The 102,523-nt window shown below is 32.6% G+C and overlaps 5 protein-coding genes across 21 annotated transcripts; 1 reads left to right on the top strand and 4 right to left on the bottom strand.

Moving 5' to 3' along the window:
• Window positions 1-1,743: 1,743 nt before the first annotated feature.
• Window positions 1,744-16,754, bottom strand: LOC148598930 (uncharacterized). 3 transcript variants are annotated; one of them, XM_088561604.1, is made up of 10 exons: window positions 16,647-16,754; window positions 15,964-16,134; window positions 15,615-15,709; window positions 11,612-11,723; window positions 10,807-10,920; window positions 8,230-8,409; window positions 7,307-7,429; window positions 4,512-4,883; window positions 3,649-3,721; window positions 1,744-2,321 (listed from the first exon to the last, which is right to left on the bottom strand). In XM_088561604.1, the coding sequence occupies exons 1-10, from the start codon at window positions 16,726-16,728 to the stop codon at window positions 1,901-1,903; spliced, it is 1,743 nt and encodes a 580-aa protein (XP_088417730.1). In that variant the 5' UTR covers window positions 16,729-16,754; the 3' UTR covers window positions 1,744-1,900. The 3 variants fall into 3 exon arrangements, with proteins under 3 accessions (XP_088417730.1, XP_088417732.1, XP_088417731.1); XM_088561606.1 differs by lacking the exon at window positions 4,512-4,883; XM_088561605.1 differs by lacking the exon at window positions 15,964-16,134 and having other exon boundaries at window positions 16,647-16,736.
• A 12,298-nt stretch (window positions 16,755-29,052) lies between these two features.
• LOC148598929 (uncharacterized) lies at window positions 29,053-44,102 on the bottom strand. 3 transcript variants are annotated; one of them, XM_088561430.1, is made up of 10 exons: window positions 43,944-44,102; window positions 41,637-41,801; window positions 40,807-40,904; window positions 40,410-40,509; window positions 38,721-38,771; window positions 36,869-37,018; window positions 32,689-32,835; window positions 31,675-31,944; window positions 31,399-31,471; window positions 29,053-29,544 (listed from the first exon to the last, which is right to left on the bottom strand). In XM_088561430.1, exons 1-10 carry the CDS (start codon window positions 44,023-44,025, stop codon window positions 29,109-29,111), a joined length of 1,572 nt encoding a protein of 523 aa, XP_088417556.1. In that variant the 5' UTR covers window positions 44,026-44,102; the 3' UTR covers window positions 29,053-29,108. The 3 variants fall into 3 exon arrangements, with proteins under 3 accessions (XP_088417556.1, XP_088417554.1, XP_088417555.1); XM_088561428.1 differs by having other exon boundaries at window positions 38,643-38,771; window positions 43,944-44,101; XM_088561429.1 differs by having other exon boundaries at window positions 38,643-38,771; window positions 41,637-41,830; window positions 43,944-44,072.
• A 3,219-nt stretch (window positions 44,103-47,321) lies between these two features.
• Window positions 47,322-68,431, bottom strand: LOC148598928 (uncharacterized). Of its 5 annotated transcripts, XR_015918577.1 has the most exons (11): window positions 68,299-68,431; window positions 65,847-66,020; window positions 65,231-65,328; window positions 63,161-63,272; window positions 62,189-62,305; window positions 50,929-51,108; window positions 50,517-50,654; window positions 49,243-49,293; window positions 48,846-48,980; window positions 48,411-48,489; window positions 48,124-48,180 (listed from the first exon to the last, which is right to left on the bottom strand). XR_015918577.1 is itself a non-coding variant. In XM_088561517.1 (10 exons), exons 1-10 carry the CDS (start codon window positions 68,363-68,365, stop codon window positions 47,754-47,756), a joined length of 1,443 nt encoding a protein of 480 aa, XP_088417643.1. In that variant the 5' UTR covers window positions 68,366-68,430; the 3' UTR covers window positions 47,322-47,753. The 5 variants fall into 5 exon arrangements, 4 of the variants coding, with proteins under 4 accessions (XP_088417643.1, XP_088417641.1, XP_088417645.1 ...); XM_088561517.1 differs by lacking the exon at window positions 48,846-48,980 and having other exon boundaries at window positions 47,322-48,180; window positions 68,299-68,430; XM_088561515.1 differs by lacking the exon at window positions 48,846-48,980 and having other exon boundaries at window positions 47,322-48,180; window positions 49,177-49,293; window positions 68,299-68,429.
• Window positions 68,432-68,991: 560 nt separating this feature from the next.
• Window positions 68,992-89,853, top strand: LOC148598927 (uncharacterized). 8 transcript variants are annotated; one of them, XM_088561524.1, is made up of 10 exons: window positions 68,992-69,153; window positions 82,552-82,731; window positions 83,841-83,938; window positions 84,289-84,412; window positions 85,226-85,351; window positions 85,913-86,089; window positions 86,978-87,103; window positions 87,650-87,796; window positions 88,505-88,574; window positions 88,865-89,853. In XM_088561524.1, the coding sequence occupies exons 6-10, from the start codon at window positions 85,924-85,926 to the stop codon at window positions 89,073-89,075; spliced, it is 720 nt and encodes a 239-aa protein (XP_088417650.1). In that variant the 5' UTR covers window positions 68,992-69,153; window positions 82,552-82,731; window positions 83,841-83,938; window positions 84,289-84,412; window positions 85,226-85,351; window positions 85,913-85,923; the 3' UTR covers window positions 89,076-89,853. The 8 variants fall into 8 exon arrangements, with proteins under 8 accessions (XP_088417650.1, XP_088417646.1, XP_088417649.1 ...); XM_088561520.1 differs by lacking the exon at window positions 68,992-69,153 and adding an exon at window positions 80,749-81,325; XM_088561523.1 differs by lacking the exon at window positions 68,992-69,153 and adding an exon at window positions 80,749-81,325 and having other exon boundaries at window positions 85,214-85,351.
• LOC148598926 (uncharacterized) lies at window positions 89,352-96,933 on the bottom strand. Of its 2 annotated transcripts, none has more exons than XM_088561530.1 (8): window positions 96,784-96,933; window positions 96,343-96,403; window positions 95,827-95,936; window positions 92,805-92,913; window positions 92,187-92,366; window positions 91,623-91,691; window positions 91,294-91,353; window positions 89,352-90,035 (listed from the first exon to the last, which is right to left on the bottom strand). In XM_088561530.1, exons 1-8 carry the CDS (start codon window positions 96,796-96,798, stop codon window positions 89,980-89,982), a joined length of 660 nt encoding a protein of 219 aa, XP_088417656.1. In that variant the 5' UTR covers window positions 96,799-96,933; the 3' UTR covers window positions 89,352-89,979. The 2 variants fall into 2 exon arrangements, with proteins under 2 accessions (XP_088417656.1, XP_088417655.1); XM_088561529.1 differs by having other exon boundaries at window positions 91,294-91,371; window positions 96,784-96,929.
• Between the last annotated feature and the right edge of the window lie 5,590 nt (window positions 96,934-102,523).

Raw genomic sequence — 102,523 nt, 5'->3', positions numbered from 1 at the left:
TGCTCTTTGTTACTTGGTTTGTATGACTTAAGTTGATTTATGTTCTTTGTTGTGTACGGCTCTTTTCCATGTCTGGTCTTTGTCCCTGGATTACATTATTTTGATTACCGCTATAACCTTGGTTCCCTTGATTACTCTTATATATAACAGAAAATGATAATGTCTATTATGCTGATGTTTTTGTTAGCTTACACTAGTCTTTGCAGTTGACATCCAGCTGATATGAAGTCAATCTGATTGGATGATAGACCAAATCATGACTAGTTTAAATTGACTGTAAGTAAAATAAATAAGTATAGAATGTTACTGTACACTTTTGTACTTTGGAATATGATAAATGTAGTTTGTAAAGATTGTCATTTCCATGTGTTAAAATTGATTTTTTTATGTTTTAATATCTTAATTTAGGCAGCGATTACAGAGACATGGAGGATGATACTTGGACGTGAGATATTACCATGTGAAGCACGAGGTAGTACTTTATACTATCATGGACTTTATATTAATCACTTTTTTCTTAAAAATGTATGATTTGTAACTTCCTTACAAAAAAACAAGGCTTCAATTTATTCAATGTATAGTAATATGCCATTTTTGTTCTGTTTTAACAAACCATATATTATGTGAATGCATCATGTGTGTACTGGTAGGGTAAGCGTCCTCTGTTTTTTATTGTTTTTAGAAACATCCGCCGAATTGCTCATAACAAATAGACGAAAGATGAAATAGAATTTATTACATGTTAGACAAATCAGTTATCATACTGCAGATGGATACACCGTAACGATCCACAAGTTAATGACGACCATAAAAAATTTTGTTGTGAAGACTTTAATATGGTAGCAACTTTACTCTATTCCAGAAGCTTAATTGTAAAAAGTATAGCGCGATGCAAAAAGTATGCGTAGTTACGGTAAGCTCTGGCATAACGTTTCAGTTGTGATTTGAACACTCCATACGCAGGTGCTGAAGGGATGTTGGCACAGATGAAAGGGAAGTTGACAATACGGAATGAAAAGGAAGTCGAGCACAGCACGAAAGGTCCACGTTGTTTTGGCAAGCTTCGCCACACCGTATTAATTGTGAAATGTTAACTCCATTGTCATTTGAATTGAACAAAAGATAATAAAAAAGAATACTAGTGTTGACGAAGTTAGACAATTGAGATTTATTTCATTTAAAAAAAAGTCTGTTTTTGTGAAAAAAAAGTGCAAATAATAAAAAAGCTCATTATTTAAAGAAATTTTATATTTTACTTGGATGCAATAACCCTTGTTATTTCTAAAAATCCAAAAGTATATGTTTTTTTACCGAAAACTCTCACTTCTTCTACATTGTACATCTTGAATACTTTTTCTGTTTCGAAAACAGCAAAGGAGGCAATTTTAAAATACCCTGTTTTAATTAGTTTTCGTTATTCAAGCGTCTATGTTAACCTCTTTACTTCCCTGTAATTCCAGCTAATTTCAATGTTCATATCACAGGGAAGATTGAAGTTCATCCGTTAAAGGGCAGCATAAGATCAACATAAACTTGAAACAAATATATTATCAACATATATACTGTGTAAGTGGATGTAATCATTTCCGTTTTCCCTAAAGATCCATAAGTTTATTATTTTAATTGAACAAATGTCAATATTTCATAATACATGGGTCATTGTAAACATATTTGTAGAATTAAAGGCGGTTGTAAAGTGGATACTTGCTCAAAATAAGTAACAAACAATCTTCATTTAAGGCATTTAATATTTAAGGTATGATAACTTTTACTTTAAATCAACAACAGTGTACACTATAATATAATTTGTAATGAGTTGATGAATAATAAAAAAATTGACCATATGATTATCGATTAGTGTCAGTTTTAAATCGAACAGTAGACATTTCAAACGAAAATTTTATTTTTCGATATTAAAGGCATCATATTTGTTCCCATGCATCGCCGTATTATATGTAGGATCATCATACCCTCTCAAACCTAACATTGTATCATACATATTTGTATTTGTTGTCTCTGGCGTCATCCTAATTACGCGATCAATTCTGTGATAATTGTCTTCCTCTGCCTCTTCCTCCCCTTCCTCATATATTTGAGTAGGATTGTCTCGTTCATAATTTTTAATAACAACGGCATACTCCTGTCCGGAAGTTTCGAAGTCATCTGGTTCAAAACTAGTTTCATCTTTGTATTTTTTTTCTATTCCTAAATTAAGGTCACAGTTACCATTACCTTCACCTAATTCATGTTGACCTGTCATCTTAGATCTATATTTGTTGTTAGTTTTGGCACGTTTAAAGTAGTTGAGTGGAATCTTCCTTCTAAAGTTAAATAAAAAATATAAATTTATACATATTTCGAATTTACGAATATATGTGTATATTAATATAAGGATGAAGGTACATAAAACTCTGTAGCGCCTACTAGAAGAAACAAAATTATCTCCCTTTAGTAAACTAATTTTTTTTCAATTTTTTAAATTTAAAAACAATTTGTCTTCCTTATCTTCCTTTTTAACAGATTAATAAAAAATATTTTCGTTTACAAACAAAATACATAAAGCTATATGCGTATTGAATCAGTATACGTTGAATTATGTACAAAAAAAGCAATTACACCTTGGTATTTTATTTGACACTACTAATTTAAGTAATATATTAACCATTTGTAGGGGTCTGGAGTATAAAACCTAGTCGGGGACATTTTTTCCCCTTCTGTTTAAGGTAGATCTGTTGAATGTTTTTTTTTTGTAATATAAATCAAGCTTTTGGTCAGTGCCGGACGTGAATAGGAAAAAACATGTTGGGTAGACATGATTGGGTGCAGTCACGTATTTATATCTGTAAAGAACCTTAACTTTTATTTACGCATTAAAAACCTATAAGCAACCAATAATTTCTGTTTCCCGTTTCGCAAAGAAGTATTCCCATGTTTATAAAACGTTTATATAAAATTCGGTGATCATCGAGAGTGTTCCACTGAAATCGGAATCAACAGAGAAGAGACAAACATACAAATCATGTGTTATCAATTTCCTCCTCAACTACATGGTAGCACTGCATCAGAGACTATATCCTCAATATAAACAGTTAAAAGTCACTGATGTTTCTTGTGTGTAACTACAGACAGATTCCTGCTGCAGTGTGTTTAATATTCTCTCTATCAGTACGGTAGGTAAAACACAATAAGGTCGTATATGTATAATTCATTGCTGATAAACTTATCATTATTTTTAGCAAAAACTAATGCATATACAATTTACGAAATTTTAAGATATATAAATTACAAAAATAACAAATGACACTTTTTCAATGAAAACTTATGATTGCAAATTGTACTAAATTCATGTAAGAAAGTTTGAATTAAGTGCATCTGTATAAAGCTGTTAACTGTCCCGTCATCAGCGGGAGACATTCGGTATTCCATCAAGCATTCCGTAATATCCTACTGTCTTGTCCGTTTTGGAGCTTAAAACCATGATGCTTGCGATTTTCTGTAATCATCGGTCACACGATGGGGAGAAAAAAATGATGTCATGAAGCTCAAAAGTGATACTCTTCAATTTTGGATCAAAAATACAGTGTTTAGTTCTAAATAACAATTTATAAAGCATACAAAATCTTCATTTAAATATCTTAGAACATTTACCTTACAAGTAATATAACCACAACAATAGAAACGCCCAAACCGACGACTGCTACTGTTACACCAGTTATTAACACTATAAAATTGAAACAAAAGACTCAATTTTTTTTTTCACAATACATCATTTTATATATAGACTATTTTATATGGCAAAATCTTAATCATATGCTGTATTATCCCGAAATTCCAAATATCGGTCAGTTGGTCGAGGGTGACACGGAATGTGGAACAAATTTTTCCCTCTTTTGTCAATATAATATAACAGCTATGTAGTGTACACTGTGTCATTCGTTTGAATTAGCAATCATCAGTGATATTTTGATAACTATTCATTTGGTCTATTTTTTATACTAAAGAACACTTTTATTTCATTTTAACAATTTTGATTTTAATTGTTGAATTTGTATTTTGTATTGATTTTATCTTTGCTTACATCATAACGGTCTGTTATTCGTAAAAAACCCGAAAAACGCCGAGTAAATTAGGAAAATCTGATAAAGTTGTGATAGAGGGGTTGCGAAAAAGGTTACATATGAAAAAAAGGTAGTGCAATAAAGATTGTACCTGAAACTGATGAAACAGCAAATGCTGTATCAGACATTCAAAACAACTGTATTAAGTATATATCAAATATATGATACAGATTTATGAGGCAATTGATAGTAAGCATTTTAGTGCGCGAACTAATTTGGTTAATGTATTCATTGCATCAACAAAGGTTCTAAGTGGCTAAACTTGAATTAATCAATCCCCCTTTTTAATGTTTTGCGGGACAAAAAATCACTTGATAGCTGTGTTAACTACTTTTTTTATAACTTAAATGGAAAAAAAACATAGTCATATTGCGTGAATTAGAAATTTGAAACCTTTTGTATTGATCGTCTGTGCTGATTTTTCCGGATATGTCGTGTCAACTCTAGTGGTTACATGGGATAGCGTCACAAATTTGTTCATTAATGTCATTCTTTTGGTAAGTTGACCATTGTTAAACTGACTTCCAGTGTTTTTTTCTAACATGTGTCTGTTACTTTGCTCAGTAACGAATTTTTGAAAAGTTAACGGTTGACTTATTTCGTAAGATGCTTGGAAAGATATGGAGGATGATCTCTGAAAAATTGGCAGTAAGCTTGGTTTATAAGTCCGTCCTTTTCCCACTTTAGTGGTTATGGCAGGGGTTATTGAAGTTTCTGCTAGTTCAGTTGTCACTGAATTATTATCAAGAACAATTGCAGGCTTTTCTACAAAAAAGGAAAACAAATAGGTATAAAATTCTAGAACTGTAATCAGACAACACAGTGTGAATTAACTGGAAAAAAAGGACTAGAAACAGGTTGATGTGTCGATGAAACAACAAATCTAAAAAACAGTAAAAAAAACAACCAAAATATATTCAGTTGCCGATCAGCTCTTTCGAATGTCCCTTAAATAAAAAAAACCATTCAACAACAAAAATGCCGGTGTAGCGAAATATTAATAGCACTCAAACTCGTTCTATTATGTTATGTAAATATACAATTAAAGCAAGTTTTCCGTATATTGTATACACTTCAACAGTGACGCAAAAGTTTTACTTAAGAAATATCTAATAGAAAAATCATTAATTATTCCATTTGCTGTTTACTCGATAATTTATACTTAATGAATAATTTTTGTTTGTTTGTTGGGGTTTAACGTCCGAGCAGCAATATTTCAGCTATATTCAGACGATGAACATGAAATTGATGATAAAAATGAACATGAAATGATGATGAAATGAAAAAGGGATGGGACACAAGGACAATGGGGTCGACAAATTTGGATTGCCACTGGAAATAGGGAGAGGTGGGTAGGGTCGGGCAATTCAGCCTCTTGTGGCAGAGCCCTATCGTTCCTACTCCGGGAGAATACCACAGTAGGGTTCCTTAACGTGCGAGGAATTTGGCATCTTTCCCAACACGGTTCACCACTATGGTTTGCGGTCAGATTTTCTGTATTATAGCCTGATAACCCCAGCATGTAACACGCCAGGGGTACCCCATTCCACCACCTGGGGCACACATTCCAGTTGCTTTGTGGGCAGAGCGCCCTAGCTCCCGGCTAGGGTTCTGAGCACTATTAAGTCGCCTTTTACGACAAGCTTAGCGCTGCTGCAGGCCTATTCTTTTAACACCCGGACCTGCACCCAAAATGTAATAAATGGGAAAAAATTCGATTGAATTTATAAACAGAAATTAATGAGTGAAGACCCCAAAAAAGTGCAAAAATGTTGGCTTGGTGGTATTATGAGAGTGCTCATGATAACTAAGGGTATTTTAGTATCTGCTGTTGTGTTATTCTGAATGATGTTTGAATGCTGTTGTTTCATTTTCATTTATATGATATTTATATTCGTAGAATTCGTGGTCAAACTGGAACCACGAAATAAAGATTTCATCGAAAACTTATCTCCATGGTTGAAATTCAGCTCAGATAGAAAGACTTGAAATGTTTTAAATTTTTATATGGTACACGTGTCATGAAGGAAGAAGCCACGTCGAGCTATCGACATCCTGTAATCCCTCTATTGTCTGATTGAATGGCTTATCAATGGATAGAAGCGCTTATTTGCAATGTGGCGAGCGGAATTAAAAATAAGTGTTAATCATCTATATCGTTTGAGTTTTGCTCAGTATTCTCGGATGTTCCCGTTTGTTCATCAGTATATCCAGGCGATGAGCATGAAGGAAAAGATAAAATAAACATGGATTGATGATGTGAAGAATGGGATGAGACACATGGAAAAAGTGTCGGCGAATTTGGATTGCCAATGGAAATAAGTAGAGTTTGATAGGGTCGGGCAATGTGGCCTTCTGCGGCAGAGCAACAGCATACAACAGCAGGGTTCCTAAACGTGCCAGGAACGTTGCACCGACAGGGTGTGCGGGCAGGTTTTCCATATTATGGCCTGTCGACCCCAGCATGTAGCTTTCCAGGGTAACCACTACCTGGGGGCACACAACCCAGTTGCTTTGTGGTCAGAGCGCCCTAGCCCCCGGTCATAGTTCTGATTGCTATTAATTAACCTTCAACGACAAGATTACGCTGCTTGGGGGCTATTATTCTGACACCCGGATCTGCACGAGGCGATTCAAAGTGGGAGTAATACATGTAATAATTTCCTTTCATAAACGCTATTTACATTCGTAATAACAATTACTTCGTTTTATTAGCCAGTGTTGTAAAACAAGTATTCGCAAAAATAAACGCCTTTAAAATGAATTTAAGGATTTTCAGCAGAAAAAGCTTCACTTACGTCCTTAAAGTATTTGAAATACCGTCAAATTTTGTCGTATTGACACACTAGCCACCAATTCAAGTATCCAATGAAATGTACCTATAGTCCAGTGGTTGTCGTTGTTTTTTATGTTCAATGTTATTCGTTTGATATTTTGTCTATAGATTAGGTCGATTTTCGTATTTTATGAATAGTTTCACTTTAGGGGGCATTTCACAGCTTGCTTTATGCTATGGGCTTTTCGTGAACTGCAGAAATTGCTTGGCTTTTTAATGGATCACTGTCTCATTGGCAATCATACCATATCTTCCAATTTTTTATACAAGTACAGATTAATTTTAACTTTAATACTTTATATTTATATTGTCATACTTGTTAAAGAAATCCTTAAAAAGGAGCACTAAATACCTGTAGTTTTACATGCATAGCCACCAATAACCGTATCGCAACTTCCATAGAAACTTTCTAATTTATGCTGACTTGAACAAGTACCATACAAACATTTGAGCGTATATGTCGAACTGTGAACGGCTACAAACCCAAAGGTTTTGTATTAATGCACACTATTTTATCGTGATCAATATATGTTTTAACTGTGTTCTGATATGTCTCCGAAAAATAAAAGAGAGAAATTACAAGTTATACTTAATATATTCTGACATTATATATATTGTTCGGGTATGATGCTCTTGCTTTGAGGCAGAGAATATAGTTTTGCACATTGCGGATAATAATTCTGGAATGCACATTGTACTTTATTTAGTATTTAATTAGTTCCCTGATAACAAATTGTGCATTAAAACTCTCATGTATAAAGGTTCATATTATAAAAGTTGATTTATATAGTGTTATGTTCATGCAGTGGAACAAAAGGCCTGGACCAACTTTCCCGGTATTTTGTTCATTGAAACGTACTAATAATTAAATGATGTATTGAGGCATTTCAATTTACACTACCAACCATCTTGTGCTTACATAAAATGAGTTTTTCTTAGAACACTACGCAACAAAAATAATGCACTGTTTGTCGTTGCAGGTGTTCTCCTATCGGAATTCTCGACTGAAAGTTTTCTATTTATACCAAAAATTGTCTAAAATGCATTTTTTCTTGCAAATGTTTTTATTTTCAGCCATCCATATTTTCACAAATTTGTAATTTGGGACCAATAAAGACCAATTAAAATTCGGGATATGTGGATACTTTTTAAAATGGGTCATACTGAGGGTCAGAATCCTCGGAAAAATGGCTCAGGTCTTTACGAGAATTCAAATCTGCTTAAGGAAAACGTAATCTAATAACACAGTGCTTATCAAAAGATAATAACTCTAACCTTGCTTGTGTACTTTTTGATTCTTCCGGTGACGTTTTATACCAGTCCAAAAGTATTCGTTGGCATTATTTCCAAAGGAGCAAAGCCCGTCCTTATCTGAGTTAACAAACGATGTTTTGCTTGTGCATTTACTTTCAATGTCATCATATGGACCATAAAGTACAGTAGATTCGTCGTTTACTGAGAAATATAACCATTTCAGTAAGATATGTAGTGTTTCACAATTCTTCTTTCCATGTGCTTGCTCCATTACGTAATTATAAATGTCGTCTCATTTTGAATTTTCTTAAAGGTTTTAGCGTAAACAAATTTCATTTTATCAGAAATCCGTCATTTTATTTTCTTCGGAGAAAATTTGAGCTAAATACACCATTAGAACAGCGGTACGAAAAAAAAATATATGTAGGTGAATAAATATTCATATAAGTCTAACGGAATGTTATCGATAAATATGTTTTAAGTGTGTAGAGTCGTTACTATCGTGAATACGTAAGTATGTGGGCTGAGATAACCCTGTGCACTCACCCTCATCAACCAAAATATAATTTTCAGGTACTCTTATACCTCCCATTTACGAATCTTTTTGTCGCCGAAAAAAGGGAAACATGTTTTGACAATAGTCATGGTTAATTCTGCTGTTTTAATTATCGATGTACATGTATCCAACATATTTTCTCATTTCAGGCGAGTTATGTTCAGTGTCAATGTGACAATAATGTGTTTTTCACAAAAAGGGGACCACAATTCATCTCATCATCAAGTGAATTCTTGGGACGTATTAAAACTATTATTGACAGTAAACAAGAGTAACAAACAAATTACAGAACACTAACCCGATCTATATTAAAAGTGTAATCAAAGGAACCAAGGTTATAGCGGTAATCGAAAGAATGTAATCCAGGGACAAAGACCAGACATGAAAAACAGACATACACAACAAAGAACATAAAGTAACTAAAATCATACATACAAAGTAACAAAAAACAAATGAGCAACTCGAACTCCACTAAAAACTGGGAGCATGGACCAGGTGCACCGATAGGGTATGCATCCTCTGCTTATGTAGAAACATCCGCCGAATTGCTCATAAAAAGTCAAGTCCGGGGTAGACAAACGAGGAAAGGAAAACTATGACCCGTTGAATAAATCAGGTTTCATGGTGCAGATGGATACACCATAACGATCCACGAGTTCATGATGACGACCATAAAACTTCTGTAGTGATGACTTCAATTCATCACGTTTATCGTAAAGTTTGGTCAATAGTTTTTTTATTTCCATTAAAATCTGGCAAAATAGATATTCTGGCACTGCCAGTAACCCAATGGTCCAGAGTTAGTACAGGCATTTCAAATTAAATGGTATGTGAAATGTAGATTCTACAGCGCGCAAAACATTTATTTTCCAATACGACTTGAATATACCGTTGGTGATCAAATAGTATTTGCATCAACGGTCACTTAAGCTCAAAGGAGACTTTACAAAAAATGACTGATATCTAAAAAAAAATATGAGACATTATTAGACGAGTTTCCTCATATCTCTGATTCAGGAATCTGCAACGCAGATATTTATTGCATTCAAGTTAACCGGAGAAGTTACACTGGAGTGGTGTAGCGAATCAATTGTGAAATATGAAAACCAAATGCAGGAAATATAGTATATTGCGGCCAATTACAATTTATAATATTAAAGTTAAAATCGTCTCATTTATCATAAATCTTATGCTGATATAAAAAATTAAAACATAAATTTGAGATGATCTTGAACTTTGTGAGAAATTTATCCAGACACACACAAACACTTTAAAGAAGTAAACTATACAAGCATGGGTGAACTTAATAGTTTTTGTTTATTACGTTTGCCGGTAAGACACGGAGTTCTATTTATTCAAAACACTTCCTGTGTGAATAGCTCCAGATCGTGTTCTGTTCCACGATTATGATTTACACTTTGTTGAAATGTTCGAGATCATGGTTTTGTTATCTGAAATGACTTATTTAAAGTAAGGGCTTCTTGTTAGGTCGCTCCTGTGTCCATTCAAACGTTTGTGAAAAAGGTTGTTTGGGTTCGCAAAGATATTGGAAATCATAGGAGGGACAGCAAAGTAAATAAATCATATTGCACTCTTGCAGTGCCCATTATATAATATTTGCATCATTTCCCCGTGAATGTGCTAGTAAATGTTCAGCTACCGCGGAGGGAACGACTAATAATTTGCATCGCAATTCGACAGTTCTAATATCGTTGGAAATTTGTCAGACCTTTCTATAGGTTTACATCTTTCATGTATCAATTTGATCTGAAAGAGCAGTGTTATATATATAAATGAATACACAGAAATATTGTTTTAGCATTTATTTCATGTAATCAACATGCACTTTGACATTTAATTTGTAAAGTTTTAAAGCGTAAAGTGTTAATAATATTCATTCGTTTTTTATTTATTTCGAATATGTAAATTATGAAAATAATACTTCATTACTAAGACAGATTGTGATAGTGAATATTGATTGCATGACATGTTTGTTACCTACAATTTATAATTTATTGTTTGCTGAAGAAAGGAGAACTTACCACATGATCCATTCAGACTAATATTGCAAAGTTCTGTCCTAAAAAAAGAATTGCCGCTTGAATTTCCACAACTCCTAACTACACAATCTGTATTTCCCTCATTAGATTTTAAATCTGGAAATATCATGGATTTTGCTAGTTCACGATTTACTTAAAACATTAAAAGCTCAAATTTATGACTAGTATACTACATAACATTGATGCTGACTTCATGTAGATTTATAGTTTAGATAAAGGGTTTGAAAAAGGTCAGCCAGGACTTTAACATGCACACATATGTAATTCGTAGTCCGAGTTGCTCATTTACTTTTGTTACTTTGTATGTATGATTTTAGTTACTTTATGTTCTTTGTAGTGTATGTCTGTTTTCCATGTCGGGTCTTTGGCCCTGGATTATATTCCTTTGATTACCGCTATAATCTTGGTTCCTTTGATTACTCTTTGAATCTACAATTTGAATGCGGTTGCATGTGTTTAAATCAAAAAGTACAAAATGCAAGTCAAGTATGACATTGGTATACATAAATGACTGTTTCGATTTCGATTATATAAAAAAGAGGCGCCGATCTAATAAGAAGATTGAGGATTACTGAGCTGATTCTTAGATAGAAGCTTGTGGTATATTATGTTACCAATTTATAACGGTTATCATTCCAAAAGTTATACAATAGTCACCCGACTAGCTAATTTGACTCAAATTTGACTGATGTTTTCACTACAACAAATGATCTTAACCTGTAAAGGAATGTTTTTTCCTCTTTTATTCTTCCATATGTAATTCGTCGCATTTTGACATCAAAATTACCTGAAAACGTCAACACTTCAAAACTTTTTATGTTGACATTATCATCAGAAATACATGAACTGTAGGATTCTTGTTGTGTAGGAGCATTTTTGAAACAAATGCATCTGGTATTCTACAATGATACATGTATGCAAAAAACAACAATCATAAATTTTGATTTGAGAGAAAAAAAAAATTGGCCTAATTGTTATTTCGTTTGTTCACGTCAACCTGAGATATAAAACTACACTAAACATGTTATTTGTTATCAAATGATACCAGTATTATTTTTTCTGCAATAAATATTTTTACAAACCATAGGACCTTCAATATTCTTATTTGGTTCATGTAACCTTTCATTTACAGCCAAATCAAATGTCAAAGAATGCAAAATGAAAATAAATTCACACTTATTTCTCCAAACTATATATTAAGAACACGAAAAGAGGTAAATGGTTACTTGGAGCATTGTATAAAGTACCCTATTGATGAGCTCTACTCTACAGTGAAAAATTGAAAGCAATTCCGAGCTAGCAACAATACCACCTAGACTCGTTGTAGCATAAATCTTATGTGGATAATGAAAAAAAAATCTGAAGATTAACTCATTTGCTTTTGTTACTTTGTATGTATGATTTTATGTTTTTTGTTGTTTATGTCTGTTTCCATGTCTGGTCTTTGTCCCTGGATTACATTCTTTTGATTACCCCATAACCTTGCTTCCCTTGATTACTCTTTAAAATACTAAAATACAATAGTTGTTCGGAAACTAGTTCTCTTCAAAATTTTGACTCGCAACTGCATGCTGCCACTACTTTGCCACGTGATAAATCAAAATCTCGTGTAAAAGGACTTATTCGTAAAGATTTTGCTGATTCAAGTTATTATGTTATTCCGGGTTACAAATCCACACATTGTTCTCAAACATTTCAGGAAGGTGCTACACAGAAAAGCAGGTTTGCGGCATGTTTGCACTTATTTGTCACATTATGAGGAGTTTTTTTTCAGCAAAATGTTGGTATTCCAATGGGCACCTATTGTACTCCTCTACTAACCGGCTATTTTTGTATTCCTAAGAGACTGAATTTCCCCAGAATCTGGTAAAGAATAACTTTATGAAAAATGCTAAATCCTTGAGTTTCACATACAGATATATGGATGATATTTTGTAAATCAACAATACTTCTTTTGGTAAATGGTTAGAGTTCGAGATAAGGAGACTACACAAACAGTTATTAGAGATCAGCATATTTTGTGTCAACAAACATCTTGAATTCGGCAACAGTGGCCATATCAGTAATTAGATTTGTGATTAAAGGGATGATTATAAATTATCCATTCATGCACACCATTATACCTTCATCCCCTGCATATGATTTCAAACTTAATTCATCTATAACAAGTACTAACTACTCTGATTTACTTGAAAGTCGTTAAAATAAATACATAACAGACTCCCGATTCAGGGGTATGAGATAGAGCGTCTCAACAGGTATCTTATGATTTTTTTTTCTAATATCAGTCTTTGGTTGAAAACTAGTAAATTTCGTTTTAAACAATGAGTAATGATTGCTTTTTATAAATTATTCTTTGTGATGATCTGACCACTGATCAACCAATTATGAAACTAAAACATGCAAATGCTAGGTAATCCCTACAGGGAATTGAATAGGAAGGTTTAGCGTGGTAAAACCTAGATTTAATCAACCATTTCGTTTGAAATGCATGTACCAGGACTATTACCGTATCAGCTACTTCGATGGTGTAAGATATATTTTGTCAGATAAAATTTGGACTTTCACTATGAATCGGAAAATGTTCGGAAATTAAGATGTTACCGTTTTTTTTTTTTTAGTTTTTGTTTTTTTGTTTTTTTGTTTTTGTTGTTTTTTGTTCAGGTTTGTACTCATTGTCCGAGTAATATTGTGCGTTAACAGTTTTGACAATTTAATCATTTTAAAAGTAATTTGATGACATTGTTCTGATCATATGGCCTTGAATGTTTTGCCCTTTTGAAAAACCTAGTGACCCTGGGTTGCATTGTGGTAGTCACAAGTCCGTAAGATTTAAAGTATGTGACGGGTTTAATATGTGTTTGAGCCATACCTGGAACAGTGGTGAGAAAATACAACAAAAGAAAACGAACTATGAAAATCCGTCGATTTGGATGTAACTCTTGAGATCGCTACAGAATACAAACATCGTTACTTACCAAATAGGACAAAAAACAAAAAAACAAATACAAAGAAAAAAAGAAACAAGCTGTACCCACTTCGAAAGCTTACTCGCTTTTTCAGTCAGCTACTTCAAAACCCAAAAGGAACAGATGGGCACACCCAGTTTACTTAGTACACCAAAACCAAAGACCAATATTAAGCAAAATGAACATAGTTCATAATTATAGTATAAATATTAGTTTTGGAAGTTTACAAGTTTCCATTTATAGATTTGTAATTGAAAAATTTCAACTTCGTCAAATGTGGCCGTATGGTATAATTGGGAAAGTCGTAATATGAACACTTAAAAAATAGTTTTAAACATGGTATTTCAAAGTTGAAATGGGTAAGGGTCATTAAAAGCAAATCAAAAATTCTGAATGGATGGATATAAAACGAAGGATATTCAAGCTTACATCAATAATATAAAAGTTTTATTCCCTAAAAATGGATTGATTTGGGTCAATGACTGCAAACAATTAAATACATAAAAAAAACTATCAAATTTATAATACAAATAAATACATATTCAAAGAGTAATTCAGGGAAACAAGATTCAAACGATTCGAAAAGAACGGAACAAATATTGTTGAAGATACACATTACCCTTTCTTAACATGAAATTTTAATTCTATCCATTTTGTGGATGAGGTATACCAAAATTATAGAAAAATGGGGCAATTTTAAGCTATTTGCTTATATATATATATTTTTTTTTTTTGCAAAATATCCATGACTCAATTATCGTACAAAATTGACATTATACGGACTATTCATATGCAAATCAATTGACAAATTTTCAGAAAAGTTCTCCGTAAAGCTTTTACATATATTTTAATTATTGTAGGGTAAAGCATTGACATATTTTTTTCTTAAATAATAAATAATCATGGTTAAACCATGTTAATTTTCATTAAGGTTACCAAATATCAAATCATGATAACTTATACTGATGAAAGAGCATTGCCGGGCACAGCTTGGGTCAACTACTGTTGCAAATTTATGTCACACACATATTCATACTTATGCACAAGGACAAAAACGCAAATGCTAAGCATAGTTAAATGCTGGATAGAGTCGTATGGTGAACAAAACAAGAAAATGAAAACAGAAAGCTTAGAACATTATAAGGAAGTAAAACAAAAACAATATGTTTTTAACTCTAAAATGTTAAGGAGTTTTAACACTGACAAGGTTATTAATTTGCTGTACTGTTTTATGACAGAGATTATTTTAATATTTTAATTTCAATATTGTTTCTAAAGGGATCGTGGTTGTTAATAAAAGGCATCATTTCAAACATGTTTCCACCTTGTAAAAATATATTCCTCAATGTACCTATTTGAAACATTTTACCAATACTTCAAAAGAACAGAGTTACTAGGGGCTGGTATCTTTGTTCTAAAGTTAAAGCCTTTCTTTGAGGTGTTTCCATTTAACATTAATATCACTTTGAGGCTTGCATATTAGGAGTCATTCAAACACTCTCGTCATTTAAAGTTATTCATTTGGATTACCTCTCTTAGCCCAGATCTACCACCTTAACTTAGATATTGTCCGATCTTTATAACAACACAGCTTGTGTTGATTTTTTTGTGTTTGAATACATGCGACTTTGTGCTTATACTTCGAATGATATGAATCTTAAACGTATGAGTATTAGATGTACTTTATTTTCACGGTGTATAGAAAATACTTACATGAACAATCTCTAGAAGTATTAAAATGAAGCTGATCAGTAGTTCAAAATATTTAATCAAAATTAGAGGCTGTTATTCTAATATTTGTAGCTAAAAACATCATCTTACGTGGTAGCCAATATAGTCGGTGTCACAATTTTGGAGACAATCTGATAGGTTGTTGGCATTAGATAATTTGGTGGCGTTTTGGGTTGAAAAACACCCTGTAATATGTATATACATGTATATATATGTCATATGTCAATTAGGCATATCGAGTAAAATATGATGAAAACGGTACAAAAGAAAAAGAGAAAAAGAACATAGCATGTAACTGCAAAATTCAAAATTTTAACATCATTATTTCTGTAATCCTCAAATGTATTGATGCGATATTTTCTGATAAGAACAAAGCTACATAAAAGTATTCAAAATAAATTAGAAAATTTACTGAAGACATTGGTGAAAATGTTAATACCTATTGGTTTCAACCAAGTATACGTTTGAAATCCATCAAGCCAAATCGACGTAAATGCAGATGACTGTCTACAGACTACATCGTCGGGGCTTGCCAGTGAATTTCTGTTAGAAAAGCACTTCTCGTGAGCCTGATTCCAAGTAACGTTTTCTTGGTTGATTAAAATTGATCCTAGAAATTGTATATCTAGGTGTGAACTGTACAGAAATTATTAACAAATATAAAATAGCAATATGTTATCTTGGTATTAGACATGAAGTCGATCTGGAAACTGTGATATATTAACAAGTGACAAATGTGCCCTCTTTGAAAAATGTAAACTATTTTATTTAATCTTAACAAAAAATACTTTAAAATTATACTTTAAAATTGTGAAGTGTTGAATGATTTTGTTTTATCTTTTTCAGCAGATTTTCGGTTTATTCAGATTCAGGATTCATTTTAACCACGTCTATTGGCCTTCTGCTGCAATACTTATGTAAACTATTCCAAAAGGATAAATGAAAGAATGCTTCTCGCAAGCAAAGTTTCTAATGTTGAGTTTGATTAATACAAACCAAAAAAAAAAACCGTTTACTGAAAATATAGGGTTATTTATTTTCTTTAATGTATTACGGTTTGCATTCATTTTAGATTTTTAAACTTACCTTATAAAAACAGAGACAAAAACATGTTGTACATACCGTTTACTTGATGAAGAAAACAGTGGTAAGAAGAAAGTATACCATAAGTAACAGCTAAAAATGAATTGATATCACACACCATTTTGTTAAACTTCCTGTTTTGTTTTATCAAATTTTGATGTAAACTGGTTTTATATTCAATACATTTTATTGATTATGTAAGATATTCAGTCTTATGGCCACTAACCTGTATTGTTTGTACTATTATTGATGAAAAAATGAATTTAGCATACTTATTCTTTACATTTTAGCACAGTGTTGTTATTATCAGAGAAGAGGGTAATTATCAATCTGTTTACACAGATGTGGGATCTATTAGGACGATAATGTTTGTAAATCTTTAAATTGTGGTTTGTGCTCTTCTTAAAATTATATTCAATCTCGATACTTTGATAAAAACGAAACGTGTACATCTGCAGTATAGTAAATCTCTACATACAGGTATGACCCATGGAAATCCCTAACCAAATTTAAAAAACATATCCGCAGATGTTGTCTTGTCGTGCCAATTATTCTTTGAAATACAGTATGTAAATACGTAAGTTTATCAGCTTTCCCACGCCGCGCTAGGGACAGGACCGGGAGACTTTTCTGGGTCCAATCGGAACTACTCGGCCATTTTCACTACACTGAAGAATTACCTCGAATGCATACAGGAGAATTTCTTCCTGGCAAATTTGCTGGAATCGTAGTTTTATGCGAATCCAAGTAGTTCTAAAGATTTTGGTTGGATAACATTAGAAATAAAGAACGACAACTCTCCCAAGAATTTTGACGCGAAGCGAGACAAAAAGTTTGGGTACATGTAAAGAAACAACCAGTTTAACTATAATTTCAGATCGGTGAAATAATCATTATTCAAAATCTACAATTTATTCATCTTTGGTAATAGGGGTCATTTCTCCTCTGTGGGCAAACATAGACTGTTTATATGTTTAGTTGATATATGTAAAGAGACATATTCTGACGGGCAATTTGAACTCAATAGTAGATGATACATACAAGTAAAAAAAACCTTCCGAATGGGTGACGGGAAGTTTCGATAAAAAAAAAACAATATTTGGAAAAGACATGCATATGAACGCGTAGCAAGTTTACCTTTACATATGTGTACGTATTTCATGTAAATTTGCACATGTTCAAGTTTGCTCACGTATGTAAACTACAAATAAGTTTGTATCATCTTAACTGCATAACTTTTGTCCTTATTAAACACATCCATATAATAATTCATATCTGAACATTTCATATATTTTAAAACAAAATGCAGAACTCTTCATTGTGCATTTTGGATTTATCACCTCTACAAATTGATCATATATTCAATATATCTCTGTGTATGTATGTGCAGCTTATAACGTAAAAGTGTTAAACATTCTGAATTCATAATGATTACTCTAACTACAGCATTAATTGATTTATTATGTCTGGCTGGAAAAAAAAGTTTGCCTGAACATTATTTGGAAATGTAGAAGAGCTTTAATCATTACATTGCATTTAATATATTTAAGAGTTACGAAGCAGAGTATTCAAATATAATAATGAATTATAATTTGAGGTAAAAAGTGTTTAATCAACTGTAAATTCCACTTTTTTTTTGTTGCAGGCTGTTTTACCTTAAAAGACTTTGAACTGCAATGTGTACCTCTCATACTGTTATCATTTAACCTGCATAACCTTCGCGTACAAATCCTATTTTCCTAACTGTTTGTTTTGCATGTAATCTGTTTTGTTTAAGTGATGCAGGAATGGAGGAAGCTTTTTTTATAAACTATTATCAACTTTAATGATTGTAGTAATCATAACAGACTTTTAGCCACTGTATAATTTGTTTCGCGCAGTTAAATTACTGTTTTTTTAACTTTATTTCGTTTTTAAGCAGCAATTATACCTTAAACGTTTCATAAAAATCTTATTGTTATCTTAATATTGAAGAGACATGATGTATACACTTAAAAAACTGTGATACTGCATTTTGAAAATGGGGGTAGCCAGGGGGATGCTAAGACATTATTTGCAATTTTCTGTCAATTTTGCACATGACAATGACAAATTTTCCTGTAAAGGGGCGGTGTGAGTATCAATCTCATGTACCCCTTCCTCTCCTGGATCCAACACAGCGCTATCCATTTAACTTTAAGAAATAGCATTATAATAAGCATTTTCATTTCATATTGAGGTCTTCAATCCCTGATAGTTTACGTATATTTCTTGCAGCACGCATCAAAATTTAGGGAGTGATAAAGGCAATGTCAATTGTGTAAAATTCATCTATATCTGTTTAAATTAAATGTGAACATTATTGGAGTGATAAATGCGTTCAGTAATTAGGTTGTAGGAGAAAATGGAATTTCAGACTGTTGTATTCTTAGGAGTTTTGCAGGTTTTTATTGATACAATCGGTATGAACAAAAGTTACGTAATATTTTAAATCGATGAATAAGTCTATTGGCAATATGTATAATAATAGTATTCGACATGTGTATGGGCATAATTAAGATATGTAAACGACTACATACAGACATAATGAAACAAATGTAGATTTTTTGTTTAAATAAATGACATCCTATTTCTTTAAGCCGTTCTCATTATAACTTTCGGTTTTTGTTTCTTTTTTATCATTATGCAAAGACGACGTATGCCAAAAGAATATTTGTTAACGATTTTCTTCATGTGCCTTAACTGTTCTATTGATTCAACTGAAAAAGTGACAACTTAAGACCGTGCTTTTCGTGGTACATGCCAATTTTGTAAAATAAATGTTTATCCATTAAATAATTAAAGACAGAAAGTCATGCTTCCTAAGAAATCAATGTTACTTTGTAATTTATTAAATTTATAAGAATGTTATAATCACATTTTACAGTAATTTCTAGCTGTCAAACTGTTCCACTTACTATATACACTACGTGCAATTTGTAGATTAAAAGTCTTGACTATTTTGTGGGACGGAAATCGACGGTACTCTGTCCTGATCAAAATACTTTTGGTATCATGTGCTTTTATCTTCGGGTAATTATCGTGTTGTACAATAATATTTAGACTGGTTCAAAGCTAGACAAAATGTATAGGTATGGGCTGTACACTAGTTTCTGATTTCAGTGACATAACGTGCAAACACTCACACATCCGACGGCATTACGATTAACAGGCCATTTAGTGGCTACATGGGTCAAATCCGAAGGTAAAAAATATGTCTAAGCACGCGAATAAATGTATTATAACCTTCAATTTGTTTTTAATTTTAAGTCATAACTTCTCTTTGTACACTGATCAATGTATCTAAATTTAAATGGATTGATGAGTGTATCAATGGACTTGAACGCCATGAATATCTGCGTAACAGAATCCTGAATCAGGGGTATGAGAAAATGCGTCTTAAAAGGTCTCTTACAATGTTCTTTTTAAGATATCAATCCATGTTAAAAAATACTCAGTTTCTTCTACAATAATGAGTAATGATTGTTTTTGTAATTGTTTTGTGCTGATGTGACCGATGATTTACGGATTATGACAATAGTATGCAAATGCTATCTAATCACCACTAAGATGTCACGCCACAATGGAAGAGTGGGATTTAGCGCTCTGTAAAACCTAAAAAATGCCTGTTTCAAGAAATGACCATTGCGGGACCAGCTGCTCCGGTGATACAATATCTATTTTGCCAGATTTTTTTTTGCCTTAACTTGATTATGAATCTGATTAGTTTTCGATTATTTTTTGTTATCCTTATTCAATGATTTATTGATTTAATAGAGCTCAATCTCGTTTTCTTAAAAAAAAAATAATATTTCGTGGTGTTTATTTAGAGACTGCACATTTGTTTGCTCTGGTGTTAAAATAGAACTGAGTTTTTATTAAAAAAAAGACAAATGTACAAACATATTAATCATTCGACAATTTTCTTAACGTGAGGAATAATACAAATAACAGTCATACGGTACTAAGAACTAAGTAAATTCAAAATTATGTGTGCATTTTATTTCAGGATGTTTTCATCTGAATAGCACGAAAACGTCAAGGCAGGTATCTCTTGGAAGATGTTTGACATTCCGCAAAACAAAGTAAGTAGGGTTCAGCGAAAACGCACATGTAAGTGTTGCATAGTACATATGAATATAAAAACAAAATATAGTAAAACGATTGCAATATGCACAAGAGCTGCAACATCACTCTAACCGAGTTGTAGATAAATGTTACGAAACCCTAGGTCTAAAGTGAGGTGAAACCTAAACCATCGTTGTCGTTGTGCGATTTACTCATTATATGGATATATACTGGTAAAACGTTCGGATATAAACACAAATTCTGATGTCAAAAGTAATATAAAATACAAAGTCTTGTGGATGAAAGGATCATCGATTTTTAACATGATTAAGTCATCGGTGTAAGTACATATAAGTACAACTTTCCCTTGTACGGCGGAGTCTAAAACATTCTTGTCTACATTGCACACTAAAATTATCTACATAGAATGCATGAATTTCCTGTCAATATGTTTTCTTGCATCGAAGACAAAATGATAAAAATATTTTTGAAAGAAGTGTGATAGTAGCATTTAATCTGCAATACAATTCGTAAGATTGTAAATGAATACAGTTTGAATTATCGTCTTAGAATAACAAAACTTGAAAGAAGATATTTTAGCAAATAACTTGTTACTATCAAGATGTTTACTATTCTCTTTTTCACATTGAAAGTCATTATTGTAAGAGTCTTCGGTTAATCCAAATAAATATTATCAATATTGTGTCAATAGACTGCTTTTTGTCACTGCCTAGCGACAAAACATGCTATCAAAGTATTGGACAATCTCTGTAGATTGCACGTTTTTGCACCTGTTTTTGCAGTTCAATCAGAAGGTAAATTAATTATTTATATGATTATTAATCTGTTAAATTCAGAAGATCAAAATGCAACACTAGTATTTTTTTTTAAATATACCTAAGACGTCGAATATTTGATTTAACTAAGGACGTATCAAGTGAGACATTATACTGCTAAGTTTCGCAACTGAAAACTCTGTTTGTTATTTCAATATGAAAATCTGTACTTTTAAGTGTTAACAAGTTCCAACATTTTTTAGCATATTTGCCAAATGCCAAAATTGTTAATTAAATTTGAAAAAAAAAAAACAAATAAAAAAATACACAGTTCCTTTATTGGTAACACTTTCTTCCAAAACAAGAAAACGGCAAAAAATAACATCTGACAATAGATAATGGAGCACGGGAAATCGATATATAATTGGCACACTTTGCTGAAACGTTTTACTGTCACATAAACTTCACTATCAATGTATTGTCTCTTGAAAAAAAAAGATAAAATGATAAATAATATTATGTATAACGCAATGAACTACGAATAAATAACGGGACATGGGACATGAGGAAAGAGAAACAAGGAATTACGAAAGTAATAAAAGTCTTAATTCACTTTTAAAAAAAAGACATGTTTATGATACTAATAAAAAATAAAAGGTAAACATACTATAATAATTATAATTATAACGATTTTTATTATTATAGATGTTTTTGAAAATCAACACTTTCTACACTCAAATTGTCTTGGCGTAGTTGCATTCTGCACTTTAATGAAAGCAAATTCCATACCAACAAACTGTCTTTCTAACCATACAATTGTATGCAGTGAGTGATTGTTTACATTGTGTGAACTTATAATTCCACACTTTTTCATGGAGGTATATTAGCCTAGAACTACGTTTTTAAACCCTCTTCTTAATCATCTGAGTCTACGTATATAATTAGATGGAATTACGTACAACATTGAACGCAATGGTTATAATATTTCAATTTTTCAAAATTAAAAGACATGTCACGCAATCGGACTTTGACTTAGGAATGTCAAAGGTAAACTGAGACTTGTCTGATCCCTAATTACATCATGTTTTACTTGTCATACTTAACAAAGTTAGTAGTATTGCACTTTTCAAAAAATCTAAAACACAGACCTTTCATTCCCTGTATTTCACATGGTAGACCCTCTCGATATTGGATAAGTCTTCCTAGTTTGGTAGTTTTGGTTTTGAGTACTTGTATGCAATTAATTCTAAAATTAAGATTTTCCTGTTAATTTGATTATAGTACTGCTGATTAGAGATTACTCCTTGAAACACTTATATACCATATCAAAATTTGCTATGTATATTATTGATATGTTAATATATTGGCAACATAGGAGGCTATATTTGCACCTCTTATCTAACTAACACGGTGATGAGCTATCGGATCCAGTACAAAACATTTCTTTGAAAACAAGTGTATCCAAGTAGATATGGTATTTCCAGTGCCAGCGAGTGGAAGAATAATCAAGGGAACCAAGGTTATAGCGGTAATCAAAAGAATGCAATCCAGGGACAAAGTCCAGACCTGGAAAACAGAAATACATGACAAAGAACATTAAATAACTAAAATCATACATACAAAGTAACAAAAGCAACTCAGACTCCACTAAAAAACTGGAAGCATGGACCGGGTGCACCGGTAGGGTAGAATTATTACTTTATGATTTCGATTAAATTTCCATTCAGTATGGTGCTCTTACACAGAGGTATTGTTCTTTCAATCCTATGCATTGGTAATGGCAAGGGAGATTTTTTTCAACCTCTCCGTCATATCTGATTTAAGAGTACATCTAGGTTGAACTCGAAATATATGAGTTACAATGTGATGACGTAATCGAAATTATAATTCTATCCATGACTAGATCTTCGTTGTATTGCCGAGATTTTACAGGACTTATCTGCAGACAAAACGATCTATTCTATGACAAATTGAATATACCCAATTGAATAAAGTTGAATTGAATTTATTCACATATTTTGAGACGACCTTCAAATTTTTACCTGTCTTGGTTCACAGTCAGCAGTCGGAGATCAATTGTGTGAAATGACAAAAAACTACTTTCAAAAGTCTTTTATCCATGAACGAAATATGGCTAGTAAGGAGAAAAACTATTATTTCTGTGTAATATGCTTTCTAGAAACTAAAATTAATCGGGTGAGAGTTTTCTTAATTACTCATAATTTAAGAGTATTCAAGGGAACCAAGGTTATAGCAGTAATCAAAAGAATGTAATCCAGGGACAAAGACCAGACATGGAAAACAGACATACACAACAAAGAACATAAAGTAACTAAAATCATACATACAAAGTAACAAAAGTAAATGAGCAACTCGGACTTCACTAAAAACTGGGAGCATGGAGCAGGTGCACCGGAAGGGTGAGCGTCCTCTGCTTTTCTAGAAACACACGCCGAGGTGCTCATAAAAAGTCAAGTCCGGGGTAGACAAACGAGGAAAGGTGAACTATGACCCGTTGAATAAATCAGTTTTCATGGTGCTGATGGATACACCATAACGATCCACGAGTTCATGATGACGACAATAAAACTTCTCCAGTGATGACTTCAATCTTGTAGCAACATAATTCTGTTCCAGAAGCCTATTTGTTAGAGTTCTAGCGCGATACAAAAAGTCTGCGTAGTTTCGGCAAGCTCTGGCATAACGTATGAGTTGTGATAAGAACACTCCATACGCAGGAGCCGAAGGGATGTTGCCACAGATGAAAGGAAAGTTTACAATTCTTAATGAAAAGTCATCACGTTTGTCGTAAAGTTTGATCAATAGTTTTCCTTTACCATCGATTTCTAATTGTAGGTCAAGATATGAGGCTGACTTCACAGTGTCTGTAGTATCCTTTATCTCAAGTTCTTTTGGGTAGCTGCGATGTATGAAATCCCCGAAATTAGGATTGTTTAAAGATAATACGTCATCTATATAGCGGAAACTGAGATTGAAGGATCTAGCCAAACGATATTCTTTCTTTTTTATCAAATCAGCTATAAAGTCAGCCTCATAAGAGTGAAGAAATAGATCAGCAAGTAAAGGAGCACAATTTGTTCCCATTGGACTGCCGATCGTTTGTTGAAAACCACGTCCACCACACTGGACAAATATGTTGTCGATTAAAAATTCCAGCATTTTGTAAACATCTTCCTCTGTATATTTGGCAGATGATTTGGAATTATTTCTCACAAAGTTTGAGGAATCTCTACCAAGAACTATATATTTGAATCTAGGTGTACTATTGTTTTTGGAAAAAAACAACTTCGCGACTTTAACTGAGTATGGGGAATAGAAGTATACAGTGGAACAATCATAGGTTTTAATGCTATTATATTCGAATTTTTCAGTATCCACATTGACTTGATACCACTACGGTAGTAACAAGTGTTGTGGTCGGACTGCAGACCCTCTTTGACAGTTGTGAGTATAGACGTTAAACGTTTTGAAAGAGGTTTGGTGGTTCAATTTGCAGATCCAGCTATAAAACATTGTTTGTATGGATTCTTGTGGAGGTTAGGAATCCAGTACATAGACGGTAAATCACAATCATCGTCTTTGGTAGAGAGGCCAAAAGAGGAAAGCACAGATTTGTGATTTTCCACATAGAAGTAGATTTATTCCACCATTTCGTTTAAAATGCCTGTACTTAGTCCAGATCATTACGGTACCAGCTGCAACGGTGGTGTAATATTTTTTTGCCAAATTTATTTTGGATTGACTTCATTATGGATTGGATTAGTGTTCGATAATTTTGTTGTTGCCTTTATTTTAATTGCAGTGTTTAAATAGACCTTTTGAAAAATAAACATCATACCCAATACCGTAATTACTTCCACTGATCAATTAAATACACATCGACTGTATGTAGAAGGTCGAACACTGTGGATCGAGTCAAAACAAAAGCATCTAGTTTCCTGCAAAAACGACATCATTTGCAGGATAACTTTATTTCTAGCACAAAAATGTACCTTAAAACGAATATACAATATTGAATTATCAAACTTATCAATATACAAATTTGAAACGTGAAATTATTAGAATTATTATTTTATAATGTGGCGGATTAAATAATTCATTAATTCAATAAAATCTTCTCACCACCTAAATGATCTAGCACTTGTAATAAAAGAAGACTCGACTGAAAAAAATCCAACATTATTCATTTTCACAACGCTTATCATGTAAATACTTTGTTCATTCTAACAAAGATTTAAATATGACGCAACAAAACTCCGTATGCATCGTACATGTAGCCAGTAAAATAACTTTAATCGCTTTAGTGAAGAAGTGTTGTAACTTGATAATCAAATGTATAATATTCGTAACTCGAAACATGAGTACAATAGTCTTCGCATTAATTCTGTCCTTTTATAAATCAGAATAAACAGTCTCATGAAAATATTTATTTATCGTCTACTTAACGTTTTAGGGGTCGATTCAGGCCGGGTTGATAAATTCATTCGTCTTGTCTAAATGTTACAAATAAGAGTAAATTACTATCACTTAAGTATAAGACTCAAAATAAAACTCATGTATTTTATCAGCCACTGGATTTATCAACAACACATCCGTCAATGAACAATCTAAGGTACTACAAATGCTAAGGTACCTAGGTTTGCTGAGAATAATAAAAGAATATCCATTGTTTACATGATGATAAGCTTGTCAAGAACACAAGTATGAAATATTTTATTCCTATAGGAGATTATCTAATAATGTAACAATTCTAACAATCATTTGTTTTAAATCTTAACAAGGTTTGAATCTTAAAACAATGTGCAACAACTTTCTATTTTAATAAAGCATAAATTAAGATCGTTTAATGGAGTAATAAACTTTTTTCTGCATGACAAATATTGGGTAAAACGCGGAGGAGTAAAGGTAAATAAAATACAATATTTTTCAGTTTTATTTTTATCCCAGTTTTGCAAATGGTATAGTTTGTTACTTTGTCACACACGATTAAAAAAAGAGGAGGAGTTGCAGACAACCTATGAGACCAATTTTTGTTCTTAAAATGCCTTTGCCAAACAACCACCATTTCTACAACTTTGGCTCATACATAAAGTCCTGTAAGAATGCATATTCCAATATGGTAATTAGTTACTCAAGAAAGTTCCATTACAATCCTTCTTCAAGTTAATGAGAAGGGGATGAGGACAACGCATCAGACCAAGTTATGCCGACAAACGCTTAGGTCCAAGAGCCGTCATTTCTATATTTTTTTCCTAAACAGAAATTCCTGATAGTATGCTTATCCCTAAACTTCATCAAGTTTCATAACAATCCTACAAGTAGTTGAGAAGGAGTTGCAGACAACGCATCACATCAAGATTTGCTGAAAATGCCTAAGCCAAACAGCCGTCATTTCTACAACTTTAGCCTAAACTTATATTCCTGACAGTATGGTCATCCAAATATGGGAATTTCAAACACCACCAAAGATTCAGGTCATTGTGGAGGAGCGACAACCCACGAGGCCAAACTTTGCTGAATAAAAACTGATAAGTCTATTATTTGTCAATTCTAAAATTTCCGCACAAACATAAATTTCTACAATATGCACATCTTCATGTGGTAATATAACATGCCACAAATTTCATAACTTTGCTGTTTAGAAAATAGATCGATCAGACGGACCAACATTTGAGTGGATTATCGATCGTAAGATTCCAGAGTGAAAAAAGGAAGGATCATTCCCAGCCAAGCATCTTCAAAAATAGGCAACCAAATACATTGCCTTGACTGTGTCTTGAAAGCAAGTTTTTATACCCCTACAAATACCCTAGAGTATTCATATGGAATCTATCAAGCGGAATCTGTATTATATAATTAAGGGTCAGGGGTATTTGATATATAAAGTCTTTATTGGTTACTTGCAAAAATGTATCCTTAAGGTAGAGTATTCATATGGAATCTACCAAGCGGAACCTGTATTATATAATTCAGGTTCAGGGTCATTTGATTAAATGTCTTAAAGTTCATACAAGATAAATAATAAATCATTAAGATGGAAAATTAATTGGACATCTATCTGCAAAGCGGAACCTGTTTTATATAATTCAGGTTTCGGGGTATTCAACCAAGTCTTTATTCTTATATTGAATAGTTTTCTACAAGCAAAAACACGTAGAGTATTCATATGAAATCTAACAAGTGGAACGTGTATTATATTGTTCAGGTTCCTGAGTATTTATTATTGAGCTGCCAGTTGCTATAGCACTTGGAAAACTTCGTAAGAACAAATGTAATATGTTGGTCTGCCGAGTTTTCCGCCAATATAACGGTATCATCTGCATACAAGAACTTGATAAAACATTCTAGTAGTTGTTCGATTTCTAGCTGTTTCACTTGTCAATCTATGCTGATTTTATAAGACAAGAGAAATCTTCTTAAATATTTACCAGAAACATGGGAGAATAAATTTTCATTGACCCTTGTCTAATGTCTGATTGATACGTGCACGGGAATATTTAGACCTACCCGTATGAAATAAACGAATTAATGTTTTGAAATAATCGTACATACTTTATATCATGAATATTACCATTTTGATTGGAAAAAGGCATTTTAAACCATAGAGAATCCCTAGACACTGTGTCGAAAAAACTTGTTGTCAAATTTGTCTTCAAAATTAAAGTACGATACAGTCTTTTTTTCCCCTTTTTTTCTAACTTTTCAAAATCTTGAAGAATACAGAGTGAACATTCAATCCAAAATTGAGTAACATTTTCGGAAGCCAAACTAGTTTTCTTTTATGCAAGGAGCTAATTTATTCTCAAAATGAAATAAGATATTTTACTAAAACAACTCACTATTGTAAAGGATCGGTTGTTGTCTTGTGCACTTTTTTTTTTATTTTTTCGATGTGGATGCTTTTTCCCAAAAATTTTTAGTTTGTGATACTTTATTTCTTAAATTTCTACATTTGTTTCCTCTGAACGTTTTCTATGCTTTATTCATTGTCTTTGTTTTTGTTTTTTTGGTTTATTATTATTATTCTTTTTAACCTTTTACCTTCATTTCGGCTTTTCTTTCCAGGAAAATTAGAATTAGTTTGCAAGCTATAATTACATTTTCTGAATATTATTTGCTAATGTTTACATTCAGTGTCATTTATCCAAAGATTCGTAAAAACAATAAAAAAAAGTTGTTTTTGTTTTTGTTTTTTTTTTGTTTTTGTTTTTGTTTTTGTTTTATTTTTTTTTGGGGGGGGTGGATATAATATTGTGCTGCTTTCGTTTTTGTGTGCGTGACGTATTGTTTCTTTTATCTTCAGTTTTTACGTGTAATCTTTTGGTATCGATTCACTACATTGTGTATGTAGTTTGTCTGCGTGGTCATGTTTAGATTATGTGATTCGATTTTGACGTATTTGAAAAATTCCAGCGCTGACCTTTCGTTTGTTTTTGTTTTTTGGAAATGAATATTTACAATGATATATGTTAAATATCGAGCTACCTGTACGTTAATATATCCAAATTGCTCGCAGTAATTACTCTGTACAAAAATTGCAAAGGTACAATTATGTATAACAATGAAATTTAAATTGCTTTAAGTATGCACCAATAATTGAATGACATAATTTCTTTAATTATGACATGTTGTTCATTTCATATGTATCGGCATGCACTTTCTTTTTACACTCATTGAGTGCTGCAATACTGTAAGTCGAATCATTATCTTTCCTTACACCCAACATTGTATCATATACTTTTATGTCAGAACTTCTATTCTTAGTCTCAAAAACTTGGTTAAGTGTGTTATATTCATCGTCGTCAGCTGCACAAACACAGATGTCATTGTCTATGTTGCTTGTCTCTTCATGTTTATGTTTCTTATTCACAATAGCATACTGTTGTAAAGACGAATGTACATCTTTCTCTAAAGCATACCTTTCATCTTCAACACTGTCTGATATCCCATACGTTCCATTGTGTTTTTGATTCATTGAGTTGATGCCTGTGTTATTGTATGTGTACTCGATATTTTGACATGGTCTCTTGATATTTTTGGCAACCATTTTCCGTCTACAATTTAATTCCTTTATCAATAAAACGCATATCATTTTAGTTGCAAAAAACTGTTATAATATATCATGTAAAAAATTATTTGCCAGTGAAATTTTTCAAGATGATTTTTCAATCAAAGGCAGCAATGTACTTTATAGCTGCTTTGCAATATACTCCTGAAACCTACAACGTTCCCAATCCTACGCACACGAAGCGCACGAAATAAAATACACGATCTCACAAAACACGGAACACGATCCCACGAACCTCGCACACGATACACGAAACACGTTGCACGAAGCACGATAAACTAATGATCGTCGCCTCCGTAAGTTTTCTTCTTTTGTAATTTTAAAGTAATTTGTATATTTCGAAATCAAACTTACAAGACGAAACTTATAATAATGAATGATATACAGTGAACGTTTTCGTCGTATTTTTGTTGATTGTTAACATCTTACATGTAATTGTACATTAATGCGAATTATGCTTTAATAAACACATTCGATATACACGATTTTTAATTGTATATAAATGTTTTGATATCAAATCACGTTAATTTTCGTTATACATCGTACATTGCGAATACATTGTCATAGGTCTGGAAGTATGAAAATATAAAAGTTCTTAAAATTGAAGAAAAATTCTAAAAAAAATTAGTTGATAAAGTTGAACACATTGTCCTTGTCCCAGGAGAATAAAGATATCAAAATTTCATGAAGTATTGGTAAAAAGCACTTTTTTGAAATAATTCAGCTATTTTAACTAATGGGATACCATCTTATTTGTCTAAAAAAGAAAATATTACAATATTGATATGAAAAGTGTCTATTTTTATTATATATGGTACATTGCAAAAACATTTGGACTAGACTGGGAGTATGAACATATTAAAATTTCATTAAATTGGGATAATATACACTCAATTCGTAGATGATACAGTATTTTTTCACTCACTCATGCAATACCATCTTATTGCTCTGAATATGAAAAAAAAATATTTATATGAAACAATGTGAAAAATATCCATATTTGTAATATGTGGTTCATTGGGAACAAATTTTCTTTTGTCCAAGGAGAATAAAACTACCAAAATTTCATTAAGTATTGGTAAAAAGTGCTGTATTTTGCTTGAAATAATTTAGCTTTTTTAACTAATGCGATACCATCTTATTTTTCTAAAAGAGAACCTATTCAATTACTGATATGAAAAATGCCCATTTATTATAAATGGTACATTGTGAGATCCTTTTCACTGGTCTGAGAGTATGAACATATTGAATTTTCATAAAACTGGGGTAAAAATACTCAATTGTATTCTCAAATGAGAAACAAAAAGCTATTATAATTTGAGAAACTTTTCCCCGACCATTTCGGAAGGCCCTTCAAATTTTGGCAATATTCCATTATATGTACAAATAATGTACGATTGTTTGAAACCGATTATTTCCTACATGACATTGATTCCTGAATATTTTTTTTTCCATTAAAAAGGAACGTTACAGTGATTTTGGCAAAGAAAACGAAATTACCACGATATTCCATAAAATTGATCTACCGTAGGAGCTAATTTTATCATCCAATCAGAATACAGAACCGTTGCACGAAGAACGTTGCACAATACACAAAGAATGAAGCACGAAGTGCGCACACGAAAGGCACACGCATACGAAGCACTCGAAGCACGCTGAAAAGGGAATGTTACACGTTTCAGGAGGTGTACGTCAGTTGGTCTTTGTCCCTGGATTACATTCTTGTGATTACCGCTATAACCTTGGTTCCCTTGATTACTCTTTAAAACAAATATGAATTAGCTTTCACTTCAAGGTATACATATATATACAAAGAACAAGCGATATTAAAGACATTTACCTTAGAAAAACTATAACTCCACAAATAATAATGCAGATACATATCATCGTTATAGAAATACCTGCAATAAATCCTGAAACAAAAGAATATTTATTTTAATTAAAAGCGAATATCAGCTGATTGCCTGTGATGCTTGTGCAGAACGAATAATTGAAACGTGTACGATTCGTTTGAACGTGTGTTTGTTAACATTTGGCGTCTTTTATGATCAAATTGAGTATTGAATAAAAAATCATATACTCTGATTGAAGTATTAAAAATAGTCCGTTAAATTACCTTTGTTATCGTTTTGATAGTCTCTAAATATGGTTGAAGTTGTTCTACTTGTTACAGAATGCGTAGTTTTTGTTGCAATCGATACATAGGACGATAACCGATTTCTCGTCGTACTTATTATGTCACTTGTGATACTCCATGTTTTTGTAGAAGAAATCAATGGCGATACACGTTTAACTGTCGTTTGAAAACTACTCGTGGATTTCCAAACATGAACTGTCACCTTTCGTGTCGTTGAACGTGTTTTTGTTGAGTATGATTTCATAATTTCTGTAATACAAATATATATCTTATTAATTAATTAACCAGCATCATTAATATTTTAAAATGAAGACTCATTTAGAAGAAGAAAATACGCTATTGCACTTGACACATATAAATCATGTACAGTTATTTCATTGTTCGAATGTTTTTGGAAAGTCATTGATATATCTTACAATAACTTCTAGTGCAACCATGCGTTTTTTAGTATGAAAATATTAGTTATCATATTCTGCCTATTATTTAAATCATGTTTTTGTGTTCTCGATATAAATTTCATTTCGACAAAACTGTTTAAATATGTTAATATCCATATATGTGTGAAACATGGAAAAAGATAAATTGCTTTTTTTTTAATGTCTTTATGTTTCTCTTAATAAATCGAAGTTAAATTACGTTTGTTAACATAGTTTATAAATTTTCCTTCTTAATTAAAAACAAACCATGTTCAATAAAATTTGCATTTGTAAAGAATATTTAAAAACTGTAGGATCTGGTTTATTGTTGTAATTCATTCCACGTTGGGTTTATGTTCATAAACAATGCATACCTTAAATAAGACTTTTTTTTAACAATTCCAAGTTCAAAATCTACTTCTGCAGTTTTAAAGGATTTATATATATATATATATATATATATATATATATATATATATATATATATATATATATATATATATATATATATATATATTGTCCGTTGTTGGTTGACAGCATTCCTCTGTACTATTCCTTACAATACGTTTAAACATACCAACTTTATTCACATCAACTGAAGGTAATGTACATGCATATCCATCAAAATGTTCATCACAGTTTCTTGATATAAGTTTTGTCTTTACATCGTTATAACTACACTGAACATATGAACAGTTTATTACTGCAGATGCAATAATCTGATCTGAAAACAAACATAAAAAGCACATGGTAAAATCCTTTAATTCGTTTATTTCAGCTAAATGTTATAACACAGAAACAGTGAAAATAGTGGTTGCTTTCTTTTGTTTAATGCTTTAGGCTCTTAAAACCGTCAATCAAACTAAAATATGTCAACAATAATATACTATGTACCTTTAGTTGGTTTCCACAAGTAAATATACTTACTAAGGGAATACACATGTAGTTACGACGGTAAACTGTAAGCTCAATTAAGCTTGTAAATATTTTATTGTTTCTACCACTGATTTTACCCCTATATTTCTATTTAAACAGCTTCTAGGTAATATTGTCCTACTTTTTGTCCTTCAGAATCGGCCAGTTTAATATACATTAAGACATCAACAAAGTTACATACATTATTCATAGATATTTAAATACCGTAGGTTGCGTCCTTTTACTGTTACTTTTGATGTAAATAATATGTTATGTGAAAGTTTGTTTAGAAGGAAATACGTTATTTCAAAAGTATTATATATATTTTGAGTTTTTTACAATTTTCGGTATCAATTGAATTCAGTCATATCTATTTGTCAGTTTTTCATTTGGTTATACACTTATCACTAGAACAATAGCAGATATAATTTCTGTTACATTCAGAACAGTCTTGCCGTATTCAATAGAAATGATAATTAAAAGAACCAAAATTCTAGGGAAATTAAAAGAAAGTAATCCAAGGAAAAAGACCAGACATGGACAACAGATATACACAACAAGGAACATAAAATAAAGGGACAAAAATATATATGCAATGCGTACTCTACTAAAAACTGGGATTATTTACCAGGTATACCGATAGAGTAAGCGTCCTCTGCTTTTCTAGGAACATCCACCGAAGTCATTAAATGAAATAAAGTACGGCGTAGACGGAATATGAAAGGAAAGCTATAACACGTTCTATAACACGTTCAAAAGTCGGTTCTCATTGTGCAAATGGATTTTGTTTGCAGTACTTGTTCAAAATGCGTTCATTCATTAAAACAGATCATACCTTTTCTATTGCAATATTAATCAGAACAAAAGTTGAAAACGAGGAAAATTTGAAGAAGCATTACCCTTCCTGTTAATTATACATGTATGTGTAAACTATGAACTACAAAACGGACTTTTAAGTATGTACATAGCCATATTATATAGAGAATAGCATTGAATTAATGCATGAAAATACATGTACATGTATCAACACTTAGACCAAGCATATTTAAACAAATATACATGTAGTGATGTACCGACATATATAAAGCTGAATAAAGTTTGTAACAGTCCCTGAACCTATCCACGCAACGGTTTGACGGATCGATGACCGTTGACTGATTGATCACTGACAGATCGATAACCGATGACCGGTGACCGATCTGATCGCAGTTTTGTTATGTAAAATAACGAATTATTTGTTAAAAATGAAACAAATGTAATATAAAAGTATTAATTAATGTTCAAATTTATTTCATTATGTAAATATTTGTAAAAGTGACAAAGAAACAGCGGAAACCGTAAAATATATTGACCGCTCTGTGGTCAGGTGAGGCGATTACCGGTTTTATAGATTGGTTGGACGAATTGATGACTGATCGGAAAGTAATCGGTGATCGAATGACCGATCGCAATTTGTGTTGCACGGATCGGTTCAGGTTCTGTATGTACACTTTTAAAGTAACTGTTATATACATATATTCCTTGAATGATGATACTTAATTCGCCAGTATGGTGAAGTGTATTTGCATATGTGAGTGGGGGGGAGGGGGGCCTATGTCAAAATCACTATCATTAAAATATTGTATTTATGTATGGAGCAAAAACACCACCGTGTTGTCTCGTCTTATTTGGTATAGATTTTTCATCAATTTTAAGTATCTATGATGATACCTCATGTTCCTTATAAAACAAATACTTTAGAGAGTTCAAATTGTACATATACACTCTTGCTATGTCTTAAAGATATCACATTTACACCAAATAGTAAGCCGCTACATTCTTGGTTATTTTACAAACTTTCTGTATTTATTTATGTAGATTACGGAGTTTGACAAGTCATACAGTCCTTGAACCGATCCATTCAACGATTTGGCGGATCGATGACCGTTGACTGATTGATCGCTGACGGATCGATGACCGATGACCGGTGACCGATATGATCGCAGTTTTGTTATGTAAGATGACTTAAGATTTGTTTTAAATAAAAGAAATGTAAAGTAAAAGTATAAAGTGATGTTAAAACATATAACATTAAAAAAATATGTGTAAAAACAACAAAAACCGTAAAATACATTGACCGCTCTGTGGTCACGTGGTGCGATCACCAGTGAAATGGATCGGTTTGACGGATCGATGGCTGACCGGAAACTGATCGATGATCAGTGACCAATCGCATTTTTTGTTGCACGGATCGGTTTAGATACTGTACCAAATTTCTGATGTAAAGAAATATTGCGACGAAATTGTTGGATATGGTATATTTTCTACGATACTATACAAAAGGGGGAGGGTAACCATGTTTTGTTAAGCAGGAAAAGGAGACATCTTAAACATAATTATCAACTTTTCTGCAAGTTATATTATAAATCGTAGTCTGCGTTGGCAACTAAATCGGTTGTTCACACGTATCCCTTACATGTCAACGTATCTGAGGTCACTGGTTCCTTTGTTTCAAAGTTCAAGTTCTATGTGAAAAACGGTATGGTTTAGAAAATGCAAAAGTGCAGTGCATGCGCTATGTCGATTTACCTGATTTACAATTCATTTCAAAGAGCGTATTTCATTTTACCAGAAAACTGCTGCGGAAAGTTAACTATCGGTAGCGTTTTGTTTTAATATTCGTTAAAATACAAGAAATCGCCAAAATATCTCATCTCATGCAAGATACGAGCCATTTTTTAACTTCCATGTAGATTTTTCAGACTTCCCGCAACACTTTTTTGAAAAGGATACCTATTCATTGACCTACCATTAAAATTTGGATATATAAATTTGTCATCTTCCCACTGCACTTTTGACATTTATGTGGTCCGACCCAGTCTTGATTAACCGACCACGTGACTCATTTTTATTGCACATTTTGACATTTTGTTGATCTTTTTGTCTTTTGGAAAGTTTCATTTTATGCACTTGTATACTTCAAATATAAACATCGACGAAATTTCACGTATTAACATGAGTTTAAAAGTCGCTCCTTTACGTTGATGAAAATATGACAATGTATGACTTTTCTCCTTAACACACCTGCGTGGAAAACAGACATACACAACAAAGAACATGAAGTAACTAAAATCATAAATACAAGGTAACAAAAGAAAATGAGCAACTCGGACTCAACTAAACACTGGGAGCATGGACCAGGTGCACCGGTAGGGTAAGCATCCTCTGCTTTTCTAGAAACACCAACCGAGGTTTCATGAAAAGTCCGGGGTAGACGAAAGAGGAAAGGAAAACTATGAGAAGGTGAACAAATCAGTTTTTATGGCGCAAAATGTTTTACGATCCACGAGTTCATGATGACGACCATAAAAATCTTGTAGCAATATAACCCTGTTTCAGGAGCCTACTTGTTAGAATTATAGCCCGATACAAAAGTCTGCGTAGTTTCGGCAAGCTCAGGCATAACGTATGAGTTGCGATATGAATACTCCATACGCATGTGCTGAAGGGATGTTGTCACAAGGAAAGTTGACAATTCTGAATAAAAATTCATCCCGTTTGTCGTAAAGTTTGGTCAATAGTTTTCCCTTACCATTACGCCTTTAGCGTGACTTGGCCAAGCTGGAACCAACGAACCCCCACATCCTCCTAGACCCCTATAGCAGTTATGGACATGTAAGATGTAATGTTTTCTTCTGAAAGCTGGAATTCACAAATTTTGAATCACTTTACGCTTATATTATAAAGCCTATTCTAAATTCATCGTTTTGAGCTCGTTTTTATCCTGTCAATTTGTTATATATATTTCGTATTTTTTAAATAGATATTATATAACAATGTGTTATTTGTTTTTATAAACTTACTATACGAATTAAATGGAATGTGCCAAATTCGTTTCATAGTTGTCCAAACTTTTGAACCATTCGGTAACTGTTTGCATAATGAATTTTGTGGAAAGCTGCTACCTGTACATTTCCACTCTGCTGCTTTGTGAGTGCCATTACTCATATTTCCTTAAAGTATACAAAAATAATTTAAAATAAATTATCATGTGAAAGAGTAATCAAGGGAACCAGAAACACGCTTTTGGTTGTTTGATACTCTTTTTGCAAACCAAATTATTTTGTATAAATTGGCTTAGTATCGTGGGGTCAGTTTCAACGATTGGTTTACACAATAAATTACATAATTTAGATTTGAATAGGTTAAACGAAATAAAATGTTCAAAAATTAGAAGCATTTCCTTAAAATAAAATAGTAGAAAAGAATTGCAGTATTAATGTGTGGGAAAATATGTAGGTACTTTTATGTTTTATGCAATGGAATTTTGATAATGTAAACTATTCTAGATGTACCCTGAAGAATACCCGTGCATTAACATAATGAAATTACATTTAATTTGTTGTGTAAAAATATCATGCTTTTACGACAAGTCGATCGCTGAACATGTTGATAGTAGTTTATACAAACAACAAAAAACTACACAAAAGGCATTTTCAACAACATGGGCTACCCATTTTGATTAACATTTGGCCACAGATATATCTTAGATGTATCTTGCTAAACATTTTTTTACTTCAGTCAGAAAAGTGGCTAAATCTAACAGTTCTGAAGATATATGCCAAAAACTACTATCTGACCCCGAGTTTCTACATATTAGAAACGGTTGCCAAGTTGTTTCGGAAATCAAAAATTCAAACGTTTATATCGTTTAGAATACCATTTAAAAACTTCAATACCAACTTTTATGGATCCTGTCGTGTAATTTCTAAGATGTTTTAATGTAATATAATTAAAAATGATCAAAATACGTCCATAAAGGAAGATAAGTCCTACATGGGTCATTAGAATTTCATGAAAATACGGCAATTGATAGATCTCATCAGGCTGAAAACTTTTATCTAGTTAGAATTTGGATTTACATAATCGGTTTGAAAATATATGCAATAAAAATCTGTCTAATGCCTTTGTTATCCTGAGTAACATAAACCATGTTTTTTTTTTTTGTTTTTTGTTTTTTTACGGATAAAACATCTTAAGTCTTTTTGTTTGCAGTAGTACCCAACAAAACAATCAAACTAACTTTCATTGACCCACGTCTTGTGGTTTCTGAGGGGAGCATTGTTGAAGATGATATAAATAAAGCAAAATTCGACTACTAAGGGCAAAAACTCAAACACCTTCATTGAATTCTGTCAGACTGTTGAAGTGAGGGGATATGTGGAGAACATTGTAACGTCAACCACGAATGCGACCTTCGCCAAGCGTAGATAATAACGCAACTGGCCTAAGGCAAGGAGAGCTAAAACGAATAGAACATCCCTGTTTTCCTAGTCTATGCATCCAGCTTACTGTTGTACTGTTTTCTATTTGTGTGCATCTGAATGTTGTCATTTACTATGTTCTATTTTTACTACGTACTTTGTCTGGTCGTTGTGTCTTTTTATCCACGTTCTTATGCGGGATTTCTTGATTTCCCTCTACAACTTATTCGTTAGAAGTGGTTGTTATTTGTCATTTATCATACTGACAAAAATATATCGGTTTAACCTATATTTTAGAACATGAAATGAACATCATTTTAAAAATTATTTATCTCAGGTATCGTTTTTTATAAGAATCACAAAATTGAATTACCACATGGTATTTTATGAGAAGTGTCGCAATCGTCTGGAATGAATTTTGCTCCCGTTGGTGTGCATTCAATGTAAATACCTAGACAATGAGTGTTGATCCACTTTCGTTCATCATAAAAAACTTTCACTTCTGAAAAAAAGTCCCAAACCTCAACAATGTTTAGAATATGAAATGACAAGTATCAGTTAATAAGATATTGCAACCTACATTCACTTCGTAACGTTTTTTTGATTCAATTAGGAAATGAAATAGCTTTAAACATAGTTAAGAAAGAGTAATCAAGGGAACCAAGCTTATAGTGGTAATCAAAAGAATGTAATCCAGGGACATAGACCAGGCATGGAAAACAGACATACACAACAAAGAACATAAAGTAACTAAAATCATACATACAAAGTAACAAAGGTAAATGAGCAACTCGAAATCCACTAAAAACTTGGAGAATAGGATTTATCCACTCTTTATTAAGTATATCATTCGATTGTTGCACAAGATCATGAACAATACAGTAATATTTGTCTATAATGGCATTCAAAAGAGAGCAAAGTCATTGACAACTGAGACATGTGCTCTTTATAAACAGGTTAATAACGTATAGAATGCATTACATAGGAACATTTTAAAGAGTAATTAAGGGAACCAAGGTTATAGCGGTAATCAAAAGAATGTAATCCAGGGACAAAGACCAGACATGGAAAACAGACATACACAACAAAAAACATGAAGTAACTTAAATCATACATACAAAGTAAAAAAAGCAAATGAGCAACTCTGACTCCACTAAAAACCGGTAGCATTGACCAGGTGCACTGTTAGGGTAAGCGTTCTCTGCTTTTCTAGAAACATAGTCCATAAGACAGATTATTGCTGATTAAAAATGATCGTTAAGACAGACTTGATTGTTCACAAATAATGTTTGAAATTAAGAGAATGGTTTTTAGTTTGGTTTATTTTATGAGATTTGAATGTATTGGATCCTCAAAAATACAGATTAAAATCAGAGAGGGCTATTATTACGTCAAAACATAGAATATATAATCCGACGTTCGGTAATATTTTCTACACATTGAATCCCCTCTACAGTAGACAGTGTCTGAATTTTATCTGGATATTCTTAGTTCCACTGAATATACTTTCTTTTTTAGTCTAGGGTCTTTCTTGTACTTTTTTTTTACTAACACATGTTAACTTTCGTTAAAGCACTCTTCCGCTATTTAGAATTGAGTGTACCCAACTCACTGTATGTCTGAATGATTTGAAAACGAAAAAGTACCAAATTGAAAGAATGCGTATGGAATCGATTGTTTAAAATTTTATTTTTGAAATCAAATGCATAAAAACTAATATTATGTTATTTGGAAAAATGAAAATATATATAAGTTACGAAGTCAATGTCCTCAATGATCTCGCTATGATTAGCTAGTGTAGTCAAATGCTTTTGTTTTGTTTTTGTTTTTGTTTATTTTTAACATGTTTTTTTTCTGTCTTTCGCTTGACTCTTGCTTACCATGATTTTTATTTGCCTTCAACTAACGATAGCAGTGCGTTTAAGGAATTTCGAATCTGTTTCGTTGACCAATTCACTAGGGAGTAAACGCTTCTTTAGTAACAAGTAAATATTTCATGTATGATTTTTTTACTCCCATTCTTATATATCAATTTTGTTTAGCAGTGTTTGTATGCTTTATATTGTTGGACGAATGCCATCGTTTGTATAAACTATACCTTCATTGGATTCAATATTTGTAGTAAAATATTGTTTCAAACCTGTAACTGTGTAAACAAAATAATGTTGATCAGAACTTTTGCATGCACTGTTAGCTGCAACCGTCTGTGGTATTTTCTCGAGACAAAAGCACTGTGTTGTCTTTCATGGAAAGGAAATGGTAAATAACATATTTAAAAGGAAACCAGATATTTAAAGGCTATCCTGTTATTTATTTTCACTTTTTTTTAAGTCATTGTGTATTCATCAATGGAATGTAAAGTTTATTAAAGAAGGTAAAAAGGTGCAAAAAACACCACATTATAAGTATTATATATAAAGTTCTTATTTCAGCAAATTACTGCTTTTACAATTTTATTCTCTTTAGATGTTTTTCTTATGTCATAAAAAGGAATTTATTTTTGTGTTCTACAGTTGATTAGTATTTGTGATACTTACAGAGTTATTGAAACCAATATTTTGAGTCTTGCATCGAAACAAGCATTCTTCTAGGGATTGTGAATGATATTGATTGCTACCTTCTATATGATAGCATCCTAAATGAATAAAATCAATAAAACATATAATTGCCTTCCAATCTGATTGAATATATAAGTGACTTTAGGCGTAAAATCATGATTCAATCAATGTTATTAGATGTATTGGTCTGAAAAATCCCCAACGAAGGAAATGTTTTATCGTTCCCACCACGGTACTTGAACTTGTAACGCTGTGACATCTATAGCAACACCGCCCGCACAAAGTCCAGCGCCCTAAACCATTCGACCAACTAAGCTATATTAAGATATAGCTTTCGCTGGCCTGGTCATTTCTGCTCGTAGGGTTGGTATAGGACCGCAACTTAGTACACGATGTATGGAAGTACAGGACAGCTCATGTAGGTGTTGTTATGTAGGATATATAGAGGAACAAATAAACGATACATATCACAACAAACGTAACAGAAAGTAACGGCTCTACAGTGCTAAATATATTCAAAAATTAACGACTATAGATGGGCGTACCCATCCCCCTGCCCCTCAAGAGATTTTATTTTTTTTGTTTTGCTTCGCTCGGCATTTAATTTTATCCACGTCCCCTAACATGAAATTCTGGACCTACTTCTTGTTTCTATCATTAAGCTTTATTGATTTAAAATAATATTCTGAATTTCTCTTTAATAGGTAACGACAATAATGTAGGAATTATTTTACCCAAATTTATGTATTGTAGTATTGATAATTCTGTACTTTATTTCAACGTATGTTTATATTTAAAATTTTTCTTACCTTTTGACAGAATCCATGATGCAGTTTTATGTTCTTGTATCCAAACTTTCTTGTCATTTGGCTGATTAAAAGCATTACATGATACATTAATGATGTCACTAACTAGATGTCCACCATCTCTGCCGCATTTACTTCTTGCATCTATCCAAGTTATGTTAGCCAAAACTGTGGAAGATACCATCCAGGTCATTATTCTTTTAAAATACATTAACAATGTGGCGAATAACGTTTGCATTATAAATAAGCGCGTCTCTCCAAAGATAAAATTGTTCAAACCGATAATATTTAAACCCGGCACCGCAACTTGTACATGCATATTGTCAAATTGTGTTACCAGGGTGATTTTGGGTTGATTTTTAATTTGTCCAGAACAGTTTTCACTACATAACATCGTTTTTTATATTCTTTGAAGGTTACCGTTCTCGCCAAATGTTTGTTGCAAAATTCAATGGTCAGAATCTGTCGATATTACTGGTTATTAACAAAAATGGTGGTATGACTATGGGATTTCTCGTAAGAAATAACACAATTCTGTTCAATTCAGCATATGAGACGGGAATCTGTTCCAGGAAAAATAAACTATTGAGTAAAGAATTGTTGAATCAATGTTCTTCAATGGACGTCTAGAGTAGTTTTAGAATTACAAACTATTGTCCATAAAGATAAATAAACAATTCACAAATCAGGATTCATTCATATAAACACTATGAAGCATTGGAGACATCGACATCCATGATCATTAACCTAAAGCTTGTTAAATAATTAACTAGAAAGCATGTACATTTGATGAATAGAAGATATAAAGGACCTGAAAAATTTGTTTTGCAATTTAAATCTAAACCTAGAAACTATAGACGGAAAGGAAGTTAACAGTCAATTATGATTTGCGTTAAGTGTATCCTTTATTCCGAAATGATTGATGCAATAATGTGTGCGAATGGTTTCATCAAAGTTTTCTGTAATTTTAAAATAGTAATTAATGGAACCATGATTCCAGCGGAAATAAAAAAAAATGAAATTTAGGGACAAAAGTCAGAAATAGAAAACAGGCGCACATAGCAAAAACATGACATAACCAAAGTAATACATGCCAAGTAACAAAAGTAAATGAGCAACTCGGACTCCACTGCACTTTCTAAAACACCCACCGAGTTGTTCCTAAAAAGTCAACTCCAGACGATAGAGGACAGGTAAAACATGACAAGTTGAACAAATAAGATCTACGAGTTCAAAATGACGACCATAAAACTTCCGTATTGATGACCTGTAGCAATATAACCCTAGAAGACTTATTTTAAGAAGACTAGCGCGGTACAAATGTATGTGTAGTTACAGCAAGTTCTGGCATAACGTTTGGGTTGTGATATGAAAAGTTCTTACGCAGGTGCTTAAGGGATATTGCCAAGGAAAGTTGTCAGTGCGAAATGAAACTTCATTGCGTTTGTCATAAGGTTTGGTCACTAATCTTTCTTTACCATCGATCTCTAAGTGTATGGCAATATTTGAGGTTGACTCCATAGTGAATATAGTATTCTTTTTCTATTTGGGGTAGATACGCTGTGAAAATTCTCCGAAATTAGATTGTTTAACGATAAAATGTCATCTATACAGCGGAGATTAATGGAACAGATATTTCTTTCTATCTTATAATACATGAGCTAAAAGAGTCTCGTAAGAGTGAAGGAATAGGTCAGCGAGCAGAAAATCACAATTTGTTCCCATTGAAATGCCGACCAGTTGTTGAAAGAGTAATCAAGGGAACCAAGGTTATAGGGTAAGTAAATGAATGTAATCCAGGGACAAAGACCAGACATGGAAAACAGACATACACAACAAATAACACAAAGTAACTAAAATCATACATACAAAGTAACAAAAGCAAATGAGCAACTCGGAGACCACTAAAACCTGGAGCATGGAGCAGGTGCAATGGTACGGTAAGCGTCTAATACAGTGGACAAATATGAATAAACGTTTCCTAAACTTAAAATGATCAGTGAAACATGTTATAAAAATACCACAGCGAGCTTGTCTCTTGTCACCGAAACTTAATAAAATGCAAACAGAAAGTAGAAACTTCAATGAGTATAATTTCAAGCTTAGATGACTCTTCATTTCAATTCAAAAGAATGAATCGAAAGGCATGGGTACTACCTTTAAAGTGTTTTTGAAAGAACTCCTCATTAGCTTATAGTTCTGAGAACGACGTATGATAATAAAATTTACATAACAAATGTTTTTTTTTATTCAAATAAAATTATATTTGCTATTCAACTAGACGTAGACAGATAAGTTTGTAATTCATACCAGTTTTATGAGATAAAGATGCATCCGTAGAGTATATAACAGCTACTAAAAGCAACAGTTGACGGACAATACACGATTCCATTGTTCCACCATAACTGTTCGCCAATATTATAACTTCCTTACTGTCACTCGTAATTACACTTGAGGTCGTTTTATCGACGTATAGATAAGGGCTCTCGTACTCGTTTACGTCAAAAATGTAGTTTGAAAAGTATGTTGGTGTAATTGAAAACCGCTTACTAGTTATCTCGAAACAAAAAACTATACATTTGTACTAATAATGCCAAGTTTGGAATTTTATTTTTCCATTTCGTTTTTTTTTGTTTTGTTTTTTGTTTTTTTTTTGTTTTTTGTTTTTTGTTTTTTTGTTTTTTGTTTTATTTAATATATTTATAAAGGTTGTATTGTTCTCATCGTAAGAATGGAAATATTTTGATCACCAAGACATTTATCTTCAAATACCTTGAAGTTTATCTGTGTGTATTTGTCAGAGTCTTAAGACCACTTTACAGCAGGTTGATATTTTAATAATAATATTCAAGTGAGAGTTACATGAAGGAAGTACTTTTAACGAAACTACTAACAAAGTTAAACAAACAAAAAATATGATAATTATGTGTCAGTTCGATGGGTGAAATGTTTTTCACTATAGCATTTACATTTACCTAAACGTGTAAAATATCCATATCTTCGTTTGTGTGTCTGTGTGTGTGTGTGTATGTTTCGTTTGTGTGTGTGTTCTTGTATCGTTGGATTGTGGTTGCCAGAATATATTTAATTCGTTTATCCAGAAACTTATATATGTCATATGTTTTTATGTTGGTCCTATATATATAGAAATACAATGAAAATGGATATGATGGATATGTTAAGGAGATAACAACCCCAACAAGATGAAAAATGTCAATTCAAGGCCACATATTGGTCTTCAATGAACGATGAGGGATCCTTACGTCATAGGGCAGGCTGCAGCTTGCCTCAGAACAAAAATATACACAGGTTAAGCGCAATAGTTGCCTCTAGTAGTATAAAAGTAAACTAGAAATGAAAACGAATATGGGAATAGGCGCAAAAATTGCAGCTAGGTTAAAGTACCTTGACGTGATCAAAACCCTCCCCCTTTGAATCTCGCCACTGTGAAAAATATAATACAATTAAACGCAGTTGAAAATCAGTTGTAAAAGATCAGAGTCCTATGTTAAAACATAAATTATGAAACTGATTATAAGTTACACAAATGAACAAACAAAGTACTGCTAACAGATAACTGACATATCAAAACATAGACTATTTTCTTCGTATGCGGTTCGTTAAACTTCTTTCACAAGTTTTAACTGTATTCCTTTTTAGATATGTAGTAGGAATTGTCTAAATAAACCAGCGTCATGGTCTTTATTCTCATTTCTGTCCTTACGAACAGCGCCATCTTTCTGCTTCTAAGTTTTACAAAAGTTTATAAACAAGAATCAAATGTCTTATTTCTTCCCTTTTTCGTCTCTATTGCTGTTCACAATCTAACTTAAGTTTTACCAGGTTTCTTCAATACAGGATATATCAAAACACCAATGCGATGTAAAATTAAGAAGAACAGCGTTCCAGTTCATGATAATCTCGAAAATTATAACGTTTAAACTAGAATTGACCACGAAAACTACTCAATGACACTGAGGTGAGAACATGTACAACCCCTCATACAATATATAATTGTCAAAATACTACAGTGTTGACTTGTTAACAGTTATGGATTTATTTATTTGCATTAAGTAATAGCTTCTTAAACTGATGGAGGCCGTATTACTTGGTTGATGACAAATCGACCTATTGAACCAAACAGAATAGAATTTCACACACCAAAATGTGATGACCAACGGAGTAAAACCTCATAATTTCTTTTGTCTGTTTGATGTTTTAAATTCCTTCTATAGATATTAAATTTCGTTTTTATGCTTTGTTGCATTTCAAAACGGAAGCAGCTAGTACATTATAATGTAAAATGAATAAGTAATATGCAATAATAAATTGCACTGATCTTTAAAGTATTTAATTAAATGGATAACTAATAGTGGTATTGGTGTATAATATTCACCGATATTTATCATTGAAATTAGATGAGTAAAACATAGTTCTCTGTATTCTTGGATTCCGAAACTTTGATATTGTAGGCATCATATTGACAGTGGTCAAATGAAATATCGTAATGCATAATTCGTCTTTCGAAATTTTTATTGTGTCCTCAATCAACATCGGTTATTTCTGTCTACACAAGTAGACGATTTTATTTTTACTTCTTTTATAGCAATGTTATATTCTTTTTCGTATATTTTCCATGTTTCGTTTAAAAATTATTGTTTCTCGGCATGTTTGTACTCACGTACGCTTGATCGTACACATAATTGTTTTGGTATTGAGAAAGAGCAGTTAATTGTTGCTCTATCTCATCAAACCAAATTTTAAAGTCATTGTTCGAAATCGACTGTTACTTGCTTTCAGAAATCATCTTTCATCTGAAGTTATACATATATATTTAAATTCGCAATACATATAACGACAATGGATTTGTCACACAAAATAAATGTAAGGATGAACATATTCTTCTATCAATTCAATAATATATATATATATACGTCACAGAATGTGACGACTCTATTCGCTACACTGCTTCATCGGATCATATTGATACAGGGAAGATATGTAAACGTATAGAAAGGTCTGAAAAATTCCCAACGATGTTAGAACTGTCACATTTGCGATGCAAATTTTTGGTAGTTCCCTCCGCGGGACTCGAACTCGTACCGCTGAGACATCTATGGCAACACCGCCTGCACTAAGTCCAGCGCCCTAGACCACTCGGTCAGCTAGGCTATATAAAATATAGCTTTCGCTGGCCGGGTCATTCCTCCTCGTAGGATTAATCTAGGACTGTTACTCAGTACACGATGTATGTTTGTACGGGACAGTTCATTTAGGTGTTATTATGTAGGATAGAGGATCAAATTAATGATGCATGTCACAACAAATCAATATCATACAACGTCTCAGAATATGACGATTCTATTCGCTACACTGTGCAATCGGATCAAATTGATACAGGGAAGATAACGTAAACTTATAGAAGGGTCTGAAAAATTCCCAACAATGTTAGAATTTTTAAGTGTACATTTTGTTTACTTTTACGGTAAACGATTACTTGTAGATAGGTTGTGTGGATCAATTCATTTTGACGCTTTCAGTTAAACATGTATTGCTTATATAATCTTATCAATGATTTTAATTGAAACATTTCAAATACGTTATAATTCTAAAGATTTTTTTCAAGATGATTAGCGAGTTTGTGGAAACATCAAGAATAAAGAAGCAGTCTTAACTAGAAAAGTCGAATTGTTTTACGTTGTTTATTCTTTATTCTGTATTTCTTAGTTATTCCTAAATACTTAGACAAAAAAAAAACATATAGATATAAACAGCTGTCGGTGTTGACCGAGGCATACAATCTTAGAGAAGATTATTTTGAAAGATGATTTACAGGTGACTTCATTGTGACATTGTAAGCAACAACAAGATAAACAAATAACAAATACGTTATGACAAATAGGAAACATACACTGCATTGCTATTTTGTACAATTAAGTTTTTATCAAATGTTTGTTTACATTCAAAATACGATTAAGATAGTGTCCATAAATATCTAAATCCAATGAGTCGATCAAACATGATTTATTCCCAAAAATAAGGACGTCTTTTTACAGAATTACCATTGTCGCCTTATTATTCCAAAAGCTGAAAATAAATACTATAAAGTCAAATTTATAGTTATAGACTTTCAATATTGAAAGTATCATACTGGCAGTCTCTACTCGGACTATTATGCACAACAGTATTATATGTCGCATCGTCTTTTCCTGTCACACCTAACATGGTGTCATACATATTTGTGTTGGTTGCTTCTGTATTTGCCTTTGTTGCATGATCAAGTTTATCATATTCATCTTCATTTTTAACTTCAAGATCGTCTTTTGTTCTGTTTTGCTTGTTCTTTTTTAAAATAACAGCGTACTCTAGTCCATAAATATCCTCGCGTTCTTGATCGAAGGATTTGGTTGGTTTTGGATCTTCTTTGATTTGTTCAGCTATGCCGGAAAAACCATTGCTTTGTATCACGATTGCATTTATTTGATGATTTGTTTTTGATCTATTCTCGGTAGTTTGACTTTGTACATCTTTGAAAATTGCATTTCGTCTGCAAGTATAAAAAACATTGACAACATCTAAATGCTATCCAGAGAAAATAATTGCATTGTTATGATGCATGCTCTTTCATTTAAATATATTCTTTAGCAAACTCTTAATCTACATGTTTCGTACATGTGCGTCCTCTCTTTACACACAGAAATGATATTGTAAAATGTTATTTGAAAGTTCAAAGACTATGTGTTCACATAACAGGTAAAAAGGTGAAATCATTCTTACAAGTATCGTATGAAAAACACGGCTCCCATTGTGATGAGGAAAATAAATATGAAAGCAGCTGATATCCCAGCAATTAACGCTGCAAAAAGAAAACAAAGCAGAACGTTATCTTATAATACGTATATGTACATGCACCTAGCTAAATTGAGTATAAAACAATAGTGTTTAAAATATATGAGAGCACGATATATGTCGAGACTGTGGATGTGTTATTTTAAGAAATTGTAAATAGTCGATTTTTCTTTAAGGTGTTCTTGGGAGAGCTGCACTTTGCTTTAAATGGGGGAGGGTAATGATCCCGCCAAAGTACTTCAATCCTGCCGCATATTTTGTGCAGGTTCCAAGTTAGGAATTTATGGCCTCTGTATGTCCTTTTTGTTTGTACTTTCAGTTTTTTATGTTTTAGAGTCATTCGGAGCAACGTATTTGTTGTACCTGTGTATAATGTTGTTTTGGGAACAGCTGCATCCTGCCAGGTTGTATATGGGTTTCCTCGTCGTTCATTGGAGATCAACTAGAGGCCTTCAGCTGATACTTTTCATTTCGGTTGGGTTGTTTTCCATTCATTCTCTTTATATAATTACATTACACTTCGTTTATTATTTATGTTTTACGTATTATTTTTACTCGAAATGCTTTTCTTTCTCTTACTGGTTAGACAGAGTATGTTTGTGCTACCTAAATGCATTGTTTCGTCTTAAAACAAAATATCATTCATGGCGTGTAATAATGTGTAGTATCAATTATTCATTGGTTTGTTTCTTACCCGGGGTAGTAGAAGTCACATTGATAGTTGACCGATTCCTTAGAGATATTGACACATTCGTTATACCTGTTTTAAGGACAGGAAATGTTGATGGTATTGTGGTAACAGTAGTCATAACTGAAACAAATCAGTAAAAACTAACTTTGTATTTGTTCAGTAATTTATTTCAGTTGTAGCTGGATTTTTTTTCCATGCAAAATGCGATTGTAGGTATTACGGCTCCTTTTGGTATTACATTCTATGCTAAGCATGAAATATTTAGGACAGTATTGTTCACGTAAAGTCCATAAGAATTAATGTGATTTGACTTAATGTGAACGTCATTTGAAAAAGTTCACATGAAATTCTCTTGAAGACTCGATTCAGATACATTTCATGTGATATCTCTAAAAAAAAATTGTTTTCTCAGCTTGGACGAAAATATGATAAAATGCATATGAAAATCATTTGAATAATTGTACAAGTCAAAATTGATGTAATCTATAAATCAATTGAATATTCTCAAGAGTTACACTATTGCACTTCAGAAACCGGGGATGGAATAACACAAATCGTGATACCCTTGAGCTTGCAATGACTCTTGTTAGTAAACGACAAAAATGTCAGTTTTTTATAGATAAATAACGAAAAACGCAATTAAAACACTTGACTCCTTTTTGCATTCCACTTTAGATGAGCTGTCCCTACTTTCTAATTTTTTTACAGATGTTTTGTACATTATGCCGGGCTGCCCATTCCCTTTTATTGCTATATCGGTAAAACAGCATTCCACGATTCTATTGTCAATAGAATTTTACATTTGCCGGTTTCACAATTTGAAAACCAAAATATAATGAAGAAAAAGGAAAACAAATAGTTATCACAATACTTTTGCAAGTAATACATGTAATATCAGATTTTGGTTTGCTTTGTGTTCTAAATGAACTTCTTGATTTTTCCTCGGGCGTTGAAAATTGCATCGTGTTCGAAGAAGCGCTTATTTATTTGTCAGTATGAACAGTAACTGTCTTTCCACTAGATATTAATGATGCTCTTGGATTTTTTGTCGACGATGATTTTGTATTAGATTGCTTTTTTTGTGATATCTATATGTTATATAATTTTGCATTATTAATTAAGTAAGAATCGTCAATATTAAGACAGGTGTTGCTTTTTATAGGTATAACATAAGTGGAATTTCAGCAAGAAGACGTAATGATTACAAAGTGAAATTTGTTCCATCCTTATATAGATGTCCAGTGAGGTAATTGCATTGCTAATGAAGTCATACATATGTATGAAAAGATGCTGAACTCTACTTTATATCACTAGTGAACAGCATAATAGGAATTATTTCAAACCTAATTTGTCGTCGAATACACAAGCATATCCATCCATTTTATCGTCGCAACTTTCTGTTGATACGTTCCACATCTTTTGTTTATTACCCAGGCACAAACCAACCATGCACCCAACCTTGATAGTCGTGTCGTCTAAAACTACAATTATATCTAATGAAAAATATATTTTGTACATAATTTTTTTTTAAACTTTGTAATAAATACTTTCATATCTTAACAGATTTATTCGAAATAAGTCTTTCACTTGACTGTACACAACCCCATATCTTTATAAAATCTTAAATTAGATTATTCCATCCCCAACAAATCAAGGTACAAAAAACACAATTTTATATTTCCTATTTATGAGGTTAACTTTTTGTACCCGTTTCCATAGCTAAGCATACTATTTGTCTCAGTATACAGAATTTACCTGCTCCGGTCCTAGTTATATTCTTTTTGAAGCGCCTGATTCCCGTCCAAAATTGATTTAAGGTCTTGTTTGCATGCGAGCATATTCCGTCAAACTTTACAAAGGATGAAAAGCCATTACAAATCCTTTCCATATAGTCATATCTGTGAAAACTTCCATTTTCGATTGGTGTAAGTCCATCTGGAGATTTATGACAATTATTCAAATTTAAAGGTCTTCTTACACATGAAAAATTAAGAAAACAGAAAATGATTTGATTGCACTTGACAAATCAAATTTTATTAACTAGTCAGAAGGTGTCAAGAAACTCATTTGACATTTGGAAAAGTGACCAACTCCAGATAATTGGGAATTCTTTACACTATCAACAGCGCCTTGTTTTCAGAATGGCGTAATCTTTTACTTAAAAATATCGACAAATTTATATATGACCAATCCCCTCTGACTGCCAATCAACGACCTCACAAAACCAGAACCAACTGTGTGAGAAATCCGAAATTGCATATGTACAAACATTGAACAAGTTCGATGAACTTGTTAATAAGTACTATCTTTTAAAAAAAAGATAGCCAACGCGGTAATATGTTGTTCTTTGTACTTACAATTTTTCAACATTTCACTCTGAAAATAACAAATGGCACGCAATATCAATACAAATTTTTCGAACGCCACTTAGTTATCAGTATTTGGCCAATGGGGAAACAAAATTGCGATCAGGTGATCAGATTTCCATGGAAGAGCGTCTTTAATGTCAAAGGGTAAAAAGCGAAAATATACCGACTCCGTCGGAGAAAAGGACATGATGACATGACACAATTTGAACACTGTACCCTTATATAAATATTGCAAACATCGGTGGGTGTACCTGTTATACAAGGTGAGTTCTGGTTTTATCAGCAAATGAACTACGTATACAGGAAGTTTGAGAGCCAAAAATAACAATAAAGTTACAAAGCAACACATATCAAAATTGGAAGCCAAATCAAGCACCTTGTCAAATTATGTCATGTGCTGTACCTGGTAAGGAGTTGCAGAGTTCCAGAGGATTTGAAATTTCAAAAACAAATAAAATTGAAAATTGAAAATTGAAAACCTCGGTAATTAATCGATGGCATTATTCTTTTCTTCTTTTGCCTTTTTATGAGCAACTCGGCGGTCGTTTCCAGAAAAGCATAGGTCGCTTACCCTACCTGGTCCATGCTCCCAGCTTATATTAGAGACCGGCCTTGTGCAGGTCCGGGTGTTAAAAGAATAGGCCTACAGAAGCGCTAAGCTTGTCGTAACGAGCGACTAAATAGTGCTCAGAACCCTAGCCGGGGGCTAGGGCGCTCTGCCCACAGAGCAACTGGGATGTGTGCCCCAGGTGGTGGAATGGGTACCCCTGACGTGTTACATGCTGGGGTTGTCAGGCTATAATACGGAAAACCTGACCGCAAACCATAGTGATGCACCGTGTTGGGAAAGATGTCACGTTCCTCGCACGTTAAAGAACCCTACTGTGGTATTCTCCCGGAGTAGGAACCATAGGAGGCTAAATTGCCCGACCCTACCCACCTTTCCCTATTTCCAGTGGCAATCCAATTTGTCGACCCCATTGTCCTTGTGTCCCATCCCTTTTTCATTTCATCATCATTTCATGTTCATTTTATCATCAATTTCATGTTCATCGTCTGAATATAGCTGAAATATTGCTGCTCGGACGATAAACCCCAACAAACATATATTACAGACCGAGTTCCTCATTTACTTTTGTTACTTTGTATGTAGTATTTTGGTTTTTTTTATATGTGTTTGTTTTCCATGTCTGGTCTTTGTCACTGGATTACATTCTTTTGATTTTCACCGGAATCTTTGTTCCCTAGATAACTCTTTCCAGATAAATGAATCAGATAAGTCTTGCGTCTAGGTTTGTGAGTATACACGGCAACTAGCAATATCGTCGATAGAGTGGTTTTGACTTTAAACAAGAGGCTCCCAGGAGCCTGAATCGCTCACATTGTTAAAGAGTAATCAGGGGAACCAAGATTATAGCGGTAATCAAAGGAATTTAATCCAGAGACAAAAAACAGACATACACAACAAAGAACATAAAGTAACTAAAATCATACATACAAAGTATCAAAAGCAAATGAGCAACTCGGACTTCACTAAAAACTGGGAGCATGGACCAGGTGTACCGGCAGGGCAAGCGTCCTCCGCCCTTCCAAAAACACCCGCCGTGTTAATCACTAAATGTCAAGTGCGAGGTAGACGAAAGAGAAAAGGAAAACTATGACACGTTGAACAAATCAGTTTTAATGGTTCAGATGGATACACCCTTAGATCCACGAGTTCATGATGACGACAATAATACTTTTGTAGTGATGATTTCAATCTTGTAGCAACATAACCCTGCTCCAGAAGCCTATTTGGTAGAATTCTAGCAGAATACAAAAAGTCTTCGGTTTCGGCAAACTCTGGCATAACGTATGAGTTGTGACATGAACACTCCATACGCAGTTGCTGAAGGGATGTTGCCATATATGAAAGGAAATTTGACAATTTTGAAAGAAATGTCTTCACGTTTGTCGTAAAGTTTGGTCAATAGTTTTCCTTTACCATCGATTTCTATGTGTAGGTCAAGAAATGAGGCTGACTTCACAGTGTCTGTAGTATGTTTTATCTCAAGTTATTTGGGTAATTGCGATGTATCCAATCCCCAAAAATTAGAATTGTTTAAAGATTATACATCATTATAGCAAAAACTGAGATTAAAGGATCTGGTTAAAGGATATTCTTTCTTTCGGATTAGATCATTTAAACATCTTTTTCTGTGTATTTGGAAGATGATTTGGAATTATTTCTTACAAAGTATGAGGAATCTCTACCAAGAACTATATATTTGTATCTAGGCGTACCATCTTTATTGGAAAAACACGATGTATAATGATTTTAAGTAGGGCTTTTAACTGAGTATGTAAAATAGAAATATACAGTGATGAAAAATCATAGGTTTTAATGCTATTATATTCTGATAATAGTCTTGAACTGATTGTCTCCAAAAGATCTTTCGAATTTTTCAGGATACGCATTGAATTAATACCACTACGGGAGTAACAAGTGTTGTGGTAGGACTGCAAACCCTCTTTTATAGAAGTATAGAAGGAAAAAGTTTTGAAAGAGTATTGGTGGTACATTGTGCGATCCAGCTATGTAAGTTGTTTGTATGGATTGTTGTAGAGTTTATGAATCCAGTACATAGACGGTAAATCACAATCATCGTCCTTGGTAGAGAGACTAAAGTTTGTCTTCCAAAGGCAATAAATTTAACAAGGAGTTGTCAAACAAGAAGATTTTGGCGGTACTTGTCATAAATCGTTTCAGCAATTAAAAGTTTCTTTCTATCTATTATAGTTATCAATATATTGGCTAAAAACTGTCAGAAGGCATCATTTTTCCTCTTTCATGGGCAATAGCTCTTACAAGGAGTCGCCTGACATCTCTGATCCCTGACGACTTTTGAAAGTCTTACAATAAGGATTATTTCAGCAATAGAAAGAGTTTGGCTAAACCTAACGTTTTCGGAGATATATAAGATGAACTACCGTCTGACCCCATGTTCAATTTTTAGTAACGGCAGCCATCTTTTTCAACGATTCAAAAATTTCCACCTCATTTCTATGCAAGGTACATTCATATCAAGTTTGGTCCCAATTGGTCAAGTAGTGTCAGAGGAGAAGGTTTTTGAAAGAAATAACATTAAAAATAGCAAAAAACGTCAAAAAGGGCAATAACTCCAACATGGCTTTACAGATTAAAATCAAAATTTGACCACAGATAGATCTCATCATGCTAAACACTTTTACCCATAGAAAAATCTGTCTAAACCTAACTGTCTGATCCCCATGTTCTATTTTCAGTAACGGCGGTCATGTATTTTCCTCGGATCAAAAATCTCCACATCAGTTCTACATGTATTCAGGATACCCCAAAACATTCATACCAAGTTAGGTTCCAATTGGTCAAGTAATGTCAGAGGAGGAGAGTTTTGAAAAATTGTTAACGACGATGACGACGAACGCCAAATGATTGCAATAGCTCACATGGCATTTGACCAAGTGAGCTAAAAAAAACAAATTATTATAGATATTTCGGTGTGTTGTATGTTTGTTTCGGAGACAATACCCTTTTGCCGGCAGAATTAGAGCAAAACACATACACAGATCCAAAAGCACATTTATTTGTATGCCGACAATAAATATCGGAAAAAGTAAATAAACTTAGCATTGCAGAGATCTTTTTTATGCAATATAACATAATAAAGAAGGAATTTAAACGCGCATCAAATAAACACCATCTCACTAGTACTGAGTTTTAAGTCTTAAGCCTTTAGACTTTATAAATGTAATGACTAGTTCATTTTAATTCTTAGTATTATTTACATTCATTTAAAAAAATATTAAAGTCAAATTTTTATTGTTTATCTTTTATCCAGTTTAGTTTATTCAATATCCGTCCGTTTGATTTTAAAAAAAAAATCTTATACAGAAGATTTTAAATGCATGTGATCAATTTTTCGGGTAATTGAAGAAAAAAACTTTAAAGCGACAAGATGTACTGAACTGACTCCGAATTATATTTGTATTTAACCTGCATTCTAAATATTAGACTGAAATATAATCATAAATGTTATCTATTATACCAAGTTAAAAAGATTTGTTTCGTTAAAACCCCCCGTAAACACCCATTAACCATGTCCGTATTCCAGAATGTCGTGTACTTGTTTTTAGTTGCAGTTATTTTTAAGTCATCAAATAAAAGATTGCAAGCTGCGAAACGCGTTTGCAGATAATGGAAGTCGCTACCCGACACCGTACAAAGATAAAAGAAGCCGTACGTGGTACAACATCAATCGAGTCCTATGGCGACAGATTCTTCATTAAACTCTCAATTTTCAAGTTAATTTATTAATCGCGTTTTATTACATCGGCTTTGTTTATTCTAAACACTCTCATGTTCACGTACTATAAAATACATTTAAAAGTGTTAATAGAGGGGCATTCCCTTGGTAAACACGCAGAACAAAAAACTATGGTACTTGTAAACCACTAAAAGAATTAGAATATCACACAAGTATAAGAAACAATGCTTTGTGTCATATATTGATCGACCTTTCTCTACGTGTTGTAAATGTACTCCTAATAAACTGTTCATATTTTAATGAGCTAATTAATTTAAAGCGTGTGGAAATATTTTCACACCCACATGAGATACATTTGTATTAGAGTGAGCCAGAAAATCAACACAGCAACTTGACTGCTACATGTAATAGGACAGGTTTTGTCTGAGTCCTACAGTCAGGTTTCACGAAGGCTGAACATCTAACAAAGATCCCCTAAGGGGCGCTCATTATAGACTAAAACATTATAGAGGTCGCAGCCTGTTTTTTTTAAAGATGATTCTTTGCTACCAAATGCCAATTTGCACTAACTTTGCTTTAAATATATTAAATTCTCAACTACAAGGGGGGGGGGAGAAACAAACTTAAATTAACAATAACATTAACTTTACATGTTATGTATACCTATATATGTAATAGTTCATGTGACACCGTTTAAATAGTCAAAGTTTGAAGATTTGTTTTAAGTATGGGGAAACATATATACGCCCAACACACATCATTTTAACCTAGACTGCGCTTTTTGGGTATTGCCACTTGAATTTGAATATTTCTTTAAATAGTTGTTTTTCTTGTCTTCAGTTTTGTATAACCCTCCACTCGTACCACTGTGACTTCTATGGCAACACCGCCTGCACAAAGTCCAGCGCCCTAGACCACTCGGTCAGCTAGGCTTTATAAAAATATAGCTGGACTTTATTCAGGCAGTGTTGCCATAGATGTCACAGTGGTACGCGTTCGAGTCCTGGGAAGTCCTAAAACTTAGTCAGTACCCCAAACAAGTAACAGTTAAGTCGAACTAGTGATCTACGAAATTCATTAATTTTACATGCTCACTCAAATATAAAAAAAATGTCAATATAAAAACGTCTAAGCTCAGATTATTTTATAACAGCTGTGTTATCATATAAAAGCATCTAACCATTTATTTATTGTATTGTAGTCTCCCCAACCTGTTTTATATTTGCAGTTCTTTAACAAGGATGCTGAAATAATGTTTTGATCTTACAGGCCTACTACACTTGTACTAAATAGACATTTGATACTTCAAACAATTGGTGTTGGTGGTCCATCAAGAGAATTTATTTCATGAGGCATTTAACATGTAGACGTGATTTTTCAAATCAAGTATATACAGTATAAAGTCTTCTAAATTACTAAAGTCAGTGGCAAAATAATTTTCAAAATGAATGCATGTGCCCAATATGGATGATGTGTTTCCCACGAGGGCTTACTCAAAGAGGAGAGACAGATATAGAAAATAGACAAATAATTCAAAATCTTGTATGAAAATAAACTTATAAATTCTTCATTGTAAGGTGAGTATAAAATTTAATTGGGACTGTATATGTCAATACATGTATAAGCACTTTGTACACTTCATATTTAATATTATTAAATATTAGGTTTTTAGGCATGTATTCCCGATGAAAGCAAAGGCATATTAACATGATTAAGGTATTCCTCTGTATATGTTACTTATATCGTTGCATGGTAGACATGACCACATGATGTTATATATCAACCCAGTCTGAGTTTAAGGATGTTTAAAGGGAAGCCATATCCAGACAAAGGAAGAAAGTCATAAAACTATACACCAATACTGTGGCTTCAAAGACAGTTTATGGTCCATGATAGGTGTCTGTCACGTCTGTCTAGTTAGCTTAGAAATAAAAGGGAAAATTCCCAACGATGTTAGAACTGTCAAATTTGCGATGTATGAGAAAAATGAAAATCAATTGGTTATTAAGTTAAAACATTAAAGACAATTGTTTTCGTTACCCTGATCTCGTTTTAATGTATTCAGAATAAAAGGAATTGATATTTCTTCAAGTAAAAAACTGTGTCAATATCTCCTAAGAGCAAAAGTGCAATATTAATTTCCTTTTCAAATAGCATGCAACTAATCAACTGTATAGTCTCAAAAAGTTTCAAAGCTAAATGAAAACCAAAGTATCGGCTACCGCTAAGGCTTATTTTGCAATATTGAGTAAATTCTTAAGGGTTTTATCTTCTTTTACACTTCCCTCGGCTCAATTTTTTTTTTATTTCATATAAAGATAACAAAAACCTAAAAAAGAACAGTACTTCAAAGTCAGACCAATGCATCGCTGACAAATAAAAACCTGCATGCATCATCGACTGTTATTAACAACCTGTAGACAATAAATAGTCCTGGTCATGGTCAGTTATAAGCGTTATTGCCGACACTTGCCTGGAAGTTCTTGCATAAAAGATTTAATAACAGACGGTTTTATTTGATTTTGTAAAATTAATTTAGTGATTTATAAACATTTTAAATGCCCTTTCCAGTGGAAGAGCTTTAATTTGTTAAAAAAATCTTCTTATTGGTCTTAGTGCTACCTGTATGGTCTTGGTCTTCGCGGTGTTTAGACAATACTATGAAAAAGAATAAATATATTTCAGTCAAAACAATTGGGCAAGTTACAAATAAACCTTACGAAATGTAAAATTGATTTTGATTGTATTCTAGATATTCCTTGATATAAAAAGTTTAAGCGATACATCATAAACACAGCTGCCATTTATTTGCCAAAATTTCTCACATTTGATACCAATTCATCAATACGAATAAATACAATAAAATACCAATTTTATATATTGTAAATTTCTATATGCTGTGCACGTATTTCAAGGAGTAACCTCTCATCAGCAGCATTAAAATCAAATATGTAGGAAGATCATAATCAAAATATTAGTTGTATTCATGAAGTGCAAAATATTAGTTGCATACAAATAATAAAGAATATATGAAATAGAAAAAAAAACATATTTAACCTACTCCAACACCTACATCTGTCTGTAAATTTTATTGTACTTCTGCGAATGCGCTATGTTTGTTTTAAATTGATATTTTGAAAGTTTTTTTTTATCACGATTTTGTTTTACATGTGGATCTACTGTTAGACATTCCGAATGCAGGCCGTATTTAAGTGCGCGGTGAAAGTATTTATCAAAATCCCAAGAAATGTATTTACACAGCAATTTATGCACTTTACGAGAGATTCAGAATACTGACTTAGTTACAAAATATCATTTATATAAAAACCATCTTATCGCGGCCTGTCGCCGTCTTAACAACATTTTAGGCACAAGTCTGAAATAGGCTGAACGTGACTGAACCGGTACTGAATACGAATGATTGGACCGACTTAAATAGACTTAAATAGACTGAACAGGATTTAAATGGCTACGGCCAATATCAGTCTTAACAGTTACTGAACGACTGAACTAGTCTTAACAATTTTTTGATCAGACAAGTCAGACTTGTCCAGATCGAAATGACCGTTTAAGAGAGTAATCAAGGGAACCAAGGTTATAGCGGTAATCAAAAGAACGCAATCCAGGGACAAAGACCAGACATGGAAAACAGACACACACAACAAAGAACACAAAGTAAATGAGCGACTTTACCAAAGTATTACTGTCTTATAGACTTATAACCTGAATGCAAAACAATAAATACTGTCAGAGATCACTAAAGAGTTTCCCAGAAGTTTAAACATATTTTGAAGTAAACTCTTAAAATACCCGAACACTAAAGTGATATCATCCATGGTATCAAAACGATTATCAATTTTGAAAATCAAATTAATATGTAGTATAACGAGACAAGGACACATTTTCTAACTGTGGACAAGTGCATGGAGTCTGTATTGGGGTTAACTAGTTTTATAAGATCTCAACCACTCGATGTCTTAATGTAAGGTGAACAAAAATATCTGCAACAACAATCAATCACACAATGAAATTCAGTAAATAATTCTTTCGAAAGGATTCCTCAACGTAAATCCTTTAAACAAAATGAGGTACCAACTGAAAGACGTAGTACCATATCAAAAGATAATAATAACATTATAGCTACCAGCGTCAAAAATAATTGGTTACTACCGTTCCAGTGGACTGCATTTTAAGAAATAAAGAAAAGTACTGGAAGGGTAAAATCTGATATATTGGAATACTACTTATGACTTAGTTTTGTTTACGCAGAGATGCAATACGGGTTCGCATATGCCTATTTGTGAATGCACGATTTATAAAATAGGAATAAAATTGACAAATTTAAAACGGGGGTTAGTCATCACGCCAAGGTAATTTAACCCATTGCTATTCTCTTTATTAATGATGTGAAAATCGTCACATTTTCGAATAAATCTATTTAGGGCAGTTGAATTTAATCCATCAGACTTAGTTTGAAAGTATATAGACACCATTTTTGTTTACAAATACAATTCCTGTGTGGGATAAACTTCCCACTTGCCCCATACCTCATTTCCTTATGGCCCATTCCCCATTGGCCCATTACCTATTTCCTATTATCCCACTTCCTATTCTTAATTACCCTTCCATCAGTGTATCCCCTTTTCCAATGCCCAATTCCCCATTCATGAAAGACAAAGTAAAGCTAATATTCCATCATAGACCTGTAATTGAAAGATGTGCAACTGTAGCATTATTAAAGTAGGAGATGTGGTACGATTGCCAGTGCGACCGTCATCCATCAAAAGTCAAGCAACGAGTAATTAAACTTCTACAGGCTGTGGCGATGTATTTATTGATGGATACCATTACCAAAAAGCAAGCTATAAAGCATTAATATACCAATATTGATTTAGAAATCTCGCTGCTGGGTTCGGCAATGACCGAAATCACGCGACTCTTGCGTTGTGCATTATCGCCACTTTGAGCTGTATGATTATCAAAACATTCATCTATATATAAAATGTGAACGGTGGTTAGTTCAAATGTTAAAAACAGTATTGTTAATGCTACTTTTTATTGTTATTCATTTGAATTTAAACAAGGGAGGACGATCTATCTTTTCCAAAAATGGCGACTTGTCGCATGTCTATTAAATTTTGTATTATAATCTTTAAAACCTTAAAAAAGAAGCATGCATACTAAACGTTTTAAAAATCCTTAAAAAAAACTTATGTTTCTAGTTATACAGTATCTTCTATTAATGCTATATACATTTGTATCCCATTTTTTAAGAAATGAAAGGATGTGTTATAATTTCAATTTGTTTTAGATATGGATCATTAGGAATACATTTTGTATGATCTAAAAACATACACATATCAAAATTCTATGAATTTTTGGTAAAAACATACTCAGCATTGTATTATTATGATATATTTGCTTAATGTTTATGTTATATTTTTCTGAACATAAACAAAGTGCATTTATTTACGTGAAAAATATCGTTTTTTTCTAACACATGGATCAATGTGAATTTTTATCAATCATTAATTCAGATTGTATAAAAATTCATAATTTGTTTGATCAAGCTCCAATCACTTAACATTTAACAGTAGCAACAGCATTTGCTATTCTTTTCGCTCGTTACGTACAAAAATCAATTTTTGTTCTACATTGGTCATTGCAAAACATCTTACTTTTTCATCTTTTTAAATTGGTCTGAAATCATTGCTAAAATGATAAATAAGTCAATATTACTGTCATATTGGTGGCTGCAGCAAATACATTGTACTCCAAATTCTTTTATAAGACATATTTCTGTTCGATGTACGTGTGTAAGCATTAATTTTCATGGTGGTCTTAATCTATTGTTAATGGATTTACTTATGCTAAATTTATACTTTACACTTTTAATTATCAAAATGGTATGAAATGGTATGGTATGCAATGTCAGATATATCAACGTTAGCATCATACGTCTGGCTGCGACACATGTTTTTCAGTCCAAATTCTTCAAAATGACATACTTCTGCAACTTGTATGAGAGCAAACACTTGCAATATCATTGTTTAAAATATTAAATATGCAAATATAAGTATAGTGTGGGCGGTTGCTACACAAATATTTTGGTTTTTATTCTAAACAAAGCACATTTTTGGCTTTAATTTAAATGCACGCACATATTTATACGTCTAAAATCATTGTGCAAAATGTTCACATTGTCAATATTAAAGTCATATAGGTTATGGTCGTTACTAATCGTAAAAGAAGTTTGTTTTTAATTATTATGCTATATGAAAAATATCAAGCATGTTTCATGACACGTTTCTAGGAAGTGTACAGTTATTTTCTGTTATTTGTGTTATAAAAAACACTTACTACATGATGCAGGTAAGGTAGTTGTACATCTTGTCGGTGCAAGCAAATTTTCATACGAACTGCAGTCAACTTTTACACACATTTCGTCTTCAGTTAATGGATTAGTGATATTTATCTCTGAAAATTTCAGAAAAGGATTCATACAATGAACAAAAGTTTAGAAGTCTATATAAAATCGAAAGCTAAAATGTTCTATTCCTTAAGCTGTCTTGTGTAAAATGTACAAACACTTCGACGACGGCATACTTAGTAAACGCCTATCAAACTTGTCATTTCATTTGTGTTTTTGAACAACATCTTCCAGGAACTTTAAGTGTTCATACATCATTGCAAGAAGGGTAACCATAGCACTGAAACATTCACATGTAACTATATGATTTGATAATTTTATAATATGAGTCAATGGAGAAATTGCAATTCTGTGAATTTCATTTTTGTACAAACACGTACGTCTCAAATTTATTTGTCTGTTTTAAAACCACAAGATTTGTACGTATTTGGTGTTAAAGCACTTGTAATTTGGACTCGGAAGCATCCTGCAAAGCTCCTTTTCAACGGAAGGAGGAACACTCATACACAAATATGTATTCATTCTTTTTCATATATTATCAACTTTTATTGTAATGTATGTTTGAACATTGTCATTGGTGAACGTAAAGTGTCTATTTTTTGTGTATTTCTTCATCTCGGTAATAGCCGTTCCAAGCAATTCCAAATTTTATTATCCATTTTAAAACTTTATAACCGACCAAACCTAATATAAGTAATGATACAAATAAATGACACTAGAATAATAATAATAAAAAAATATTTTGGAGAAAAGATGCCGAATATGAAAATGATTGAATGTTGCTTGATATGGGTTTGAATTCGTATATATGATTAATATTTTTTTCAGAAATTCTTACATGAAATATTACGAAAGATAGGAAATCCATTTTTCTTTGGCAAGATTATTATATAGGCCCTTACCTGTCACCTCAAACACTTTTATAACTTTAGATTGGATATTCGGTTGAGAGCAATAAGAGTACGGTTTTGGATAGCCAGCTGGAATGTTATGGAGACAAATACAGAGTGGCACCTTAAATTATGAATAGATCATATGAATGTTAAAAAATAAATCCAAATGAATCTATACCATCAACACTTCATAGCTGCAAAATATATTACCACACCTAATTCGAAACTTTTAACGTCCATAATCACAGCTGTCGCAGTTGGTGTTCAGACTACAGCAGCGCTTCTGGTTATTGCCATAGAGGTATTAATTAAATGTGGATCCTGCGAATTCAAAGGATCTTCAGGAAACCCATCAAGACTAATAACTTTTCAACATTCAAAATGCTATTACTAATACTCTGTTGAAATGTTGACACAAAAACGTTATGTATAGTATTACTCAAGAAAAATAAATGGTACACCTAGTTACTAGTACGTACATTGTAGTGCTTGATAGCGATTCCTCATATTTTGTAAAAACTCTATTCCAAATCATCTTACAAATCAACTGAAGACGATGTTATCAAAACACTTATTTTTTTTTTATTTACTACATTTTTATCCAGTGGTCAGCATTCCAGTGGAAAAATGTGCTGCGCTACTAACTGACCTATTCCGTCACTCTTACGAGCCTGACTTTATAGCTGATATGTTCCAAAAGAAAAAAATCGGTTAGCCAGATACTTTCAGCGTCCGCTATATAAATGACGTTTCATCCCTAAAAAATCCTAGTTAGGGGAATTTAGAACATCACATACACCCCAAAGAATTTTAGTCATAGTACACAACAGATACTATGAAGTTAGCCGCATTATTTCACACACAATTAGAGACTGATTGTAAAGGGAAACTCAAAACAAAACTCAACGACAAAAACAGTGACTTCTTATCCATATTTCTTTTATGTGTGGCAACATCCCCTTCAGCACTGGTGTATGGAGTGAGTTTTCATATCACAACTCATACTTTATACCACAGCGTACTTTAGCTTTGCGGACGTTTTTTTTAACTTACCCTTGTACTTCTTACAATAAGGGTTCTGGAACATGGCAATGTCGCAGCAGTTTTTTTGTCGTCATAATGATCTCGTGTGCCCTATTAGAACCGATTTGTTCACAGTGTGAAGACATTTCTTTCTTCTTTCGTCTACTCCATACTTGACATTTTATGAGCAACTCGGTGGGTGTTTCTAGAAAAGCAGAGGTGGCTTACGCTACCAGTGCACCAGATCCTTGCTTCGAGTTTTTGCTCTACTCCGAGTTTACCCTTGTTTCTTTGTACGTGTTATTTTTTATTTTTATTTTTATTTTTATTTTTTCATGTTCGTTGTTTTTAGTAACTGTTGTCTCTATGTGGACTTTATCCTTGGATAACATACTTTGGATTTCTGCTCGAATCTTAGCTTCCTTGCTTAGTCTATGAAACATGGAAAGATCTCAAATTTCCACTTGTGCATGTTATTGTACAAATCTTATCTGTCGCTTACAAGGTTATTACTAAAGGTATTGAATAGGTCGTCTTGCAAAGCACCGGACAGAAACATCGGATGAAGGGGCTACAAAAATCACATAAGTATCGATTTTATGGTGAAAGTTGTTTGTATGTAGGTTTTCGGGTAGTACAGCAGATATAATTCATGTATCCAGCGTGTTTTTCAGTTACTTAAACATCTTTTTTTGATTTACAGCATACTACATGTACTAGTGCAACATGTAATTAATTATTATAAGTGCACTTAGGTTCAAACGATTTGTGAATAAAGCGTATTTAAATAAGAGCTTAAATAATTTTTTTTTCAGCGACATGAATAAGTATCATCTGACTCGACTACTTTTTTTTCCATATCAGTATTGCTAAACCTTTGTGCCCTTTTAACGAAACACATAAATTCAATGCACTACGTTACTTACAGTACGTACAACCGTTTCAAGCATCGACAGCATAACGTCTGGTGGTTATTAAAAATGTTTACCCATTAGATCGATTCCTACCATACAATTTTGTTTGTCTTTTAGAACTTGAAAATTAAAGTAAACTTACTTTGACAATAATATAGCCAATATATGATGTATTGCATCGTGATAAGCAATCGTCAATGGTCTCATGGATAAATTGTGTCTCTTCAAATTCATAACAGCCTTAAAAAATGTGTAAATCAAATTGCATTAAACATCATATTTGTCTTGCTTGCACAATGATTTTCATTTTGTCATGTTTCTTTAACTGTTTCTTAAATTGGTTGATATAGCAATAAATTTTTGCCTCGCAGACCTGTTATTGACATGATGACATATGATGTCGTTTTGTCAAAGTTATTTGATAAGGCTTAGATTTTCAAGTTTTCCATGTTGACATCGAGGGAATATAATAAACACACTTTATGACTATACATTTTTTTAAATGCATTCATCTTAAAAAGAAATTTATAATGATCAAGACATTGCTAGTTTTTGCCTTCATTTGTACACATTTTTGAATAAAGATTGTAATAAGCAGCTTATCTTAATATTTTTATGTCGTAAATGTGATTGCAATCTTTATTGTATGCTTACAACATCTTATCATACTTTGTTGAGTTATTAAAAAAGCATGATGAATTTTTGTATACATGGTGCTTATGAAATTATTGCATATGAAAAGATATAATAGCAATTACCTTTAGGTTTCAGCCACTGATAAATTTGATATCCACTAAGCCAAACCTTTGAAGGATATTGCTGTAAGTTGTTACATTGTACATCACCATCACTTCCTAGCGTACCACCATTGTTAATGCATATTTTATTTGCATTATTCCATGAAATACGATTTGAGAATATCTTCCCTGAACCTAAATATATCAGTAGTAATGCAATTGAAATTCATTAAATGTACTCTGCTTGATAAATTTGATATATTTTGTATTGTTTGTGTTGCGTTGTTCCCTTGCATGATAAGATATTTGAGGAAGTGAGGCTAAGCGAAGCTACAAAAACCTCCTAAGTCTTGAAGAGACATGTGAATGTACTTCTTCTCTCTTCAACTACTATCCTTTGGATCATGTCATCACTGGAGATTTTAATATCATAGAGAATGAACTCCTACATAATGTAGTTTCTCATGGTAAAAAATTCAGAGAACCTCAGCGCCTAAGTTGGAAACTTAATGTCAAAACCATGATGGATGCTGTTGAAGATTATGCCAGATCATGAGGCACTTGAAAGCCTTTCCACATACCATGAGTAATATCTTATCGTTCCTGTGAACAAAGCTTCGAACAACATTGTATATTTTGTTTGTAAAGTGCGTTCCTTCAGTTGCTTTATTAAGGAATAAGGCATTAATAGTAACATTCCCGTTAATGCCACATGTTAACATCGAAACAAATGATGAGGTCTTACCTTACTTGTAATGGATTCCCAAACTTCATAAGAACCCATACAAAGAAAGGTATATTGCAGGATTTTCATCTTGCTCCACAAAGGAGATTTTAATTCATGTTACAAAGATATCGTCCGCAGTGACAGATGACAGCAAACTTATTTCAATACCACCTACTCTCGAATTGGCATTTATCATATTTGGATTTTTAAAAATTCTTAAGATATTCTTCAAAACCTAAAATCCCGCAGTTTTTCGGAAATTAGTTCTCTCAATTTTTTTACTTTCCAACTCTTTACACTACCTAACCACATGATAAATTGAAATAAAGGACGTATACGTAAATCTTTTGCTGTTTTAAAAAAATATGTTAGGTTATAAATCCACATATTTTTCTATAACATCGCAGAAGAGAAGAATGTGCTACACAGAAAATCAGGTTTGCAATATGCTTGATTTTCTCATTGATAACATATTTGACACATTTTGAGGAGCTATTTTTCAACAACAAGTTGGTATTCCGATGGGCACAAACTATGCTCCTCTCCTAGCCGATTTGTTTTTTATATTCATACGAGACTGAATTTCGTCAGAACCTCGTAAAAAATAAAAGATGCTTATCTTTACATGCAGATATATTGATGTATTGTCCATCAACAACACTTCTTTTGGTAAATGATTACCGTCAATGTATCCACCAGCGCTGTAGATAAAGGAGACTTTAGAGAAACAACATGTCTGCATATTGTTTAGACATAAATCTCGAATTTGACAACAGTGGTCATCTCAGCACTAACATATATGATAAAAGAGACGACTTTAATTTTAATATCATAAATTTTCTTTTTACATGTGCAGCAATGTTCCTTCACCTCCTGCATATGGTGTTTATATTTCACAATTGTTGTGCTACGCTAGAGCAAGTACTACTACTCTGATTTCCTTGAACTCCTTAAGGATCTGCGTAACAGACTCAAGTACAGACTGAATTATTGATATGACGAAATGTGTCTTAAAAGGACTCTTATCAAATTCTTTTTTTAGATATCAGTCCTTGTTTGAAAAAACTCAGGTTCTTCTAAAACAATGAGTAATGTTTGTTTGGTTGTTTTTTTTTTTTTTTTTTTTTTTTTTTTTTTTTTTTTTTTTTTTTTTTGTAAAATGTTCCTTATGCTGATATGCCCACTGATTTACCTGTTATGACAAAAGTATGCAAATGCGTTTTAATCTCCACTGGTATAATCGTGCCTCAATGAATAAATCAGTTTTCATGGTGCAGATGGATACACCATGACGATCCACGAGTTCATGATGACGACCATAAAACTTATCCTCATTTACATTATATTATTTCTTAAATTATTAATCGTTATTTTTGTTATTTTACATGTTGGCAAATAAGAAATTTCAACAGCTGAACATTAATTAAATATTTCAGATTCAGAGTTTGGCGGGAAACGGATTTTAGTTAAGTCACCAATAACCGGAACGCAAAGACAAACAAAAAATAACGGATATGAACTCAGTTGCTACAGTGCGTTGGGTGTGTTCACTGATTTTTCTAGAAACACCCACCGAGTTGCTAAAAGACGAAAGACCATGACTGCAACTGCATTAATACATTGATTTCCAAACAAAAGTCTTTTCGAATGACTCGCATACTTTATATTCGTTCTTTCACAATAGGAGTAATTTGTGAAATAAGGATTTTTTTAACTTTTCGCATATAACAATAAACATGTACTTACACTGGACCTCTTGGCACATAAAATCACAGAAAATAGGAAAATAAATAAAAACCTTCACATATTTCATTTTACAAAAATAAAGTTAAAATACTTCCTCTTTATAATAGGATCGATATCAGCATAGATAAAACGGTTTATACTACAATCAGTGTATTTTTATTACACAAAGCGGGGTATGTTTTGATTCACATGTTCATTTTACAATAGTCATAACTTGTCTTCATATAACAAATTTAAACAAGGTAATACCGAGAGTATTAGAATTCTAGACAACTGTTAGATTGCAAATTGAAGAAGAAACATACAGATGCATTGTCGATACCTAGGTGCCTAACGAGGGAGGAAATAGGGAAAAACGCGGGCATAAAAAACAGTCGACGAATAAAAAAAAAGTTATTGTAAAACAAAAAGGTAGTAAAATGTACTCAGAAAAATAAGTCTATCAAAATTACAATCTTTGCAGCGCAGTAGCACAAGCACGCTTTGTAGCAACAGTAATTGAGCATGACATAGTGGTGTTTTCGTCATATTGGAAAGAGATCTTCGTGTCTTTCAATGAAGTTTTGATGACACAACAATATTCAGAGCGACGACATTTAATTTTGATCAACATATTTTAGCGATTAGTTGTTGATTCAATTTGCCCATATATATTTTATTATAATACTGCTGATGAGAGGTTACTCCTTAAACACGTGTACAGCTAATCGAACTTTGCAATACATATGATTGGAATTTTTGTATATAAATTCAGACTGTGTGGTCTTAGATTCACAAGCATATAACATGAAAACTAATACCACTGTTACTAGGAAGAATGACTGAGGGTATTCCTTTTTATTCCAGTTGTTATTTGTAAGTATTACTCGTAGTATTGTTAATACTTGTATGGGAAACTTTATTTTCGAATGTTATGTAATAGTATTACATGAAAAAGGTTCAACAATTATTGATTCATCAGTTACCTGTCGATCTATTTATAAACTCTTGGACAAATATTTCCCTTAACTTACATCAGCAAAAGGAAGGTGTACTTAAATAAGCACAGTTCTTTAACCCAACCACAATTATATCCAAAACTAAGTTGAGACCGAAAAAAAAATACAAAAAGAGAAAATCTGAAGAAAACACAATGCCCAAAAGAACAGCATGACAAAGAACAGGTCACAAAATACAAACGAATTTAAACGATTAAAAAACCGTTAATATATCAACGTGCCCTATGTTAGAAACTTTCACATGTTGACGGCTCAACCATTTCGAAGGTTTATTTGTTTGTTTGTTGGGGTTTAACGTCCGAGCAGCAATATTTCAGCTATATTCAGACAATGAACATGAAATGGATGATAAAATGAACATAAAATGATGATGAAATGAAAAAAGGAATGGGGCACAAGGATAATGGGGTCGACAAATTTTGATTGCCACTGGAAATAGGGAGAGGTGGGTAGGGTCGGGCAATTTAGCCTCCTGTGGTGGAGCCCTATGGTTCTACTCCGGGAGAATACCACAGTAGGGTTCTTTAACGTGCGAGGAACGTGGCATCTTGCCCAACACGGTGCATCACCGTGGTTTGCGGTCAGGTTTTCCGTATTATAGCCTGACAACCCCAGCATGTAACACGCCAGGGGTTACCCATTACATCACCTGGGGCACACATCCCAGTTGCTCTGTGGGAAGAGCGCCCTAGCCCCCGGCTAGGGTTCTGAGCACCATTTAGTCGCCTTTTACGACAAGCTTAGCGCTGCTGCAGGCCTATTCTTTTAACACACGGACCTGCACGGGGCCCATTTCGAAGGTACAATGGAAGAAATCTAGTTATCATATATGAGATAATTGGGAAAAGTTAGTATTTAAGATCTTGAAATGATTTTTACTTCTTTGTATGGGTGATACAGGTATGGAGGAAGTTCTTGAAATGTCATATCTGATTAAAGTTTTAACAAACACCTATTCTTTTAACACACGGACCTGCACGGGGCCCATTTCGAAGGTACAATGGAAGAAATCTAGTTATCATATATGAGATAATTGGGAAAGGTTAGTATTTAAGATCTTGAAATGATCTTTACTTCTTTGTATGGGTGATACAGGTATGGAGGAAGTTCTTGAAATGTCATATCTGATTAAAGTTTTAACAAACACCACTTGAGAACTCAATACGTTAGTTTTAGTTGAACTTAAAATTTAGCTTGAACTTAGTATATGATTACGATAAACAGGAGGAACAACAGGAGAAAAGATAAAAACTGTAATGTTTGAAGACTTTGGTGAACGATGTAGTAAATAATGAACAATGAAGTAACTTTCTATCATACGAAGCATTTCTATCGACAGTCTTGCAAATTTATTGAATATATGAATCTTTAATGGACACATTGTGAATCATATTCTTTTACTCTTCCTTTTCAAACTTTATTTAATTCATTTGTAGACACGAACACGAAATCATAATTATACTGTAGGCCTATTTGCTTTAATGCATAGAATGGTTCCTAATCTACCATTCAAATGCATGGAAATGTTGTCATTTATAGAACGTTGAATTCAGAATTATAAGTAAAACATGTTTCTGTGTACAAATGCCAATGAACAGAACAAATAAATATTTCTACATGATAAAAGTGTTAAAAAAGCAAAAAATATAGGATTTTGCATTGTAACGCAGCGTTTTGAGATCCAGGAAGTAAACAATAAAATGCAGATTGGGCTTCAGTCTTCAATACATTATATATTTGGAATTCCGGTATGGAAAATTGAAACTAAACTTGAAAATTTCTCAATGTACAAATCGAGAGTCAATAATCAAAAACCATTCTATGCATAAGTTGTGTATCTACTTTAAGTTTGTGTATTTGTGTATTATCAATTTTTTAAACGAATTATCAGGGTCAATATTTAATTCAAGTAGAAATTTTTCATGAAATTATGAAAACTGTTCGATAGGCATATGCGACGATGTTACATTTTTGTAAAATATCAAAATTAAAGCTTGTATTTTAAATTGTCAAAATGGATAAGTTTTCTGTACCTTTAGTAATATATTATTAAAATTAGAGTGAGGAACACGAGTGTCGTAGACAGTCCAGCTATTATTCCTGAAATACTATATTAGAATTTATTAGATATTTGAAAATTCAGAAACAAGGAACTTTTTAATCGGAACAGATCGTACCTGAATCTTCATCCTGTGTCCATAATTTTGACACCGGCTTAATAGAAACTTTGAAATATAGATACAAAAAATGTATTCGTGTGCATAAGTATCAAATGACTTTGTAAGCATTTCGTTTCGTACGGTGGGTTATTTTGGCGGAAAAATAACACTAAAATACGTCTAAATTAGCACCACGCGAAAAGTATACGCTATTCGATATTGTCACACACTAATGAACTTGAATTGATAAGGATTATCCCATGTTTTATAATGTCCACATTAACAGAAGTACAAGTGTCACATATGAGAAATCATATAAAGTGACACAAATGATAATCACATCATAATAACATGATAATCTTATGTATTTCACAGACATATGATAATAATATGCTAATAAGCTAATATTACATATGAGAATCATAACCAAGCGACATAAAATTTCCACATGTGGCAAATTTGGCTGTGTATGTTACTTATAGGATTTTTTTTCTTTTATCTCGTATAACTGCATATGTATTATAATTACATACAAACAATTATTTGGGAGCTCCATTATTTTTAAAGGAAGGTTAAAGTTTAAAAAAGCCATTTTTGGGAGGCTTTTAAAACCGGAGTTTAAAGGTATTGATGTAAACATCTTAACAGCCGTTGTCATTGTTGGGTTCGTATATAGTGAGGCCATATTGGTTACACTCTTACAAGATATATACTTATTGTATAAGATTTTAAAACAAGGTAGTCTCGTGTATCGCAAATTTCATCTTCAATTACAAACACTTAACAGACTACTTATTAACAGTTTAATTAGTCCTTGACTAAAATATGTCTTAATGATCACGTTCATATTCAAAATCAATATTCAGGGTTACCAATATTATTGCTCGTGGTCTCTTCGGAGTGTACTTGTTAGTACATACTGTCTGCTAGTTGATTGTTGTGATCGTTTGCCTGGTTTGGTAGCAGGTTTGTTGGTTGTTCCTAAATTAAAACTTAATGTTTTTTCATAGTGCTACTATAAACTAAAATGTTTTTGTATCATAACAATTTTACCTTTCAAATTGCAAACAAATCCATTCATCCTCGCTGTACATTCACGTCTTGATATTACCATCTCTTGATTGTTGTTTACACAAGTTCCAAACAAACAATATCTACTGATGGTAACATTTTGGAAATATAGAATGGAGCAAAGAAATTAGATATGAATAATATACAACGTATCTGATATTTTTATATATTCAAAATAAAAAAAAACACAAAACGATGATATGTTGTTGCATTATCATAACCATTTCCAAGTTAGGTTTAAATAAAGAAAAGTATACGGTGTTCAGTCATGTACAAAAATTACATGTTTGATGTTTGAATGGCGTTGTAAACTTAAATTGTGAAAAGACCTTAACATTTTCTAAATCATTTTGTTATTATTATTGAAAAGTCAACAGTTAGATATTTACCATCAATGTAATGGTCTTGTCGAAAACGTTTGATTCCAGTCCAATACATTGCTTTGGTTGCATTTTTCTCTAAACACAAATTCCTTGATTTGACATAATCGGAGCATTTTCCTTCAGCTTCTTGTGTGCCGTTGACAATTTTGCTATCCGACCCTGGATTGGTAATCCGATTAGGAGTTTCTAAGTTCATTGAATACATAGGAAAAACAGTAGCATATAAATTTATAGTACATGTGTTAATGTTTACCTTGAATTGATGTTGAAATCTATGTTAACTTGAGGCAAAACAAAGTCTTATATTGTGTTACCACAATATCATCAATCATTTAAACAGTCTTATCTTTTTTCTCCACTGAGCCAAATATTAAAGACTTCCAAAACTAATAAAGCACTCATCCCAAAAATTAAAACTACAATAAAAACACTAAGTCTTAACAACATTTAGACAGTTAAAAGAATACACACAGAAACCACATTATACTTGAATAACATGTTGTTCATTAAGAACGAAGTATTGACTCGGTGACCTCTTTTTTTTTCATGAAAAAAACTATGGTATTAAAGACTCCAATGAAAACATGTTCGTTAAATTGGAACCAATGTCATAAACAAATACATATCATACGCTGCCTACAAAGTTTTTTTTGTTTCGGAAATTCCGATCTTATTGAAAATATTTCAATATGAAAGTATTTCTATGATATCATCAATATATCTTCTGTACTGATTATAACTATAGGACCTGGTTTAACTCAACTTTACCATTGGAAATGCCCCAACAAGTCAGGACCATTACGGTTGATTCAAACTTTCCGGTGATATTGATATTGTCATTTGTTATATGGATTTTCTTAGTTTTAAGATAAGTACAGGTTGGCTGAGGCGAATAGACTTAAATTTGTTTTGTGATTATTCATAGCCTCTTAATGTCAGTTTTTTTTCATTTCTTGAACATTGATTTAAACAAAAAATCTACCAACATAATAACTTTCACGTCATATAGAAGGTCCATTTTTGGAAACAGTCATTGAAAAGATTTTCAAAGGTTTTGACAAGAAACTCTATCATTGGGCATATAATTTTGGTGGAGTCTATGTCTTGACAGTCTATGGTCTATGCTGTTAAAATGGATTACATATGGTAAAATTCCATATTTTCAAACGTTGTTGGTGCATTATATAAAAGAATTCACAATTAATGTGTGTTTTTGTATTTAATTGTTTATAATTTCTGTTTCTGATGTTGTCTATTTTGGTACTGTTCCTTTTGAGATTTTAGCTTAGAATGTACTTTGAGTTTGAGATAACTTTTACTTCTTCTTAATAACATACACGTAATAAAACTCATAAAGTTAAAACTGACAAACGTTTACAATTACAAAAAAAGTATAGATACGCGAGTAGTTTGAATAGAATCATAATAAAAATATTTTTTTTCTATCAAAACGTGGTCATTTTCAAATCATCGGCGATTTTAATCGAAAAGTAATAATTTTTTTATAGATATATTTTAATATGTCTCACCTTTCACAAGATATAATAAAGTGACATAAGGAGCATCAGAATATTTTATTTTGTTGAAAGACACAGACGGTCTGGAACAAAACTATTTGCATGCAATTTATCAAAGCAGTTACAGCGGCCGTCCCGAAATATTAAGGATTGTTCATTATTCCGGAAGAAATATGAATTTTAGACATTAATAATTCTTAGTTATCTATGAAAAAATATCGAAGGCCATGTTGTCAAACAATGGAATTTATTTGATAGACAATGCATAATTATGTCCAGCATGATGGAAGTCTGTTTCAGCAGACAGTCTACATTACAATGGAAATCAATTGTGCTCAGCTACTCAAAGACATATTCATTCACTTTTAATATGCTTACCTTATAGCTGATCTTGACCAAAAACGAAAGCATCGTATAGCAAGATAGTTTGATCTCATTTACCGCTATAAAGATTACATTTTAAACAATCAGGGATTTTATACATTATATTGCATCTACATCAAAGATCTTGAGATTAAGGACACTACTGACACTATAAAATATGCCTCAGTTACTGACTAATTCTTAGAAATCGATGGAAAAGGAAAATCCACTCCAAACTGTACGACAAATTCATCGTCAACTTTCCTTTGAAGTATTCATATCACAACAGCTCTTATGTAATGTCAGAGCTTGCCATAACTACGAGGAGTTTTTGAACCGCATTAGACTTCTTGGAACAAGGTAGAGTTACTACAAGATTAAAGTCATCACTACAAATATTTGATGGTTTTCATCGTAAACGCGTGGATCATTTTAGTGTTTCCATGTCACCATGAGAACCAATGGCTTTGCCGTATCATAGTTTTCCTTTCCTCTACCCTGGATGAGGCATTTTATGAGCAACTCGATGGGTGTTTCTAGAAAAGCACAGAGTTACCAAACTGGCCCGAGGCACCACACTCATTCTCCCAGTTTTTTTAGTGGAGTCCGGTTGCTTATTCATTTATTTTATTATTTTCCCCCTTAATTGAGTTAATTGATGTTCTTTGTTGTATGTACCTGATGTCTTGTCTAGTTGTTATCCTTGACATTTGTTTGAATTTTGAATCCTGGTTCCCTTGATTTGATTTAACAATGTTAATGAAGGACATTTTTTAAATACTGAACACATATATTATATTACCCATTATAAGACAAGACAGATAATTTTGTTTTTAAAACGGAAGCAAAGAACTGTATTAATTAATAACAGTTTCGTACCGCTAACGCATGTTATTGTTAGCATATACTTACAACATAACCAATAGCTTTAATTTGCAAAATCTTGAACATTCGTCGATGGTTTTATTTCTATGTTTCTATAAATGTACAAATTATTTATTTGATACATTCTACTGTTTGCTACATTGCTAAATTTATGTACATGAAAATACATACAGGTCCTCTTAAGAAGCTCTTAATATTAACTTTGAAAAAGTACTTTCAAAATGTCAATATTTCAAAGGAAAAAAAAACGATGCGCCTTGGCAATATAGATTGCTGCATTTTTCCTAATTAATCACAGTTACTATAAGACCTTTTCTTATCCGTACATAGATCAGTAATTAAATTTGAACAATTCCTGAAACAGTAACCTTGATTTAAAGAAATAACAGTCTGGCTATAGAGATTACACTAAACTAGCTAAAGACCCTCCTTATTATATATTTTTGACACAGAAAATCTATACAATAAACATATCTAATATCGCTAATACTTACTTCTATGAACAGTTAGTAGATTTGCTAATAGTAAGATACATGCAATGTGATCACGCCAAAGTATTTAAACCCAGCCGCATTTTTTGTGCCTGTCCCAAGTGAGGAATTTCTAGCCTCTGTATGGCTTGTTTCGTTTTCCCCTATTGTTTATTTTTTATGTTATATGAGTATATAGGGGCAACTCTTTTGCTGTATCTGTGTATAATGATGTTTTGGGACCATCTGCAGCCTGTCCGGAGCTTTGAGGATTTCCCAGTGGTTCACTGAAGATCAATGTGTGGCCTTGTTCTATTTTCCTCGGTTTTATGTTTGTCTCTTTGAAATATACACCATACTTGTTTTCGTCATAATCAATAAACTTTTTCATTCATTCTTAAATTTCAAGTGCGGGATTAAAGTTAGACATAAGTGTACTATTTAAGATTGAAGGGGTACGTTCTTTTTTATTTAATGTGTGTGGAATAGGATTGGAAATAATTGAAGTCATTTGGATGATTATACTTGTTGCAAGTTTTGTATTGTTATATTTACATTCACGAATAACTGCACCATATGGCTAATAAATGACAAATTATTTTATTTAAGCTATCATATTAACTACTATTGAAAACATTTGTAATATTGACATTTTTTGTTATATATGTACATAATTTAATAAGAAGTGTGAAAAAGGGCATTAAACAATACAGCTTGACATGTAAGATTACTTCCCGTCACAACTGCGATAAAAAAATGATCAAGATAGAAAAATACAAAGATAATAATGCCATTTAGACTTATCTCTGACGTGCGGACTTGTTGATACATTATTTTCAGTTTCCTGTTTGATATATTTTTACAAAGTCGGAGCTGAAACAAAAACAAAAATAGCCATCATATAAATATGCGCATATACTGATGTGCTGTTCACATATTTCAAAAAGAAATATCTCATCAGTAGTATAAGAATAAAAATATAGAAAGAGTTTAATCTAAAAACAATTTGTATACCGGAAGTATTTAAAATATAACTATCGAAATAGAAAGCCAAATCCACAGTCAAGAGATTCTTTCATGTGCAATACAAGATATGAAGTCTCAGTATTTTAAGGATTCTAAAGTTACAAGGAATGAATTGTATACAGGGAGTAATTAAAACCATAACTATCGAAAGAGATATCCACTCCATCAACAAGAGGCTCTATCGTAAGGAATGAAGCTTCCATGTTTTAGGGATAATAAAACACTGCAATACGTATAGTGCTAAGCATATTACTACATTATTATTAATGTTTGTCAAATATGAAATTTAAACAAAATAAATTTTCTAGTAAATCTTTTGACGATGCGTTTGTATTTATTTGATAAATTCCGAAAGATAGAAAAGATTGGCCACAAAAACTACTTAATATTCGAAAAAGACAACGTCACTATCAATGCCGCTCTATCACTCCTACTACCGCAGCCTATAGGACATAATTACACGTAAAAAAACAATTTTATTCGACTTCTGTGAATAATGAAAAAAGGTGGTCCTCCATTTAATTGACTCATCTTTAAACATTAAATTTCTATTATAACTAACATAACACTGTCTTATAAATAAGGTCTTTTGGCCGATATGAAGTTTTACCACATAGATGAGACAATATATCTTCAATTGATTCCTACCTGATTGACAACTTTCTGCGGTCTTTTTCACAGAAAAAAATCATAAGTGTAAAATTAGTCGTAAGTTATGATATCATAATAGAGTTAAGTATTGTGACGTCACAATTACGACTAATTTTACTCTTACGATTTTTTGTGAAAAGGGCTGCAGAACTTACTAGCTGTAGTGGTGAAGCACTATGAAATTACTGTATGGGAGCAACTAATTTATAATCCCGACTCAAACAAATAAGATATTCAGTATTTTGCAGAGATTTGCATACTTTGAAAAGAAAAACGATTCAAAATCCTCTTCCAAATATACGAATATGTTATCAAAGTGTTGGAATTTTTTATCGACAACATATTTGGCTGGTGTGGTGGGCGCACAGATGATCAAATGATCGGTATTCCAATGAGAAAAGAATTTGCCCCGCTACGTATACTCGCTAACCTATTCCTTCAATCTTATGTAGCTGAACTGATCCAAAAAAAGGAACATCGTTCAGCCAGATTCTTCAATCTTAGTTCCTGTGATATAGCTGACGTATAAATTTTTAACAGCTTTAGTTTCGGGGATTTTATAAATCTAATATCTAATATATTGACCTACACTCATAACAACACTAAACGACAAACGCGATGACTCCTCATACCATCATGTCAACTTTCTTTTGATGTGTGGCAAAATCCCTTTAGCAACTGTGTATTGAGTTTTTAGATCACACTTCATAGGTTATGCCAAAACTTGCCGCAACTACGCGGTTTTATTTTTATTTTTATTTTTATTTTTTTGTGCCATGCTCGACTTATTGTAATTAAGTTTTTTGGAAGAGGGTTATGTTGCTACAAGATTGAAGTCATCACTATAGTAATTGTTTGGTAGTCATCGTGAACTCGACTCGTTGATCGTTACCGTGTATTTATTTGGGCCATGCGAAGAACCTTTTTGTTCACCGTACCATATTTTTTTTCTCTTTCACATCTCCCACTATAATTTATTAGCAAGACGGTTGGTGTTTCTACCGGTGCAACTGGCCATGGTCCATTCTCCCAGTTTTTGATGGAGTCCGAGTTGCTCATTTGCTTTTGTTTCTTTGTATGTGTCATTGTGGTTTTTTCATGTTCTTTGTTGTATGTATCTGTTTTCTATGCGCCCCGTGCAGATCCGGGTGATAAAAGAATAGGCCTGCAGAAGCGCTAAGCTTGTCGAAAAAGGCGACTAAATAGTACCCAGAAACCTAGCCGGGGGCTAGGCGCTCTGCCCACAGAGCAACTGTGATGTGTGCCCCTGGTGGTGGAATGGGATACCCCTGTCGTGTTACATGCTGGGGTTGTCAGGATATAATACGGAAAACCTGACAGCAAACCATAGTGGTGCACCGTGTTGGGAAAGATGCCACGTTCCTCGCACGTTAAAGAATCCTGCTGTGGTATTCGATAGGAGTAGGAAACTGCGATCCGCTGCAGGAGGCTAAATTTCCCGACCCTACCCTACCCATCCCTTCCTTCTATCTGGTGGCAATCAAAATTTGTCGACCCAAACACATATATATACAACGTCTCAGAATGTGACGACTCTATTCGCTACACTGCTCCATCGGATCAAATTGATACAGGGAAGATACCGTAAACTTATAGAAGGGTCTGAAAAATTCCCAACGATGTTAGAACTGTCTAATTTGCGAAGCAAATTTTTGGTCGTTCCCTCCGCGGGACTCGAACTCGTGCCGCTGTGACATCTATGGCAACACCGCCTGCACTAAGTCCAGCGCCCTAGACCACTAATAATATAGCTTTCGCTGGCCGGGTCATTCCTCCTCGTAGGAATAGTCTAGGGCTGTAACTTAGTACACGATGTATGGTAGTACGGGACAGTTCATCTAGGTGTTATTATGTAGGATAGAAGATCAAATTAATGATGCATATCCCAACAAATCAATTTTATACAACGTCTCAGAATGTGACGACTATTCGCTACACTGCTCCATCGGATCAAATTGATATAGGGAAGATAACGTAAACTTACAGAAGGGTCTGAAAAATTCCCAACGATGTTAGAACTATCAAATTTGCGAAGCAAATTTGTGGTCGTTCCCTCCGCGGGACTCAAACTCGTACCGCTGTGACATCTATGGCAACACCGCCTGCACTAAGTCCAGCGCCCTAGACCACTATATATATATATATATATGTTCCATTGATTATTCCTTAACCAGATGTTTTTTGTTTTTGTTATTTTATTAATTTCCGCATGATTTATTCCTATGTAATATTAAGTTCTAGATGTTCAGGCATTTTATCATGTAGAGTTTGCATTGTCCAATATTTTATACTAATTTTTCTTATTTAATTTGTCTATTTGTGGAATAATTTTTTCATCACTATTGCATTATTAACTTTATGAACACCATAATACTTTGATGAAATAAAGTATATCGCTCAAGTGTGAATTGTTTTAAAGGAACCCCTTTTGGGCTCGTGTGGAAGAGCTGTATTATTGTTGCTTAACAATTACAATATGGCGGATGCCGCTGGCTGAACAGGACATGCTTACCATTCAGGAGCACCTGATGTCACTCCCGGTTATTCATGAGAGTTCAAATTGCTAATTTGTTTTTAGTTGTTTTTTTTTTTTTTTTTTTTTTTTTTTTTTTTTTTTTTTTTTTTTTTTGTTTCCTTATCTTCAGATTATATATATGTATTATTATTTTTATTATTCTGTTCAACTTATTCTGTTTCTGTTTTCAGGTTTCAGTCATGTACTTGGATTTGGAAGTATTTTCTTATTGTTGACGCTTCGTAATTGTTTATCGACATTGAATCTCAGAAAACATTGGGTCGTATGTCTAATGTTTTTAAATGCTATGCAGTCACCCAAAAACATGTTTTGTTTTTTTTATTATCTATAATCTACAAAAATAAATATATAAGTTATATCACTGATTTTGATACTGGTGCATACATCTACCGACAAAATTTTGAAAGTGAAGAGATACTAATATGTCTTCTTTTCCTTCATACCTATATGTTATCCAATTCATATATGATACAATTAGGACATATTACCTTTATGACAAATATATGTTTGCCTTTGCAAGTCTAATCTTCCACTTTCACTGTGAAATATACCAACATCAGGTGTATATTCAACCTTTGCTGACACAAAATTTAAATTGACGGTTTCGAATACTTTCAAATATATTGTGTTATGTTTCGTGTTGTTTTTGTATCCATAAATAAATAAATAAATACGGGAATTTGTTATTCTGTCTTTTAGCAGTCTGTTCGGTAACTTATCGATCTATATCAACCAATATCAACTATTTAAAATCTATACTACCTCAAAAACAGTATTTTGTTATAAAGCACTACCTGTGATAGATTTCATGAGGGCTGCTTTGAAATGAAATGAAGGAAGTTTAACTCATATCAAGACGTAATAACGACTGAATAGTAGCATGGACTTATACATTCTTCTACTTTGTGAGCTTCTATTCGGCGTTACAAATTCTGTACAAACTTATGGTAAATATCATAACATTTTGTGCCACTTTTCTTTGGGATTTAAGACGAGAAGATAAATAAGAAATCTTATATGAATAACATATTATTTGCCTTTCTTTTTCGTAAACCGGGAGAGATTTAAAACAATGTTTTCAGTGGTAAATTGGTGGAATAATTTTCTGATGTTCCAATGTTGTAGCACATTTCAGAATAATCTTTCTCATCAAAGACTCAAAGGATACAGAACTATTTCTTTTTTTAAATGCATAGTCGAAAGACACCGCTTATGTCAACTTTATGATCGACAAATATAAGGGTGTCGAATTAATTGGGTTAAGCGTCATACAAAATGTTGTATGCAATTAAGTTAAGTGACACATCTTACCTTGTTACAATAATGATATAATATAGGGTTATTTGAATTACATGGTTATTTTACCTGTATTCATAAATGACTGCAGAACACATCGTATAAGATTATTCTAATAAATGTTTGTCAAAATATTTTATTTTTCCATCATTGCAAAACTCAATTTTATAAACTATAAATAACTGGTCATTATAAAACATCAATTAGGGTAATCAAATTCTACATTGAAACAAAAATGGAGTAACTTCTTTAATAAAGATTGCAGTCTTCCTCGTTCCTTCGTAGGTACACATCATGTGAAATATTTATTGAAATTTAAAAGGTGAACTTCGTGATTTATTTTAACCATAGATTGTGGCAACACAAAATTTCAGCCAATAATAATACACTTCGATTATTAATTCAATTTGCTGCATTGTCGTTTATTGTCGTTTTCAAAATGTCACTTGATTCATGTTCATACTAATCTATGTTATTATTTACCAACATTACATTCTTCTGGCTTCTAGCAATATTGCAATATTTTAGGGGACAATTGTACACTGTCGTCGAAAGACATAATTTGCATTTTCATAGAAAAAAACATCTTAAAAATAATAATAATAAAGAAATGCGAAATATAAAGGTAAATTTCAGTGGATATAGCATTTGTCATCATTGGACGGCGTAAATTTTGATACTATTGCTTCGTTCATGCTTTACCGAAACATACTCTCATTATTTTAATTTGTGCGATTGTGTAAATATTCTACATAAGTTATGTTGCAAAATTTAATTGCAAATTATTTAGAAATAATTGGTGATATCCAGTCGTATATTTTCTCAGTTACAAAAGCAAAATATATTTTTAATTAACCATGAATTCCATTTATTGTAGCCAGGTTGAATGTGATTTCAATGAAAAACAATTGGTTCATTGCAAGAAGCCAATGTACACGGAATCATGGAAGACTTGTCAGTAAGGGTTTTGATTTTTCTTGCCAATCTCTAGAACAACCCTTTCCGAAAAAGCTATGGTTAGAAGGACATAAAGTCCCATCATGGATACGAATGGAAGGTAAGTCTTTTATTACATGTACTGAATTTTGAAAGAACTTCCTACCAAAAGTAACACTCTTGCTCTGGCTTTATTGTTTTTCCCATCCGTAAGTAAATATTGCATTACGACATATATTGTGCAAAGCTTTAAAAAGAAAGTAATCTTAAATATGTCAAATTCGTATTGAATACTTTAAACCTAATAATGGATTTTATTCATGCAATATATAGAATTATTTTATATTTCTCGTGCAATGTATATCAAGCACTGTTCGAAGGCCAATAAATGGCCACTACCTGGTTAAGGCGTATAATGGCAAAAGCAAGAAAATTAAATGCGAGAAGAGCACAAAACAATAAACAATAAACACCAAGAAAGCTATGAAATTGTCCATTAGTACTGCGCCATGCATAGCTAATTGTACATCTTAAGCTCGGGACTGATCTCTCTCGATCTCTCTCTCTCTCTCTCTCTCTCTCTCTCTCTCTCTCTCTCTCTCTCTGGTCGTTCCTTATCAACACTACCGGTTTGAGCATTGCATTCAAAATAGTTAACCTGCGTACAATAATCATTGTTGTCTATAATGATTCTTGTTCCTATTCAACATCAACCTAAACTAGTGCGGGAACAATAAGACATCAGCTGAGTTGTCATTGTCATTCTGCTAATTTACCTAAACAGAATAACATCAAATAATAATGTAAACAAAAGGACATTTAAACTTTTTAAAAGAATTATTTTGATCTCAATGTTGATGACAGACAGAAACCTGAAATGTCTTTCTAAGCAACTTGAAATCAAATAATGTGATTAACCGGGATTCTCACCTTTTCTTGAACCCATTAAATCATGCTTTAGAACAAAAGTCTCTTGTCGTTTTTTTAAATCACCGTTTAGTCTGTAGATGCAACGTGTTTTCCCTTTTGGTTTAGGTCTGTAAGACCAAGCATTCCATTTAACAACAAAATAATCCACAATTTTAAACAGTAGCTAATTTGAAAGGAGTGTTCTTTATTCATGCAATCAATTGACTATTCCAATACAGTTCGGTAAGTTGATTATAGCTTAGATATTTTCGCATAACTTGATCTTCTAACGTTTAGATTTGTATATTATTTTCTAGTTAGGCTGTTTTGACATGGAAAACTTATCGTATCTTCGAACTCTTTCTATAGAGGACTGTTTATCACACTGCAAAACCAACACGATAGGCTTCATCAAAAAAGTAAGTAAATTATTTAAGATATCACGCGTCATTTAAAGTTTAAAGTTGCCTGAACTTACGCGCTGAAATGTTGAGATAAGCCTATTGAAATGGAGACAACAACGGTAGATATGACAAAGCCAGTTTGATCTATACGAAAACAGCTTCTCATAAGAAACAACTTTTCTTTGTTTTGCTTTGTTCGTAATATATTTGTATGGTACAAATGTGTGCAATATGTCATTTCCCTCGTAAAAAATAGTAGACGGTGTGTATGCTTACGCAGTTGTCCTATAAACCACAATCAATGTCATACTATTTACACTTATTTGTTTTGTTTGAAAAATTATCCCTTAATTGTTCTTGTGAAGTTATTCAATTTTTAATTTCTTGTGTGTTTCTGTCTCAATCAAATGCCATCGAAGAAGTTACAGGACACTGTATGTGCGTATCCGCTTGATGAACCTCGGTTTGCATCAGTGTATACAGTTACAGGTAAACTTTGAACTGATGTGTGCTTGGTTTCATAATACATTTTTGCATACATTTTTTCTGTATTAAAAAAGTGACAATGTACAATAATTGCAAAATTAGTTTTTTCTTTTTAAATTTATATTTGTCTTTTATGAGTGCATAATTTTCTTAAGCAACAATCAATCGTATCAATGTTTTGATCTGACTCAATCCTACATAGAGGTGTTTTTCTATACACCCTTAAATGGAAAAATAATTCCGATTTTTTTTCTTTTTTTTAAGTATTGACCAAATTCTGCCAAATCCTTTAAGTAGTGTTCTTACGAAAACATCATACTTAAAATTCCATTTAACAAAAACGTTATCAGATCCTTAATGCACGGTTAAAATTGTTAGTAAGACTTGTGATCTATTTGTTCTGTTTATATGTACGTTTGTAGTTGATTTTGTTCATTAATTTAATGTGCAATTTGAAAAGCATGCTCCCAGTTTTTAGTGGAGTCCGAGTTGCTCATTTGCTCTTGTTACTTTGTATGTATGTATTTTAGTTACTTTATGTTCTTTGTTGTGTATGTCTGTTTTCCATGTCTGGTCGTTGTCCCTAGATTACATTCTTTTGATTACCGCTATAAACTTGGTCCCCTTGTTTATTCGTTGACTGTATAAACCATGTGATGCTTGAAGTGTTTATTAATGACATATACTCAAAACGTTTTAGAATACACTTCCGAAAATTCTGGTCAATGTCAACAAATCGAAATACATGGTTTTCATAAATGTCAACATTAAACAATGCATAATCTGAAATAGTATTCAAAATAGTATTCATTAAAGATATCCAGGTCGACTTCCATGAACAGTTGCACAATTCCAGTTGCCTTGGTATTTACGTTAAATGCACATCTAATGGTGGAACGCTTATACCTGCAGACTAACAATCTATACATACAATAGTCTGTGGTAAGTTATGTGGATTGATTTAGTAGCAATCTCGAATAAACAGATAAATTTTAGACTAAATCAAACCCCTTATAACAAAACTGGAATGATTTGAATTGCACCTTATAGTCGTTCTATAGTTCAAAATATTTCAGCGAATCATCTTATGCTACCAAACAGAGACGGTGTAAATACGGTGTAAGAATAATTGTTCTTAAGATATCATTATCGTGGCGCGCGGCTCAGTCAAACCATGAAATCAAATTCCTAACACAATGATGAAATTTGAATTGTATTTATTTCGAAATTTATGGATTTCATTTTCTACAAACTGATGAGAGATTGTAAAATATCTGATAACAAAGATTAACATGCCTTTACACGAACTGTTGACATCATGACTTATTAAGATATTAAATTTCTTCACACCTCCAATGCTACATGTATATTTCATACTTCTAACGCACTGCGCTACACAATACCAAAAACAAATAATAACAATGTCGTATCGCATGTAAATTGTACCATAGCATTTAAAAAGATTTCGGAATGATGATGATGTTTTAAAAAAAACAATTTCAGAAGGAATATTGATGCATTTTCGTAATGGGAATATGTTATATGCTAATCACATATGCTCAGAGAAACACCGTTTTATCATGTCGAACTATAGTGCAATTTGCGAAAGACTTCCAATTGGAAATACAGCATGGACAAATACAAGACTCATTTGGCATGACCCTTATGAGTACAAAGCAGGTTATGTTGAATAACTATATTATAGGGTATCTTATGCCATGTAATTGTTTGGTCAAATGCAAATTTGCGATGATATTTGCTTGCAATAAAACAATTAGTGTGTGATTAAGATTTTTGGTAATGTCAAGATATTTTCATTGTTGTGTAACAAAAACAACTTCATCGCTGGCGAATAAAGGCTGTGTTCAAATATGCACAAAGGGTTGTCGGTTGTATATTCATTGTCAATTACAAAAGCCCTTTACCGTTTTCCGCTTCTTTAATTGTGTGAATTACTATCTTGTTCCGGTAGTTATAATTCCATTCAATTAAAAACAGTAGTTTGGTATTATATTCATTTCCTGCAAAAGTGATATACTAAAGCCCGAGTCTTTGTCTTAACTTATATTCTGTTGATATCGTATGGATAAAAAAATTATAGTTCCGAATTCATATGTCAATGGACAAAGACAGTCAACAGTCGGATTCTAATTTAGTTCATATACTAGTAGCGATGTCACAATGAGCGTGATTCACATGTAAATCGGGTATTTGTTGCGGATTAAGGAGACAAAAAAAATCAAATTCACGCTTGATTTGAATGTAAACAATATGGGCGTATCGCTCGACATAGGCCATAGTAAAACAGCATTTGTTTCTTGCCACAAGATTATATATAATAACTTTAGTGTAGAAGAATGACCGAGGTTTGGATATAATAGTAATAAAAGGGCTTAAGATATTATAAATCAATCTAATTTACCTTTTTTAATCTGTAAATTTGATATTTTTTGCCGATTTCCTGGTTATATATATCTTTGATATTTTAACCAAATTTATTTCCTTTTGCCATGTATCTTGGAATTGAAATACAATTGATGAAAACTCCCCACTTGTGTTGATACATAGATATCAGGAATATACACGAAGCAAGGAATTGTAGTTTTGTGGAATGCTTAAATGGCGAATCGAGATCAGTTTTTACACAAGGAAGCTGTAGTATGCTGTTGGATGGATATTTATGCTTGATAAAGGGTAAGAAAAATATTGAAACTTTTGTAAAAAATATATCAGCTACCCAACAGAAAGACTATTATGATTCTAAGCTACGTCTGTAATGGACGGCATTCATTCTTTGTTTAGGGTGCATCGCCATGCTCTATGGGCGAAGTCTCATTCGGTGAGAAAAATGTGTGAGGCTTTTCTGGGGGAAAGCTTAATGCATTTCTACACAGCCAATAATTTCCAAATCATTATTAAATAAATAAATATAAATTTATAAATAAAATCGCATCCATCGACAATTTAAAAGACAATGCACCGACTCTGCACTTGCACAGTCTTCACTTCCGTGTCGACAAATTTCGTCATATTAATTTCCGTCATCGCTGTTATATGTTACTTACCAAAAACTGCAGTAATTATATTTTTGTTAACCATGTCTTTAAACACGGGTTCGGTATTAACAGATTTTTTTAAAGCATAAAAAATAATTATAAAGATAACAAACAAGTATGATTTTTAACTATTACACTTATGGTTTCCGTAATTCTCTTTAAAACAAAAATGCTACCATTATAGATAACTACGCAAATAAAACCCAAGCTCTACCGCCATCTTTTCTCTCATACGTACCGACGACTCAAAAAGTAACATCGGATATAAGAGAAACGCACAGTAATTCTTTAGATACATTCAAGTCAAACAAGAAGAATAGTTCAAGTCAAGGTAATATGTAGTAATATCAATCGTTTACAATTTCAATACTATTGTATGAAAATACAACATCTAACCAACATGATATATACCAGTGGTAGAGGTATCTTAAGGTGCAGATAAGCCTTCCAAACAATGTTTTTTGTTTGTTTGTTTGTTTGTTTGTTTTTGTTTTTGTTTTTTTTTTTAGTGTGTACATACCCTATATTTTAGCGTCCTCAACGTGTTGATATTCTTTCCTGTATATGTACAGATCAGTTTTTGGGGGAAATCATTTATTTCCAACTTAAATCATCCAATTCAAAAACCATAACTCTTCCAAAGTGACAACTTCATGTGCATTCTTTGATTTTTTTCTCGAAATGACAGACAAATTATGTGGTCTTAACTTTTTCCAATTTAAGATAAATGAATTTGGTGGGTTTCCTGTCTTATATTTATGAACTGCTACTTGACGAATTATCGTATCAGAAACATAACTGAATTGTAAACTTGTTTATACTTGTAGAATGAAAATATAGCATGTGCATAGGACTGGTATGACTGTCAATTGATCTTAAATTGATGACTTTTATGTCTATTCACATTAATTGATCGTTCATTCATTTCAAATACTAGAAGATAAAATGCATTACATATTTCGATTTAAGAGTTTGCTCGATTTTGTCAGTGCGTTCGCTTTATGTCTAAATTAATACTCTGTGATAACTAAACTTTCAGGGTCTGTTATTGGTGTTCCTGTTTCTATTGGCGGTCTCTGCCTCATTGGCGCAGTGATTTACACAATAAGGTACGTTGTATAGTCACTAGGTCGCTACTTAATTGACATAAAACGAGAATGTAATATATACTGTTTGACTTCTCATGTTAAAAATAGTGAACCTATCCAACGCCAAAACCAATCAGCATCAGTTCACATTTTCAATCTTTAGTGCGTTAATTACTTCATTTTGTTATTGTGCCATATTTGTTAACTTGTCTCCCTCACATACACACACACACACACACACACTTTTCTATTTTCGAATTGTTGCAAAGGTTTTGTTTTCGATGAAGTAACATACACTTCTTTATTTGAAGACGAAAAAACTGGCTTGCTCCACATGTCGACCGACCCATTCCTAATTACAAATGTGATGCTCCAGAAACAAACAGTGAGGAACAAGATCACCAGTATGAGACAATTGACAATTTACAAAAACCGACCTTTGTTACTAACGAAAATGTATGCTTTAAAGACAACAGACACGAAGGAAATGAACTGGTACAAGAAGCTCATTATTCCGTATAAAACTAATAATAATGTAAATTAAGAAAAATTCAAGTTGTCTTTTTCGCAACTTTTTATATTTATTTGTAGACAACAATATTAGCGCATACTTTGAATCACGATCGTTCCTCAAAAGAAGGAAATGTAATCAATATTATATTTTTTCATGTCATAGGGGTCACTGCGAAATGATTTCAACCAAATACAAATAATTTTTTTTTTTCATCTTTACAAGAACTTTTATTTAAGACTTTTGCTCTCTTTTGGTTATTTAACTTTACTTAAATTAATACAAAGTAAAATAACCCACTTTCCTTTATTATCAAACATTGAATTTAGGAAAATATCATGTGTTAAGTAAGAGCTGTATATTAAATCGACAAATTCTCAATTATCGTCATTGAAAAGTTATGAAATTAACACGTACATATAATTGTAATTATTCGCTTGCTAATAACCATTTGATTATTATGTGTACAATATAATGTCCAAAGTACCTTAACACATGGGTCACGTTCAGTATCTTCTACATATTACCATGATAATGTACATTGTCAACGAATTAACTATTAATGACGAAAACAAGCATAACTTAACAAATAACTTCGATAATACATTTTTTCTCTACAAAAGTTTATATATACTGAGGTTGGAAAACTGACATTTTGAACGGGTTAATGGAGACCAAATATACCTGTAGTGGCGATATAAACCGGTAATACGGATGTTTTTGTTGCAAACAAAATGTCCTAAAAACAATATATTTTTTTTACTTTAAGATTAAAGTGTGTCATTTTAATGTATTTGTTTTAAACAATTGTCTCCTCAACACTGTAAATGAAAACAGTTTATGTAGTCACAGTAAGGCATTGGTTGAAAAACCATTGTTCTTTCGTTCTTCTGTTTATATAGCTGCAAAATACCTCTATTTGGATATGTCCACACGTAACTCCTGTACTCCTTTGTCTTCATTTGTCATTCCTTCAATAAAATGTAAGTACTAAAAATTGAAATACATCTAATTATATAATACTACTTTTTATTTTGCAAACATTCATTAACTAAATGAACAAAACTAGCGAACTGATAAAATATATGCCGTAATTAAAAGATAAGTTCGGGAAAAACTGGAAGTTGGAAATCACCGCTATGGTATTCTTCGAAAATTAAAATTTAAACTTTCTCAGAATCTCTTTGAAAAACTATTCACAGTGAATCATGTGTGAATATCCGACCTTTATTTGAATATGCTTCAGAAGTCTGGGATACTTGTGGGATGGTCAACACTCAAAGGTTAGAAACTTTGCATCTTGGAGCTGCTCGAAAAATAACTGGTTTACCGATATTCACAAAATTCGCTTCGGAATTGTGAAAATATCATTGTTCCCTTTTGTTGGTTGTCGGTCCAGGAACAAGAAAACAAACTCGAAAATAAAGATTTCTTGCACACTCCATTGTCCATAGTATATGATTGAACAGCTATTTTCGGTCATTCATGCATGTATGAACGGATCTCCGGAACTTCCAAACTCAATGAACGGCCCAAGGCCGTTTATATAATGTTTGTGAGTGGAGAGATCCGTTCGTACATGCATGAACGACCGAAAATAGCTGTTCAATCCTTATAATTCTATCCAACAGTCAAGGTTACCCTCTTAGAGCCTCAGTCGGTTATATTGATACACTGTGTTTATGTTTACGCTTCAATACACACACATTCCTTTGTACACGTGCGAGCGCGCACGAATATTAGCACAAAATCGGCTGCACAACGACAGTGAAGGCGGCATGGACGAAGTAATAGTTGGCATTGAAAAATACGATGTGTAAACAATTCAACAGAAATATAACAAGAAGGAAGGAAAATTACAAGGTTTTTTTTTAAGGGTTCAGTTAGACTGGGTCATAAGTTTTTTTCCCCGAGCTGAAAAATTACTCTCTGTAAACAAACTTGACCTGTATGTAATAGACTATTCTTACGGCTATATGCCGATCAGTTCGTTGCCACACTTTTTCGAACTGCACGGCCGCCATATTGGTTTCAAGTTGACTGGCGTTCATGCATGTATGAACGATCTGGCGAAGTTTATACATGTATGAAACTCTGGCAACGACGTTCTCTCCCAATCAAAAACGGCTATACGCACGAAGAATCTCATGATTAGAATTATACGCAAATGTCTACTCTCGAAAAGTCTTTAATTTTCCACACATGTGTCTGTAGTCTATATCTACGTACCTGATGTTGCTATTGGCGGGTTGTTTCTGAAGGTAGTGTTCGATACAATAAACGTTGATGTCAATGGCGGAGCTGTTGCTAAAAAATAGATATTTTTATTATCATACCGGTGCACCTGGTTCATGCTCCAAGTTTTAGTGGAGTCCAAGTTGATCATTTACTTTTGCTACTTTCATAAGTTAATAAGACATAAGTATATAAACAGGAGAAGTTTAGGTTTGTTTATTCATTGAGCTTTGTCGTTAATCTACTGTGGTATGTTTACTTCTACGTTTTGTCATAAATGACGTTTATCGAAAGTTTTTAGTTTTGCTATATTTTTTCGTTACCTTCATATTCTCTGTAGGGTGGTGGTGGTGAAACTAGGTTATCTCTGACGTCATCGTATGATGGCTTGACTGGAACAAAACGTAACATATATGCACTAAATAGATTTATAAGATACGTCGTTGCAACTTAAAACAAATTGAAGAACTGAAATATAAAGTGAGCTTTAATGTTGAGAAATACTTGTAATTACAACATATAATTTGCTAACAGAAGCAATGTTAGCAATTTGTAGTGATGAATAAATCAGCGTACTTGTAAATGATACTGTCGGATGTTTCAACGTCGTTTATAAAAGCTTATTAAACAAGGGAATTTTGCTTGGATATTATTTTTCGAATAGTTCGTGACCGCGACGGTAGCATGTATTTGCAGATTATTTTTAAAACCAACCAAATGCGTTTGGCAAGAAATTCTTCAAATCATGAATTTGCTATTTCACTATAAATTCTTTCTCAAATATTTCTAACTAATAGGAAAAAAGAACAATCTACAGAATGTTTTTGCCGTATATAATGTTAACATATCTTGAAAATAAAAATAAACACTGACAACCGAAATACTACCTGGATAACTGGTAGCCACAGCGTTTCTCACTGTTCTGTTGTTCGCCTTTTTCAGCTTCTTATCAAGTTTCGTGTAAGCAATGCACAGACAGACAGACAACACAGTGAGAACCACAAGTCCACATGTTAAAATAATTGTTATGGCAAAGACGCCCTTTCCCTGCTTGAAGGTTTCAATATCTACAAAGATTTTGTTAGATTATATAAAAATATGCATTTTAGAGGAGAGGCTGCTTTACAAATGTATAGTTAAAAACAGAATTTTTAGTACAAATTCTCAAACCGTTTTACCGATGAAAGGTAAACCTTCGCAAAGATGATCATAGCATTTGACATAAATACTAGGTAATATCAAAATTACCGAACATCGTTAGACGTACATGCAGTCACCCTTTACAGTTCATCGGTGAGGGTTCCGCCCATAACCATTCGATTTACATACGAAATCCCCGAAGGGACGGTCGTGTAAGACACGAAAAGATGATCAACACCGTACAAACTTAGACTGAGAATTAATGGCCTAATCACTCAAATCTCTCAATCTCATATATTAACCATTGATTGATAACTGTGAACAACATGGGTTTTTTTCCCTTCTGAATATATTAAAATCCTCACCTTTACATATATATGTATCATCACAGGGATCCTTTATGTTGTTTTTGTCGGTCATGCAGGTCTGGAAGAATGAGCATTTAGTGCATCTGACTTCGTAACCTTTGTCGGACTAAAACAAAATGATAAAAGCGATGTCATATAATGTATGTATTGTTTGCTACGCTTCGGTATACGGTATTACCGTATTTGATATCAGATGAGTTTATAAAATTATTATACACCCTTTTTGTGGGTCCCTTGAAATTGTTTGTTTATGAAAATTGGGTATTTCAATAGGTGAAAAAGTATACCTTTATTAGATACGGATTTATCATTTAAGGACTTTGCTGAATATACATATTGACCATTTAAAACATTAACAATATGCACTAAACCACTTGAAATTTCACGAGCATCCTCTCCTTTAATAGAAAGCTTAAGCGTAGTAATGTTTCATGCTCATGAAGAGGCGATAACGAAAAACATCAAAAAATTTTCCATGATTGTAAAAATATAAACATTTAAGAATCAACAACTTGATTGCATCACTTAATCTAAATACAGTGAATATAATAACATCTGAAGAGGCTGTATGCAAAATCGTCCAAAAGTTATTTCAGCAATTACTAAAAATTTAATGTGCATTAAGTAGGACCCCATGTGAAACGAAAAACTGCAAAATATTTTTTCGTAAAATCCAAGATGGCAAGGATATGGTTGTCATTTTTTTTCTGAGAATTTACCAGGACAATTTTCAGGTAAAAACCATGCAAAATTAAGAAATTGTCTATTTAGAAAGTTTTAAATATATAATGAACTTAATTTACTAAATAAATATAATTAACGCGTTTTGAGAAAAAAAACAGGCAAATTGTTATAATCAGTGACCAAAACTCTATAAATAGGTTTTAAAATTTTAAAATTTGCCAAATTTTAAAAATTCCTTATTTTTGCCACATTTTAACTTAATTTTAATTGCCGAAGTAACGCTTTTAATTTTTTTTATGGAAACATGATGATGCACCCTAGCAGTATAAAGAAACAAGGGCTGTGACTGGGAATTTATTAAATGACAATTTCATAGCATGATGGAGTTGGCATGGTGGCGCGAAAATTGCTAGGAATCAAAATTATTCCGGTGTTCATCATTGATCCTTTACCTCATTTAAAGTGTCTTTGTATGTAAGGAAAATTTAGAAATAGTTTCGCAAATTCATACTTTATGCCAATTACATAAGTAATTCCTATGCACTGATATATAATAGCAAAACATAAGCTGAGGAGGGGTGGGGTCAAACACCGAATACCAAATTTATGTATTCTGCCTGTATGTTTTAACAGAGCTTGCCGAAACTACGCAAACTCGATCTAGAACTCTAAGAAATAGGCGTCTGGAACAGGGTTATGTTGCTACAAGATTGAAACCATCACTACAGCTGTTTTATGGTCGTCATCATGAACTCGTGGATCGTTGTGGTGTATCAATCTGCACCATGAAAACTGACTTATTCAACGGGTCATGGTTTTTTCTTTCCTCGTTCGTTTACCCCGGACTTTTTTATAAGCAACTCGGTGGACGCCTATCTTACCGGTGCACCTGGTCCATGCTCCCAGTTTTTAGTGGAGTCCGAGTTGCTCATTTGGTTTTGTTACTTTGTATGTGACTCGGACTCCACTAAAAACTGGGAGCATGGACAAGGTGCACCGGTAGGATTTAAAAAAAAATCTATTTCTCTTTTTATTGGCATCTTTTAAATTTTAAGCAATGCCTTTTAATTAATAAATTATATTCCTCAGAATTTCAATGAATATTAGGAATCACCATTACATGTATGTACATGTACAAGCATAACAAGTATGAAACCTCATAACATTTATTATTGATGAAGTGAATGATAGACGAGGAATTCTTCGATCACCTTCTTGCATTCCTTCATGCTTGTAATTTAATAATTTTATACTAAAAGACAGTCTGCGTTAGGCTCAGAGCTAACTTTTTGAATGGTTAAGCAGTGTTTCATAACAATCCACGATTATAATTACGTCGATATTTGTTCGTGACAACGTTAGATGCAGACCCTTCCGATATAAAGATACGCAAGTACAAGTTTATCATCTTATTTAAGCCGTGTAAGATTTATTATTTCGTAGATTATGTATATTTTCCAAACAAACAAACAAGGAACAGAATGTAAGGGATGGGTACATCTAATTTTAATTAATCAGTAATCTCGTGCCAGATATTGCTTTTATATAAAATATTGTTTTCCAATTTGTATTTAAATGATATACAGTGTTTCTCTGATTTGAATCTTTTAGTTGACTCGCTTTAATGTACATAGTGTATAACATTTGGCATAGGGCATATATACTATATAAAAACGCTGCTTATCAAATTTCTAATTTTAACGAAAAATATCTCTTTTTCAAGTGCATAAACAGTTATGAACATTTTACAAATAGGTAATTTAAAGCAATACTGGTCTTTTAAAAGTAAGTATAGTCAATTTTAGGCGTTACTTCGGCTATGACATACTTCCAAATTACCCATATCAAAACAGAAGGAAAAAACCTACAATATTCATTAACTGAGCTGCGTGCCAATTTTCAAACTTAAAAGAACCTTGTATTTTATACTTTTTTCAAAATTATTTTGTATTTAACATTCTAACACTTTCATTTTTTATCGATGAAAATAATCTAAACTTAATGATGAAAAATGGGAGAAAATCAAACAAATTATGTATATACATAAAAATGAATGTTACTATAAAAAGAACAATGTTTGACAAGAACAATTAGCATTTTTGGGATTTTAACTTAATACTTTCCAACCCCATTACAACTTTTCAGTCAATGCATAAATGACTTTTAGATAAAAAATGAGATTTTGCATGGTTTTCTGAAAGACAGCCTCTTAATAACTTGTCAGGAAAAAAACATGTTTGCATGTTACAAATTGCCGTGTTGCTTTATATTGTAATGTAGTTCCAAGAAACAAATTCTGATTATAATGACCCGTTATATAAAACGTTATAATTACGTTACACTTGTCGTAGTAGTTGCTACAGTAATCATTGTAGGGGCACCTGTCGTACTCATAGTCATCCCAATCCCACATCATATTCCACCTATCGCGGTGCTTCGTTTCAGCTGCAAAGTGCAAACATAAAAATGTCTAATTCGTGGTGTTATGGTTCATCAGCGGTTTGTTCACGTGTCCGTTGTCATTTTTCGTCAATTATGGACATGACGTTTTATGATCAACTTGGTGGTTTTTTAATTAAAAAAAAAGATGTTTACTCTGCCGATGCAGCTGCTCCATCCATGCTTTGTAGAGTCCTGGTAGCACATTTACTTTTGATTTTATGTGCACGTTATCTTGGTTATATCATAATCCATGTTGTGTTTGTCATTGTTTTTCGTCTAGTCAATATATCTGGATTGCGATTTTTTATTGCTGTTCGAATCCTGTTAGTTCTTAATTTTCCCTTCAAATAAGCTGTGTTTAGATATGCAATATTTTTTGGATGTTTAAGCGTGTGTAAAAATTACTTACCCGATTCTGATGGCGTCAACAGTCCACAAATTATCAAGATCACGGCTACGACTGTCAATTTCTGAAAATAAAAGTTAAAACAATTAATATTAAAGTTGTTTATCTTACGAAATGCATAATGTCAATAGTTTAAGATATTATATCCGATGGTAGTTTTGGGAAAGACCAGGTAGGTTGGTACCCCATTTAATCTTCCTGGTACTTGACTAGTTTATGACCCTTAATTACTCTATAACGTAAACAGTGAAAATTCTTACTTTCAAAGCAAAGAAATTACAATGCACTATGTTCCATCAGAGATCTTGTTTGTTGATTTATCAGTGATAACAGGCATATGTAATAATTGACTACTTCGTATTAATTTTGATGTAAAAGAGATAAAGGAATATCTTTTTTCTTAGGTCTACAATTTCTGAAAATAAGTTTCGTAAGGCTACTTACCACCATCATCTCCATCTTTATTTTTAGTTCTGTGTCGTCTCTAAATTTCTGTAAAACTGCCAATCTACCTGTGTGATATTAATTATATATGATATTTTTAAACTAACACAATTTATGCCTTTGTAATATTGATCACGAAAACAGTTGAAATGTGAAACCATGCTTCAATGATTATAACTAACTTTAATACAGTATATACTGTGCGATTTACACGTTATGGTGAAAAGGGGATTTAAATTCAAACTTATCTTTCGATTTTTGGATATATTTCAAATGTATGATTGCTTTTATAATGTCATGTACTGAGAGGTGGCGTTCTCATGCAAGACTTGAATATTGCAATATTTAATCGAATGTATGTCTATGGCTGAGATAGTTCAGTCCGTGTGAATTTTAGTAAATATTGTGTATTATTGGTATTATATACCTTAACTTCTTTTTATGTACACCTGTTCTTTTTCAACCAAATGGTTCCGGTAAAAATTACTGTTATAAAATGGGATCTCGAATATTTTTCAGAGTGTCAACTATATTAACAATAACATTATATATTGTTTCGTTTACCAAGAATTTTCTGTAATTTTGTTTTTGTTGTTGTTTTTGTTTTTTCGTTTTCGAAATTTCTTTAAAACAACATAGTGCATAGATTTTATACAAGTTCGACTAAAGGAAGATTAATCAAGGGAACCAAGATTCTAGCGGAAATCAGAAGAATGTAATAAAGGGACAAAGACCATTCATGGAAAACAGACAAACACAAAAAAGAACATAAAGTAATTAAAATAATACATACAAAGTAACAACAGTAAATAAGCAACTGATATTTGAGCTGTTGGTCAATTCTAGCGCATACCTGATATTTAAACAGTTTTCACATGGTTTTTCCCTGAATTTCCTTGGTTAGTGATTTCTGATATACTTGTATCTTTAATATTATTATACTTAGCTAAACGGGTATATGAGAATTAATTCTTAAGATGCATTATCCGTTATCTTTGTCAGTTAACCACTATTAGGTCAATATCGTTTTAGAGGTTTTAAGTAAGCTCTGAAGTGTTGATCACAAAAAAAAGTCATCAAGACATTGATCGCCACAAGTATCCATGATATTGTGAATTTGAAAATTAAATCAATGATTTCACAGAAAGTATACCGGTAAATGCATGCAGATGTTAAAACAAAAACTAAAGATGATTTTTCCATTACCCAAGCAGGATGAAATTCTTACACAGAATGGTACTTGAATACTAATCGATTAGGATATGATTCGTGTAATTTAATGCTTGTTTTGTTTGTTTGTTTGTTTGTTTTTGTTTTTGTTTTTGTTCTTGTGTTTTTGTGTTTTTTTTTTTTGTGGTTCATGCATTCGTTTGTATTTTAATTATCGACTCTTACTCTTTCTTCACATTAGAAGGATTCACATTCACATATACTGAATATCGGCGTAACCGTCGAAACTTAATGATGTCAAAAGGAAAGCCCCTCCCTAGAATGTGCCAGTCATCAATGCTTGAATCAATGATAAATTTTTGGCTTAAGTTGAACCCTTTTCGTCAGAAACTTGTACATCAGATGCAAAACCCCCTGTTGTAAACTTAGACGAAAGTAAAATGTCTACTTCTGATCAACCTTATGCTACCCGCTTTGGTCGTGAAACCTAAGAAAATAATTGACATGTGACTAATTTTTGTTCGTTCTTTTAAATAATTGTGTTGTCCACATTCAAATATGGAATAGACATTTTACTCAAAAGAGAGGAGATGTAACATTTTTTCTTATATCGTGGAAATCAGTACCTTTGTACTTTGATACTGTCGTGCAAATTATCTCCTTTGTACTTCCGCCCCTACGGACCCAAAATCACTCCTTCAATAATAAACGTGGAAAACACATGTCGTTCTCTACATTGTATGTAATTGTTGGTCCCTAGACACCCCACAGATATGTTACAAATGTACAACCAATAATCCCCCATTGGGTTACACTTGTTAACCCATAGGAACATGCATATAGATTTAACATTGGGTTACCATTGGTCCCGAATAGGAACATACATATAGATATAACCTTGGGTTACCTATGGTCCCCGATATGAATTTGCATTAAGATAAAGCACTTTAGAAACATACCTATAGATATAACAGTTGGTCATCCATGTTCCCCAATAGGAATACATAGACATAAAACATCAGATTGTCCGTATTGGGACATAGTTATAACATTGATTTCCAATGGTCCTCTATAGGAATACACACACACACACACACACACACATATATATATATATGTCTGAAGGTGTGAAAAATATTCCCAACGACGTAAGAACTGTCAAATTTGCGCAAATTTTTGGTAGTTTCCTCCGCGGAACTCGAACTCGGACCGCTGTGACATCTATGGCAACACCGCCTGCACAAAGTCCAGCGCCCTAGACCACTCGGACAGCTAGGCTATATAAAAATATAGCTTTCGCTGGCCGCGTCATTCCTCCTCGTAGGATTAATCTAGGGCTGTACCTTAGTACACGATGTATGCTAGTAAGGGACAGTTCATTTATATGTTATTATGTAGGATAGAGGATCAAATTATTGACAACAAATATATATATATATAAACATCTAAATATGTTTAACATCACCAGCAGATGGTAAAATTTAAATTGAATATTTTGGATAACTGATATCCTTCCTCAGCATGAAACTCATAAAACTATATGACCATAAAACCATATTTTTTAAGAATAGGTCACCCTTGTTCCCCCATAGGAACACTCATATTGATATAATATTGGGTGTTACCCATGGTCCTCTATAGGAACATACATACAGATATAACATTGGGTTACCTATGGTCTTTTGTAGGAGCATACTCAATTATAGATAAAATATTGGGTTGACCATGATCATATTTAAGGACATACGTATAGATATAACAATGGGTTAACCATGGTCCTCTACAGAAACATACATGTAGATATAACATTGGGTGACCCATGGTCCCCTACAGGAACATTCATATAGATATAACATTGGGTTACCCATGGTCCTGTATAGAAACGTACATATAGATATAACATTGGGTTACCCATGGTCCTCTATAGAAAAGTACATATAGATATAACATTGGGTTACCCATGGTCCTCTATAGGAACATACATACAGATATAACATTGGGTTAGGTAATACAATACAGTTAGGTCATTTATGAAAATTTGGTCTTATTTTGTTGAAATAAAGTTGTTTTGAGGCAGTCTGCACAGAAATTTCTAATGTTCTGTCATAAAAAAGTGCATATTTTTTTTTGAATCCTTAGTTTGTGGAGGTTCAAGTCATTTATAAGTAATTTAGTGATTATTGTTATAAAATCCAGTAGCCGTGGTAACTTACTCAAAAAATATTACTGAGTTTTAGTACAAATCAGGGGGGGCCTTTCCTAAAATAACAGCCAGTCACTATGTTTTATAAAATATCAAGCACTTAGACACCACAGGATGAAAGCATGCATGGAGTAGGTGGAAAAAGGGTAAAAATAATATGACCCTTTTCGATTCATTCTCTCACAATATTAGTTCCAAAAGTTCGTGCGAAATAAGGTATTTTGAAAATCAACCATCTGATGCTGAGGAGAGAACCTAATACGGCAGGGTACAGAAACGTTCCGGATGCCATTCATCCTTTAAATTACACCTGTTTACCTTTACATATATTACATCTGTCAATGTATAAATGCTTAATTGCATTTAAACAATATATCCACCAAAATTCAACTTTTAATTTTAAGTTTTACAAAACCTGACCGGGGTAACTTGGTGTTCGAAACAGTGCGCCTTAATGTACATGTATATTGCAGTGCACCCTTACCCATGGTGCCCTATAGGAACATACATATAGATATAACACTGAGTTACCCATGGTCCTCTATAGAAACGTACATATAGATATAACATTGGGTTACCCATGGTCGCCTATAGGAGCATACTTAATTATAGATAAAATATTGGGTTACCCATGATCACATTTATGGATATACATATAGATATAACATTGTGTTACCTATGGTCCCTTACAGAAACATACACATATAGATATAACATTGTGTTACCCATGGTCCCTTACAGGGACATACATATAGATATAACATTGTGTAATCCAGTTGTGGGCAATGCGAACCATTCTAATGTCTATATTTCAGACATCATGACTTTAAAGCCCCGGGAAGAACTAAATAATCAGGTATTCCTTTTTGGTAACCCCAAAGAATTAAAAATTTCGCTTCATTATAATTAATATTTTTTTTTAATTCACTGTTTCTTTACTCATAGTGAAGCTATGTATGCAATATAATGACAATATGATAGAGTAAAACTGATATCACAATTTCCTAACTTAATTTCAGATGTATATACCTGTATTATTCCTGATACATTTAATTATAGAAAAGAAAGTCTTGGATTCATGCTAATGATATACAAAGAAGTCATGAGAATATACATTTTGTAAACGTAAAGTTAGTGTAATAAAGATCCTTAAATGAAATCACATTTTTATGTCTTTACAAGTCATGTTGTCTAGACACGGTTTTGTTTCTTATTGGTTGTATTTGTCTGAATAATATTTGTTTGGAGGAATGGGTTTGTTTGAGAGCCTGGTTATTGACAAGAAGGTGTGAAGGCTTATACACTTATATGAATGATGGGGGTGTACCCCGACCCTTGAGTTTAGCGTACGCTCAAAAAATGACAGCGCCGCCAGCCTATAATTTTGAAAATTTATACAATGAATCATGGATAAATATTTGATTTTTGCGCCTGTAGAAATACTGTGTACATTCTAGAAACGAGCTGCGTACAAACAAAAGAGGGATTACACCCACAATGACATTTTTTACCACTGGAATCATGTTATTGATTCACGTTATGTTCTTATCTCAAGTGTATAAAGTTTCACTTCTCATTTGTAGGGTTCAGATTTGTCAACATGTCAAGGGTTTGCCATTCTGAATGGCTCCCTCAAATGAGGGTTGCAATGCTCTGTTTATTATAATCGAATTATCTTTTATGATTTTTACATTAGTTTAGGAGTGTCGTACCCTGAGTTGTCTATATTCTGTTTAGAAATGCTTTGTGTAATATTTCAGTCACAAATATGTATGTTCTGACAGACATTGTTAGGGCCAAGACTTCTGTGAAGTGGTCCAAGAAGGTAGATTTTCACATTTGCTGCAAAATCAAATATTGGAAAAATGAGCTTGCAAAAAAAAAAGAAATGTCCTTATAAGTCCTGTGCAAAAGGAATTATAATTTAATTGACATTACTCAGATTATACTACTTTCATCTAGATAAAAACTATGAATTATGTAATGTAATTTTAAATAAATAACTTATTAAAAGAAGTAACTCCCTCACAAAAATATGTGTGTTCTACAGGGGACCATGAGTCACCCAATGCTATATCTGTATGATAAATGGAAAAATAAATATGTATGTTATCAAGGTCAATTAAAATCCAACTTTGGAGCTGCATTTAACACGTTATTTCTTCCAAAATCAGCCAACAAATGATATCATAATCATTCTGTTATATAATAACTGTATTGTTTTGGGTTTTTTTTATAATCTGCATATTTTGTTATCATTGCTATTATTTTATAGTGTATACTCTGTTATGTTTGTCTTTTTCCACACTTTCATTTTCACCTCCCCAGAAGTGGTTTAAGTACATATTCGACGTATGTAAAGAGGTA

The sequence above is a fragment of the Perna viridis genome, chromosome 14 (genome assembly GCF_037379345.1).
Source record: "Perna viridis isolate PV_CMFRI_1.1 ecotype Kerala chromosome 14, ASM3737934v1, whole genome shotgun sequence".
Lineage (NCBI taxonomy): Eukaryota > Metazoa > Mollusca > Bivalvia > Mytilida > Mytilidae > Perna > Perna viridis.
The sequence above is the reverse complement of the archived record's forward strand: the minus strand, read 5'-3'. Positions and strand labels throughout refer to the sequence as shown.

What these genes read in the sequence shown, in the direction of transcription:
- LOC148598930 (XM_088561604.1), bottom strand. Translation starts at nt 16,728, where the DNA reads ATGGTGTGTGATATCAATTCATTTTTAGCTGTTACTTATGGTATACTT. An exon ending in TTTTCTTCATCAAGTAAACG is followed by an intron (nt 16,135 to 16,646) that starts GTATGTACAACA and finishes TACAATTTCTAG; the next exon opens with GATCAATTTTAATCAACCAA. An exon ending in TAGTCTGAATGGATCATGTG is followed by an intron (nt 8,410 to 10,806) that starts GTAAGTTCTCCT and finishes TATATTTCTCAG; the next exon opens with TAAACGACGAATCTACTGTA.
- LOC148598929 (XM_088561428.1), bottom strand. Translation starts at nt 44,025, where the DNA reads ATGGAATCGTGTATTGTCCGTCAACTGTTGCTTTTAGTAGCTGTTATA. An exon ending in ATCATGGATTCTGTCAAAAG is followed by an intron (nt 40,905 to 41,636) that starts GTAAGAAAAATT and finishes TTATTCATTTAG; the next exon opens with GATGCTATCATATAGAAGGT. An exon ending in TTTTGTTTACACAGTTACAG is followed by an intron (nt 38,772 to 40,409) that starts GTTTGAAACAAT and finishes ACTTTTTTTCAG; the next exon opens with AAGTGAAAGTTTTTTATGAT.
- LOC148598928 (XM_088561515.1), bottom strand. Translation starts at nt 68,365, where the DNA reads ATGAAATATGTGAAGGTTTTTATTTATTTTCCTATTTTCTGTGATTTT. An exon ending in TCAGTGGCTGAAACCTAAAG is followed by an intron (nt 65,329 to 65,846) that starts GTAATTGCTATT and finishes ACATTTTTTAAG; the next exon opens with GCTGTTATGAATTTGAAGAG. An exon ending in TGTGACTTCTACTACCCCGG is followed by an intron (nt 48,490 to 49,176) that starts GTAAGAAACAAA and finishes TTCTTTTTGCAG; the next exon opens with CGTTAATTGCTGGGATATCA.
- LOC148598927 (XM_088561524.1), top strand. Translation starts at nt 85,924, where the DNA reads ATGCATTTTCGTAATGGGAATATGTTATATGCTAATCACATATGCTCA. An exon ending in CCCTTATGAGTACAAAGCAG is followed by an intron (nt 86,090 to 86,977) that starts GTTATGTTGAAT and finishes GTTGATACATAG; the next exon opens with ATATCAGGAATATACACGAA. An exon ending in ATATTTATGCTTGATAAAGG is followed by an intron (nt 87,104 to 87,649) that starts GTAAGAAAAATA and finishes CTACCATTATAG; the next exon opens with ATAACTACGCAAATAAAACC.
- LOC148598926 (XM_088561529.1), bottom strand. An exon ending in GTTGACGCCATCAGAATCGG is followed by an intron (nt 95,937 to 96,342) that starts GTAAGTAATTTT and finishes TGCACTTTGCAG; the next exon opens with CTGAAACGAAGCACCGCGAT. An exon ending in CCCGCCAATAGCAACATCAG is followed by an intron (nt 90,036 to 91,293) that starts GTACGTAGATAT and finishes ATTTTATTGAAG; the next exon opens with GAATGACAAATGAAGACAAA.